At 43.8% G+C, this 144,179-nt stretch overlaps 2 protein-coding genes across 5 annotated transcripts; both read left to right on the forward strand.

Moving 5' to 3' along the window:
- Nucleotides 1–616: 616 nt before the first annotated feature.
- LOC137520895 (serine-rich adhesin for platelets-like) lies at nt 617–116,951 on the forward strand. 4 transcript variants are annotated; one of them, XM_068239433.1, is made up of 18 exons: nt 617–785; nt 1,620–1,675; nt 38,191–38,278; nt 39,436–39,498; nt 64,660–67,647; nt 76,724–77,286; nt 77,382–77,443; nt 79,477–79,622; nt 82,626–83,746; nt 83,842–83,903; nt 85,920–86,065; nt 91,314–92,554; nt 92,643–92,704; nt 96,156–96,307; nt 99,315–103,757; nt 110,262–110,386; nt 112,452–112,616; nt 116,122–116,951. In XM_068239433.1, the coding sequence occupies exons 3-18, from the start codon at nt 38,236–38,238 to the stop codon at nt 116,170–116,172; spliced, it is 11,433 nt and encodes a 3,810-aa protein (XP_068095534.1). In that variant the 5' UTR covers nt 617–785; nt 1,620–1,675; nt 38,191–38,235; the 3' UTR covers nt 116,173–116,951. The 4 variants fall into 4 exon arrangements, with proteins under 4 accessions (XP_068095534.1, XP_068095535.1, XP_068095533.1 ...); XM_068239432.1 differs by lacking the exons at nt 617–785; nt 1,620–1,675 and adding an exon at nt 30,269–30,426; XM_068239435.1 differs by lacking the exons at nt 617–785; nt 1,620–1,675; nt 64,660–67,647 and adding an exon at nt 30,282–30,426.
- Nucleotides 39,827–60,363, forward strand: LOC137521257 (serine-rich adhesin for platelets-like). Its single transcript, XM_068240248.1, has 3 exons — nt 39,827–39,953; nt 48,350–60,207; nt 60,298–60,363. The coding sequence occupies exons 1-3, from the start codon at nt 39,827–39,829 to the stop codon at nt 60,361–60,363; spliced, it is 12,051 nt and encodes a 4,016-aa protein (XP_068096349.1).
- Nucleotides 116,952–144,179: the final 27,228 nt, after the last annotated feature.

The following is a 144,179-nucleotide window of genomic DNA, read 5'->3' on the forward strand; positions in this document are numbered from 1 at the left end:
ACCAGGATTAACTATCTACAGAGTGAACCAGAGTGCCCAAACCCTCTCCGAATCTTTATTCTTTTTTTATTCTTTACTTAGGCTACCTCTAAAAGAAAAACTGCACTCTTATAGATGAATGTCAGTGGAAAATTAAAGGTCAACTGTAATGAGAGGGATATGGAGGCTGCCATATTAATTTCCTATTAAACAATACCAGTTGCCTGGCTGTCCTGCTGATCCTCTGTCTCTAATACGTTTATCCATAGATCCTAAACAAAAATGCAGCAGATCAGCCGTTTCTGACATTATTCTCAGATCTGACAAGATTAGCTGCATGCTAGTTTCTGATGTGATTCAGACACTACTGCAGCTAAATAGATCACCAGGGCTGCCAGGCAACTGGTACTGTTTTAAAGGAAATTAATATGGCAGCCTCCATATTCTTCTCACTTCAGCTGTCCTTTAATAAAGTATAAAGGAGAAGAGGATCTAAAAACAAAGTAAATAATTATAAAAAGGAGAGTGTAGTTTAACTCGCGCCGATAGAAAGGGAATTAGTCTTGTATGACTCCTCCTACTGGTCTGCTAAACGTATTCATCACCATAATCCACTTCTATATAACATGTAAGATTATATTCAATATCTCACTACATCTTGTACATCTCACTATATCTTGCCTGCAGGAGCTCCTCCCCTCCCTATCTATTGCACGTGAAGATAACTACAGGTGATAACTTATGGACTGGAGTGATAAGACAGACAACACTCTCACTGTCAAAGCTTATCACTACATGTTGATAAGGTAAGCTTCTTTAGTAAATTAACACTTAAAATACTGATTTATGTGTGGTGGTGATAGATTTTCACCTGCCTTATTATCAATTTATCACTAGTATGATTTTAGAGAATTGTGGCCATTATTTATAAATTACATTATTGCTGCATCACGGGAAATCTAGTTTTTTTTAACTCAATGATTAGAAATTAGAAAAAGTATATGAATTTTATATGTGCATGTGGGTATGTTTTTAGTGTTAATTGTTCAATCCTGTCTACAAATTTAATGTTCAAATCATTTTTTTCCTATAATGCAGATCAGCATAATATTTACTCTTTAAAGTGTACCAGAGACGGGGGAAATAGAAGAAATGTATACATACCTGGGGCTTCCTCCAGCACCCCTCTAGCCTGATCGCTCCCACGCCACCATCCTCCGCCTTCTGGATCCTCAGTAACGGGTCCCATAAGTTCGACCAGTCACGGCCAATCGGCACATGCGCTGTTCGGCTGTGCGCATTCCCCTCTCACTCCCGTAGCTGGGAGCATTCTGCGCCTGAGCAGTAGTACCGCGCAGATGCAGAATGCTCCCAGGCACGGGCGCGCAGCCAGGCCATGAATACGCAGTAAGCCCTGACTGGTAAAACTTACAGGATCCGTTACCAAGGATCCAGAAGGCGGAGGAGAGCAGCGTAGGAGTGACCAGGCCAGAGGGGGCTGGATGAAGCCCCAGGTAAGTATACATTTCTTCTATCCCCCCGTCTCAAGTTCCCTTTAATTATGTTAAATGTTAAGATTCAGTTATTCTGTCAAAAAAATTTAATAAAAAACACAGCCAAAAAACACTGTATGTCCCTAGGTGGAGCCACGCGGGAGAGGAGAAGTCTGCTAATCGCTTCTGGAACTGTGGATTAGGTGAGCCATGATGCCGCTAATTGATTTTACCCACAGGGAGCGAAAGAAACGTGGGGGGGGGGGGGGGGCGGAGGACAACACGGGGACAGAAGGGGACAAAGGAGGACACACAGGGAGGCTGAGAAAGACAGGAGGGGACACAGGGAGACACAGAAGGACAGAAGGGGACAAAGGAGGATATTGGAGACACAGGGGGACGAGGAGGACAGGAAGGGACACAGGGAGACACAGGTGGACAGGAGGGGACAAAGGAGGATATGGGAGACACAGGGGGGCCGAGGAGGACAGGAGGGGACACAGGGAGACACAGGAGGACGGAAGGGGACAAAGGAGGATATGGGAGACACAGGGGGGCCGAGGAGGACAGGAGGGGACACAGGGAGACACAGGAGGATGGAAGGGGACAAAGGAGGATATGGGAGACACAGGGGGGCCGAGGAGGACAGGAGGGGACACAGGGAGACACAGGAGGACACAACGGGACAAAGGAGGATATGGAAGACACAGGGGGGCCGAGTAGGACAGAAGGTGACACAGGGAGAGATATAGGGGGAAAATGGAGGACACAGGGGGACACACAGGGAAGCAGAGGAGGACAGAAGGGGACATGGGGAGACACAGGAGGATAGAAAGGGACAAAGGAGGTCACGAGGACAGAAGGGGACACAAAGAGACACAGGGTAACAGAAAGGGACAAAGAAGCACAGAAGTGGACACATGGGGGAGCAAAGCAGGCAACAGGGGGACAGAACACAATAATGTTATTCCATTTTTATTAATCATCCAATTTACGTATACAAAGATACAAGATACAAACCTTAGTGGTGTACCCTGCACCTCCCCATTAGAGATGTAGAGAGCAGTTCGCAGAACTGCTCGCCATAAAGGTATGGACAGCCTTACCCCTGTACTTCTTCCGGTTCTCAATGACCCGCACTAGTACGCAGCAATTCTTAATATTTTCCCTCTCTATTTTTTTTCTCCTGGTCAATTCACAAATGCAAACACACCTGATGGCTCACGGTAAAATTGCGGTAGTGAAAAATACAAAGAAACTTGGCCCTGAGGGTGACTCAAACAGCACTAAAAACCTGGCAGGCATTCTAGCCATCCCCATCTCTATTCTATAAATAGAGATGGCACGAAAAGTTCACCGCGAACTGTTCCTGGTGGACTTGGGCTGTTTTACCATTCATATTTAACGCAAATTTTTTTCTAAAACATTTACATTAGCGTATTTTACATTAAATTCGGTGGCTGCCAACTTTAGCGGTTAATACCAAAACCCTTTTACATGCTAGAAACACCAAATGTACAGAGTATGTTAAGAGGGACAGTGCAAGAGGAACATTTTTCAAAACGACCTTATAGTTTTGGAGAAAATGTATTTTAAAGTTCTTGTTCTGAGTGTGGGAAATGTTTTACTAGCTGCCGACTTTAGCAGTTAATAGCAAAGTCCTATTTAAACCGCTGTAGCTACTATGTACCTCCCCCGCCATGCACTCCCACTCACCCCCCCACACCACGCGCCCCCATGCTCATTACTGCTGCTGATCGTTAGCCGGGAGATCAATGAATGGGAACTCAGTTGCCATTCATTAATTTCTATCCTCGTATGAATGACCATGGCCGTCTATGAGGTGGTACCATCATTCACAAACCCTGATACTTACACGTCCACACATTGCTTCCTGTTTGCATAGTAATACTATGCATAAGGAAGTTATGAGTGAGGACATCTTGTGGCCAAATAGTAAAATGACATCGACAAACTTTTCTTTAAACTAACAGACTTTTTTTTTCATTTAAAATTAACCCCTTACCTCCCACACTCCCCAATAATTACCCCCAACATTTTTTGTAAAAATATATATATATATATATATATATATATATATATATATATATATATATATACAATTAAAAAATACATAAATAGTTACCTTAGGGATTTAACTTTTTATTTGTATGTCAAGAGGGTATATTACTGTTACTTTTTAAATTATGGGCTTGTAATAAGTGATGGACACAATGAACTGAACTGAAAAATGCACCTGTATTTCCAAATAAAATATCTTGGTGCCATACATATGTTATATGGTAGGAAATTAGACTATGACTATGGCCAGGTTAGATTGTGTGCTCCTCTGAGGACATTGACATGAATATGTACTCTGTAATGTGCTGTATGAATGCATAATATGGTAGGACAATAGACTATGACTATGGCAGGGGATGAGACTGTGAGTTTCTCTGACGGTCATTGGCATGACTGTGTACTCTGTAAAGTACTGCATAAGATATTCAGTGCTATATAAATACATATTAATAATATGGTAGGACATTAGATCATGACTATGGTCGACTCGAGATTAGACTGTGAGTTTCTCTGACAGTTTGCGGCATGACTATATACTGTGTAATGTGCTGCAGAAGATGTCAGTGTTATAGAAATTCATAATATTATGGAGATAGTTGCAGAAAAGGCTGGCACCACACGAAAGTAGAAAAGTAAAAAGAGTAGCTCTTTATTAGGTTGTCATTAAAATGACAGCATTGTCAAAAAATAAAGAGGCTATAGCGGCGACAGCCCGCTGTTTCAAGCTGTTATAGCTCTTTTTCAAGCCACAGCTGAGTGGCTTGAAAAAGAGCTATAACAGCTTGTTGCCACCATAGTCTTTTTATTTTTTGACAATGCTGTCATTTTAATGACAACCTAATAAAGAGCTAATCTTTTTACTTTTCTACTTTCGTGTGGTGTCAGCCTTTTCTGCAACTACTTTTATGGATGATCCCGTGGATGCTGGGATCTGAGACTTGGGAACACAATAGTTCCTCTCTTTAGAAGAGTGCTCCTTCATTCTTCAAGTTGAACTAATATTATGGAGATGTTTGGAGAACCTACAGGTAACCCCCCCCCCCCCCCCCTTCGCCTATATATCTTCAGTATTATAAGATTAAGTCAAGTGACAGGGAAATATCAGAAATGAACTCACATGGAGTATATACAACAATGAATTAAAAGCAGATAAAAGAATGCCCTACTACCTAATGCAATCTGTACAGCCCACATTACTGTGTCAATTATGCATAGGTCATATGACACTAGACACACTTGTAAGAAGTATTCAGTAAATCCGAAAAAACATTCTAACAAAAATAATGTAAGCCTTGCAAAAATGCTTATTAGTGTTCAAGGAAAGGTCGTGAAAGTGCTTACAAAAGACTGGAGTGCTAATGTTAGGACACACCATACAATTTTCTGGCAGATTTACCTGCCAGATCGATTATTTCCAACATGTCCAATCTGAATTTCAATCTATTTTTGATTTTCCGTTCTTTTTTTAATAGTCTTTCCGATCAATTTTCCGATCAATTTTTGTTCATGTAGGTAAAAATGTTTCTATGTTTTTTCTACCTACATAATTTGTTTGGCTAACACGGTACAGAAACATTTTTACTACTATGTTCAGTTCTATGAAAATCGATCGAAAAAAACAATAAAAAAAAACGTTTAAAAAATTATCGGAAAATCTAAAAATTGACATGTTGGAAATACGGTAATTGATCTGGCAAGTAAATCTGCCAGAAAATTGTATGGTGTGTACCTAGCATAAGAGATTCGAAGCATATAAAGTAAAAAACAATGTGTAGGCTCTGTAAATAGCAGGTCTAAAGTGAATAATTAGTGTGTAAACTATATGTGCACTTACCAAGATTTGGTACTTGCAGCAGCGTATGCAGAGAGACCAGATTTTTATTTTATTTATAACTTCTTATATGGCTCTTTGCTCTGAGTGCACTACTGCTGTCCCCTCAGGACTAAATACAGGTACTTTGGGTGTGGGTACTGGTTAAGTGGGTGCTTGGTGCAGATAGTGGGTGCCATGTGGAGGCCGTATGCAGGTGTGAGTGCTGAATGCAATGTTAGGCCTGAGTGCCGGTACTTGGTGTCATGTGAGTACTAGGTGCCAGCTATTGGGGAAAGTGATGTGGGTAGAAGTTGGAATAAGTAGAGATCAGAAGACGTTAGTGTGGGTGCTGCAGGGAGTGGAAGTAATTGGGGGTGCTGGGGGAGGGAGAGGTCACTGGGGGTGCTGGGGAGGGAGAGGTCAGTTTAGGTGCTGAGGGAGGTCACTATGGGTGCTGCTGGGGACAAGAAGGGTGCCATGCTTTCTAAGCATTAGTAGGTGTAAAACTACAGTAAGTGCCAAGGTGCAGTGGGTGCCCAGTTGCAGTGGGTGGTAAGATGCAAAGGTCCAGTTTGTGCTAAGTTTCAGTGGGTGTTGAGGTGCCAAAGTACAGTCTGTGTCAAGCTGCAGTAGGTACCAAGGTCCAGTTTGCATTGGGTGTTTATTTGCAGTGGGTGCTAAGCAGTATTGGGTGCTGAATGAGAAGCAGATGGTGATAAACAATAGTGGGTGCCATGCGACTGCTAATTGGTACAGGGAGCCATGTGAATACTGGATACAGGCCAAGAGTGGGTACTGGGTGCATATAGGTGCAGTGAGTAGGGCATGAGTTGTGAGTGTCATGTGTGGTCTCGATGTGTGCCATGGGAGAATACTGAGTATCATATGGGTTCAGATCAAGGGTGGGTACTTGGTGCTATTTGGGTGCTGGCCATGGATGGGTACTATGCATACCCATATCATGTAGTGGCTTTGGAACTTGGTGCCATGTGAGTACTGTGCCATGTGGGTGCTGATTATGGGGGGTATAGGGTGTCATATGGGTCCTAGGTGCAAATACTGAGTGCTAAGCGGGTACTGGGAGTGAGTACATGGTGCCATATGGATGATGGGTGCTGGCTAGTGGGCTATTTGTTGTCATGTGGGTGCTAAATGCAGATGCTGGGTGCCATGTGGGTTCTGGGTGCTGGCACAGGGTGTCATGTGGGTTCTGGCTGTATGGGTGGGTATCAAGCATAATGTGGGTGTTGATTGCAGGTACTCAGCCCCTTGTGAGTTCTGGGTGCATGTATTGGATGTCATGTGAGTGTTTGGTGTGGGTGCTGGACACCAAGTGGAGGCTTGATGCAGCTGGAACTACTGCAGATGAAACATGTGGGTGCTGGGTGCAAGTACTGGGTATCATATAGGTGCAAATACTTTCTGCCATGCCTGTACTGGGTGTTAGCTATGGGTGGGCATTGTGTGTCATGTGGGTTCTGAGTGCAGGTACTTCAGGTGCTAGTACTGGTTATGTGGGTGAAAGATAGTAGGTGCCATGTGGCGGTTGTGTGCAGCCGGGACAAGGTCCTCCAGCACCCAAGGCTGAAACACCAAAGTGCGCCCCTCCATCCCTGCCACCCCAGCCGTCACACACTGATTGCTTTTATACTAAGAGGCACCACAGGGCCCACAACTAGAGTTGAGCTAAAATTTTCGTAATTTCGCATTACTATAATTACGCATGCGAAATTTGCGATTACGATGCAAAATTACGGTAGCGTAATTGCCATTAAAATAGTAATTGAAAATACCGTAAGCGTAATTTTCAACGCGTAATTTCGCGTTTCGTTCATATCGAAATTTCGCATTAAACCGTAACGCTCCCGTATAAAAAAGCCGCCGACTTTAAGGGTTAATAGCAAAGCCCCCTTAAATGCTAAGAGCCTCAAATTTGGAGAATATATTAAGGAGATCAAAAGGAATAAGAGGAAACATTTTTTTTTTCAAAAAGACCTTATAGTTTTTCAGAAAATCGATGTTAAAGTTTCAAAGGAAAAATGTATACATTTAAAAACCCGCCGACTTTAACGGTTAATAGCAAAGCCTGCTTACGGCTCGCTACATGATTTAAAAAAATAACAATTTTTAAAACATAGTGCTGCGCCACCTCCTGGGTGATATAATTGTATCCCCCAGGAGGTTAAAGAGGTCTGGGAGGGGGGACCCCACGTGGTTTTTTTTTTTATATTTCCCACACTCAGAACGAAGTAAGTAAAACTCTTCCCACTTGGGGGAATCTATGAAAATAATACACTATTGTTACCTGTGCAAAAAAACTGACATTTTCCGCATTTAAAAGACATTTTCCCCCTTGAAACTTAAAAATCGATTTTCTCAAAAACTATAAGGTCTTTTTGAAAAAAAAAAATTTCCTCTTATTCCCACTGATCCCCTTAATATACCCTGGGAATTTGGTGTTCCTAAACTTTAAGCAGGCTTTGCTATTAACCGTTAAAGTCGGCGGGTTTTTAAATGTATACATTTTTCCTTTGAAACTTTAACATCGATTTTCTGAAAAACTATAAGGTCTTTTTGAAAAAAAATGTTTTTCTCTTATTCCTTCTGATCTCCTTAATATATTATCCAAAGTTGAGGCTCTTAGCATTTAAGGGGGCTTTGCTATTAACCCTTAAAGTCGGCGGCTACCTAACATTAATCGATGCGTCAACTTTTCCGCTTGGGAGCATGACCATACGCATTAATTTCGTAATACCCACTGTAATGCGAAAATTACACGAAAATTACGCTTACGCGAAATTTCGCGAAATCCTTCTTCATTACGATTATGTACTTACGGCCATAATCGTAATTACACTAATTACGCGAAATTTCGCGAAATCGTAATTACGTCATTACGCTCATCTCTACCCACAACCTCCCCAACACCTTAATATCTAGTTATCTGGCTTGCAGTCACTGCCATGTATCCCCTTTTCTTATTTCTTTCTGCTTCAAACACAATTAGGAATGACAGCTGAATGAATTCTGCGCCCACTCCTACACTGCGCCCTGAGGCTGGAGCCTCTCCAGCCTATGCCTCGGCCCGGCCCTGTGTCGGGGCTGGGTGCAAGTACTGTGCCATGTGGGTGCGAGTACTGGGTGCCAGCTGTAGGATAAAGGGGTGCAGGTACAGGGTGTTATGTGGCTGTTTGATGCAAGTGCTAAGTTCCATATGGAGGGCAGATGTGGGTATTGGGTGCAGTGTGTGTGTGTGTGTGTGTGTGTGTGTGTGTGTGTGTGTGTGTGTGTGTGTGTGTAGCTAGACTGAATATCATGTGGGTGCTTGGTGCAAGTACTGGGTGTTTGCTATAGTGGCTGAGTGTAATGTGGGTGCTGGATATTGTTGGGATTGCTGTGGGTGCGAGGTCACTGTGGGTGCTGCTATGGATGGCATAGTTGCTGCTGGAGGAGGTAGAGGTCAGTGTGAGTGCTGGGGAAGGGTAGGTCACTGTGGGTGCTGGGTAGGGACAAGTAACTGTGGGTGCTGTGGAAGGTAGAGGTCAGTATAGGTGCTGGAGGAAAGGGTGGTCACTGTGGGTGCTTGGGGGGAGGTCACTGTGGGTCTTGGGGGAGGCAGAGGTCATTGTCGGTGTTGGACGAAGGGGAGGTCGCTGAGGGTGCTGGGAGAGGTCAGTGTGGTTACTGGAGGAGGGAGAAGTCATTGTGGATGCTGGGTGTTGGGAGAGGGCATTGTGGGTGCTAGGGGTTGTAAAAGTCACTGTAGGTGCTGCTTTTGGGGATGGGAGGTCCCCGTGAGTGCTGCAGGGGAGAGGAGGGCAGCCGCTGGGTGAGGGAAAGATCACAGTGGGTGCTAGGGAAGGAGGGAAAGATCAGTGTGGGTACTGTAAGAAATGGCTGTGGCTGCTGGGGGAGTAAGAGGTTAGTGTGGATGCTGGGGTAGGCAGGACCACTGCAAGAGCTGGGGAGGGAGAGGTCACTGTGGGTGCTAGGTGGAGGGAGAGGTCACTGTGGGTGCAGGGGGAGGGTCACAGTGTTTTAGCTGTTAGGGAGACACCATCGTACTTGCTCCCACACAGCTGATAGAATAGCCACACTAGGATTCTGGTCTGGGCGGGGCAGAGCTTCCCACGGGTGGGCGGGGCATAACACGGTCAGGTGGGGCTTATTTTACGCAGCTAGAGGGGCCTTTTTTTTGAAGATTTTCAAAAGGGAGGTGCCTGAGCACCCACCTCTGCACGTGCCTGGTCGGTAGGTTTACTAATCGAATGCTGGATGCCCCCCTTCTTCTGTTCCCAGCAACAGGACACAGTGGGGAACTCAGCTAAATTCAGCAGGTTAACTGCCCGTGCTGCATCACTACCTGCAGCTCGCCCCTTGCTCTTTGGCGCCCTAGGCCATGGACTATGTGACCTAGGCTGAAATCCAGCTATGCTCCCAGTGGAGTATAGGGCATTTGTGCAGACTCTCTATTCAGACCTATGTGTTGCTATTCTCTTGATCTCATTTCAGGTTTTTCTTCTTCCATTAATCTTCTCTATGTTTTTTGAGGCCATCCTCTTCATAATCCCTGTGGCGTCCATTCTAGAGTTTTTGCTCTTTTTCTATAAATGTTTCTCTCTTCTTGAGTGTGTAGCCTATCCAACCCAACTTCCTTTTCCTTAATTTAGGCTAGTGACAGCTCTGTAATTATAGAGGGGGAGGAGAGTAGTGATGATCGTAATTAACAAATTATGATTTCGCTAAATTTTGCTTACATTTTTGCAATTACGCTTATACGTAATTACGATTTGCAAATTCAATTGATTTTGTGCTGTCATTTGTAATTTCGCATAAAATTTCGTGTAGTTTCTTGCCGAATTTAGCAGTGAATAGCAAAGCCCCCATACTTGCTATTGACACCAAAATTGCTACATATGTTAAACAGAATAGTGGGTATAAGTCAAAAAAAGAATTTTGCAAAAAGACCTTACAGTTTTTGAGAAACTCGATTTTACATATGCAAGTAAAAAATGGTTTTTAAACTTAGAAAAATTACAGTTTACAAAACATTTTTCTTTGCAATTTTAAAATCGAGTTTCTCAAAAACTACAAAATCTTTATTGTAGTTGACAAACAGATAAAGACATGAACAGTATATCAAATAAGAGTTTTTACATCCAATCGTATATATATGCATACAGTATAACGTGTTCTTGTCTCAAACATCATAAAAACAAAATAGGGGAATCCTTTAACCACTTCTGTGCCAGGGGGGTATTTTTCTGATCGGTGCTGCGTGGGCTCTCCAGCCCGCAGCACCGATCAGATAGCAGCCAGGGCGATCAGACTTCCCCCCCTTTTTTCCCCACTAGGGGGATGTCCTGCTGGGGGGGTCTGATCGCCGCCGGCTGCTTGCGCTTGCGGGGGGGGGGGCTCTTCAAAGCCCCCCTCCGCAGCGCTTCCTGGCCTCCTTCCCCTTCCCTCCCTCTCCCTCCCCCTGTGAGCGGCGCAGGACGGATTTCCGTCCTGCGCCTGATGGGATAGGCTTTAGCCTATCAGATGCCGGCGATCCCCGGCCAATCAGAGGCCGGGGATCACCGATCTCCTCTAAGGCGCTGCTGCGCAGCAGCGCCGTATACATGTAAACACCGGGGAAGATCTTCCCTGTGTGTTTACATTTACCCTGCGAGCCGCGATCGGCGGCTCGCAGGGTGTTCACGGAGACACCCTCCGTGAACTGACATGGAACGGCCCCATGGAATCCACTTCAGGATTCAGGGGCGTACTTAAGCGTACGCAGAATCCTGAAGTGGTTAATCTATTTGAAGAATCCGCAATGAGGCACTCCAGTAACCAAGAGTAGCCTTAGTATAAGTTAGAAAGTGACCATATCTTCTTTTGATTAAATGGTTTCCTTTGACAGATCATCTAGGTATCTAGAACTACCTAAAGTAGTTAACATGAAGATATTTCTTCTTTCTGTAGATTAACATGAAGATATTTATTCCCAATATCAAGGAAGTCAACAAATTTTTAAAGAAAGAATGAAAAGTAACATTATACAACTTCAAACTATGGGTCTCAGAGTTTGCAAGAGATTATAATACCAATATTAGTATGATGGCGTGTTTGTTGGCCGACTCATGACCAATTGGGTTCAACGGTAGCTTATTCACTTCCGAGTATTTGTTTGAACTCATCTGAATATCTATAGACTGACCACAACCTCCACATGTCAGAGAATTTCTCAGATCTACTTTGTATAGCAAATACTGTGCTCTCCAGGTCGTAGGTTAGATCTAATTCTTGTACTACCTCTGTCAGTGTAGGTATTTTCCTGGTTCCCCAGGCAGGGACGGATCTAGGGGGGGGGCAAGCGGGTCTCTTGCCCCAGGCGCAATTTGTTGAATTCTTAAAAAGGCGGAAAAATGTGGATGGGGAATAGCAGTTTAGGCGCCAAAACCTGACCTTGCCCCAGGCGCAACTTGGGGCAACTTGGTCTAGATCCGTCCCTGTCCCCAGGCCCTGACAAGCAGCACCTTTGCAGTGTTTAAGATATGTCTGACCACCGAATCCTTGAAAGACTTCATGCTCCAATCATTGCAGTACAGTAGATAGAATTGGGGGGAGAAAGGAGTTTCTCTGTTCGTCATTTCTTTAAGAAGTGATTCAATTTTGTGCCAGAAAGGTGTTATTAGTGGGCAGGTCCAGAATATGTGTGTCATGGAGCCTTGATCTTGCCCACATCTCCAACAAGAAGGGTTTTTATCTGGGTACATTTTTGCTAGCGTAAGTGGCGTATAGTACCATCTCGTTAATACTTTGTAATTGATCTCTTGAATACGGTAAGCTATAGAGGTTTTGTGTGCATAGATACACATAGATGTTTTCTGCTTCCTGATAAAGGAAACACCCAATTCGGTTTCCCAGTCTGCAATAAATGAGAATGCATCCATGTCATGATCTATTAATAAAGCATAGATTATTGAAAGAGTCTTACGCATAGGTTCGGCAGGCTGACATAGCCTTTCAAATTCTGTGCTTTCTCTGATTAGGGAAGGCTGTATGCCCATAGATTGTATGAAGTGTCTAATCTGGGTTAGGCCCCACCAGTCTAGATTGCTATTATTATAAATGCGTTTTAACTCCTCCAGGGACAACGACATATGTAGCCATTTTGGTAGCAATAGCATTTATATAGGCTTTGCTATTAACCTCGGCATGAACTATGCGAAAATTATGCGAAAAACTACATGAAATTTTGAAATACTACTTTTACATACAAAATTAATTACGATTTTCTCTGAAATTTCGCATTACGATTATGCGTAATTGCGAGCGAAATTTCGATGCGAAATTTCAGCCCACCACTGGAGGAGAGCTGACATGTGGCACAAAACTGCCAGCATACGTGGGAGATCAACGTGCTCAGGGTCACTCAAACATCCGGCATGCTCGCAGGGCCGGCCTTAGTTTTCACAGCGCCCTGAGCGAAACCTGATTTTTGTGCCCCCCCTTTCATCCCCCCACCCCACCCTCATTTAGAATGATAGCACAGCACTGACAATTTGCACCACGCGTTATAGCCGCAGTGCGCCCTCCCCAAAAAAACGCCCACAGACTCAGTATAGGTAGGTAGTAGTGTTGGGCGAACATCTAGATGTTCGGGTTCGGGCCGAACAGGCCGAACATGGCCGCGATGTTCGGGTGTTCGACCCGAACTCCGAACATAATGGAAGTCAATGGGGACCCGAACTTTTGTGCTTTGTAAAGCCTCCTTACATGCTACATACCCCAAATTTACAGGGTATGTGCACCTTGGGAGTGGGTACAAGAGGAAAAAAAAATTAGCAAAAAGAGCTTATAGTTTTTGAGAAAATCGATTTTAAAGTTTCAAAGGGAAAACTGTCTTTTAAATGCGGGAAATGTCTGTTTTCTTTGCACAGGTAACATGCTTTTTGTCGGCATGCAGTCATAAATGTAATACATATAAGAGGTTCCAGGAAAAGGGACCGGTAACGCTAACCCAGCAGCAGCACACGTGATGGAACAAGAGGAGGGTGGCGCAGGAGGAGAAGGCCACGCTTTGAGACACAACAACCCAGGCCTTGCATGAGGACAAGAAGCGTGCGGATAGCAATTTGCATTTTGTCGCCATGCAGTCATAAATGTAATACAGATGAGAGGTTCAATAAACAGGGACCGGAAACGCTAACCCATCACAGATGTTCATTGTTCATGTTACTTGGTTGGGGTCCGGGAGTGTTGCGTAGTCGTTTCCAATCCAGGATTGATTCATTTTAATTTGAGTCAGACGGTCTGCATTTTCTGTGGAGAGGCGGATACGCCGCCGATCTGTGACGATGCCTCCGGCAGCACTGAAACATAACGCTGGCTGCCGGGCAAGCCAGCACCTCTATTGCGTACATTGCCAGTTTGTGCCAGGTGTCTAGCTTCGATACCCAATAGTTGAAGGGTGCAGATGGATTGTTCAACACAGCTACGCCATCTGACATGTAGTCCTTGACCATCTTCTCCAGGCGATCGGTGTTGGAGGTGGATCTGCACGCTTGCTGTTCTGTGTGCTGCTGCATGGGTGTCAGAAAATTTTCCCACTCCAAGGACACTGCCGATACCATTCCCTTTTGGGCACTAGCTGCGGCTTGTGTTGTTTGCTGCCCTCCTGGTCGTCCTGGGTTTGCGGAAGTCAGTCTGTCGGCGTACAACTGGCTAGAGGAGGGGGAGGATGTCAATCTCCTCTCTAAAGTCTCCACAAGGGCCTGCTGGTATTCTTCCATTTTGACCTGTCTGGCTCTTTCTTCAAGCAGTTTTGGAACATTGTGTTTGTACCGTGGATCCAGAAGGGTATAAACCCAGTAATTGGTGTTGTCCAGAATGCGCACAATGCGTGGGTCGCGTTCAATGCAGTCCTAGGCCGAAGAGGTCATAGCCTAGGGTCACAAAACCTGTTTATTGGGCAATTTCAATGGTGGCGAGTCTGACGTACATAAATCGCAGCAATGGCCGTTAGCAAAGTCTGAATCTCACGAAATGTCTCATGCAGGTAGAAGACATATTGTTAGACTTGGATTCCAAAGATGGGGTCCCTACATCTCTGCAAACCAGAGTTACTGGGGTCCAAAATTGGTAAAATCCCCCATAGGATTTCATTGGCTCCCTATTTCACTTTCCAAAATCTCACATCTTTTCAAAGGGCAATGGCTCAGCAGTACCAAATTTTCTAGCATTGTAGGGACCCTTAGGGGGAACATGACTGGTGAGTTTCGGGCCCCTAGGCCGAAGAGGTCATAGCCTAGGGTCACAAAAACCTGTTTATTGGGGCTATTTCAATGGTAGTGATGGTGACGTACATAAATCGCAGCAATGGCCGTTAGCAAAGTCTGAATCTCACGAAATGTCTCATGCAGGTAGAAGACATATTGTTAGACTTGGATTCCAAAGATGGGGTCCCTACATCTCTGCAAACCAGAGTTACAGGGGTCCAAAATTGGTAAAATCCCCCATAGGATTTCATTGGCTCCCTATTTCACTTTCCAAAATCTCACATCTTTTCAAAGGGCAATGGCTCAGCAGGACCAAATTTTCTAGCATTGTAGGGACCCTTAGGGGGATCATCACTGGTGAGTTTTGCCACTGCTGAGCCATTGCCCTTTGAAAAGATGTGAGATTTTGGAACTGTAAATAGGAGGCCCAATGAAAGCCTATGGGGGATTTTACCAAATTTGGAGCCCTGTAACTCTGGTTTGCAGAGATGTAGGGAACCCATCTTTGGAGCCCAAGTCTAACAATATGTCTTCTACCTGCATGAAACATTTCGTGAGATTCAGACGTTGCTAACGGCCATTGCTGCGATTTATGTACGTCACCATCACTACCATTGAAATAGCCCCAATAAACAGGTTGTTGTGACCCTAGGCTATGACCTCTTCGGCCTAGGGGCCCGAAACTCACCAGTCATGTTCCCCCTAAGGGTCCCTACAATGCTAGAAAATTTGGTACTGCTGAGCCATTGCCCTTTGAAAAGATGTGAGATTTTGGAAAGTGAAATAGGGAGCCAATGAAATCCTATGGGGGATTTTACCAATTTTGGACCCCTGTAACTCTGGTTTGCAGAGATGTAGGGACCCCATCTTTGGAATCCAAGTCTAACAATATGTCTTCTACCTGCATGAGACATTTCGTGAGATTCAGACTTTGCTAACGGCCATTGCTGCGATTTATGTACGTCACCATCACTACCATTGAAATAGCCCCAATAAACAGGTTTTTGTGACCCTAGGCTATGACCTCTTCGGCCTAGGGGCCCGAAACTCACCAGTCATGTTCCCCCTAAGGGTCCCTACAATGCTAGAAAATTTGGTACTGCTGAGCCATTGCCCTTTGAAAAGATGTGAGATTTTGGAAAGTGAAATAGGGAGCCAATGAAATCCTATGGGGGATTTTACCAATTTTGGACCCCTGTAACTCTGGTTTGCAGAGATGTAGGGACCCCATCTTTGGAATCCAAGTCTAACAATATGTCTTCTACCTGCATGAGACATTTCGTGAGATTCAGACTTTGCTAACGGCCATTGCTGCGATTTATGTACGTCACCATCACTACCATTGAAATAGCCCCAATAAACAGGTTTTTGTGACCCTAGGCTATGACCTCTTCGGCCTAGGGGCCCGAAACTCACCAGTCATGTTCCCCCTAAGGGTCCCTACAATGCTAGAAAATTTGCCACTGCTGAGTAATTGCCCTTTGAAAAGATGTGAGATTTTGGAACTGTAAATAGGAGGCCCAATGAAAGCCTATGGGGGATTTTACCAAATTTGGAGCCCTGTAACTCTGGTTTGCAGAGATGTAGGGAACCCATATTTGGAGCCCAAGTCTAACAATATGTCTTCTACCTGCATGAGACATTTCGTGAGATTCAGACTTTGCTAACGGCCATTGCTGCGATTTATGTACGTCAGACTCGCCACCATTGAAATTGCCCAATAAACAGGTTTTGTGACCCTAGGCTATGACCTCTTCGGCCTAGGACTGCATTGAACACGACCCACGCATTGTGCGCATTCTGGACAACACCAATTACTGGGTTTATACCCTTCTGGATCCACGGTACAAACACAATGTTCCAAAACTGCTTGAAGAAAGAGCCAGACAGGTCAAAATGGAAGAATACCAGCAGGCCCTTGTGGAGACTTTAGAGAGGAGATTGACATCCTCCCCCTCCTCTAGCCAGTTGTACGCCGACAGACTGACTTCCGCAAACCCAGGACGACCAGGAGGGCAGCAAACAACACAAGCCGCAGCTAGTGCCCAAAAGGGAATGGTATCGGCAGTGTCCTTGGAGTGGGAACATTTTCTGACACCCATGCAGCAGCACACAGAACAGCAAGCGTGCAGATCCACCTCCAACACCGATCGCCTGGAGAAGATGGTCAAGGACTACATGTCAGATGGCGTAGCTGTGTTGAACAATCCATCTGCACCCTTCAACTATTGGGTATCGAAGCTAGACACCTGGCACAAACTGGCAATGTACGCAATAGAGGTGCTGGCTTGCCCGGCAGCCAGCGTTATGTCGGAACGCTGTTTCAGTGCTGCCGGAGGCATCGTCACAGATCGGCGGCGTATCCGCCTCTCCACAGAAAATGCAGACCGTCTGACTCAAATTAAAATGAATCAATCCTGGATTGGAAACGACTACGCAACACTCCCGGACCCCAACCAAGTAACATGAACAATGATCATCTGTGATGGGTTAGCGTTTCCGGTCCCTGTTTATTGAACCTCTCATCTGTATTACATTTATGACTGCATGGCGACAAAATGCAAATTGCTATCCGCACGCTTCTTGTCCTCATGCAAGGCCTGGGTTGTTGTGTCTCAAAGCGTGGCCTTCTTCTCCTGCGCCACCCTCCTCTTGTTCCATCACGTGTGCTGCTGCTGGGTTAGCGTTACCGGTCCCTTTTCCTGGAACCTCTTATATGTATTACATTTATGACTGCATGCCGACAAAAAGCATGTTACCTGTGCAAAGAAAACAGACATTTCCCGCATTTAAAAGACAGTTTTCCCTTTGAAACTTTAAAATCGATTTTCCCAAAAACTATAAGCTCTTTTTGCTAAATTTTTTTTTCCTCTTGTACCCACTCCCAAGGTGCACATACCCTGTAAATTTGGGGTATGTAGCATGTAAGGAGGCTTTACAAAGCACGAAAGTTCGGGTCCCCATTGACTTCCATTATGTTCGGAGTTCGGCCATGTTCGGCCCGAACCCGAACATCTAGATGTTCGCCCAACACTACACGTGACCCGTTCGGCCAATCACAGCGCTAGCCGAACGTTCGGGTAACGTTCGGCCATGCGCTCTTAGTTCGGCCATATGGCCGAACAGTTTGGCCGAACACCATCAGGTGTTCGGCCGAACCCGAACATCACCCGAATAGGGTGATGTTCTGCAGAACCCGAACAGTGGCGAACACTGTTCGCCCAACACTAGTAGGTAGCCAGGTATAGGTGCCCCCAATATAGGATCTCATGTGTAGGTGCCCTCAATATAGGTTGCCAAGCATAGGTGCCCCCAGTATAGGAAGTCAGTTTGAAGGCCTCCATCCCCCCCCCATAGGTAGCCAGGCATAGGTGCCTCCAGTATTGGTAGCCAGGTGTTGGTGCCCTCAATAAAGGTAGCCAGCCATAAGTGCCCCCAGTATAGGAAATGAGGTGTAGATGCCCTCAGTATAGGCAACCAGCTATAGGCGCCCCCTTGGAAGCCGGCGCCCTGAGCGACCGCTCCGGTCGCTCAGGTCAAAGGCCGGCTATGCATGCTCGTACTCTAGATTTTCACCCGAAGCGGTCTTTATTGGCTGCCCCAGCCACGTTTAATCCAGAGTGTATGTGTAGCTTCAAGGTGGCCACACATGTCACAATTTTATTTTCATTATTTTTTTTTTTCAATTTAACAAAGCTCCAATTTTTCAGTTGATTCTAGCGCTGGGGAAGTTGTTTGAGGTACCACACGAGATTGCCGCGATTTTGGAAAAAATATCATATATGTCAAAAAAGTTTGGTTGGATTACAAAACATTTGTAACTTTTGTAAACATTGTTTATTACCTAACTCAATTGGGTATTTTCCTTCTATCGTTAGATATGCCACGTTAACCTATAGATGCCCTTATCTATTGTGTTCCAATGTAAAATTGTGCAAAATGCTGTTGTAGAATTGAGGACATGAGGTGTGTTGTTGATAGGAAAAGTGGGATACCAACAGTGTTGGGCGAACAGTGTTCGCCACTGTTCCGGTTCTGCAGAACATTACCCTGTTCGGGTGATGTTCGAGTTCGACCGAACACCTGATGGTGTTCGGCCAAACCGTTCGGCCATATGGCCGAACTAAGAGCGCATGGCCGAACGTTCCCCGAACGTTCGGCTAGCGCTGTGATTGGCCGAACGGGTCACGTGGTTTGGACCCGAACGCGCTCTGATTGGCCGAACGGGTCACGTGGTTCGGGTAAATAAATACCCGATCCATGTCATTTCTCCGCCATTTGTCTGTGGGTTTAGCTTTGGCAAGGCAGGCAGGGTAGTTCTCTCTCCAGCCAGGCTAGCCAGGGTCCCCCCAGTCATTGTGTTGCTGCTGGGAACAGTAGTACACCGCTCACCCACACTATATAGCATTGTGTTTACTGCGACTCTGTGTACACCGCTCACCCACCACTGTATAGCATTGTGTTTACTGCCACTCTGTGTCTCTGCTGGGAACAGTAGTACACCGCTCACCCGCCACTGTATAGCATTGTGCTCTGTGTCGCTGCTGGGAAAAGTAGTACACCGCTCACCCACCACTGTATAGCATTGTGCTCTGTGTCGCTGCTGGGAATAGTAGTACACCGCTCACCCACCACTGTATAGCATTGTGCTCTGTGTCGCTGCTGGGAACAGTAGTACACCGCTCACCCACCACTGTATAGCATTGTGCTCTGTGTCGCTGCTGGGAACAGTAGTTCACCGCTCACCCACCACTGTATAGCATTGTGCTCTGTGTCGCTGCTGGGAACAGTAGTACACCGCTCACCCACCACTGTATAGCATTGTGCTCTGTGTCGCTGCTGGGAACAGTAGTACACCGCTCACCCACCACTGTATAGCATTGTGCTCTGTGTCGCTGCTGGGAATAGTAGTACACCGCTCACCCACCACTGTATAGCATTGTGCTCTGTGTCGCTGCTGGGAATAGTAGTACACCGCTCACCCACCACTATATAGCATTTCTGTACTGCCACTGTACTGCTGCCAGTCAGCGTGTACTTTAAGGATAAATGAAATGAAGAAGAAATCCTGTGAAAGAGGGAGGGGCAAGGGAAGAGGTGTTTCCCCTGACGGTTCACGTACAGGCCATAGTGGAGCACCGAAGAAAACTCACTCAATACCGCCCATGTTGTCCAGGAAATCAACCCTCACAAATCCAAAAGAACAGGACCATATAATTAATTGGATGACCTCTCAAGCGTCCAGCAGTGGGTTAAGCAGCATCAGCACATCACGCACGAGGTCCGAGTCCTCAGCCAGTTACAAGGAGCCAGTGGGCACAAAGCTGACACAACCGGCAGCGACACCACGCACACAACTGCCAAATAACCAGTCCGAAGAATGTCCTCAGGACACAATGGGGTATTCGCAGGAGCTATTCCCAGCCCAACAAACTTCCACCTTTCAAAGGTCAATGGAACAGCCAGAAATGTTGTGCCCGGATTCACAACCATTTACTGTGGGAAATGCACCGCGCACTGAAATGCAAGGCGAGTCCGAGGACTTTGAAACCCAAATCCCAGAGCAAGTTGGGCAGGAGGGGTTTCAATTGCAGGAGGTCGGCCGAGAAGATCTGGAAGACGACGTTGGAGTGAGCTGCGCAGAGGTTCTTCTGGGGAGCTCTACTCCACGGCGGCGGCCCACAATCACATATGACGAGTTTGAGGAGATGGAAGAGGAGGGTTTGGACAATGTGGACACAGACCCAGATTTTGTATGTGAAGGAGAACATCACCGTCGTAGCAGCACAGATGAGTCTGTTGAAGAACCCACTGCTGCACGAGTTCGCCTTGTGCCACAAGGTAGGCGGCGCGAAATTTCAGGCACCACAAGCGTGGAAGTTCAAGTGAGACGCAAAAGAGGCGCAAACAGAAATCGCCAGCAAGGCAGGTGCTCCAAAGTCTGGCCTTTCTTTGAAGACTGCAGTGAGGATGGTACCATGGTGATTTGCAAGGTGTGCAAGACCAGCCTGAGAAGGGGAAAAAATATTAACAACCTCTGCACCACCAGCATGACCCGCCACATGGTATCCAAACATCCCACTCTGTGGGCAAACGCGGCAGGACAGGGTACCAGCAACACTGCCTCCCTTGGGGTCACCAGACTCACCACCAGACCCTCCTCAGCAGCAGCAGTAGCCCAGCCATTGCGTGGTTCACAACAACATTCACAAACATCAGACGACGCTGACACTGTCACTTTCCGGAATAGTGCTCTTGAGGTCTCCCAGTCTTCATCAAACACAACAACCAACAGCCCTTCAGTGTGCAGCCCTACGGTTCAGTTGTCTGTCTCGGAGATGTTTGAGCGCAAGAGGAAATTGCCAGCAAATGACCCCCGGGCCGTGGCACTAACAGCCAGCATAGCCAAGCTTCTGGCCTGCGAAATGCTGCCATATCGAGTGGTGGAGACAAACAGCTTCAAGGGCATGATGTCAGTGACCATCCCACGTTACGTGGTTCCCAGCCGCTACCACTTTGCACGCTCTGCAGTGCCTGAGTTGCATGAGCACGTGGTCAGCAAAATAACCCGAAGCTTGAAGAATGCCGTTGCCTGCAAGGTTCACCTCACCACTGACACCTGGACGAGTGCGTTCGGCCAGGGTCGCTACATCTCCCTTACCGCGCACTGGGTGAACCTTGTGGAGCCTGGCAGCGATTCCTCACCTGCTACGGCGCGGGTGTTGCCCACGCCGCAAACAGCTGCACCGCCGTCCCTCCCACTGGATAACAACAGCAGCACCTACCTCTCTGACTCCTTCTCCTCTCAAAGCTGTACCTCATCCGGAAACGCTAACCCAGCAGCAGGAGGATCGTGGAAGCAGTGCAGCACAGCTGTTGGCATGCGTCAGCAAGCGTTGCTGAAGCTGATCTGCCTTGGGGATAAGCAGCACACAGGGGAGGAATTTTGGAGGGGAATAAAGGAACAGACGGATTTGTGGCTGGCACCGCTGGACCTGAAACCGGGCATGGTTGTGTGTGATAATGGGAGTAATCTCATTCGCGCTTTAAGGTTGGCTAAGCTGACACACATCCCTTGCCTGGCGCACGTGATGAACCTAGTAGTTCAGCGGTTCCTGAGGACATACCCAGGCGTGGCCGATCTTCTGTTGAAGGTGCGACGAGTGGCCAAACATTGTAGAAATTCCAGTACTGCTTCGGGGGCACTCGCCAAGATGCAGGAGCGCTTCAATCTCCCCCACCATCGCTTGCTGTGTGATGTCCCTACGCGCTGGAATTCTACGCTGCACATGCTAGCCCGCTTTTGCGAGCAGAAGAGTGCAGTGGTCCAGTACATGACGGTGCAGTACCGAGGCGCATCCGGACAGCTGCCAAGCTTCTGTGGATCTGATTGGGCCAACATGTTGGACCTCTGCCAAGTCCTCCAAAATTATGAGCAATCCACGTTGCTTGTGAGCAGTGACAACTCTTCAGTCAGCATTACCATACCACTGCTGTGTTTACTGAAGAAGTCAATGTTGAAAATCAAGGAAACAGCTGTCATGATGCAACTGGGGGAATCTGAAGGAGAAAACGATCAGCGTGATGATACCAACATCAGGCCATCTGCTTTAGGAAACGCTGGCCCCAGCAGCTATGACGAAGAAGAGGAGGAGGAACAGCTGGAGTTGGAGCAGGAATTTCATGCCACCACTGACGAGGGCCAGAGCAGTGCACGTTGGACTTCCACAATTCAGCGCGAATGGTCAGCAGAAGCAGACCAGGAAGAAGGTGACGACTATGATGCATCACAACAACTATCACAATGCTCACAAGAGGATGATGAGGATTCTGGCAGGACTCTGGCACACATGGCTCAATTCATGCTAGACTGCATTGAACGCGACCCACGCATTGTGCGCATTCTGGACAACACCAATTACTGGGTTTATACCCTTCTGGATCCACGGTACAAACACAATGTTCCAAAACTGCTTGAAGAAAGAGTCAGACAGGTCAAAATGGAAGAATACCAGCAGGCCCTTGTGGAGACTTTAGAGAGGAGATTGACATCCTCCCCCTCCTCTAGCCAGTTGTACGCCGACAGACTGACTTCCGCAAACCCAGGATGACCAGGAGGGCAGCAAACAACACAAGCCGCAGCTAGTGCCCAAAAGGGAATGGTATCGGCAGTATCCTTGGAGTGGGAAAATTTTCTGACACCCATGCAGCAGCCCACAGAACAGCAAGCGTGCAGATCCACCTCCAACACCGATCGCCTGGAGAAGATGGTCAAGGACTACATGTCAGATGGCGTAGCTGTGTTGAACAATCCATCTGCACCCTTCAACTATTGGGTATCGAAGCTAGACACCTGGCACGAACTGGCAATGTACGCAATAGAGGTGCTGGCTTGCCCGGCAGCCAGCGTTATGTCGGAACGCTGTTTCAGTGCTGCCGGAGGCATCGTCACAGATCGGCGTATCCACCTCTCCACAGAAAATGCAGACCGTCTGACTCAAATTAAAATGAATCAATCCTGGATTGGAAACGACTACGCAACACTCCCGGACCCCAACCAAGTAACATGAACAATGAACATCTGTGATGGGTTAGCGTTGCCGGTCCCTTTCTACGGAACCTCTTATCTGTATTACATTTATGACTGCATGGCGACAAAATGCATTGCTATCCGCACGCTTCTTGTCCTCATGCAAGGCCTGGGTTGTTGTGTCTCAAAGCGTGGCCTTCTCCTCCTGCGCCGCCCTCCTCCTGTTCCATCACGTGTGCTGCTGCTGGGTTAGCGTTACCGGTCCCTTTTCCTGGAACCTCTTATCTGTATTACATTTATGACTGCATGGCGACACAAAGCATGTTACCTGTGCAAAGAAAAATGACATTTTCCGCATTTAAAAGACATTTTTTCCTTTGAAACTTAACAAAACAATTTTCTCAAAAACTATAAGCTCTTTTTCAAATATTTTTTTTCCTCTTGTACCCACTCCCAAGGTGCACATACCCTGCAAATCTGGGGTATGTAGCATGTAAGGAAGCTTTACAAAGCACGAAAGTTCAGGTCCCCATTGACTTCCATTATGTTCGGAGTTCGGCGCGAACACCCGAACATCGCGGCCATGTTCGGCGAACGTTCGCGAACCCGAACATCCAGGTGTTCGCCCAACACTAGATACCAATACATATCTGGTATTGTTGGATTCAGCAGAATCGGGGCTTTTACAAACAGTAACATTTTTGTCAGTAAATGTCATTCTTTTTTTGAAAAAAAAAACACAACAGAAAAAAAAATTCACCTTTTTTAACATATTTCACTTAAAAAGTTTGCGAAATAAGGAAGGATGCAGCCGGCACCATCATATGCTCTTTCAAAGATTTATTGACAGACTGTCATATAGTACAGAAGTACATCATGCGACGTTTCGGAACGATAACCTGTTCCTTTATCAAGCCAATGTCAGTCACTGATACATACATACAAATCGCCATTTTATAATACATCATACAGTTCAAAGTATCCAATCACGGCCCTCAATATACCAGAGGCCAATCATTGTCCGCTATATCATGAGCGGACCTAATGGGGAACAGTTTCATAGAGACTTGAACCAATGGAAGTGACTCACTCACCTTCACACTCCCTCCCATGTCCGCACGTCTGTTGTGTCAGCCCTCAGCCCATTAGGTCCCCCCAAAAGCCCCCAAAAGCACTGTCCCTGTTACGCCCTTCAGGCATGCTGGATAAATGAGTCTTCCGGTTGCCAGAGTTGAATAGTGGGAATCAGTCCTGGATTTACATCACTGCAGCTTATAGGCACAGATGTCCTGGCAAATCTTGATTTTAATAAAAAAATTATTAAACAGTTCACCACCATGAACCCCACAAGGGATCAGAATCACAGAGCCTGTTTGACCACTGCTAGATTGGTCAAAGATCAATCTATGGATATCCCACAGTAGGCTCCCCAGGCTGCCTCCTTCACTTTCCCTTGGCTTGCAGGTGTTAAATGGAGTCTTCAGTCATTTTAACCTCATAGGAGATATATACTTGCATAGCATAATTCCATTTAAATAAAACCTTGTTTATTATAAAAGTACACTGATGTAACGATTGTGGTATTATTTTCGTTGTCAGCGCACAGGATGCGCTCTGACACTGCGGAAATCCTCCACAAGCATATAATCTGAGAGAACCCAGCTGCGGTGCAATGCCCCTGTAGAGGGGAATTCCTGCTGGAAGATGGAGCTGTGGAGAACAGAGGAACAACCCCTCTGTACTGCCACAGATGCCAGATAGGAATTGTACGAGGGGAAGCAATGCAGCGGAATATAACCCTGCATTTCAACTTTGCTCTAAAACATTATTTACAGTATATTATATGCAACCAGCATTTTTTTTTTACTAGACCAGCATTGGAAGGGTTACACAGAGTTTTAAAGTTCCTGGAGATTTCTGCAGACGCATCCGAAGCTGCAATAGATACATTTTGTTTACATAAATGTAACTAAGTGTTGAATGTGACTCACTCTCTCTGACTGAGCTGGAGGACAGCCAAAGTGTGTAACATTCAACACTTTGATACATTTATGTAAACAAAATGTATCTATTTCAGCTTCAGATGCGTCTGCAGAAATCTCCAGGAACTTTAAAACTCTGTGTAACCCTTCCAATGCTGGTCTAGTTAAAAAAAAATGCTGGTTGCATATAATATACTGTAAATAATGTTTTAGAGCAAAGTTGAAATGCAGGGTTATATTCCGCTTTAAAGAGAGAGAGCACAGAGACAGAATGTATGTGTGTCCACCAATCTAGTTGCCACCTAGCGACGATAAACACACTACCACGGAAACGAAGTGGGAGCGCAATTGCAAGAGTGGCGATTGCCAATAGGGACACAAGACCGAATTAAGACAGAGCAGAAGTGTAGCAAGAAAGACACAGCAATAAACAATGATCAAAACATCAAGGAAAATAACAAACGCTAGCTAAACGCGAACACCGCACTCATTCGCAACAGCGAACGCGTTATCGACACGATCACCGCGCATTAGGCGCCCAGTGATAAGCGTGCCACCCTAACTAACCAACACAATCACGAAATAAGGAACACGAGCGCTTGCTAAACGGTTACCTCACCGAGCCTACAGCAAGCGTTCATACAGACAAGACAGAGAGAAGGAGCAGCCAGCAGCAACCGCAGCTCTGGCCTACACTCCCAGACAGAGCACAGAAGGAACCACCGCTGCTACCGCTAGAATGGATGTGATCCAGAAAGACAAACAGATGGGGCTACCCGTAGCAACCGCTGCTCTGGTTAGCACCCCTAAGGCAGAATACAGAAGGAACCACCGCCACTACCTTTAGGGCGAGTGCGATCCAAACAGACAGAACGATTTCCTGTCGACTGCCGCTGGCAACAAGACAATCGCACGACAGAACGATTCACAATCGCCGACCGTGCAATCACACAGATAAAACAGATAATACAACCTGACTGCACTAGCAGGGATGCCTTGTGCAGTCCCAAGGAATTACTCTAAGATAATCTTAGCAAACAATAGTAAAGGCTGACACTCCAGGTGTTAGCAGGAACAAACCATCATGACCAGCAAAGGACTCTGGGAGAACATAGTATTTATACTGCAAGCCTTCAAGGAGGCAACTAGGCAATTTTCTTGACAAGTATATGCAAATTTCTCAGCTGCAGAGCAGGTCTGAAACTTGCAAAGTGAAGACAGGTCTCTTTTCCAGAGACCTGCAGCCCTCAGACTTAAGGAATGGTCAAACAGCTGTCTGCCTGTGCAGACAGCTGAGCGGATCATTACAACTGACATATGGCTGGTAGGTACATAGGCATAGAGTATTATGGGCTCTCCCCCGCTGCCTCCCGGGCAGGCTCGTTGGTTCGCCTCTTTCTCGCCGACTCATTCCTACACCCCGCCAGACACTTCTTGAATGTCTGTTAGGCTCCACCCTATGTGTTTCGTCACTCTGCGACTCCTCAGGGGAGCCTGCTGTGGGATATCCATAGAGCGATCTTTGACCAGTGCAGCAGTGGTCAAGTAGGCTGGGTGAGTCTGATCCCTTGTGGGGTGCATGGTGGTGAACTGTTTAATAATGCTGAGCACTGTCTATTAAAATAAAACATTTTTTAAAGGGCTCTGCTGAAGCCATCATAGAGCGCACACACGCACAGAGACTGCTGTGACAACATTGGACTTGTTTTTTTATTTAGTTATACACAATTTTAGAATTGTGTTTAATGATTGGAAGTAACATGTAGTGATGGCCCGTACCTCCGCAAACGTTCACGAACTTGCGAACTTTCGCGAACCGCAATAGACTTTAATGGGGAGGCGAACATTGAAAACTAGAAACATTTATGCTGGCCACAAAAGTGTTGGAAAAGATGTTTCAAGGGGTCTAACATCTGAGTTTTTGCATGGATGAGTGGGATAGACGCCAAAAGTCCCGGGGAAAAATCTGGATTTGACGCAAAGCAGCGTTTAAGGGCAGAAATAACAATGCATGCTAAATTGGAGGTCTAAAGTGCTTTAAAACATCTTGCATGTGTATACATCAATTAGGGAGTGTAATTAGAGTACTGCTTCACACTGACAGACCAAACCCACTGTGTAACGCACTGCCAACAGCTGTTTGTGTTGTGACAGCTGTGCAGGACTGGTGCGCACCATGGCCAGAGTGCAGGCCATGACGGTTTTCAAGCCCATATGGTAGCTGGGCTGAGGTAGCTCAATGATAGAACAGTGGCTGTCCAGCTGATCGAATTTGGTCTGTCCACAATGAAGCAACAACCTTATTATCTTGGGTGTGCATCCCCCCCTCCCCCCCGGGACACTCATATAGCCAGAGGTCATTGCTTCATTGTGATACGCAGGCCCCTTCCCCGCGGCAAGGTAATGATCACGAAGGGGAATTGACACATGTACATGCCTTTTGTTTTGTTGTTGCAGGTGCAGTGCAGCCAGAAAAATTAGGCAGGCATGAAGACGCACCAGAAAAATTATTATAGCGGCCGATGCTAGCAGCGGCCTTAAAAATTCAGGAATCCGCCTGGAGTCCTGGTGGACCCTGTTGGTGGTGGCGGAGAAGGCAGTCAAGCGGCCTGCAGGCAGAGATGCTGTGTGGGGACCGACTTAGTCTTGGGGCAGGCAGTCACACGGCGTGCAGGCAGAGGGGACTGACTTAGTCTTTGGGCAGGCCTGAGCGTGCTGTGCAGACCAGGCATCCATGGTCATATGGACCCTTGACCCAACGCTGTGTTCCAGAGATGTCACCACTTGCCTTTCAACATCATGGTACAGTTTAGGTATCGCCTTTTTTGAAAAAAAAAATTGCGGCCTGTTATCTTCCACTGCATTGTGTGGCTTTGCTGTTGTGTGCTGCTTTTCCTCAGGTGGTCATCCCATTGCAGTTTGAGCTTTGTAATCATGTGCCTTCGTAAGTTAGTTGTCCCTACGCGGATCTTGGTCTTTCCACGGCTCAATTTTCGGTGGCAGAGAGTACAGATGGCATTGCTCTCATCTGAGGCAGACACACACAAAAATTTTCACACAGCTGAGCCCTGGGGTGATGGCACTTTGGTGGTGGTGGCCGACTGAGTGTTAAGTGGGGTGCCAGAATCAGAGCAGGAGGAGGAAGATATGTCACGTGAGAAAGATGAGGTGTTCTGTGTTAAATAGTCAACTACATCCTGACAATATTGGGGGTTGATGGCACGTGCCTTCTTCTGAACACTGTACTTGGGTCGAGGGTCGCACGAAATCACGACAGCGCAACCTCGAACAGACCTGCCAGGTGGCCTGCCTCTGGCTCTTCCTTTTGTTTTGTCCATATTGGGGGGGGGATGAAGTGAAAGTTATGCACTGACTTGACTAATATAGCATTAGGTGGCCAGAGGTACCCTCAGTATTAAGTAGCTGGTGTTGCCCCCGACTGAAGGGAGATCTCATCAGTGGAATGCCAAGAGCTGGGTAAGTAGCCTCTCGTTTACACTCTGCTCAAAACTCTGCATGGCTGGAGGGAGGGAGGCACTAGGGGAGGGGAGTGAGCCGCCTTTCCATCATCAGGCACATGTAGGCAGTGGCACGTGCCTACAGTGCCTTATGGTGAATCCAGCCCTGACGGGGACTATGCTGTACACTCAATCTTTCATAATTCCATCCTTTTTGTTGCTTATACGTATAAACAATAAATACATTTTGCTATGCACTGAAAAGTTACGTACAATTTATTCAGGTAGAAAACAATTTAACAATCTATCACACACCATACAATTCTTTGTAAAGTTGGTGTGAATTTACCCAAATTTTTAATCTAAAAAAATCAAGAAAAACAGGAATATTTCGATGACTCTGTACAACCAATCTTTTTTATCGAAATGCAGTAAAGTCAAAAAGAAAAATTGTAACATGTGCTGCCACCTTTAAGGTGACCCTTGAAGGGGTTCTCTGAGATTAAAAAAGCTAAAACTGACACTTACCTGGGGCGTCTAGCAGCCCCCTGCAGCTGTAATGTCCCACGCAATCCTCCTCCGAAGCTCTGTTCCCCGCCGCCGGTAACCTGCTAATTATTCATCTAACTAGACAAACAGAACTTCGGCTGCGCGCGTGCTCGCTCCCGCACGTCATCGTGAGCTTACTGCGCAGGCGAAGTATGAAGTTTTCTTGTACTGCGTCTGCGCAGTAAGCTTCCCATGATGCATGCGGGAGCGAGCATGTGCGTAGCCACGGCCGCGCAGCCACAGTTCTATTCGTCTAGTTAGACGAATAATTATCAGGTTACCGGTGGCGGGGAACGGAGCATCAGAGGAGGATGGCGCGGGACATTACAGCTGCAGGGGGCTGATAGAAGCCCCAGGTAAGTGTCAGTTTTAGCTTTTGTAATGATACCAGATAACCCCTTTAACTGTACAATTTTTACACTAAATGCCATCTTTCAATGCAATTTTAATTATCTAATTGTACAGAAAATCCGCCGTTTTTGAAGACAATTGATAAGGTACAATTCTTTGGTCGATTGCTAAATAGGATAAAATCGATCCAAAAGTTGGATTTTATGATTGAATTTGGAGAAAGAATCGTTCACTAAATGCGAACAATTGATAATTACCTTTCGATTATTTCCGATCGTAAAAATCGTATCGAACGATCACATTTAGTGAAAAATGTTACCGTTAATGGGCACCTGTAGGGAGATGTTCTTTCAGAACATGAACTGAGAAAAAAATCTTCCAGATAGGGACAAAAACATTAAAAATGCCAAAGAGGTTATAAACCTTTTTTATACTATTCAGATTTTTTTTTTGCTTGGAACTGGGATTTATCCAGTGCCTGCTCTAGCCTCAAATTTTATTTGTCTCAGGTGACTTTCTGTAAACTGTGTTAGGGAGCTTCCAGTCCTGTGCACTGTGTCACCTCGGTTACTTGACTGCACCTTACTCTCGCTGTATGATGACACAGTGCAGAGCAATGTCACGCTGTCATTCCACACTGTCCTATAGCTATTGCTGCTACTTCTATCCTGGGACATGAACAGGGCTCCACCTGGAATTGTCACATCCTCTGTATAATTCTTCTTCACATACCTGAATTGCATTTTACACAGTCAATTGGTGATATAACAAACACATTTTGCTATCCATGTGTAAAGAGTGAATGGAGAAAGGGAATCCTGGAGGTGGCCCAACCTCCTTTATTTAAGCCTCTGTCACCTGCAGGTATCACTGCAGTCACTGTCACCAGGAGGACATACAGACCAGGCACACAACTGACACAGGTGAGGACCTGGCTATGCTGTATTCATTGTTTTTTTTTTCGTTTGTTTTGTATTTTTTTACGTTATTGCTACATCTAGGATTAAAATTGTAACTTATGATTTAGGAAGACCACTTGAGGCCTAAACTCCCCTGATGCATTGGATTGCGAACCACCTAAAAAAATGGAACTTTAGATATATCTGCAGCCTTTAGCTGTCACTTGCCTGGCACCTGTGTCTGTGATCAGCTGTAATAACTGCACATATTAATATTTTTTTAGGTATCACCAGCATACTCTGAAGTGTTTTTCACTTTTCTCAAAGGAGCTAATATAGATGATTCCCGTCACGTTTGTTGCTTAGAGGCTAGCTCTCTCGCCTTGCAGTACTGGAGTCCCGTATTCATTGCCTGGACACTATCTGCATGGAGGTTGTATGTTCTTCCTGTGTTTGTGTGGATTTCCTCCTGCATCCCCAAAACTGACTGGGAGATGAACTAGCTTACCGCTAAGGAGACAACCATAGACTATAGCAAAAGTAGCAGACTATGGCTGGGGAACACACACACGGCCACAAGCATTCCACTTGGCTGCAGCTCTCTTTACTCCCCCATGTGCTTTTAGTTCTACAGCAGAAAGGTTTACACAAGTGTTAGCTTATTTCATATTATTATGATACATTAACAGTGTAGGGTGACTGGTGCCAATAATAGAGAATGTAAATTCCTTTAGGCATATTGCTCCAGTATTCCCATCAGTAATGCTGTACAGAGAATACTATATTATTACTTTTATTATGCATTTACATGGCAGTGGCCTTTTCTGCAGCACTTTATAGGGTATATTGAACTATTCAAGTCATTAGCTGTCCAAGTCTAAGACCAGTACTGGAGGGAACCAAAGGGCTTATCGAAACCCCCTCATACATACTGGCGGTGCCAGGCAATCCCTCCGGGCAGCAACACTGGAACTTCTTCTGGTGCATTTCAGACACACAGGTCCTTAGTCAATAATTAGCTATGACCTGTGTGTCTGAAACATGTCAGCTGCCAGCTTGTTTTTTGGATGTACCAATAAAGATATCTGGATTTAATTGACATATGTAGTGTTGTGGGCATTTGTAAATGTTCAAATGACGTATCAGTTTGTTTTTGGGAGGAAACTAGACGGCATGGAGGAAACCGAGACAAACAAAGGGAAAACACAGGCACTAGTCTAGTTTAGGGGACCCAGCAGGAAACCTCATAGAGAACAGTTCTCCCATCACAGCAGCCTCTACAGCATAAAGCGTTTTGATTGGCTGAATAGTGTGGGCATAGTTTACACATTTGTAGAATTATTCTATGAGGTTTCCTGCTGGGTTCCCTAAACTAGACTAGCATCAACATGTCAACTCCCAAAAATTGGGGCAGGATACACACTTTTTCCTTTTTCCTTTCTAATTGTTTTTCTTGGCTTTTTATTCAACACCCCTTAATTTGTGCACACCTTTGCATGTTATGTTTACGCTTTATAAATTAAGGCTGAGAATAATGATTTTTAGGGAAGAGGTGATGCTAAATGGGACAATAGTTATGAATGTTGACTGTATTAAGCCAGATATATGAGGTGCCATCTTGCATGCTTTGTTGCTTTGGAGGAGTTGGAAGCTATATTGTGGTTGTTCTGCTACATGCTTTTTGTACGCAAAAGAAAAGCTTACCCTTTGGACAATTAATTCTACTTAAATCATTTATCACTATAATAAGAATAGTAATAATTCGATTGCTGTAAATTTATGAAGGCGATGACCAATGTAATTTTGGGAGTAATGCAGCTGGAATGTATCTGTAGAATACCTATTGAAGGTCCTTTCAAATACGAAGGGGAGGATGCCATGTTACAAATATAGAGCACTAACCCAGATTAAAATCATATTGAATGGGAGTGTTCCACTAAGTTATTTGGCAATAGGTCATGGAATTTATGTAAAAGAAATATTAGGGTTTGAACACTCTCTGGATTTTATACTGTGTATCGTTCATAGTTAAAATACCCAGATTACCTGAATGCTCTGCCTAGATTGAATATTTAACATGTGTGACTGGCACATTCAATAAAATCGTGTGTCTGTATGTGTGTGTGTGATGTACATTTGTCCCAAAGTAAAATGCACTATAGATTACTTATTTCCCAGTGTTGCTTACGGTAAGCCGTTCAAATCTGACATATCTGAAGGGTTTTGAACTAGTCCATCTCCTGGGGATTCTCAGTATCTCCTTCAATCTTTACAAAAACACCCCCCTGTAATGGATCTATACAAATATGTCAACCAGCCTGCCTACTCATTTGTATGCTATTTTGGCATTTGGACAACTGCAATTCAGTAAGTTCTTTTGAAAATGAAGAAAACCCAGAGAACCACCCATGAGGAGATACACTAGTCCAAAACCTGTCAGATGTTTACTGCTTTATGTAAGCGAAAGGAACACAGGAGTAAAATAATTTATAGTGCATCTTACTCTGGAGGAAATCTACAATTGATATGTATTTTAAATTCTACAATATGGAGAGATACAAAAAGAACAGTGATATCCAACAAGACCTCAGCACTGCAGCAATAATCTCCGTCTGAGTTCCCACACTCAGAACATAGTTTCCTGCAGCCACCCAGAGCACAACAAGACTTACAGGTGGCTGCCGCCACAGAGAGAAAAGGTACCATCAGATAATATATTCCACGTTTCAAGCTTTAGACTGAGATTATTGCTACAACACTGAGGTCTTGTTGGATCTCTGTATGCATCTTTGTGGATTAGGAGCCTCTGGCATTTAGCTATTCTGATGAATCCATTTAAAGGGAATCTGAAGTGAAAATAATCTTATGATATAATGAATTGTATGTGTAGTACTGCTAAGAAATAAAACATTAGTAGCACAGATAGGAGTCTCATATCGTTTCCAGTACAGGAAGAGATAAGAAACGTTATCAATGCAAAATAAATTCTATAAGCACTGCTATTTTCTGAAGCACTTATACACTGAAGAAACAGTGAAAGACAACTTCAGATAAGATTTTACTGCAGGGAAGTAAACATTAGCTCTGCTCTGTCTCATAGTTTTAAATGCAGAATGGAGTTTGAAAACTGCAAATATTCGAGAATTATGTAATGTTATAAAAAATAAGGCTATATAACTGAAAATAAAAAAATGATACTCTTTTCTTTACTACTAATGTTCTATTCATTATCCACACTACACATACAATTCATTATATGATTTATTTTTGCTTTAGTGTCACATGAAAGTAACACTAACTTTTCCCTAGTACATGTAACTGATTTCATGTAGGAGTTTTCCAGTTCAACTCAGTTTGAAACATATTAATGCTGTTATCAGCAGCCTGATCTCTGACAGATACAACCTTTATCTGTCTGGCTGAGATCAGCCTGGTATCTGCTGAAGGACAAGTATCTCGAGATCTGATAGAATTAGATAAATACCAGCTGTGCTCTCATTGCATATCTTAGCTAAACATATCTACCGTATATCTATGTTAATCTAAACAGATGAAGTTCCTCCCTGAGTAAGATAAAGATCTTAAAGACTTCATGAGTAAATAATTAGTGAATATATTATCCCAGAAACAATAGCATAATACTACACTCTATTGCAAGGCATTTTTAATACAGTTCTGAGCACCGCATTACAGGAAGGACATTAGAGTTTTGGAACAAGTGCAGAGGTGGGCCTCAAAACTGGTCAAAGGGATAAAGGTGTTTTTTTTGTACAAATAACAAGAGGACGTGGCCTATATAGAGAGTAAAAGGTCTTTGACATCTATTTAAAAAAGGGGTCCTGTAAAAGTAGTTACAAGAGAAATCTACCGGTATACTACAGAAAGTAATTTTGGCAAGTTATATAACTGCTAGTGATGGCCATGTCTAGGAGAACTCATGGAGAAGCATGTGATTTTGTTGATCAGCTGATCGATTTGCAAAGCTCTGATTTTCTATGATCCTATCCTACTTTAGCACATAATTATGACTAGCAAATCAGAGACATACATATCTATCACCTGACCAAACTGATCACAAGCTCCTCCATGAGCTCTTCTAGACATAACTATCACTAATAACAGCGTCTAAAGGGGGCTTGAATGCTTTCCTTGCATTCAAGGACATCCATGGCTGTAATTGCTAGAAAATTCCCAGTGGTGTTGATCCAGGGATTTAATTGGACTGCCATCTGGAATCAGGAAGGATTTGTAGGCCTTGTTTTAATTGTGGTGAGAATAATGGATGCACCCTCAATCGCCGGTACACTGATCCTATATATTGCATTGCAAAGAGTTTCAGAGAGGTCACTATATCTGCTGCTACATCCAAGGACGCATCAGTTCTGCAGCCCTTTATCCACCTCTGGACATAGGTCAACTAAGTAGTCTAGGGCAGCAAGACAGCATGTCCCAAGGTGCCATAGCAAGCCAAAACCTCTCTGGTGAAGCCTTTAACCACTTAACCACTAAAGGTGGTATTCCTCGTATGGACCAAATCAATTTTCCCTCCTACCATTAATTTGCCAATAACTTTATGACTATTTATCACACTGAAATTATCTATAGCATATTTGTTTCATCACCAATTAGGCTTACTTTGGGTGGTGCTTTTTGCTAAGAATTATTTTATGCTATATGCATATTAACAGGAATAATAAGAAAAAATTGAAAAATGTATCATTTCTGTTTTCACCCATTATAGTAATAAAATAAAACAGGATTCTCTGAATTAAACCCACACATTTAATTTGCCCATTTTTCCCGACTATTACAATGTTTAAATTATGTCCCTAGTACAATATATGGTGACAATATTTTATTTGGATATAAAGGGGTATTTTTTCAGTTTTGTTGTTAATTTACACTATATCACTAATGACAAGAATTTATTTGCAAAAATAACAGTAATATATCCTCATGACATACATGATTAAACATTGAGTCCCTAAGGAAACTATTCATGTATTTTTTTAAAATGTCATTTTTTACAATTGTCTTATTATCACAACTATGGGAATGGGGCAGGTAAGGGGTTAATTAATGGGGCATTTATTTATTTTTATTTATTTAAATGTATGCAGGTTGTCTTTTTACTTTTTGGCCACTAGATGCCCCCCCCCCCCCACACACACACACACACACACACACACTTTATTCCTGAACAATACACAGGAAGTGCTGTGTGTGTGGTTTTAACACACACACACCACGAACCCGTGCGTTTGGCGTTCGCAGCAAGGTACTTATGTCTATACCCCTGGAGCTAAGATGAAGTCTCAAGGGTCATATATATAGTGTAGCTGGCGCAAGAATTACTTTCTGAGAAAGGATATGTATGCTGAAAATCAGGTCCTCACACTCCACTTGCCACTGATAACCAGGCAATGAACATTTATAGAAATGAATAATTAATGGTAGCCCCTTTATTTCAGGCTTTTCTATAAGCACTTTTCTGATGGTCATAGATGATGTGATGCTTTAAAGCAGAATTAAGGAGCACATTTACTTTGGGAATTCATTGTGGTGTTGATGGACAATTGGACATTGTTCTTGTGATTTTTCACAAAAACATTATTAGCTATATTACCATTGCAAGTCAGTATGGTACCCGTGCATGTTTATTGCTTATGAATTTGTGGAATAAGTCAGCATCACTTGGTATCCTGATATCTCTGGCACTAGTGCCTATGCAGTAACGATGGGATGTTTATATATGTTTACGTGGATGCACAGTGGAAAATACTAATCAATATTTTGGAAATTGAACGGTGTAGGATAGAATGTAAATTTCTCGATTTATACATCCAACCATTTTTTTCCTGAGTTTTTGTTATTTTTATTTTTTTTATCAATTGGGGGAAAATCTAACACATGTGGGATACATTGTACAGATTTTAGTTACTGTCAGTCACAAAAACTGATTGTAACTCTCGAACTGAAGAAGAAAAAATATTTTAAAAAAACAGCAATAACGCAGACAGCAATACAATTCTAATAGAGGTCCAAATCCATTTCACAGCATCCAAAACTGAAAAACCTATATAAGCAAAAACAGGATAATAAACATGGCTCTGATGTTACATCATTATTTCTAATGAAAAGAATGGAATGGTACATTAATTTGGGCAAAGCTTAAAAAGGTCCTGATGATGCAGGTTTTGCATTTTCTGCATGACCTTTACTGAGTGCTGTACCTCAACTCCAACAGGTAAAGAAATGATAAATAACAGAAAGCTGATCTCATGGTAATAATCTGTGAAAGGCGATCTAATGGGGATAACCAGCAGTTTATCTTCCTCATCGAGAGGAAAATATATATAGAAATAGGTGCAGCAGGATCGAGCAACGCCTTACTTAATCGCTACCGATCTGTTAGATACATGTTGCAATAGTTATGCGATCAGATACTGTTATTAATGATGCCAGTACTAGCACTTGGCAGCTGTCCTCTTAACCATGGCACTGAACTTACTGCTTTGAGGAAGGACAGCAGCTTCCTAGAATTTTGTATACAGGCAGTGTGATATGATACACATGCAAATATGTTTTTTACATTTAAAATGAGGTTGATATTTGCAATAAACAAAATAATGGTTCTTAGACATTTGCAATGCAATTCCTTTTGCCCTCAATGTTTGTTAATCAATCATTAGGGTGACAGTGCTGGAAATGGGCACTGAAACCTGCCTCCCTATTTGCAGCAGACCTCCTCTTCCACGTATAGCAGGGCCTAATCCATGTGCATTTGTGCTGAGTAATTTTGTGCAAGGGCACTATTATCCTCCTTACCCTGCGCGCCAGAAGCATGTCTACTGTGCTCTGCTCCATCACCTTTCTTCCACTCCCATAGGGATGCCTAGAGCAAAGTGTCTTTACAGCAATCTGGTCAGTTGCTCACAAAACTCTCCTCCTGCCTTACATCCAGGGCCGTTTTTAGGCATAGGCGTGCCAAACAGATATTTGGGGTGACATCTGCAGCAGGAGGCACCACAGAGCTATTCTTTATGGAATTCTTATACAAAACTGAAAGTGTTATTAAGAAATATATGGATGGTAATTTTATAATCTAGATGGGCATTATAAAAGTGATCTGATAGACTTGTTCTATGATTCTTCTGATAGACTTGTATATAATCTATCAATTTGTTATTGGTACCCACAAAATGAATTAAAGTACACTTCCCACTCACAAGATTTGGGGAGGGGCACAAAAGGTGGAGCACCAAAATGGCCAGAAATGGCTGAGCTTAAAGAGAACCCGAGGCGGGTTATTAAATCTAAAAAAGGGACACAGAAGCATGTTCCCATCTGCAGGACATACCTCTGTGTGCCCTGATTGCCATGCCCGCTGCACCCCACTAGCCCCCTGGAATCTGCCGACATTCTTAATGTAGACAAAGTACTGCTGCAGATAGGAGCAGCGGGGAGAGGAGGTAATGAGCGCTGCCTAGTCCAGCAACCCACACGGACCAGGCAGCATGTGTTTTTTTTTTTTTACTTGTAGACTCGGCTCAGGAAGTTGGGAAGTTTTTTTTAATAGCAAGCAGAGTCATATTTCATCAGTTGACTTGGACCTCTGAAGTATAGAGGTGTTGCACTGTCATCAAAGAAAAAAAATATTGTTAGTATTCTACTATACTGTGCATGTGTCGAGTGTTCTTATAGTTGTTACTATTATATAATGTATAGTTTTCCCAACTGGTTGTACAAAGTACTAATACAACCATTGCTACTCTCTTTGTTTGACAGGTACTGACGGGAGAAAAAGACATAATCTGAGACTTTGATCTCAGAATGACGTGGAAGACATGCACTGCACTATGGCTTCTCCTGACAGGTAAATAATGGGATCAACACGAATAACATATGGTTTGTTACATATTCTTAGGACTGTTTTAAGGATTAGGGGTGAGAGTTCCAATCTGCCCACTTGACAAGGGAAATCATGAAGACTATTGGTGTGTATTTACTAAATGTTAAATCCCTGCACAGCAATATCACTCGTACTTCCAACAGTTCCGTAGTGTGTGTTGTGCAGTTAGCGCAATCTGCGCTACTTGGCATAAGACAAACACTGCTTTTCAGCATCAGAAGAACCTTATCACAACCATGAAACAGGTTGCTGGTCGTATATATGGTCTGGGCATGTTTTACTGCCTCTTGACTAGGGTGACTTACCATCATTAATGGAGCAAAATATTCTGAATCACACAAGTAAATTATTTGGGAAACTGTAGGGTATATGCCAATAAAATGACTGAAAAAAATGGGTCATACAGCAAGGCCAGCAAAATAATACTGAGCTAAGGGGAAAGGAGTGATTTTGCCATCTTTTTGGTTCTATATGAGATCTCTGGCTAAAGAAACAGTAGAGGTTGAAAAGAGTGCCAGAGCAGAAACAACATCACAACTACAGACTTAATGCATAGCCAAGGCAAACAAAACAAATACAAATACAAAGACTTACAAATAGTTAGGAAGAGGGAAGCCTCTGTATCCTATAGAGGCTTCTAACACTGTCCTCTGGTCCCCGTTGTCAAGTGCGGCCATCCTGAAGAATTCAAAAAAGTGCTTGTCGGACTGAACATCAAGGTCAAACTTCTCTTTAGATGTGAGTGTGGCCATTCTGCTGCGCCAGAGCAGGAGCATCTCTGTGTTACTGCAGCGGCATGGCCGTGCTAACGCGTGTGGTCTCAATGTTCCGGAAGGGTCCTGCGCAGCATTGTTGGTCTGGAGGACAACGAGGGAAGCTTCTGGATTCCCTCTTCTTAGGTAAGTATTTGATTTTTTTACCTGGGGATCTCCTCTGCTTTGCTTTAAACTGAATCTGAACCTGGATACATTTTTAAAATAACAGTTGTTTGTATAGAACAGAAGATCCTAATACTCAATAGCCCCTATGTCAGAATATGTTGAAATATAGCCTCCATAAATATACAGCATGTCTCGTAGATTCTATCTATTGTGTTCTTATTTTATTTTTGTACCATACAGTACTGTGTGCACTGGCAGAAGCTCAGAGTTCAACCACAGAGTCTTCAAATGTTACAACAAACAGTAAGTGCAAAACTTTAACTTTGTACAAGAGATATAAATATAAGTATTTCATTGCTGTACATTGATTCGTGGAAAGCTATATCTGGATCATAATAAATCAGCAAACAAAATTCTGCTCAGTGCTCACATGTTCATAAAACATTTATGGAGTTTTTAAAGTGAATCTAAAGCATAAAAAAAACATATACCTAAGTAGAGGGAAGGCTCAGGGACCTATAGAGCCTTCCCAATCCTCTCCTCATCTCCTCGTTCCCCTGCAGGCTCCTCTGTTTAAATCTCCCACTGCGGGAGGCTTCGGATGTCTTCGAGAACCCGAGTACTCCCGAAGATGGCCGGCTCTGTAGAGAGCGTGCTTGTGTGTGCAGTATGGAGCAGCCTGTCTTTAGGAGCCCGAGTGATCCCAAAGTCCACCCACAGCGGAAGAAAGCAGTCTCCGACCCATCGGTCAGAGACTGGTAATGGGGGAGCCAGCGCAGGAACAACGGGATGAGGAGAGGAACCGGAAGACTCTACAGGACCCAGAGCCTTCCCCCTCCTTCAGTAAATATCTGTTTTTTGTTTTTCACAATTATGCTTTATACTCCCCTTTAAGGATGGATTCACAGTGGTCAGGTACATAAAACATATGCATTAAAATGGGTGTGAACTGCAGTGGAGATTTCAGCCATCGATCGATGGATCGATCGATCAAAAATCGATTCTATCAAATTCCCCATTTGATCGATTTGCGGCCGATTTCAAATGATTTCGATTGGTTTGATCTATCTGACAGAATGGAAAATCTAGGTCGATCTGCTGCCAGCAGAGTTGCATTGAATCTAATGGTCCAATAATGCATTTATATCGATTTCCAATAGATTTCATTCTGAAATCTATTGGAAATCTGCTCCTAGTGTGTGGCACACATCAGATAGATTCCTGTCAGATTGGACTTGATAGGCATCTGCCAGAAATCTATCGGATGGTCGAATCTGCTGCAAATCTAAAAGTGTATGACCACCTTAGACTTGTATGCAAAGCCTGCATGCAGCGTAACGTGATCCCTTACAACGCAGTACTGCAGGCCCATAGAATTGTATGGGCAGTGAGTTGACATGCAGAATTATTCTGACACACAACTGAGCACTGTAAACTGGCCCTAAACCATTTGTATGTCTTTTCACAACCAGCACTTATTATTTGCAAAATGTGCTGCAGTTTGTGGTCATTCAAGACACTGACCACAAAGGAATACATGTAGTTGTGTTCTAGGAAATATGTCAGGAGTAGCAGGCATAGCTCCCCTCTCCCATTGACTTCTTGTACTCCAAACAGGTGTTGTTGTCTTACAAAGTTCCTCATTTATACCTGTGATGAGCTGCCTTCCAAAGACAGCAAACAAGAGAGGAAGACCAATTTTATCCTCCATTATCATAGTACAAAAGAAATACTTGCACTTCAAATCAAATAAAAGTGTTAGCCTGCTGACAAACTGAAGGTGGCCACACACCATACAATGTTTTAAATTTCTTGTCAATTCAAAAATTCCAATCAATTTTTTTCTGGTTGAGTGTAACATTTAAAAAATCTGATCAATGTGTCACACACCTGTGTTCATTTTTTCTACAATTATAAAAATAAATAATTAAAAACTCTGAAAAATTGCTCAGGTCTATAAATCAAGACCATACACCATTCAATATTCATAAAAATTGATCAGAAAAATCTACTACTCCTAATCTTCTTTTAAAAATAAATAAATAAATTCAGATTTCTTGATCTTAAAAAAAAGCTTTCTATTTTTCTATACAACTGCCATATTAAATTGCTGTAAAATGTGATCGTTTTATCGTATCTTGTGTGGCCAACTTTAGTTTCCTGTTCAGAAAAGCCAAAATGTGAAGATTCTTCAGGCCTATAAGGCATCTTACAAAAGTTAAAAAACAACTGAAGTGAGACAAATATGGAGGCTGCCATATTTATTTCTTTTTAAACAATACCAGTTGCCTGGCAGCCCTGCTGCGCTATTTGGCTGCAGTAGTGTCTGAATCACACCAGAAACAAGCATGCAGCTAATCTTGTCAGATCTGTCTATAATGTCAGAAACACCTCATTTGCATATACTTTTTCAGAGTCTATGGCTAAAAGTATTAGAGGCAGAGGATCAGCAGGGCTGCCAAGTAAATAGTATTGCTTTAAAAGGAAATAACTATGGCAGCCTCCATATCTCCATTACCCTCTCGCTTCAGTTGTTCTTTAAAGGTAGCGTTGAAATGCTTCTGTTGTATAAACAAATGCTGGTCATCAATCCACATATGTATGTTTGTTTTTATATATATACGCAAAGTGGGTTTCCAAGATTTTTTACATTTGCAGTTGCCAGCCTGTGTGCATCTAAAATGTACATAAACAAAATTCCATAAATGAAGGCACCCCTTTAAATACATTATTTTTCGGACTTAATCTGGTAGTCAACTGACAATACAGTAGTGCTGCTGTTCCTGCTCTGTTCCTCCTCTTACTTCCAGGACAGTAGGACAGATTTACAAAATCTAGTGCGGAGCAAATCTAGTGCCAAACAACTGCAGGAGTGGAGCAGTTACATTGAGCAGTCAGAATCCTTGATATAAACACCTGCTCTGTTTCAGCACCAATTCTGCTTCAGTTTAGCTTGAACTGGTTTTGATAACCCCTCCCCTGTGAGAAGAACATCACATCCTTGGTTAGGGATAGTATTTCTGCTGCACCTAATGGAGGCGTGTCCTAGACCACCATGGTGCCAGACATTTCCTGGAAGTCAGAGAGCAGGTGTACTGTTGTTACATGACTGTGGTCACAACAGAATTTTCTAATTATGGAACTTCTGATACATGCATTTACATAGGATGCGGAGTGCTGACTGCTGCAAAACTTGAAACTCTTGAAATCCTGACGTGTTTATGTTTTTTGACATTTATATATCGTATTGCTGGTGTAATTTGCAGAAATATTTATTGTCTTTCATCAAGTCATTTCTGATTAAAACTCAGTGCAGCACAAAAACTGTGCTAAAGGTACAAATGAGACCCAAATCATTCCTATTCTACGATTTAAAAAAAAAAAAAAAAAAGCTGTTTATGAGGCCCAGCATATAATGTTGGTCCACTACCACAAAGACAACCTACAAGCAGGCTAGAAATCTTCAGTGAAAAATCTGTATTTTTAAAGTGGAGGGTGTTGCAAGTTCCTTTTGAGATTTCTGCTCTTCATGTAGCCATCATGCTCACGGAGTATGGCTGGTGGAAAAATAAACTTTTGGTGTCTTGGTTGTTGATAAACATAGGACTGTACAAACTGGAATACTTCTATACCTTCCCTTACAGAGGCGTAACTATAAGAATAGTAGCTCCTACAACTGCAGTGGGGCCCACGGGGGAGGAGGAGAGAGAAGACGGTCCAACTTCTTTCTCTCCTACCTTCCACTACAGGGGCTCACTCTTTTGAGCAGTTGTTGTCCTGGCAGAAAGGTCTCTTGGTTGTGGGGGGCAGTGGGGGAAGAGGGTGGTGTGGGCATAGGGGAGGACCCATCAGTGTTTTGCAGGAGGTCCTGATAATTTGTAGTTACGCCACTGTTCACTTTCATACATATATGGTTTTAGGTTTCAATGGCCTCAATTCACTAAGATCATGCTGGAGATAATAAGGCAAGAGAAAACTTACCTCCACACAGTAAGAGAGTTATCTTATCTCTTCATTCCTTAAGTTACCTCCTCTGTAGTTAATTTACCTCCTCTCTAGTTATTTTCACACGCAGTTAATAAACAGCCTGTCTTTAACTGTTGAGTTATTTTAAGGTTTGAAGAGTTAACTTAAAGACAGAAGAGTTAACTTTAGGTTTGCCTGAGGTAAAATGTTTCCTGAATACGACATGCCTCATCACCATGGTACCACTCTAGAAACGTTATTAAAGACAGGAGATAAGCTTAGTGAATTGAGGCCATTGTCTTATTCTTCCTTCTATTCATGAATACTCATAAAATGGTGGCTTTTTTACTTTTCTATTGTATCTCTACTTCTTGTGGCGTGGAGTTATTTGTTCAGGTGACAATCAGTTTATGCATGGGGTATAACTAATCATTTTTACACACTTCTGTGTACTTGTCCTAAAAATCTTGTTTCTCGGGTCTTCAGATTTATGTTTTATCCGCCCAACGGGTATCTAAAGTGAACTTAACCACATAAACTAACCCTACACTAAACAGCCAGCTCCATAAGGTGTCTACTGAAATAGAAATATTTGCTTTCTGCCACTATCACCTGCATAAAGTTCCGCCAATGTCCCGTATACCGAAACTTCTGCAATTTAATATTTGCAAAAGGATCCTTCCCTCAAGTGGAGTAAAAGTAAACTTAGGAGCCTAGTGATTGGTCATTCAGCTATCAAAAGCCATTCTGGGGAAAGAGACCTGCTCTAAGTTATAAGCCATCTGGAGCAGAAAGCAATTAAATATCATAACAAGCACCTTATGGTACTGTGGTGGGTAGTTGTTTTGGTTTTATTTTCTGTCCAGGTTGAATGGACCCTGAATTGATATGTAACATGATGAGATAAATGTGTATATACAATACCAATTCTAGATAGAAATGACCTTTGTTCCTTTTTTCACACTGTAAGGGTTAAATTCTAGGGCCTTGATTCACAAAGCCGTGCTAATGCATAGTATGGTCCTGCTATGCGTGTAACACGCAATGTTACTCGCAGAAAGTTTTACACACTTTGCGCGAGTAACATTGCGTGTTACACGCATAGCACTTCTGTGCTATGCATTAGCACAGCTTTGTGAAACAAGGCCTAGGGGTTTTATTGTTATAAAACACTGGTGTAGCTGAGAAAAAGACTTTAGAGTACGAAGAACGGATGTAAAGTTCAAATGTATCTGTAGGAGAGCTGAATAAACATTCAATTGAGGCAGTCAAAACTTTAATTGTAGGTGTTTAACTTTTAACATCAAAACAAGACTATGGTATTCCAGGGAAGTCTTATTTAGGATGAGAAAAAAGATTCAATTATTTTTACTTCAAGTTTTCTTTTTAAAGGAAGACATACAATAGGCATAAAATCTGTTTCTGCAAGCCATGTACAAACATTAAGAATTACAAAATCAAATTTTGAATAGATGGACTATGCCTCCGTATCCAGTCCCATGTATATCTGATCACACATGCATCATTTTAGCATGTTTTTTAGGTCAGATAAGTAACTGTCTGTTGCTAGGGGCTGTTATGGAGTGCTTTCTGTTTTGGGGGCTATCATGGGTTGATTTCTTATACTGGGGTCTGTCATGGGGTGCTGTACAACACTGGAGGGTTTGTCATGGGTTACTGTGACTGGGAGTCTGTGATATAGCATTGGTAATGGGGGCTTATCTTGGGGTACTGTCCGTTACTGGGGAAATATTATGTGAGGCTTTCTTATACTGTGATCTGTTATGGGGCAATGTCTGTTACTGTGGGGGGCTGTCATGGGGTACTTTCTGTTACTGGTGGTCTGTCGTGGAGTGATAAGCCCCATACACAAGCTCAATCAATGTTGCTCAACAAGGATTGCGACATTGCAGGGCCGAGGCTGTGCAGAAGCATTGCTCACCTGCAAATGAGCAATGTGTTCTGCCTTATGCAGGGGGGAGGGGAGACATGTGAGAGTGACATCACATGACATGACGGTAGCTATGCTACTCTGATAAGGCGTGTTAACCTTGATAAGGCATGTTATCTCTGATAAGACGTGTTAACTCACATAAGGTGTGTTATCTCTGATAAGGCGTGTTAACTCAGATAAGGCATGCTATTTGTCTTAGTGAATCAAGCCCTTGATGCTTGCTTGTTCATGGTCTATAGCTAAAAGCATTAGAGGCAGAGGATCAGCAGGACAGCCAGGTAACTGGTATTGTTTAAAAGGAAATAAATATAGCAGCCTACATATCCCCCTTGCTTCAGTTTTCTTTGAAATTGTGATATGCACACTTCAAACTTTGGCCTTGACACTGTTCACATCACACTAATACTCAGGAAAAGCCTTAATTTTCAAGGGAAAATGGTTTATCTGTTTAAAGTTGAGCCCAATTATTCTTCAAGTTATTTCTTTTTTCTATGACTGTCAGTTCAAAGTTGTGTCCTTTCATTAATCACTTGAAGACCGCACTGTTGAACCCCCCTAAAGACCAGGCCATTTTTCTGTTAGTAGACCACTGCAGCTTTGAGGCTTCGCTGCAGGGCCGCTCAACTTAACACGCAAGTGATTCCCCTCCTTTTCTCCCCACCAACAGAGCCCCCTGTTGGTGGGGTCTGATCGCTCCCTCAGTGTTTATTTTTTTTTTATAAATATTTATATGTTTATTTTTATAATAAAATAAATTGTACTATTTCTTTATTTAAAAAAAAAAAAAAACTCCCTCCCCACAGCCAGCCAATCACGGCGATCGGCTGTCATAGGCTTCAGCCTATGAGAGCCGATCGCTCTCATGTGTCCCAGGGGAACAGCTGTGTCACACAGCTGTCCCCAGTACAGCGCTGCTGTAGATTGCAGCGCTGTATAATGTTTATAGAGCATCGGCGCACGCAATCTCCTGCTAGCCCCATAGAAGGCCATTCACGCCAATCGGCGTGGAGCAGTCCTGGGGCTGCCGCTGCGTTCACGCCAATTGGCGTGGAGCAGACGGCTAGAAGTTAAACTAAAGTAGTGACCATGTAAAAGTCTTTACTGATAACAATTGCCTTTCTTCACAAATGGTTTGGGTTTGTTACTCTTTCTGGTACTGGGGGACCTATCCTGATCTCTGATATTTATTTAGAAATATTTTTTTTAGATTTTGATGCTTCCATAATTTTGTATCACGTATCAATAAAGAGTCTGGGTTTTGGTGGGGAAAATGGTGTTTTGATCATTTTTATTCATAAGAGGAATACTGATGCTGGGATTTGGTGGCGAGATGGTGTTTGGTACTTGGTGGTGCTCTGGTAAATGTATCTCTATCTCTTATATTGTGCACTCCATACTCCGTAAGTCCATATCCTGCCTCTCAAACCGCTATCTGGCAACACGTGGCAGTCATGCTGCCCGTATGTTGATGCCATTGCTTTGAAAAGGACTCACTTGCCAAAATATGACAGTGGAAGTTAACAAAACTGTGGTGATTTTAGAGAGACATACTTATTGCCTTGAAAACATCCTGATATGCTGAAAAAATATATATTTGCGGTACTTACATATTTTACTATCTATGGAACGTGACTGTCCCGTTTTTAAAAGATATTTACTCCCCTTTGGAAATCTATTTACAACATATTGGAAATTTAAGAGTCTTGACTTTCATTTGCACTATGCCCCGTGTCATTGTCCCCTTGTCCACTCGCTGGGCTGCCGGCTTGGTCCCCGCTACACTCATACATATTTTTATTCCAACTCTATATCCACTTAGATAGTGGACATTGACCAGGAGCCTCGCCCACTCAGTTGGCTTCAGGCTGGAAACTCGGGTTGCCTGCTTAGTGCTGCTGAGATCCAGGCACAGTCGACACCCCTTGTATTAATAATATTTTGCCTGACTCAACCATCACCTTAATATTCCAACCCTCACCTCAATACTGAGGGAGTAACCACAAGAAAATTACTACTTCAATCCCAAATCATAAATAATTGCGGTCACTCTTGGGTATGGAAATACAAAAATTCGGGTTTTATTGAAGGAATCGTATGAAAACACACAGACCAACCAATTAAAATCACTTAAAAATGGCCAGATGTTAGCGCTCACTCACATATGCCATGCACTCCTCTGCACTCATACACCCCTTCTGGTACCGGTACCTCAACTGTCCTAATCTTCAGAGAGGGGGAGAGAACTGGGCGCAGATATATGGGAGAATTGGAGGGTCTCCGGCTTGTAAACACACGACAGGAGTGTACAACGGCAATCAATGGTCTCACCAGACTTGCTTTTCCCACGGGTAAGGTCCGGTGAATCCGGTTTCCATTCGTGGCAGGCCTGCAGTGGTCTTTAGTTTTCTTCGCCGGCTAGTATCAGCGGCTGGCCGAACGCTCTACCCAATCCGCACTGCCTTAACGGGGAGCAGACGCCAAACCGCCTCACACGCTGTCAGATCTGCCGCTACTCAGGAGCGATCATAGGCCACGGGATTCGCACCCGCCCATCGACGCGTTGCGCCCGCCCACTTGCGAGCTTCATCAGGATGTGCGCCTTGCTCAACACCTTCTAACTCAGGAGCAGTGCATCACACCGACGTGGGGCTTAGTGCAAATTCCACCACTCTTAGATTTCCAAAAGGTAGTAAATATCTTTTAAAAAGAGGGCAGTCAAAATCAGTAAACAGTATAATACGTCAGTACCATAGTAACTTAAAGGAAACACAACTATGCATTTCTTTCACAACACTCATGCCAGGTACATTTATTCAGCACCTGTGATGTCGTGAGAACAGTAGGTATAAAGCATTTTGGCATGTATTCATGACAAAACAAAAGACTCTTGCCCATACCTGCCAATCAGATCCTAGACCTCTGACAATTTTTACAATGATTTTTATTGTAACCATCACAGGTTTAGAATTCAAAAACAAGGGACCCAACTCTCATAATGACCAAACAGCATCTAAATGAAAAACATCCAGAAGGTCACTTAAAGCCAAAAACAGGTGTGAATTTTTCATTCCACATACAAAAGCCAAATGTAGATTTTGTACAAAAAATAATGAAACAGAGAAATTGATGACTCTGAAAGGCACAAGAAAGGTGACATATTTTAAACAGAAAATACAAACTCTATGAATAACCTAGAGCTCAGTATATTTGTTTAAATATTTTATGACACTATAGGTGACAAAACCACTACAGCAATGACTCAATCAACACGGAACATATCTACCAGCGCTAAACACAGCAGTCCTCAAGCTACCAGTTCAGAACCCACAACTGCTCCAAAAAGAACAGCCACATCAAGTGCTATGACATCTCGCACCATGTCACCCAGTTCTGCTACATCTACCATTTCTATATCCAATCCTGCTCCATCTGGAACCACTATATCAAGCAAAGTTACATCTACAATATCGAAAACCAGCGTAGTGTCTGCTAGTTCAGCATCTGGAACATCACAACCTACATCATCTCTACCCACCACTACTCCACCATCCACTCCAACAACTAGCACTTCCCCACCTACATCCTCTTTAAACACCACCACTGCACGATCCACTTCAACGCCAAGCACTTCACCACCTATATCCTCTATAACCAGTAATAACAAACCTGCTTCGAAGCCCAGCTCTAGTTCATTTTCTACAACTACATCCAGTAGAGCTCTAACAGCCACCTCTGCATCTACATCCGGAAATGTACAATCTCAATCATCTCTGCCCAGCACTATTGTGTCTGTCACTTCAACACTTAGCACCTCCCCAACCACATCCTCTATACCCACTACTATTAACCCTATCACTCTATTCCTCACTTCTACATCCAGTATAGCTCCTTCCACCACCTCTGTATCTATTAATTCTAAAACCAGCAGTGCCATAACAAAAACAGAACAGACCAGAAGCACTGCATCAAGGAGTACTGTAACACCAATCTCTACATCCAACAATGTGCAATCTCAGGCATTTCTACTTAGCACTACTGTGTTTGCCACTTCAGCACCTAGCAGCTCCCCAGCAACATCCTCTATACCCCCTACTTTAGATTCCACCACTCCTAAACCTAGCACAATTCTATCTCTTGCCTCTTTATCAAGTCTAGCTCCATCTACTACCTCTGCATCTACCAATTTTGAAACCAGCAGTGCCAAACCAAGAGCAGAACACACCAGCAGCACTGGGCATCCAACTATGCCCAGTACTACAGAATCCATCACGTCTAAACCCAAAACCACTCAATCTATCACCTCTGTATCTAGTGTAGCTCCATTCACCAGCAACAATGCATCCAGCACTCCATTAACATCACCCTCTACCTCCACAAATGACCAATCTCAAACATCTCTGACCAGAACTATTGTGTCTGCTGCTTCAACACCTAGTAGCTCCCCAGTCACATACTCTATACCCAATACTACCGAACCCAGCAGCACTGCATCTAGTACTACTGCTACACAAACTGCTACATCCAAAAATGACCAATCTCATACCTCTCTGCCCAGCACTATTGTGTCTGCCAGTTCAACACCTAGCAGCTTTCCACCCACATCCTCTATGCCCAGTACTACAGAATCCATCACGTCTAAACCCAGCGCTACTGTATCTTTTACTTCTATATCAAGTGTAGTTCCATCCACCACCTCTGAATCTATAAATTCTAAAACCAGCAGTTCCACACCAGGAACACAACAGTTCAGCAGCAATGCATCTAGCACTACTGTATCACCAACCAATACATCCAAAAAAGACCAATCTGAAACATCAGTGCCTAGCACTTTTGTATCTTCCGCTACATCCATAAATGACTTATCCCAAGCATCTCTGCCACCCAGCACTAATGTGTTTGTCGCTCCAACGTCAAGCAGCTCTAAAGCCACATCCTCCATAACCAGTAATATGGAATCCACCTCTTCAAAATCCAGAACTACTCAATCTATCACCTCTACATTGAGTGTAGCTCCATCTACCACCTCTGAATCTACCGATTCTAAAACCAGTAGTTCCTCACCAAGAACAGATCAGACCAGCAACAATGTATCTAGCACTACTTTAACATTAACTTCTAAATCCCTGAATAACCAATCTCAAATGCCTTTGCCCAGCACTATTATGTCTGCTGCTTCAAAGCCTACCAGATCCCCAGTCACATCCTCTATACCCAGTACTACAGAACCCAGCACTTCTGAGTCCAGCGCTACCCTATCTCTCACTTCTACATCCAGTGTAGCCCCATCCACCACCTCTGAGACTATTAATTCTAAAACCAGCAGTTCCTCGCCAGGAACACAACAGTTCAGCAGCAATACATCTAGCACTACTGTATCATCAACCGATACAACCAAAAAAGACCAATCTGAAACACCGGTGCCCAGCACTTTTGTGTCTGCCGCTACATCCAGAAATGACCAATCCCAAACCTCTCTGCCCAGCACCATTGTGTCTTCCGCTTCAACACCAAGCAGCTCCCAAGCCACATCCTCTATAACCAGTACTATAGAATCCACCGCTTCAAAGTCCAGATCTACTCAATCTATCACCTCTATATCCAGTGTATCTCAATCCACCCCCTCTGAATCCATCAATTCTAAAACCACCAGTTCCACACCAATTACAGAACAGACCAGCAACAATACATCTAGCACTACTGTAACACCAACCGCTACATCTAAAAATGTCCAATCCCAAACATCTCTGCCCAGCACTATTGTGTCTGCCGCTTTAACACCAAGCAGCTCCCAAGCCATATCCTCTATACCCAGTACTATAGAATCCACAGCTTTAAAATCCATAATTACTGAATCTATCACCCCTATGTCCAGTGTAGCTCTATCCACCACCTCTGAATCTACCATTTCTAAAGCCAGCAGTTCCACACCAAGAACAGAACAGACCAGCAATAATGCAACTAGGACTACATTAACATCAACCTCTATATCCACAAATGACCAATCTCAAACATCTCTGACCAGAACTATTGTGTCTGCTGCTTCAACGCCTCCCAACTCCCCAGTCACATCCTCTATACCGAGTACTACAGAATCCAGCACTTCTAAACCCAGCGCTAGTCTATCTCTAACTTCTACAACCAGAGTAGCTCCATCCACCACATCTGAATCTATCAATTCTAAAACCAGCAGTTCCACACCAGGAATACAACAGTTCAGCATCAATGCATCTGTCACTACTGTATCACCAACTGATACATCCAAAAAAGACCAATTTGAAACATCGGTGCCCAGCACTTTTGTGTCTGCCACTAGATCCAGAAATGACCAGTCCCAAACATCTCTGCCCAGCACTACTGTGTCTGCCACTTCAACACCAAGCAGCTCCCAATCCAGATTCTCTAAAACCAGTACTATAGAATCCACCTCTTCAAAATCCAGAACTACCCAATCTATCTCCTCTAATGTAGCTCAATCCACCGCCTCTGAATCTACCAATACTAAAACCAGCAGTTCTACACCAAGTACAGAACAGACCAGTAACAATGCATCTAGCACTACATTAACATCAACCTCTACATCCACAAATGACCAATCTCAAACATCTCTGCTCAGCACTATTGTGTCTGACACTTCAACACCTATCAGCTCCCCAGCCACATCGTCTATACCGAATGCTACAGAACCCAGCACTTCTAAACCCAGCACTACTCTATCTTTCACTTCTATATCCAGTGTAGCCCCATCCACCACCTCTGAATCTATCAATTTTAAAACCAGCAGTTCTGCTCAAGGAACACAACAGTTCAGCAGCAATACATCTAGCACTACTGTATCACCAACCTATATATCCAAAAAAGACCAATCTGAAACATTGGTGCCCATCACTTTTGTGTCTGCCGTTCCACTCAGAAATGACCAATCCAAAACATCTCTGCCCAGCACTATTGTGTCTGCCGCTTCAACACCAAGCAGCTCCCAAGCCATATCCTCTATAACCAGTACTATAGAGTCCACCGCTTTAAAATCCAGAAGTACCCAATCTATCACCTCTATATCAAATGTTGCTCAATCGGCCACTTCTGAATCTACCAATTCTAAAACCAGCAGTTCCACACCAAGCACCGAACAGACCAGCAGCACTGCATCTAGCACTACATTAACATTGACCTCTACATCCACAAAAGACCAATCTCAAACATCTCTGCCCAGCACTTATGTGTCTGCCACTTCAACACCTAGCAGTTCCCCAGCAACATCCTCTATACCGAATACTACAGAACCCAGCACTTCTAAACCCAGCACTACTCTATCTTTCACTTCTACATCCAGTGTAGCCCCATCCACCACCTCTGAATCTATCAATTCTAAAACCAGCAGTTCCACGCCAAGAACACAACCGTTCAGCAGCAATGCATCTGGCACTGCTGTATCACTAACCAATACATCCAAAACAGACCAATATGAAACATCAATGCCCATCACTTTTGTGTCTGCCGCTACACTCAGGAATGACCAATCCCAAACATCTCTGCCCAGCAATACTGTGTCTGCTGCTTCAGCACCAAGCAGCTCCCCAGCCACATCCTCTATAACCAGTACTATAGAATCCACCACTTCAAAATCCAGAACTACTCTATCTATCAGCTCTACATCCAGTATAGCTCTATCCACCACCTCTGAATCTACCAATTCTAAAACCACCAGTTCCACACCAAGTACAGAACAGACCAGCAACAATACATCTAGCACTACAGTAACACCAACCGCTACATCTAAAAATGTCCAATACCAAACATCTCTGCCCAGCACTAATGTGTCTGCTGCTTCAACACCAAGCAGCTCCCAAGCCATATCCTCTATACCCAGTACTATAGAATCCACTGCTTTAAAATCCATAATTACTCAATCTATCATCACCCCTATGTCCAATGTAGCTCTATCCACCACCTCTGAATCTACCATTTCTAAAACCAGCAGTTCCACACCAAGAACAGAACAGACCAGCAATAATGCATCTAGGACTACATTAACATCAACCTCTACATCCACAAATGACCAATCTCAAACATCTCTGACCAGAACTGTTGTGTCTGCTGCTTCAACACCTCCCAACTCCCCAGTCACATCCTCTATACTGAGTACTACAGAATCCAGCACTTCTAAACCCAGCGCTAGTCTATCTCTCACTTCTACATCCAGAGTAGCTCCATCCACCACTTCTGAATCTATCAATTCTAAAACCAGCAGTTCCACACCAGGAACACACCAGTTGAGCAGCAATGCATCTGTCACTACTGTATCACCAACTGATACATCCAAAAAAGACCAATTTGAAACATCGGTGCCCAGCACTTTTGTGTCTGCCACTAGATCCAGAAATGACCAGTCCCAAACATCTCTGCCCAGCACTACTGTGTCTGCCACTTCAACACCAAGCAGCTCCCAATCCAGATTCTCTAAAACCAGTACTATAGAATCCATCTCTTCAAAATCCAGAACTTCCCAATCTATCTCCTCTAATGAAGCTCAATCCACCACCTCTGAATCTACCAATTCTAAAACCAGCAGTTCTACACCAAGTACAGAACAGACCAGTAACAATGCATCTAGCACTACATTAACATCAACCTCTACATCCACAAATGACCAACCTCAAACATCTCTGCCCAGCACTATTGTGTCTGCCACTTCAACACCTATCAGCTCCCCAGCCACATCGTCTATACCGAATGCTACAGAACCCAGCACTTCTAAACCCAGCACTACTCTATCTTTCACTTCTATATCCAGTGTAGCCCCATCCACCACCTCTGAATCTATAAATTTTAAAACCAGCAGTTCCACTCAAGGAACACAACAGTTCAGCAGCAACACATCTAGCACTACTGTATCACCAACCGATACATCCAAAAAAGACCAATCTGAAACATCGGGGCCCATCACTTTTGTGTCTGCCGCTCCACTCAGAAATTACCAATCCAAAACATCTCTGCCCAGCACTATTGTGTCTGCCGCTTCAACACCAAGCAGCTTCCAAGCCATATCTTCTATAACCAGTACTATAGAGTCCACCACTTTAAAATCCAGAAGTACCCAATCTATCACCTCTATATCAAATGTTGCTCAATTGATCACTTCTGAATCTACCAATTCTAAAACCAGCAGTTCCACACCAAGCACAGAACAGACCAGCAGCACTGCATCTAGCACTACATTAAGATTGTCCTCTACATCCACAAAAGACCAATCTCAAACATCTCTGCCCAGCACTAATGTGTCTGCCACTTCAACACCTAGCAGTTCCCCAGCAACCTCCTCTATACCCAATACTACAGAACCTAGCACTTCTAAACCCAGCACTACTCTATCTTTCACTTCTACATCCAGTGTAGCCCCATCCACCACCTCTGAATCTATAAATTCTAAAACCAGTAGTTCCACGCCAGGAACACAACCGTTCAGCAGCAATGCATCTGGCACTGCTGTATCACTAACCAATACATCCAAAAAAGACCAATCTGAAACACCGGTGCCCAGTACTTTTGAGTCTGCCGCTACATCCAGAAATTACCAATCCCAAACCTCCCTACCCAGCACTATTGTGTCTCCCGCTTCAACACCAAGCAGCTCCCAAGCCACAACCTCTATAACCATTACTATAGACTCCACCGCTTCAAAGTCCAGATCTACTCAATCTATCACCTCTATATCCAGTGTTGCTCAATCCACCCCCTCTGAATCTATCAATTCTAAAACCAGTAGTTCCACACCAAGTACAGAACAGACCAGCAACAATACATCTAGCACTACTGTAACACCAACCGCTACATCTAAAAATGTCCAAACCCAAACATCTCTGCCCAGCACTATTGTGTCTGCCGCTTTAACACCAAGCAGCTCCCAAGCCATACCCTCTATACCCAGTACTATAGAATCCACCGCTTTAAAATCCATAATTACTCAATCTATCACCCCTATGTCCAGTGTAGCTCTATCCCCCACCTCTGAATCTACCATTTCTAAAACCAGCAGTTCCACACCAAGAACAGAACAGACAAGCAATAATGCATCTAGGACTACATTAACATCAACCTCTACATCCACAAATGACCAATCTCAAACATCTCTGACCAGAACTGTTGTGTCTGCTGCTTCAACACCTCCCAGCTCCCCAGTCACATCCTCTATACTGAGTACTACAGAATCCAGCACTTCTAAACCCAGCGCTAGTCTATCTCTCACTTCTACATCCAGAGTAGCTCCATCCACCACATCTGAATCTATCAATTCTAAAACCAGCAGTTCCACACCAGGAATACAACAGTTCAGCAGCAATGCATCTGTCACTACTGTATCACCAACCGATACATCCAAAAAAGACCAATTTGAAACATCGGTGCCCAGCACTTTTGTGTCTGCCACTAGATCCAGAAATGACCAGACCCAAACATCTCTGCCCAGCACTACTGTGTCTGCCACTTCAACACCAAGCAGCTCCCAATCAAGATTCTCTAAAACCAGTACTATAGAATCCACCTCTTCAAAATCCAGAACTACCCAATCTATCTCCTCTAATGTAGCTCAATCCACCACCTCTGAATCTACCAATTCTAAAACCAGCCGTTCTACACCAAGTACAGAACAGACCAGTAACAATGCATCTAGCACTACATTAACATCAACCTCTACATTCACAAATACCCAATCTCAAACATCTCTTCCCAGCACTATTGTGTCTGCCACTTCAACACCTATCAGCTTCTCAGCCACATCGTCTATACCGAATGCTACAGAACCCAGCACTTCTAAACCCAGCACTACTCTATCTTTCACTTCTATATCCAGTGTAGCCCCATCCACCACCTCTGAATCTATCAATTTTAAAACCAGCAGTTCCACTCAAGGAACCCAACAGTTCAGCAGCAACACATCTAGCACTACTGTATCACCAACTGATACATCCAAAAAAGACCAATCTGAAACATCGGGGCCCATCACTTTTGTGTCCGCCGCTCCACTCAGAAATGACCAATCCAAAACATCTCTGCCCAGCACTACTGTGTCTGCCGCTTCAACACCAAGCAGCTCCCAAGCCATATCTTCTATAACCAGTACTATAGAGTCCACCACTTTAAAATCCAGAAGTACCCAATCTATCACCTCTATATCAAATGTTGCTCAATCGACCACTTCTAAATCTACCAATTCTAAAACCAGCAGTTCCACACCGAGCACAGAACAGACCAGCAGCACTGCATCTAGCACTACATTAAGATTGTCCTCTACATCCACAAAAGACCAATCTCAAACATCTCTGCCCAGCACTAATGTGTCTGCCACTTCAACACCTAGTAGTTCCCCAGCAACCTCCTCTATACCCAATACTACAGAACCTAGCACTTCTAAACCCAGCACTACTCTATCTTTCACTTCTACATCCAGTGTAGCCCCATCCACCACCTCTGAATCTATAAATTCTAAAACCAGCAGTTCCACGCCAGGAACACAACCGTTCAGCAGCAATGCATCTGGCACTGCTGTATCACCAACCGATACATCCAAAACAGACCAATATGAAACATCGGTGCCCATCACTTTTGTGTCTGCCGCTACACTCAGGAATGACCAATCCCAAACATCTCTGCCCAGCACTATTGTGTCTGCTGCTTCAGCACCAAGCAGCTCCCAAGCCATATCCTCTATAACCAGTACTATAGAATCTACCACTTTAAAATCCAGAACTACTCTATCTATCACCTCTACATCCAGTGCAGCTCTATCCACCACCTCTGAATCTACCAATTCCAAAACCAGCAGTTCCACACCAAGTACAGAACAGACCAGCAACAATGCATCTAGCACTATTGTAACACCAACCGCTACATCTAAAAATTTCCAATCCCAAACATCTCTGCCCAGCACTATTGTGTCTGCTGCTTCAACACCAAGCAGCTCCCAAGCCATATCCTCTATACCCAGTACTATAGAATCCACCGCTTTAAAATCCAGAACTATTCTATCTATCACCTCTACACCCAGTAAAGCTCTATACACCACCTCTGAATCTACAAATTCTAAAACCAGCAGTGCCACGCCAAGAACAGATCAGTTCAGTAGCACTGCATCCAGCACTACAGCAACACCAACCTCTACATCCAAAAATGTCCAATATCAAACATCTCTGCCCAGCACTATTGTGTCTGCCAATTCAACACCTGGCAGCTACCCAGCCACACCCTCTATACCCAGTACTACACAATCCACCACTTCTCCACCCAGTGCTACTTTATCTCTCACCTCTACTTCCAGTGTAGCTCCATCTACTATTTCTAAAACTAGCAGTGACACACAAAAAACAGAACAAACCACCAGCAATGCATCTAGCACTACAGCAACACCAGCAGCTAGATCTAAAAATGTTCAATCTGAAACATTTCTGCCCAGCAGTACTTCTGTGTCTGCGAGTTCGACACCTAGCAGCTCCCAAACCACATCCTCTACACCCAGTGCTACAAATTCCAGCACTTTTAAACCTAGTACTGCTCTCACTTCTACATCCAGTTTAGCTCCATCCACCACTTCTGCATCTGCCAGTTCTAAAACTAGCAATGCCACACCAAGAACAGAACAGTCCAGCAGCACTGCATCTAACACTACAGTAACACCAACCGCTAAATCCAAAAATAACCAATCTCATACAACTGTGCCCAGCAGTACTGTGTCTGCCACTTCAAAACCTAGCACATCCCTAGCCACATCTATACCCAGCACTTCAGAATCCAGCACTTCTAAACGCAGTATGACTCTATCTCTCATCTCTACATCCAATGTAGCTCCATCCACCATCTCTGAATCTACCAATTCTAAAACCACCAGTGCCAAACCAAGAACAGAACAGAGCAGCAGCATGTCATCTAGCACTACTTTAACACCAACCACTACATACAAAAATGACCAATCTCAAACATCTCTGCCTAGCACTATTGTGTCTGATACTTTAACACTTGGCAGCTCTCAAGCCACATCCTCTATACCAAGTACTACAAAATCCAACAATTTTAATACCACTATTGCTCTCACTACAACATCCAGTGTAGCTCCATCCACCTCCTCTGCATCTACTAGTTCTAAATCTAGCAGTGCCACACCAAGAACAGAACAGTCCAGTAGCACCGCATCTGGCACTACGTTAACACCAACTGCTACATCCCAAAATAACCTCTCTCAAACATATCTGCCCAGCAGTTCTATTCCTGCCACATCAACACCTAGCAGCTACCAAGCCACATCCTCTATACCCACCACTTCTAAATTCAGAACTACTCTATCTCTCGACTCTACATCCAGTGTAGCTCCATCCACCACCCCTGAATCCACAAATTCTAAAACCAGCAGTGCGTCTGCTGCGTCAACATCTAGCAGCTACCTAGCCACATCCTCTATACCCAGTACTACACAATCCACCACTTCACAACCCAGTGCTACTTTATCTCTCACCCCTACTACCAGTGTATCTCCATCCATACCCTCTGCATCTACCAATTCTAAAATTAGCAGTGCCACACAAGAACCAGAACATACCAGCAGCACTGCACTCAGCACTACTGCAACACCAGCAGCTATATCTAAAATGATCCAATCAGAAACATTTCTGCCCACCAGTACTTTTGTGTCTGCCACTTCAACACCTAGCAGCTCCCAAGTCACATCCTTTATACCCAGTACTTCAAAATCCAGCACTTTTAAACCCAGTACTGCTCTCACTTCTGCATCCAGCGTAGCTCCATCCACCACTTCGACATCTACCAATTCTAAAACCCGAAATGCCACACCAAGAACAGAACAGACCAGCAGAACTGTATCAAGCACAACAGTAACACAAACTCCTGCATCCAAAAATTCCCAATCGCAATCATCCATGCCCAGCACTATTGTATCATCTAGTATCTCCCAAGTCACATCCTCTATACCTAGTACTACAGAATCCAGCATCTCTACATCCAGTACTTCATCTCTTATTTTTACTTCTGGTAAAGCTCCATCTACCAATCCTAAAATTAGCAATGCCACACCAAGAACAGAACAGACCAGCAGCAATGCATCTAGCACTACTGTAACACCAACCACTACTTCCAAAAATGACCAAACTCAAACATCTCTGCCCCGCAGTACGGTGCCTGTCACTTCAACACCTAAAACCACCCTAGCCAAATCCTCTTTACCCAGTAATACAGAATCCAGCACTTCTAAACCCAGTCCTACTCCATCTGTTACAAAAACATCCGGTGTGACTCCACCAACCACCTCTACGTCTGGCATTTCTAAATCTACCAGTCCAATACCAAGTACTCCACACTCTAGCAGCACTGCATCTACAACTGCTTTTACACAAACACCTGTATTCCAATCTAAAACAACTCTAAAGAGCACTTCTGTGATTGACTTTTCAACACCTAGCACTTCCCAACAAACATCCTCTATGTTCAACACTGCTCAATCCACTGCTTCTAAACCTATTATTTCTGCATCTTTTACCTCTATATCCAATGTAGGTCGATCCACCAGCACTGCATCTACCAATTCTAAAACCAGCAGTAGTACAGCTAGTACAGAACAGATTAGTAGCACTGCATTTAGCACTACTTTAACACCAACATCTACATCCAAAAATGTCCAATCTCTAACATCTTTCCCAAGCACAACTGTCGCTGTTAATTTAACAGCTAGCATTTCCCCACAAACATCCCCTATACCAACAACTATTCAATCTACCACTTCTCAACACAGCACTACCCCATCTCTCACCTCTACATTCAGTGTAGCTCTTTCCTCCACCTTGACATCTACATCTAAAAATGTCCAATCTCAAACCTCTCAACTTAGCTCTACTGTGTCTGTTACTTCAACACCTAGCAGCTTCCTACCCACATCCTCGATAACCACACGTACTGAATCCACCATTTCTTTTCACCCATCTTCTCGAAATATTGTTCCTCTTCAAATTAAATGTACAAACAAAGCATACCAGGAGAATCTTGGAAACAAGTCTTCTGAAGATTACAGCAAGCTAACATCTGAAATTCGGTCAGAGGTGAGTACTTCTGTGTGCTCAACCACTTACTTTTGGCACACCTTGTACCACTCACCTGACAAACACTGTTTTTTGTATTTGCTTTAACAGTTTACTTCATTCGTAAAGCGAGTGTTCCCTGGCCTTGTGGAAATAAGAAATGTTACATTTTTGTAAGTGTGTTATTAGTTGCTTGGAATGTATAGTCTTGCCAGATGAAGTGTTCTCATTCTCATAGCAGGCTAGGTGCAGCAACTTTTTAAAATAATTCAACATTAGCCACATTCCATTTGAATGCATGGTTAACAATAAAGGTAGCATTAATTTGAATATAATGGCGATCTTACCATTATCTGTTCAGACTTTACTTCTTGACACGTACAGTGTCCCACTGCTCCCTCAACTTGAAGGACCGCAGGCTTACACCCCCCAGGTGATTTTTTACAATACAGTGCTCTGCCGTTTTAAAAGCTTGCTGCAGAGCCATAACACTGAGTACACAAACGATTCTCCTTCCCCCTTTTCTGCCCACCAACAGAGCTTTCTGTTGGTGGGCTCTGATTGCTGTTATTATATAAAAAGAACCTATAAAAAAAATACTAATTAACCCTCCCCGCCTGCCCCCATAATTTGTCCCCAAGCGGCTGTTTTCTCCTCCTCGGATGTTTTCTCCTCCTCTCATAGGCTTCAGCCTATGAGAAGGACAGCTCGGAGGGACACTCGGAGGGGCAGCTAATTGTCCCCTGTACAGCGCTGCACTGTTCAAATGCAAGCAAAAAGTTTTTTTCTCTTTTTTTTACATTTAACAGCCTGCAAGCCGCTCTGTCACTCAGCGGGGATGCGCGCGCATTGGCGTGCACGATCCCCTGTAGAACCCCGCCCCAGAACTTGACGCCTTTTAGCATTAGGCAGTCCTGGGGCTGACACCTTCCCAACGCCTATCAGCGTCACAAGGCTGATTCCCAAGAGATTGCGTGCTGAAATTGATCAGGAATTGGCCTCCGGTGTATGGGCAGCCAACAGATCTGTTTCTGATCAGTCTGTCTCTTGGTCAATCTGCCCTTGTTTCGGCACCTTTATTCTTGCAATTCTGTCTGCTGGCACCACTTCAGATACATATAGAGAGGAGTAATCCTGACAAAGGTTAAAACCTTTCCCCATCCTGTATACAACAAAAATTAGTTTTTGCTTGGGTTTCACTTTAACATTTCCAAATATATGTAATAAAAGTCCCCTTATCATGTAATATCTAGTAGAGGGAGAGCATCTAATTTCTGCAGGGTTTCTGCACTTACTGCTGGCCTTGCCCTATCACAATCATTTGGGCAGATTGGAAAGCCATGCCCAATTGTTGCCTTTTCCCCTTGGATAAGTTGCAGCTAGCTGTGACTGTTATTTTAGGTGGTGGATAGGACTCTCAGAGAGCAGTTAAGATGCCTTGACCTGTGCCCTCCCACTGATACCTATATCTAGCTTGAAGAGACTCTGAAGTCTCATAAAAATCATGTTTTTATTTTAAAAATCTCTTTAACATGATAGCCCTAATTAAAATGCTGCATCCCTGCGGCAGAAGCCGCAGAACTCTAACTAAAATCCCTCCAAACTCCCCAGGGCACATTGCCGGGAGCGCTTCCATGAGAGGCAGAGCGTTCGGCTGCAGCTCTGCCTCTACATGCGTCTATCAGCACGGATCGCTGCCTCTCCTCGCCCCTCCCAGTCTTCTTTTACTGAGAGGGGCAGGGGAGAGGCGGAGATACCCGAAGATTGCCGCACATGGAGGCAGAGCTGCAGCTGAAAGCTCTGCCTCCCAAAGCAGCAGAATCCACGACCAAGAAAGTCATGGATTTTTTTTGGGGGGGGGGGGGGGTTGGGGGGGGGAGTTAGGTCAGATTTAGTTAGAGTTCAGCCGCGGAGATGCAGAGTTTTAGTTAGGGCAATCATGTTTAAGAGATTTTTAATTTAAAAACATGATTTTTATGAGACTTCAGATTCTCTTTAAGAGTACTAGAAGAACAATTGTACAAAGTTGGCTTTTTACTAGGATACATAGGGCTGTTCTCACTAAATGTTGGTAAAAGTGTGATCACAGTTAGGTAGAGCACAGTTAGGTAGAGCACGTTGCGCTTATCTCGTGACTTGCATTCCCTAAGTAATGTACACATTTCCAGGGTACTGCTACTTGCTAATAGCGCTATGCTAATAGCACAACGCATGCTACCTTGCAATCTGATCTCCCTGTGCATGGCAATATTACTGACATTTAGTGAGTGCACCCCATAGTGCAGTATTGCTATGTTTGTTATTCTGAAGACTACCTCTGTGATTTCTGTAACATGGACTGTTTCTTTTAGCAATCAATCTAGATTATTGCTCTGCATCGTGAATCTAGTATTTATTAATGATTCAGAAACCCCTGGGTCTAAAGATCTGGTTACCAAACTTTCTCAAGCTTTAAGAACCTCTAATAACAAGACTGGCGATCTTGAATTCGACCCTGACAGTATCGAATCAAGAGGTAAATAACTACATTTCTACTATGAATGTTAAAGGGAAGTTGGTGGAAAGGACTCTTCTTTTACTTCGGTTCTATAAAGTGTATTGAAAGAATTCATGGACTATGAGATTTCAGCTTAATAACTTTGCACATAAAGAAAAAATACTTGAAAGGGGGTTGCTGTATTTTTTTTTTTTCATTAATATTTACAATATATATATATATATATATATATATATATATATATATATATATATATATATATATATATATATATATATATATATATATATATATATATATATATATATATATATTCGTTTTCAGTTTTTTTAACTTTTTGTGAAAATGGGGAAGGGGTACTAATATACCTCTGTACTGACTCCACCTGAAGTGGGAAATATCTGAGGGCCCTGTTTTTAAAGGGAGCATCCAAGTCTGCAGAGGTTGTGGCTACGTAATTCTTGAATTCTTGTATCTGGGGTCATATGGATAACTAATTCTTTTAGCTGGGTGGCACGTGGCTTTTTAATTCTGGGATCTGGGGGGCACGTGGCTTTTTAATTTTGGTACCTGGGAGGCATGTGGCTACTTAATTCTGGTTTCTAACGGCACATGGCTATTTAATTCTGGTATCTGAGGGCACATAGTTATCCACTTTCTCTATCTGGGTGTACATGACATACTGGTATCTGGGGATTGCATGGCTGCTTAAAGCAAACCTGAAGTGAAAATAAACTTAAACCTAACTAGAAAAATAGTGGTACCTGTAAGACTTAAATTGAATTTTTCCAGAGTCTCATATTCTTGTTTCGTGTTTTACGCAAAACACATTCTGACTGTTGATTCAGCTACCACATACATAAGTGATGACTTATTTATAAGACTACTGTGGGGGGTAGGGGGAAAAAGAGTTGAACTTACCCAGGGCTTCTAACGGTCCCCTGCAGACGTCCTGTGCCCTCGCAGCCACTCATCAATGCTCTGGTCCCCGCCTCCGGTTTAATTTGGGAATTTCCGACTTTGAAGTCGGAAAACCACTGCGCCACCGCGGCCTCATCCTCGATCCCGCTGACGTCCCTGGGAGCATACTGCCCAGAAGCAGACCGTACTGGGTCTGCGACGTACACTCCCGTGGGAGCAAGGACACGGCTGCGCAGGTGCAGTGGTTTTTCGACTTTAAAGTCAGAAATCCCAAAAGTGAACCAGAGGTGGGGACCGGAGCATCGGTAAATGGCTGCGTGGGCACAGGACGTCTGCAGGGGACCATTAGAAGCCCCAGGTAAGTTCAACTCTTTTTCTTCCAACCCCCCTACAGTACTCCTTTAAGTTTTTGCCACTACTCTGCTATTAAAATTGTATGACAGATAAGGCAATGGTTTGTTAACCCAGGAATACAAAAAAATAAAAAGAAATAAAATAGAACACAGGCAAGTTCTAAGGAGGATTGGTACTATATGTTCACATTTTTATATCATCATGTTACATGTTCTTTCTGGAATCCTTAAGTCACTTCTGGTACCTTTAATTCTTGTCCTTGGGGCCACATGGCTGGTTAATGCTTGTATCTGTGATTGTTCACCCATCATCCACTTGACTGAGACTTTTTAGCATGCCTGATCACCCCTTCAATTGATAAACTAGAATTGAAGAAGGGGGAGCTGAACTATCCCATGCAATACCAGTTTGGGATTGTAAAGCATGCTATTTTTAAAACATTTTTGAAACTGTAAAAGAAAAAAAAAAAAAACAAACAGGAAAATAGACCAATAATACAGTACATAACAAGCTTTCCCTGGGTGTTTATAAACTTTTTTTTAAATTCCTCACATAGTACGTAGTTTCACCTAAGTACCTAAGTCTGGACAGGGCTGCTTTGACAATTCTAGTCAACAATTTAATGGCATTTTAGTTACAGTAATGATAAAGCATTTAACTGGAAAATACCGGCTCAGTACCATTTTTTGAAAATGCCATAGGTACCACAGGAAACAATACATCAACAACAAGTGCTTCACCATCATCAACCAGTATGAAGGCTGACGAAAGCTCTGCTTCTAGCACTGCTCCATCTACAAGCTCTACAACCAACATTGCTCCCACTACCATCTCTACATCTACCACTTCTAAAGCTACCAGTGGTCCAATGGCTTCAATCACCAGCTCTACAACTACTGCTGTTCCCACTTCTACCTCTACATCGACCACTTTTCCCTCTACCAGCCCTGCACCCATAACTTCTACATCCAACACTGGTTCCAGTACCACTGCTCCAACCACCAGCTCTACAACCACCACTGCTCCCACTTACAGCTCTACTTCTAGTTCTACTACATCTACCAGCCCTATAATCACCACTATTCCAACCACCAGCTCCACAACCACCACTGCACCTACCACAAGCTCTACATCGACCACTGCTTCCTCTACCAGCCCTGCTTCAACCACCTCTACATCCAACACTGCTTCCACTACCACGCCTCCAACCAGCAGCATTGCATCCTCCACTCCTTCTACTACCAGCCCTACATTTACCACCTCTCTATCTACCACCCCTATAACCACAACCTCTTCAACCACCAGCTTTGTAAACACCACTGCTCCCACCACCAGCTCTACATCTACCATTTCCCACTCTACCAGCCCTGCATCCACCACCTCTGCATCCAACACTGCTTTCACAACCGCTGTTTCAAACACCAGCTCGACATCCACTAATGCTCCCACTACCAGCTCTATATCGACCACTTCTCTATCTACCACCCTTATAAGCCCCACTGCGTCAACTACAGACTCTACAACCGCCACTGCTCCTACTTCCATCTCTATATCTACCACTTCTCCCTCTACCAGCACTGCAATCACCACCTTTGCATCCACAACTGCTGCTACTACTACCACTGCTCCAACCACCAGCTCTATAACTACCAGTGCTCCCACTTTCAGCTCTACAACTACCTTGTCTCTATCTTCCTCTATAACCACCACTATTCCAACCACCAGCTCTATAACCACCTCTGCTCCCACCACCAGCTTTACATCTACCCCTTCTCCATCTACCAGTGCTACAGCCACAGTGGCTTCAATCACCAGTTCTACAACCACCACTGCTCCCACTACCAGGTCTACATTTACCTCTTCTCTATCTACCATGCCCATAACCACCACTGTTCCAACCATCAGCTCTACAATCACCACTGCTCCCACTACCATCTCTACATCTACTACTTCTCTATCTAGCACAACTGCTTTTACTCCAAGCTCCACAAACACCACTGCTCCCACTGCCATCTCTATATCTTCTATAAGCACCACTGCTTTTACTACAAGCTCCACGAACACCACTGCTCCCACTACCATCTCTATAGCTTCCACTTCTCCCTCTACCAGCCCTGAAACGAACACCTCTATATCCAACACTGCTTCCACTACCACTGTTACAACCACCAGCTCTAATACCACCACTACGCCTACTACCAGCTCTACATCTACTGCTTCTCTATCTACCACCCCTATAACCAACACTACTCCAAACACCAGCTCTACAAACACCACTGCTCCTACCACCAGCTCTACATCTACCAATTCTCCCTCTACCAGCCCTGTATCGACCACCTCTGCATCCAACACTGCTTCCACTACCACTGCTCCAACTATCAGCTCAACAACTACCACTGCCCTCACTACCAGCTCTACATCTACCGCTGCTCTAGCTGCCATTCCTATAACCATCATTACGCCACCCACCAGCTCTACAACCACCACTGCTCCCACCACCAGCTCTACATCTACCCCTTCTCCCTCTACCAGCCCTGCATCCACCACCTTTGTATCCAACGCCAATTCCACTACCACCATTACAACTAATAGCTCTAATACCACCACTGCTCCCACTACCAGCTCTACATCTCCTGCTTCTCAATCTACCACCCCTATAACCTCCACTACTCCACCCACCAGCTCTAAAACCACCACTGCTCCTACCACCAGCTCTACATCTACAACTTCTCCCTCTGCCAGCCTTGCAACCACCCCCTCTGCATCTAACACTGCTTCCACTACCACTGTTCCAACCACCAGCTCTACAACCACCAGTGCTCCTTCTGCCAGCTCTACATTTAGCACTTCTCTATCTACCACCCCTATGACCTCCACTACTCCAGCCACCACTGTTTCAAGATCCAGTTCTACCAGCCCTGAAACCAACACCTCTATATCCAACACTGCTTTCACTATCACTGTTACAACCACCAGCTCTAATACCACCACTACGCCTACTACCAGCTCTACATCTAATGCATCTCAATCTCCCACCCCTATAACCTCCACTACTCCACCCACCAGCTCTAAAACCACCACTGCTCCTACCACCAGCTCTACATCTACAACTTCTCCCTCTGCCAGCCCTGCAACCACCCCCTCTGCATCTAACACTGCTTCCACTACCACTGTTCCAACCACCAGCTCTACAACCACCAGTGCTCCTTCTGCCAGCTCTACATTTACCACTTCTCTATCTACCACCCCTATGACCTCCACTACTCCAGCCACCACTGTTGCAAGATCCAGTTCTAAATCTACCATTCCACCATTAACCAGCTTTACAGCGATGACTGCTCCAACCCCCACCAACCCTATATCCACTACTGTTCCCACCATGAGCTCAATATCTATAACTTCTCTATCTAAAAGTCCTGCATCCACCAGTGCTCCACAAACCAACTCTGCAACCACCACTCCTCCAACCACTAGCTCAACATCTACTATTGCTCCCAGTATTAGTTCGACATCTACCATTTCTCCATCTAACAGTCCTATAACCACAACTGCTCAAAACTCCAGCTCTGCAAGCACTTCTGCCTACATTGCCAGCTCCACATCTACCATTTCTCCATCTACCAGTCCTACAACCACCAGCTCTACGATCACAACTGCTCCATCCACCAGCTTTACAACTACCACTGCAGGCAAGTTCTAAGTAGCATTCATGCTATATGTTCACGTGCTATTCTCGCCATGCCATATTTCACTCAGGTACCTGTTAGTTGTTGTTTATGGGGACACAGTGCTACCTGTATTTTGTATCTAGGGAAATCATGGCTATTTAAATCTGGCATTTGAAGGCCACATGGCTACTTAATTATTGTGTATTGAGGCATATGGCTACCCAATTCTTTTATCCAGCTGAAACATGGGTGCATAATTCTGCTGTCCTGGGGGCACATGGCTACTCAATTCTGGATTCAGGGTGGGCACACTGCATATTATTTCTTGTATCTGGAGGCAAATAACTGCGTTATCCTTCTATCTGGAGATGGCACGTACGTACTTAATTCTGGTATCTGGGGAACCAAACTGCTTATAATAAAGGGAAAGACGTTTTTGATCCCCTGCTGATTTTGTTTGCTATCTGACCAAGAAATTATCAGTCTATGATTGTAATGGTAGGTTTATTGTAACTGTGAGAGACAGAATAACAACAAAAGAACCCTCGAAAACCCAGTGCCCCCAAAGGCAGAGCTTGATGTGCATTGTAATGAGTGAAATACATATTTGATCCCCAATCAAAGTATAGTACTTGGTAGCAAAACTTTTGTTGGCAGTCACAGGTGTCCAACTTTTTTTGTAGTTAGCCACCAGGTTTGCACACATCTCAGGTTTTTTTGCCCACTTCTCTTTGCGGATCCTCACCAAGTTAGTAAGGTTTCAATGCTAATATTTGGCAACTCAAGCTCCCTCCTCTGATTTTACATTGGATTGAGGTCTGAAGACAGGCAAGGCCACAGGACCTTCATGTGCTTCTTTTTAAGACACTCCTTTGGTGCCAAGTGTTTTGGGTCATAGTCATACTGGAATACCCATCCAACCCATTTTCAATGCACTGGCTGAGGAAAGGAGGTGGTGACCCAAGATTTGAGGGTAAATGGCCAACTCCATTGTCTCTTCAATACTGTGAATGCTCTGTCCCGTTAGCGGAAGAAAAACACCAAAGCAAAATGTGTATACCGTCATGTTTGATAGTGGGGATGGTGTTCTTGGGGTCATAGGTAGTATTCCACCTTCAAACATGGTGAGTTGACTTGATGCAGAAGAGCTCAAATTTGGTCTCATCTGGACTCAGCACTTTCACACAGTTCTCCTCTGGATCAATCAGATGTGCATTGGCAAACTGCAGACAGGCCTGTATTTGTGCTGTCTTGGAGGGACCTTACAGGCTTTGCAAAATCTGAGTCCTTTGCGGTGTAGTGTGTTACCAGTTGTTTTCTTGGTGACTATAGTCCCAGCTGCCCTGAGATCATTGACCAGTTCCCCCAGTTTTGGGCTGCTTTGTCACCATTCTTATGATCATTTCAACTCCACGAGATGAGATCTCAGATCTTGCAAAGAGCCCCAGGCTCAGACCAAGGGACACTGACAGTCATTTTGTGTTAATTACATTTGCGAATTATAACACCAGCTGTTTTTGCATTCTCACCAAGCTTCCTTGCGATAGTCTTGTAGCCCAGTTCAGCCTTCCGCAGGTCTACAATCTTGTACCTGACATCCTTGGACATCTCTATGGTCTTGGCCATGGTGGCTAGTTTGGAATCTGATTTATTGCTTTATTGTCCCAGTGGACAGGTGTCTTTTATACAGGTTATGTAATGCTGGGAATACACGATGAGTTTTTTTCAGCAGATTTACTGGCCAATCGATTTTCTGATAGTTTTTTCAATGTATTTCCATTTACTTCTATGAGAAAATTGACCATAAAAACAATCAAAATCACATCAGAAAGGAAAATTATCTATCAAGCCCTCTATCAGCCAAAGAAAAACTCATTGTGTACACCCAGCATAACAAGCTGGGATTAGGGTGTAAGGGACCTAGAAAAGTTCTCCTTGGATCCTTGTGACATAAGAAAGTAATTAAACTGAAGGAGGCTCCAAGCATCAGTATTAGGGATATTAAAAGAGGTTTGGAGATCTCTGAAAGGCACCCAGCGTCCCCAGAGCCGGATTAAGGCTACATGGGGCCCCAAGCAAAGTAACTGATTTGGGCCCCCCATCATGTCGTAATAGAATCAGAAGATGCAGCTGCACAGCAACATGCCACACACACCGGGGAAGCCGAGCTACTGGTTGCTATGGGCAACAGCCCGCTTTCCTCTGTGGGTGCACAATGCAGGAAATAGCAGCGGCAAAATGCAGAGTGAGAGATTAATGGCTGGGACATTTGCACTCAGGGGCTGGGGCACCCCTGTGAAGAGGGCGCCAGATATTACAGCAGCAGCACTTTCCCCCTGCATCTCCAGCCTGGCAATAGCAGAAAGCTCTGGACACCGCCAAACCGGAAGCCGTTCCCCAGACATTCACCTATTGCGATCCAAGCAATAGAGGTCCCGTCATCCGGAGCCCATCTGTATCCTCTAGAGTGCTGTCGCTTTGTTACCACTACCATTACTACTTCCTACTTCCTGTCTGATCTGAGAATCAGGAAGTTCAGAGCGAGCGGCTGCGCTGTAGAAGAGACAGATGGGTTTCAGATGACGGGATCTCTATCGCTTGGATCATGGATAGGTGAGTGAGCGTTTGCCATCTGCTGCTATCAATCTTGCTGCAGCTGTGGTTCTCTGTGGGAAGGGAGGGCGGAGTGGGCAGCGGCAGAGCGCACAGTAGCAGGAGGGGGACCTAGGAGGAGAGCCTGGCTCTGAAGACAATCAGCAGCGCACGGCATCATTTGACAAGACAAATAACATTTATATTGCGCTTTTCTCCTGGCGGACTTAAAGCGCCAGAGCTGCAGCCACTAGGACGTGCCCTATAGGCAGTAGCAGTGTTAGGGAGACTTGCCTAAGGTCTCCTACTGAATAGGTGCTGGCTTACTGAACAGGCAGAGCTGAGATTCGAACCCTGGTCTCCTGTGTCAGACGCAGAGCCCTTAAAGGGACTCCGAGCAGTGCCTGTGGGTATGCCTTTAAGCATACCCACAACTAATTAATTACATCCTCACACCTACCAGCATGATGTTTGTAATTATATCCCCCTGGGTTCCTTATATTTCATTGCATTGTGCTGAATCAAGCTGCCGACTTTGGAGAAAAGTCGTCCTGTGGTCGCGATTTCAATCACGAATATAGCGAAAACTAAAAGGCATAGGGCGGCCATTTATATATCGTTGGAAAGAGGAGAAAGAGAGCTTTAAAATGATATGCAACTTTCCATAGTTACTGCACAGCTCAGAGTCCCTTTTTAACCATTATACCATTCAGCCACCGCTGACAGGATGGCGAGGGCTGGTTTATGTGCTGATGGGGCCTCTTTGACTCTGAATGGGGCCCCAAGTGACTGCTTTTGTTGCCTGGTTGGTAATCCGGCCCTGAGCGTCCCCCTGAGACTAGGTGCAAGGCCCGGAGAGGACTGTCCGTTCGCCAACTCTGGTAACTATTGCTACTCGAGCCCAATGGAAAGTTGGGATTGTCTAAAATAGGCAATAAAGGGGACGGACCAGGTGATATAGAAAGTTTCTCCCTAACTCTTAGAAAAATTTTTAGTGTTTGAGTGATCATGGTCGTAGCCCTTGTGGGTGCAATAGGAGAGCGTATTGACCAGGTCAATAGATCCAGTTTACTTCCCATTATTTCTTCTTCTATGCCCACCCAGCGTTTAAGAGCCGCATGTCTATGCCAATCAATAATCCTAATGAGGACCGCTGCCATATGGTATAGTCGGGGGTTTGGAATTGCCATGCCACCTAATTCCTTGGGGGCCGTCTGAATGGTGTATTTCAGCCTAGGCTTCCGACCTCTCCAAATGAAGCGAGAGAAAGCCTGGGAGATCTGTTTAAAATAAGAGGAAGGAATAAATATTGGCATTGTTTGGAAGAGGTATAGGAGTGGTGGCATGATTGTCATTTTAATAATGCAGCTTCTTCCAAACCAAGAAAACTGGGGTTTATCCCAATTTTGTAAGTCTTGTTTAATACGTGCCAGAGCTTGGGGAAAATTATGGGAGAACATATCGCGGGGGTTCTGGGTTATGTGTATGCCAAGGTACTTCAGGGATCCACCAGGCCATTTAAAAGGGAAGTTGCCCTGCAGGGAGGATTTAAGAACAAGCTGGGATTAGGAGCACTCTTTTAGAGCTTGTTCACACTATGAGCATTTGCCTATTTTTTTAAACGCTGGCGATTTTCGAAATCGCCCTAAAAGCGCTTGTACATTGATTCCCTTTGAGAGTGTTCACATATGAGCCAATCGATTCCGATCTACTTTGATAAGCGCTACCTGTACCATTTTTTGAGCGCTTTGACTCAATGGAAGGTATAGGGAAATTGCATAGCGCTTGAAAAATCGCTTTGTATAGCAATTTCCAGATTGCTTCTATGAATAAATACATTGTATCTATTCATTTCCGGGTGAAAGAGTTCACTTCCTGACTGATGTCAGCCTCAGGAAGTGAAAAACAAATTCTCTGAAAAAGCGCTTAGAAAGTGTAGGGTACGGCGATTTAAATAATCATAATAAATTGCTCAGCTCTTGAAATAGTGCTGGTGATTTATAATGTGGAACATAGCCTCACAGAGGGTGCTTCTAATCTTAGCTTGTTACCTGCATACAGTTAAAGGGATACTGTAGGGGGGTCGGGGGGAAATGAGCTGAACTTACCCAGGGCTTCTAATGGTCCCCCGCAGACATCCTGTGCCCACGCAGTCACTCCCCAATGCTCCGGCCCCGCCTCCGGTTCACTTCTGGAATTTCTGACTATAAATTCAGAAAACCACTGCGCCTGCATTGCCGTGTCCTCGATCCCGCTGATGTCATCAAGAGCGCACAGCGCAGGCCCAGTATGGTCTGTGTCTGCGCAATACACTCCTGGTGACATCAGCGGGAGCGAGGACACGGCAACGCAGGCGCAGTGGTTTTCTGACTTTAAAGTCAGAAATTCCAGAAGTGAACCGGAGGCGGGGCCGGATCATTGGGGAGTGGCTGCGCCAACACAGGATGTCTGCGGGGGACCATTAGAAGTAAGTTCAGCTCATTTTCCCCCGACCCCCCTACAGTATCCCGTTAAGACACCAGGGAGACTGAAATCTTGCTGGCTGATGTGGGGATAAAATACTCATTTCCCTCATTAAAATGCACATCAAGCTCTGACTTTAAAAGAATACTGTAAGGGGGGTCGGGGGAAAAGGAGTTGAACTTACCCGGGGCTTCTAATGGTCCACCGCAGACATCCTGTGCCCACACAGCCACTCACCGATGCTCCGGCCCCGCCTCCGGCTCACTTCTGGAGTTTCAGACTTTAAAGTCAGAAAACCACTGCGCCTGCGTTGCCATGTGCTCGCTGCTGCTGATGTCACTAGGAGTGTACTGCACAGGTGCAGACCATACTGGGCCTGCGCAGTACACTCCTGTTGACATCAGCGGGATTGAGGACACGGCAACGCAGGCACAGTGGTTTTCCGACTTTAAAGTCGGAAGTTCCAGAAGTGAACCGGAGGCGGGGCCGGAGCATTGGGGAGTGGCTGCGGGGGCACAGGATGTCTACGAGGGACCATTAGAAGCCCCAGGTAACTTCAACTCATTTTACCCCGACCCCCCTACAGTATTCCTTTAAAGTCTGAAATTCCAGAAGTGAACTGGAGACGGGGCCGGAGCATCGGTGAGTCGCTGCGCGGGCACAGAATGTCTGCGGGGGACCATTAGAAGCCCCGGGTAAGTTCAACTCATTTTCCCCCGGCCCCCCTGCAGTAGTCCTTTAAGGAACTTTAAGGAACTGGGTTTTTGAGGCTTTCATTGTTGTTATTCTGTCTCACACAGCTACAATACACCTTCCATTACAATTTTAGACGGATCATTTATTGATCAGAAAGCAAACAAGCAAAGTCATCAGGAAATCAAACACTCCTCCCTCACTGTAATTCTAGTATTTTGGGGCCATACTGCTGTTTAATCACTAAAGTGAGGGCAGTGGATGAAAGTCAGATTGCCTCTGCAGCAATGAAAAGAATTAAAGTCTCTCATCACCCACTTGACTGAGAGTTTCCCACATGCCTGATCGCCCTTACAAGTTATAAACTGGAAGGTGTGGGGGTGGGGTGGTGGGAGCAGGATAAAAGGGGGTAAAGTCCTTGCTCTTCCAAGGGCCCTAATTGGTCTCAAGTTGGTTGGTTTAATTCAGGCAGCGGAACCCCGCATTTGTGGGCTACACTATCCTGAGCAGTGCCAGTCTGCATAAGAAGCTAAAAAAGGCCTGTAGTGCATGCCCTCTCAAAATCAACAGAATACCCAGACTGTTTGTGGTGACCCAGAATCACTAGACAAATATAAAGGGCTAAAAGAGACCAAAAAGCCCTCTTACTAAAAGGCAAAACTGGGTATTTTATTGCTTTCTTAACAGTGATGCTCAAATCCGGTCCGGGAGACATCCAGATAGTCCGGATATCTCCTAGTACAGCCGTGCGGGGGGGGGGGGGGGGTCAATCTTACCCATATGACGTCTTCTTCTCTTCGTTCTTGGCGCCTCCCACGATGCGCTCCAACCGCCGCATGCACCGGCCACGTAACTACAAACACTTCCTCCTTCCGGGATGAAGGAGGACGTGTTTGTAGTCACATGACCGGCGCATGCAGCGCTTGGAGCACATCGTGGGAGGCGCCAAGAACGGAGAGAAGAAGACGTCATACGGGTAAGATTGACCCCCTCCCCCGCTCTTCCTGCACAGCTGTACTGGGAGATATCCGGATAGCAACTATCCGAATATCTCCCGGACCGGATTTGGACATCCCTGTTTCTTAAAACAAAAGGTATTTGCAATAATTTAGCTTTAAGTGAGCAATTGTGGTTTCGCATGATGCAGATTATGCAAATCATCTCTTTATGCCGCTGAATCCAGGCTCACATCCAGAACCACTGCCAGCAAGCCTTTAGCTTCTCTATTTTTAACCCAACATGCACACAGCTTTTTTTTGGACTTTCTGGCCCTCATCATTGCATGGCATGGGGTTCTATGGGATAGGGCTTGAACCAGTACAACAGAATACCCAGATAGCTCATGATGACCCAGAACCACTAGGAAAATATAAGGGACTGTAGGCTTGTTATACACCAGCGGTTCTGGATGTGACCCTGGCTTCAGGGGACAATGATTTGCATATTAAAGAGTGATGCATTATGGGAAACCACAGTTACTTAAAGATGAATTATTGCAAATACCTTTTGTTTTATAAAGACAAATAATTCTCAAAATAAAAAAAACAGTAAGGAAAATGGACCTAAATATGCATACCAATCTTTGTCTGTGTTTGTTTGCTCTTTTTGGTTTCTGTCCAAAAAGCCGCCCAGACAGCATTTGAAAACAGTATAAAATGGAATAGCAAGTTGGGACTTACCTCTAAATAAAAGGCCACACACCATTAAAGGGAACCTTAACTGAGGGGGTAAAAAAGAGTTACACTTACCTGGGGCTTCTACAGGCCCCCTGCAGACGTCCTATGGCCACGTCGGGACAAACAGATCCTCTGGTCCCCCGCAGTGGCTAGACACTGGCAAGTGTGCTTGCGCGGCCCTGGACACTCATGTCTCCTCGTTCATGCTCCCGACCCCGTCCTGCACATACATCAAGAAATCTAGTCCTGAGCAAGCACAGGACGGCGACGTGAATGAGGACACGTGGGCACACTGGCCTGTCGACTGCCCAGTGACCTAAAACAAAACTGTCTCACTGCAGGGGACTTGAGGATTGGTTTGTCCAGTCGTGGTCACATGACATCTGCAGGGGGCCAGTAGAAGCCTCAGACTTTTTTTTATTCTTTTTTTTTTTAATGGGATCACCGCTGTTTTAAAACCACACAGGCATTAGCTAAGGCTACATATTTGGGATTCTATGCCACTTCTACAATAATCAGTTTCTCTACCTCTTGCACTCCTCTAAAATTAACTACTAGCGTGTCAGTTGGCTAAAGTAGTCTTGGTGCTCGAATTCATATTATTGAAACTCAGAAGCCTGTATTCGCCCATAACCACAGTTCAGCACTCAGAAATGTGGACAGTGTCAGGGAGAGTTCACTTATCTGTGCTTCACAAACAAATGAATTCCCCCGACACTGTCCACATCTTCAGGTGCTGAAATGTGGTGACGAGTAAATTTAGGTTTCTTAACTATTCCAATAACCTGGATTCAAATACCAACACTAGTCTAAAGCCTCCCATCCATGTTATGCTTTCAAAATGATCTGCTTGATTGATTTTAGATTATCGCTAAAAAGAAATGGAATATAAACGTTTAACCTCCCTGGTGGTATGAACATTCCAGACCCTACATTCAGGAAACAATCATGTTGCCAGGAAGCCAGCAGCAGCCCCTGCTCTCACTCACCTTCCTGGGCTCCAGCGCTGCAATTTTACCTCCATCCACCGGGTGGCGCTGTAACACTTTGTTGAGATCAAAGACGGTGATCTCACCAGAGTGACTCGGAGCCTCCGAGGACAGGAAATAGAATGGCTACAGACAGCTGGTTCGCCCAGGTGGTATGTAAAAGCTCCCTGCTGCCTCCGGGGCTAGCCCGAGCTCAGCTTGGGATTACCGCGAGGGAGGTTAATGTGTCATTTATTTGATATCAGCCTGCAGCCTGCTGTGCTGAATATTTTTACTACTACAATTTTACTACCATATTATTATGGACTGTGAAAGAGCAGTGTTTTCACTTTCTAAAAAGCTATAGCATTGATAAAAAAAAAAATAATTGTCTCTACCCATTAAATTCCAGTTAATAATTTAGCATATTATAGATCATAACACATTCACTGAGGTTGATAAATGAGAAAATCCCACCTTCCTCATAGTATTCACAAGGTTTAACAGACAGCCAAGTGTTGACAATGGTCACCCTCCACTAATGTCTTTGAAGGCCCAGTTAAAATAAACTGGGTAGGTCCCAGGAACAATAGGGTAGCAATATAGGAGGCAGAAATTGCAACCGTAAGAGGGAACCTAGATCAGAGGGTGCCACCCAGGGCTTCCTAGTGTTAACCATTCATATAATGTTTTCTTCTGCTTCAGGAACTAGTTCAGCTGCAGGAGTCAGTACCACAACTGGAGCCAGTAACCTTTCTGTGACCACTACAGCACCTGTACCCAGTACAACCCCTGGAACCAGTTCCACTCTGGGAACTAGTACACCTGCAGGAGACAGAACCTCTACTCTAATCACTACACCAACTGCAGGAAATTCAACTCTAATGGCCGGAGCAACACCTGGAACCAGTACAAGTCTTGAGACCAGTACAATGCCTGGGGAAAGCACAACACCTGGAGCCAGTACAATTTCTGGTACCAGCACTCCTCTGACCAGTACAGTTCCTGAGACCACTGTAACCACATTGCTAACCATAAGTGCTGAAACTCTAACAAGCAGCATGATAACAACAAGCAGTGTAAAGCTTCCAACCAGTATAACTGCACTCTCCAGCACTAATCTCTCAACCACTAAAACTCCTACCACAGTCACAAAACCTCACATAATGCGCCTCCGTTTTATAATAACAAACATGGAATTCAAGGAGGCCCTTAGAAACAAAAACACAGAAGAATATAGAACTCTATCCTCAACAATGAAAACTGACGTGAGTAACTGTAAACTGTAAACTGCATACAAGGTAATTTATGCTTATCCTGCACAGCTTTACACCTCATTCCTGTCTCTTGTTTTTCTCAACAGATCAGGAATGCCCTACTGCCCACATATCCTACCTTTAGGGATGTACAAAATATAACATTTAGGTAAGTGTCCTGTCCATAGAGTGCACGCAAACAAATCATGTATACATCCTCCTATCAGGAGTTTGCAGAGGGTTAATAATTATCTCAATAATCTATTTGTCAATATCTGAATACTGTTTCCACTGGTGCTAGTAACTGTCAGTAAATGTTGTTATGCTTTTTGTACACTACTTGCATTTTTTTTTCACCGAATAAAAACACATTAGATCTGACATTCCATATTAATGAATGAACTGGTTCAATCAGAATATATCAATATATTTTCTGCATACGGTATTAAAAAAATTAAAAAATTGATAATAGATGGGGCTTTTTTTGCAGACTATATGTATTTTTCTGTTATTTACACTGTGTTTTTGCAGAAAACACAGCTGTATTTCTGCGTGGAAACATGTACACTGAGCAGAAAAGTGCAAGCAGAAAAGAAGTGTCCATGCAAACGCACTGCTGCAGGTGGAAAAAGAGAGTGTCTGCTGGAATAGCTTGAGCCAGTATAGCGTGTACAAAGTGGCACATAACTCCTTTTTATTTCATTTTTAATGATTTTTCTAGTTTCACTCTACCTCAACATTGCCTAATAAAAAAAAAGGCATGTGCAAAGATTTGTGTTTAAAACAGCCTAAACAGCAGACATCCAGTGAAAAAACTAAGCAGAGCTGTACCTTTCTAATGCAAGCTGGACGTCATCGCAGCTCAGAAGTACTAAAATACATTTGAAAAAGCATAGCCTCCCACCTTAAAGCATCCACCCCTGCCAGCAGAGAGGGTGGGACTCTGAAATGGAGGGCCAATCACGGGTGGGTAAAGGGGAAGAAAGGGAAGAATGAGTAAGATGAAGGGGGGGGGGGGGGCTATGTAGGTAGAATAATTAAGGAAGGTGCAATTAATAGGAAACAGGTTAATGATTTCTGCTACGCCCATTTAGCACTTCTCCACATCTTTATAGATTTATATACCTTGCTATGTTTTATACATATTGTAGTTAGTTTTTGTTTGGATATGATTATTATTTTTTTATTAATACACAATTTCTACAGCATTTCACAGAAAACATTGAACAATTCACATTGAGGCATATTCAATAATTGCTGATAAAATTGGCATGCGCAGCTAGCGCACATCAATTGTACTTACACCAGTTGTGTAGCACAGATTGCACTGCGCACACAGCCTAAGGCTCCCTGCACACTGCAAATCTGATTTTCTATTCTGATTCCGCTTTTCAAAGCCCGATTCCGATTTTCCCTAAATGCTATCAACAGAAAAATGCAGGCAAAACACAGCATGCAGTAACGAATAAAAATCGGAATCGGATGTAAAAAAAACAATTAAAAATCGGAATCGCATGGAGTGTGCAAGGAGCCTAATGGTGGCCACTAATGATCCAATCTTTTTCATCCAATCTTACCAAATATATGTAGTATAAGGGTAAATTGAGTAAATACATTGTATGGATAATTTAGGCAGTTCCATTATATTACATAGAAATGGTAAGATTGGATGAAAAAGGTTGGATCATTAGTGGCCAGCTTACGGCACATTAATGTTGCAAGATATGCAATACCCAGGCAACACAGGCCGCCCGTGCTTATTGCGCAATGTGTGCTACCTTCATACAGACACTGTCCTGCCTGACATTTGGACCCGGGACTCTAAAATGCTGCTACACAACACAACCAACCACTTAGCTGCCATACTGTACTTGTGTTATGAGCAGCAGTGCTCTATGTTGTGGTACCTCCACGGACTGTAATGTCAAATGCCTTCAGGTGATGCTGTGAGTCACTCACTGGCAAGGGAGTGATCCTTGTCCCATGTCCATTATTGATACATTCTCTTTTATGTAAAAGAATGAGGAATTCAAAAGCAAGAGAAAACCTCAATAGGAAATGTTACCTGGAAATGTAATCTTAACTAAGACATACCTAGCACCAGATATAAAGAGTGAGGGGATTGCTTAATTTACTGTTTCTACAAAAGTACATTTATCAGTTATGGATGACTCTATCACTAAACTTCCTCTCTTCTTTCAGCAAAGGATCAGTTGCTGTGCAATCAGCGTTAGTATTTGTACAGAATGAGACAGCCCCGAACTCTACAAATGTGCTACAAACCATTTATGAGAATAGGGATCAGTTTGGCAACTTAACGTTGGATCCTCAGAGCATAAACGTTGAAGGTAATGAAATGTATTACAGTGAATTTATTTATTTAGTTCTGTATTGTGGGGAGATGTGCTGAATAAAGGGAGGGGCTGCTAATTATGTAATATAACTTTATCCAAATTCCATCACTTGATTATTGGGATCACTGCTGGATAAAGACCACACAGGCATTAGGCAAGGCTTTATCTTTTGTCTCCTTTTTCACTTCTACGTTAATCTTCCTGGCGGTAAGCCCGAGCTGAGCTCGGGCTATGCCGCGCAGGAGGATTTCTCTGGACCTGCTGGGCCGATTTGCATACTTTTTTGAAACACGCAGCTAGCACTTTGCTAGCTACGTGTGCATTCCGATCGCCGCCGCTCCGCGCTGATTCGCCACCGATCGCAGTGCCGCCCCCCCAGACCTCGTGCACTGCCTGGCCAATCAGTGCCAGGCAGCACTGAGGGGTGGATCGGGACTCCCTTAGACGTCACGACGTCACGACGTCCATGACGTCGGTGACATCATCCCGCTCCGTCGCCATGGCCCTTCAGGAAATCCCGTTGTTTGAACGGGATTTCCTGATCAAAGATCGCCGGAGGCGATCGAAGCGGGCGGGGGGATGTACAGCGGCTATCATGTAGCGAGCCCTAGGCTCGCTACATGATTTAAAAAAAAAAAAATTAAAAATAGTGCTGCGCTGCCCCCTGGCGGTTTCTAATAGACCGCCAGGAGGGTTAAGCTTGGGGTAACCCCAAACCACCAGGAAAGTAAAGAGGACCATAAAAGACTGAAAAGCCCTCCTACTTAAAAAAAACAATGCTTAGTGTAGTTTGCCTTCTTAAAACAGAAGGTATTTGCAATAATTCAGATTAAAGAGGAACCCAAACCAAGGATTGAACTTCATTCCAATCAGTAGCTGATACCCCCTTTCCCATGAGAAATCTTTTCCTTTTCTCAAACTGATCAACAGGGGGCTCTGTATGGCTGATACTGTGGTGAAACAACCCCCCCCCCCCACACACACACACACACACACACACATTGTGGAAACCGTGTTGCATTGTGGGAAATAACAGCTGTTTCCAACTGCCAAAATGTATTATCATCTCTTTCCACAGACAAAACTTGCCAGCAGTAAAGATGTCACCATGTGATCAATTTCATAATGTAAATCAGGGAGAGAAAAGATTTTACAATGGGCAAACACCAACTAAATCATTTATAAATAACTAGTTGACCTAAGTCCGTTTAAAAACGGGCTCTAAGTCTTTTCATGCCACCGCCAGTTAGTGCACATGCGCGCACCCATTCGCACCCATCCGCCGCGCGCACCCGTCCACGCTGCGTGTGCGTACCCATTCGCCATGCGCACCCATCTGCCCGTCTCCCTGGCCCCGTCCTCTTGTCCTGCACATGCGCATTAACGCAACAAACGGACACAGAGACAGGATAATGCAGGGACACAGGGACATTATTAGATAGGATTATTGTACAAATTACGCACAGTTCCTCTTAAGTGTGTAACTGTGGTTACCCACAATGCACCACTGCTGGATATGCAAATTATCTCTTTATGCCCCTGAAGACAGGCTTACATCCACAACCACTGGTGTAAAGTAAGCCTATAGTATTGAATTTTACAGAGTCCTATCAACCCAACATGCAGACAGCCTGTTTCAGACTGTAGGTCCTCAGTCCATGGCAGGGATTGATATGACTCTATGGGATGGGGGCTTCAACCCAAAACACAGAATACCCAAGTAGCTCGGGGTTGACCCAAAACCACTAGGGAAGTTTAGGGGGCCAAAAAGATCAAAAATCCCTCCTACTCAAAAAGCAATTCTTAGTACACTTTGCCTTCTTAAAACAGAAGGCATTTGCGATCATTCAGATTTCTAAGCGGACGTGATCTCAGAACTTCCTCTCTGCTCTAAAAGATACAAAATAGCATAATAACCTCTAAACCAAAAACATTTCTTTGTTGCAGCTGATACAATTCCTACAATAAATCTGTACTGTTTCTACTTCCTGCTTTAATGGACATACTGTTAACTCCCTGTGCTTTCAAATGAGCTTATCTGCTTATTTGCCGCGGCATTCAAGGTGACACAGGGTGACATCAAATTACAACTTGTGATTAGACTCAGATGAGGAGGAATTAGACAGGCTAAACTCTCTAAATACTGTAGATACAGGGTGCATTTTTCTGTTTCCCTTCTGTTCTGTGCAAGAGTCCGAGCCCACTTTAACTGTGGTTACCCACAATGCACCACTGCTGAATATGCAGATAAGAAATACAAGCGGAAGGTAAGATAATTGCCTGCAGAATCGAGTGGGAACTCGATCGAGCGGGAAAATCAAGCTGTGTATGCCCAGCATAAGAGAAAAAGTTAGGATTTCTCACGGAAAAGGGCATATTGGCTACTGATTGGGATACAGATTAATCCTTGATTAAAGTTCCTCTTTATAATCCTATATTCAAAACAGATCAAATATTAAGAATACTTCTAGGTGTGAGTTCTATTCCAGCTGCCAATACATGGTCCAGATTTCCTTTTTTTCAGTTCAACTAAAAGCAAAAACATCACTGCAAAATAAATTAACTAAATACTAAAAACTGATGTATCTATTACAATTTAAATGCAATTTTACCCATATACATAGGTAAGACAAATCATCAGTTAAAAAGAGTACATACATTAGGTGTAACATGCAGTGTGTCGCAGTATGTACCCCCATGGCTTTGTGGGGGCAACATACCAAGAGATTTTCTCCAGACAGAAAGCAGATGGATATGTACACTAAAGGCCAATGACATTTCCATCTGCTTTCCATTTATGTATGCTACACTTTCATTTATTTATTTATCTGCACCAAGAATTTGTTTACAGTGATATATGTGGAGTGAAAGTCAAACAACATATTTTGCTACATTATATTTTTTTCATAATTTTTATTAAATGTTAATGAAAATAAAGTTATACTATAACATTTACAAAAATTAAAACTATACTAACACAATGTTTTAAAACTTTAGGGGATACGCTGCAATTCAGTACTACAAGTACAGCATCACCAACCTCGACAGGAACTAGTACACCTGAAGCACTCAGTATCACAACTGGAGCCAGTACCCCTTCTGTGACCACTACAACACCTGTACCCAGTACAATACTTGAAACCACTTCCACTCCTGCAGAAACCGGTGCCTCAACTGTAATCAGTACATCGCCAGGAGCCAGTACGCTACTTGGGACCACTACTACAACACCTGTACCCAATGCAACACTTGAAACCAGTTCCACCCCATTAACTAGTACACCTGAAGGAGTCAGTACTACAACTGGAGCCACTACCCCTTCTGAGACCACTGCAACACCTGTTCCTATTACATTTGAAACCACTCCAGGAACTAGTACAACACCAGAAACTGGTACCACATCTGGGGTGACTACAACAGCTGTACTCAGTACAACACTTGAAACCAGTTCCATTTCTGGAACTAATACAACACCAGAAGGCAGTACCACACGAGGAGCCAGTACCCCTTCTGTGACTACAGCAACATCTGTACCCAGTTCAACACTTGAAACTAGTTTCACTCCTGGAACTGGAACTAGTTCAGCATCAGAAGTCAGCAGCACACCTGGAGATAGTACTCCATCTGAGACCACTACAGCACCTGTACCCAGCATATCACTTGAAACCAGTTCCATTCCGTTAACTAGTACACCTGCAGCAGTCAGTACATCACCTGCAGCCAGTACAACTTTGGGGGCCAATACAACACCTGGAATCAGTACAGGTTTTGAGACCAGTATGATGCCTGGGGAAAGCACAACACCTGGAGCCAGTACAATTTCTGGTACCAGCACTCCTCTGACCAGTACAGTTCCTGAGACCACTGTAACCACATTGCTAACCATAAGTGCTGAAACTCTAACAAGCAGCATGATAACAACAAGCAGTGTAAAGCTTCCAACCAGTATAACTGCACTCTCCAGCACTAATCTCCCAACCACTAAAACTCCTGCCACAGTCACAAAACCTCACATAATGCGCCTCCGTTTTATAATAACAAACATGGAATTCAAGGAGGCCTTAAGAAACAAAATCACAGCTGAATATAGAACTCTATCCTCAACAATGAAAACTGACGTGAGTAACTGTAAACTGTAAACTGCATACAAGGTAATTTCTGCTTATCCTGCACAGCTTTACACCTCATTCCTGTCTCTTGTTTTTCTCAACAGATCAGGAATGCCCTACTGCCCACATATCCTACCTTTAGGGATGTACAAAATATAACATTTAGGTAAGTGTCCTGTCCATAGAGTGCACACAAATAAATCATGTATATATCCTCCTATCAGGAGTTTGCAGAGGGTTAATAATTATCTCAATAATCTATTTGTCAATATCTGAATACTGTTCCCACTGGTGATAGTAACTGTCAGTAAATGTTGTTATGCTTTTTGTTCACTACTTGCATTTTTTTTACCAAATAAAAACACATTAGATCTGACATTCCATATTAATGAATGAACTGGTTCAATCGGAATATATCAATATATTTTCTGCATAAAAATAAAAAAAAATTGATAATAGATGGGGCTTTTTTTTTTGCAGACTATATGTATTTTTCTGTTATTTACACTGTGTTTTTGCAGAAAACACAGCTGTATTTCTGCGTGGAAACATGTACACTGAGCAGAAAAGTGCAAGCAGAAAAGAAGTGTCCATGCAAACGCACTGCTGCAGGTGGAAAAAGAGAGTGTCTGCTGGACTAGCTTGAGCCAGTATAGCGTGTACAAAGTGGCGCATAACACCTTTTTATTTCATCTTTAATGATTTTTCTAGTTTCACTCTACCTCAACATTGCCTAATAAAAAAAGGCATGTGCAAAGATTTGTGTTCATAACAGCCTAAACAGCAGACATCCAGTGAAAAGACTAAGCAGAGCTGTACCTCTCTAATGCAAGCTGGACGTCATCGCAGCTCAGAAGTACTAAAATACATTTGAAAAAGCATAGCCTCCCACCTTAAAGCATCCACCCCTGCCAGCAGAGAGGGTGGGACTCTGAAATGGAGAGCCAATCACGGGTGGGTAAAGGGGAAGAAAGGGAAGAATGAGTAAGATGAAGGGGGGGGGGGAGGCTAGGTAGGTAGAATAATTAAGGAAGATGCAATTAATAGGAAACAGGTTAATGATTTCTGCTACGCCCATTTAGCACTTCTCCACATCTTTATAGATTTGAATTCCTTGCTATGTTTTATAAACAGTTAGTTTTTGTTTGGATATGATTATTATTTTTTTATTAATACACAATTTCTACAGCATTTCACAGAAAACATTGAACAATTCACATTGAGGAATATTCAATAATTGCTGATAAAATTGGCATGCGCAGCTAGCGCACATCAATTGTACTTACACCAGTTGTGTAGCACAGATTGCACTGCGCACACAGCCTAAGGCTCCCTGCACACTGCAAATCTGATTTGCTATTCTGATTCCGCTTTTCAAAGCCCGATTCCGATTTTCCCTAAATGCTATCAACTGAAAAATGCAGGAAAAACGCAGCATGCAGTAACGAATAAAAATCAGAATCGGATGTAAAAAAACAATTAAAAATCGGAATCGCATGGAGTGTGCAAGGAGCCTAATGGTGGCCACTAATGATCCAATCTTTTTCATCCAATCTTACCAAATATATGTAGTATAAAGGTAAATTGAGTAAATACATTGTATGGATAATTTAGGCAGTTCCATTATATTACATAGAAATGGTAAGATTGGATGAAAAAGGTTGGATCATTAGTGGCCAGCTTACGGCACATTAATGTTGCAAGCTATGCAATACCTAGGCAACACAGGCCGCCCGTGCTAATTGCGCAATGTGTGCTACCTTCATACAGACACTGTCCTGCCTGACATTTGGACCCGGGACTCTAATGCTGCTACACAACACAACCAACCACTTAGCTGCCATACTGTACTTGTGTTATGAGCAGCAGTGCTCTATGTTGTGGTACCTCCACGGACTGTAATGTCAAATGCCTTCAGGTGATGCTGTGAGTCACTCACTGGCAAGGGAGTGATCCTTGTCCCATGTCCATTATTGATACATTCTCTTTTATGTAAAAGAATGAGGAATTCAAAAGCAAGAGAAAACCTCAATAGGAAATGTTACCTGGAAATGTAATCTTAACTAAGACATACCTAGCACCAGATATAAAGAGTGAGGGGATTGCTTAATTTACTGTTTCTACAAAAGTACATTTATCAGTTATGGATGACTCTATCACTAAACTTCCTCTCTTCTTTCAGCAAAGGATCAGTTGCTGTGCAATCAGCGTTAGTATTTGTACAGAATGAGACAGCCCCGAACTCTACAAATGTGCTACAAACCATTTATGAGAATAGGGATCAGTTTGGCAACTTAACGGTGGATCCTCGGAGCATAAACGTTGAAGGTAATGAAATGTATTACAATGTATTTATTTATTTAGTTCTGTATTGTGGGGAGATGTGCTGAATAAAGGGAGGGGCTGCTAATTATGTAATATAACTTTATCCAAATTCCATCACTTGATTATTGGGATCACTGCTGGATAAAGACCACACAGGCATTAGGCAAGGCTTCATCTTTTGTCTCCTTTTTCACTTCTTCATTAAGCTTGGGGTAACCCAAAACCATCAGGAAAGTAAAGAGGACCATAAAAGACTGAAAAGCCCTCCTACTAAAAAAAACCAATGCTTAGTGTAGTTTGCCTTCTTAAAACAAAGAATTTCCAATACTTCAGATTAAAGAGGAACCCAAACCAAGGATTGAACTTCATTCCAATCAGTAGCTGATACCCCCTTTCCCATGAGAAATCTTTTCCTTTTCTCAAACGGATCAACAGGGGGCGCTGTATGGCTGATACTGTGGTGAAACAACTACCCCCCACACACACTCACACACGCACGCACACACGCACACACACACACACACACACTGTGGGAGCCGTGTTGCATTGTGGGAAATAACAGCTGTTTCCAACTGCCAAAATGTATTATCATCTCTTTCCACAGACATCACTTGCCAGCAGTAAAGATGTCACCATGTGATCAATTTCAGAATGTAAATCAGGGAGAGGAAATATTTTACAACGGGCAAACACCAACTAAATCATTTATAAATAACTAGTTGACCTAAGCCCGTTTAAAAATGGGCTCTAAGTCTTTTCATGCCGCCACCAGTTAGTGCACATGCGCGCACCCATCCGCCGCGTGCACCCGTCCACCCTACGTGTGCGTACCCATCTGCCCGTCTCCCTGGCCCCGTCCTCTTGTCCTGCACATGCGCATTAGCGCAACAAACGGACAAAGAGACCGGATGATGCAGGGACACAGGGACATTATTAAATAGGATTATTGTACAAATTACGCACAGTTCCTCTTAAGTGTGTAACTGTGGTTACCCACAATGCACCACTGCTGGATATGTAAATTATCTCTTTATGCCCCTGAAGACAGGCTTACATCCACAACCACTGGTGTATAGCAAGCCTATAGCATTCAATTTTACAGAGTCACATCAACCCAACATGCAGACACCCTGTTTCGGACTGTAGGTCCTCAGTCCATGGCAGGGATTGATATGACTCTATGGGATGGGGGCTTCAACCCAAAATGCAGAATACCCAAGTAGCTTGGGGTTGACCCAAAACCACTAGGGAAGTTTAGGCGGCCAAAAAGACCAAAAATCCCTCCTACTCAAAAAGCAATTCTTAGTACACTTTGCCTTCTTAAAACAGAAGGCATTTGCGATCATTCAGATTTCTAAGCGGACGTGATCTCAGAACTTCCTCTCTGCTCTAAAAGATACAAAATATCATAATAACCTCTAAACCAAAAACATTTCTTTTTTGGTGCTCAAGAAGAAAGCAGGTCCAATGCTTCAAAAAGTAATTTAATCCAACAGGTACAGTAAGGTCATTAGGGGTACAGAAAATATTGGCCTCTGACGAAGCAGGGAGACCTGCGAAACGGCTGTCAGGCCGCTTTTTCTGTACCCCTAATGACCTTACTGTACCTGTTGGATTAAATTACTTTTTGAAGCATTGAGACTGGTGCCGGACCTGCTTTCTTCTTGAGCATCAAAAACGTGAGTTTCTAATAGGTGGAGAGCACAGTCTGCTCAAATTCCAACTGCCGAGCCAGTGTGCAACGAGTGCTAGTCATTTCTGTTCTCCCTTATCTTTTTGATAAAAACATTTCTTTGTTGCAGCTGATACAATTCCTACAATAAATCTGCACTGTTTCTACTTCCTGCTTTCATGGACATACTGTCAACTTCCTGTGCTTTCAAATGAGCTTATCTGCTTATTTGCCGTGGCAGTCAAGGTGACACAGGGTGACATCAAATTACAACTTGTGATTAGACTCAGATGAGGGGGAATTAGACAGGCTAAACTCTCTAAATACTGTAGATACAGGGTGCATTTCTCTGTTTCCCTTCTGTTCTGTGCAAGAGTTCGAGCCTACTTTAAATGTTTAACTGTGGTTACCCACAATGCACCACTGCTGAATATGCAAATTATCTATACATCACAACCATTTCATGTTGCCCATAGATGATCCAAATTCATAAAAGATATATCGTTGAGTAGTGAAAAGTGGGCAGCATGGTGGCGTAGTGGTTAGTTCTCTTGCCTTGCATCCCTGGGTCCCTGGTTCGTATTCCAGCCAGGTCAACATCTGCAAGGAGTTTGTATGCTCTCCCCGTGTCTGCGTGGGTTTCCTCCGGGTACTCCGGTTTCCTCCCACATCCCAAAAAACATACAGATAAGTTAATTGGCTTCCCCCTAATTTGTCCCTAGACTAAAATATGCATGCAATACACAATACATACATAGACATATGACTATGGTAGGGAATAGATTGTGAGCTCCTTTGAGGGACAGTTAGTGACAAGACTATATATAAATATACTCTGTACAGCGCCGTGGAAGATGTCGGTGCTATATAAATACTAAAATAATAATAATCCATATTCTCAAGTTGTCTAAAACAGATCCAATATTAAGTATAATTCTAGAAGTGAGCACTGTGCTTGCTGCCAAATCAAGGCACAGAGATTTTTATTAGTTTAACTAAATGGGGAAACTTCACCGCAAATGAAATACTCTGTAACCCCCAATTCTAAGAAAGTGATAGATCTAATAAGGTGTAATTCCTATTGTCCCCATTGATAAGACAAAGAGGGCCATATGCAATTCACTTTTTCACCTGAGTTTTCTCCTAGGAGAAAATTTTTCATCTGCAATTTTAATTAACTTTGCAGCACTTTTCGACTACAAAAGTACCAAAAAGTAGGTGAAAAAGTACCATCAAAATTATTTTCTTGCTTGCTGGTGGTTTAAAAGGCATTTTATTGATAAGTTTAAAAATATTACCTAGGAAAAAACTCAGGAGAAAAAGTGAATTGCATATGGGCCAGAGACCCTTATTCAATTCACTATTTCTCCTAAGTTTTCTCCTAGGTGATATTTCACATCTTATCAATAAAATGCCCTTTAACCTCCTTGGCGGTAACCCCGAACATAGTTTGGGGTAAGCCGCGCAGGAGGTTTTCTCCGGCCCTGCTGGGCCGATTTGTTTAATTTTTTTTTTGCTGAACGCAGCTAGCACATTGCTAGCTGCGTCAGCACACCGATCACCGCCGCCCCGCGCTCGATCGCCGCTATCCGTTGCCCCGTGCGCCCCCCCCAGACCCCGTGCGCTGCCTGGCCAATCAGTGCCAGGCAGCGCTGAGGGGTGGTTCGGGACTCCCAATGACGTCCCGACGTCGGTGACGTCATCCCGCCCCGTCGCCATGGTGACGGGGGAAGCCCTCCAGGAAATACCGTTCTTTGAACGGAATTTCCTGATCGGAGATCGCCGAAGGCGATCGAAGCGGGCGGGGGGATGCCGCTGAGCAGCGGCTATCATGTAGCAAGCCTGGGGCTCGCTACATGATATATATAAAAAAAAAACTGCTGCGCTGCCTCCTGGCGGATTTTTTCATACCGCCAGGAGGGTTAAGCCACCAGCAAGCAAGAAAATACTCAGAATAAAATTAACAGGAAGTTTTCACCCACTTTTTGGTACTTTTTCAATTGCAAAATGCTGAAAAGTTATTTTAACCACTTCACATCCAGACCTTGTTTTCCCCTTATTGACCAGAGCAGTTCTTATGCTTTAGCGGTGTCCCTGTTTAATCACCAATAACTTCACCTGTACTCGTGCCACTTAAATTATCTATATATCGTTTTTTTCAAGACAAACTAAGCTTTCATTGGGGGGTATTTGGTCCCAAATAAAATGTTCCTCTCTATGCATTTTAATGGGAAAAAGGAGGGGGAAATAAAAAAAAATTCATTATTTCTCAATTTTGACCAAATTCTGTTTAAAAATAAAAAGTGCAATTGACATAAAAACTGTGCCACCAGTTTAAGTCGCCCCAGTATAGATATGCAGATGTGTCCCCAGTATCACTCCCCAGTATAGCCAGATGTGTCCCCAATATCAGCCCCCCCAGCATAGCCAGATGTGTCCCCTGTGTTTGCCACCCCCCCAGAATAGATTGACAGATGCACCCCCAGGAATAGTGCCCCTCTTTATAGCCAGATGTGTCCCCGGGATCAGGATTACCCCATTATAGCCAGATGTACCCCCACGATTAGTGCTGCCCCCCATTATAGCCAAATGTGCACCAGTATTAAGTTATGGGCCCCCCAGGTGCCCAGATGTGCAAAATTTGTAAACACCCCTCCCCTTTGTTACTAAGATGTCCCCCAGTAACTCTGTATACCCCCTTTGCATATCCCCCCCCCCCCCCCAACCAGGCAGCCCCCTCCGTGCAGAAATAGTTTAAAAAATGCACAAGCAAGCAGCCACACTCACCTACCTCGGTCCTGCGACGATCCTGAAGCCCGATCCTCCGATCACCGCTCTGCAGTCAGCCGCATATTGCCGGTAACCCGGGTCCCGGCTTGATGACGTCATCAAGCCGGGACCCGGATTTCCGGCAATATGCGGCTGACTGAAGAGCGGTGATCGAGGATCAGGCTTCAGGATAGTCGCAGGACCGAGGTAAGGTGAGTGAGGCTGCTTGCTTGTGCAATTTTTTAACTATTTGTGCGCCGAGGGGGACAGATGAAGGATCGCTGCAGTTCACTACTGCAGCGATCGTTCATGGGAGGGGGGTGGACTAATTGGCCAAAAGGGAACATGTTCCACCAATTAGTAATGCAGCTGACAGTGCCGGAGGGTGCGCTCTGAAGCGCACCCGACCGTGCACAGCAGGGCTGCAACCAGGTCAGTATATCTACGTGGCTGTGGCTTGGAGGGTGCCACGGCCGATGTACATATACTGTAGCAGTGGGGAAAGTGGTTAAAAAGAAGATAAAAAATTACCTCCTTGGAGAAAACTTTGGAGATAAAGTGAATTGGATAAGGGCCAGTGGCTATATGGCAATATGCCTGTGGCATGCTGTTTTTAATTATCTGCACCAATAATTTGTTGATATTGATAGACTAATACACAATGGAAAGAAATCCATTCAGAGTATGTTTTTCTATATCCTACATGCTTCGAAGAATTGTATAAAGTTTAAATAAAATGTATACTATTTAATTTAGTATTTTATTTATTGAAATTAAAAGCAATACTAATATAGTTTTCTAATACTTTAGGGGAAATGCTGAAATTCAATACAACTACTGAATCACCGACCTCGACCTCTACCAGTACAACTCTCACAGCTACTTTAACACCATCACTCAGCACATCAGCAGAATTCAGTACTACCTCTAGTGGCAGTACAACTCTTGAGGCCACTACATCATCTGAATCTGGAACCACACCAGAGACCAGCTCAGCAACAGAAGTCAGTACAGCACCTGGATCTAATACAACACCTGAGTCAAGTACATCAATAACAGCTCCCCTTATAACAACAATATCAAGTACAACTCTTGAAGCCAGTACCTCACCCATAGTCAGTACAACACCAGAAACCAGCACTACATTAGGAGCCAGTACAGCAGTTGGAACCAGTATGTCAGCAGCATCCAGCACATTGTCAGAAGCCAGTACATTACCAAGAACCATGACATCATCTGCATCAGTTTCCAGTACTACTATAGGAGCTGAAACATCATTAACATCCAGTATTACAATCAGTATAGCACCAGTAGCCAGTACAGTGTTTGGATCCAATTTAACTCCTGAAGCCAATACCTTACCAGAAGCTAGTACATCTCCTGGAGTCAGTTCATCACCTGTTGCCAGTGCAGAGACAGCAGACAGAACAACACTACAGTCTATTACACAACCAGAAGCCACTGCAATAGGAGTCGGTACAACAACTAGAACATCTTCTGTATCCAGTACAACTTCAAGGCCCAATTCATCACCTAATGCCAGTACAAAAACAATCAGAACAACAGCGAGAACCACACTACAGCCTATTACAAAGCCAGGATCCACTTCAATAGGAGTTGGTACAACAACTAGAATCAAAACATCATCTGTAGCCAGTACAACTTTAAAGACCAATACAATTTCTACAGCCAGCACTGCCCCAAGAACTAGTACATTACTTGGCAGCAGTACATCTCCAGTAGCCAATACAACACCTGGACTTGGCACAACACCAGCCTTCTCAATGAGCAGTGAAGCTCCACTAACTGTACTGCCGGCTACAAGTACTGAGCCTCTAGCAAGCAACATAACAACAAGCAATGTGCAGCGCTCAACCAGCATGACTGCACTGTCCAGCACTCGGCTCTCCACCACCACCAATCCTTCCACCAACACAGAGCCTCCCATAATGCATATGTTTTTTAAAATAGTAAACTTGGACTACAGGAAAACCTATGAAATCCGAACATCCAGTGATTATTTAAACCTGTCCTCAACAGTTATAAATAATGTGAGTAACTCTGAATTGCATTAAAGATAACATTTTTACTTGCATTTGTACATTTTTACAAATGTCTTTCTCATGTTTTTCCCCACAGACCATGAGGATCTTGAAAACTGAATATTCTAACCTCGAGAATGTAATTAATATAACGTTTAGGTAAGTGATTTATTGCTGTTCATAGAACATACACATTAAGGCATCTACACATCCACCTCTTTCAAAGTGTGCAGTGCATGGGCAAAAAAAAAAAGTCTGCAGTGCATGGGCAAAATCGGCAGCCGCAGAGTGGCTCACCCAGGACCACTTAACGCCACGTCCTGGGGGCGGAGATTAGCAGGGAATGCACAAACGCTTGCGCAATCGTTCCCTGCCGAGTGATGCGGCAGAGCTCAATGATCAGATTGCTACCCGGCTTTAGAGGGAAAAAAAGCAGTTTATTTACATGTACAGTGATGCGATCTACTGCAGCGCTGTACGGGAGACAGCTCTGTCACTGAGCTGTCCCCTCGAGTGGCAGGGAAAATGATCCATCTCATAAGCTGATGCCTATGAGAGGCGATCTGCCTGATTGGTTGTCGGGGGGGGGGGGGGAGGATGGTGGGAGGGAAAATTGTATGTAAAATAAACAATTTAATAAAATAAATTAACAATAATATTAATTTAAAAAAAGAAAGAAAGGTTGCAGCAGCAAGCAGATGCCACCAACAGAAAGCTCTGTTGGTGGCAACAAAAGGAGGGCAGATTCATTTGTGTGCTACGTCGAATGGCCCTGCAGCAAACTGTTCAAGCTGCAGAGGGCTGAATTGTAACAAAAATCGTCTGGTCAGTGGGGGGGGGGGGGGTGTAAGCTTGTGGTCCTCAACTGGTTAAATAGTATCCCAATCTCAACCCCAGTACTCTTCATACTGGTGATAATAATAATTCTGGTAATTGTTAGGTAATTTATATAAGCCAGTGTTTCTCTGCATTATTAGTGATACAGCTTTTTATGTAATTCATTGTTAAACAAGTACACTATGATTAGAGTTAAAAGCTGTTCACACTAAAAGAAAAGCAGTGCACAATACTCTGGGCCACGCCTTCCCTTCCACAGCCCAGGCTTCTTTTTAGTTTAGTAATACCACGTGTGCTGCGGCAACTCCAGGCAGATTTGAGGCAATGAAGATGGAGGGGTCCATTCAATTGTATTGAACTTGCCTGCACTGTTTTGTGCTCCACCAATGAAATTAGCAGTGTGCAAACTCAGCACCATGATGTATCTGAAATGGCCCAAGCTTTTCTTGCAACATATACTGTACACTTGTTGCATGCACAGGTACTCCATGAACCATCAGAAATACCTCATAAGGCAAAAGTACCTCAGGAGGATAACGCATGGTCTATGGTTTGCAACTTCAGTGCACCCTGTAATGACTGGTGGGTGAGAGGGGGAAGATATTTTCCTCAGATGTCAGAGTGGGATATTGAAGCTACTCATTTTGGTAAAAGGGGCAAATTTCTGGCAAGACTACAATACAGTTATTTGACTCAAATGGTAACTGAACTAACTAGGGGGAATGCGCTACTGGATTTGTTCATTTAAAACAGACCAGATAATGTATCAAATGTGCAGGTTCAAGAACATTTGGGTAATAGCGATCACAACAATAACATTTGATCTGGTGATTGAGAGGTCGCAGAGCAGCGGAACAACTAAAACTATGAATTTTAGAAAAGCAAAGTTCAATCAACTCAGGCAGGCACTACGTTCAGTGGACCGGGATAATATACTATTAATGGAATGTATTGTTACAGGTAGTTATGGCAAATTCTATATCTGCGTTTAAGGGGGCTTGGATGCTTTCCTTGCATTGAAAGGCATCCATAGCTATAATTACTAGGCCATTCCCGGTGGTGTTGATCCAGGGATCTTATCTGATTGCCATCTGGAGTCAGGAAGGTTTTCTTTTTCCTTTTTGGGCTAATTGGACCTTGCCTTGTAAGTTTTTTTTTTTTTGCCTTCCTCTGGATCAACAGGGATATGTGACGGTGAAGGCTAGTGCTGTACTTTATTCTCTGGTTCAACTCGATGGACGTATGTCTTTTTTCAACCCAAATAACTATGTAACTATGTAACTATGTACTAGTGACTGAGAAGATTAAAATGTCTTTGAGGATGAATAGCTGTCTTACTGGCCAGGTGAATATAATTCTTGCCTTCTCCCCTATTTAAAGCGAACCCAAACTAAAAATGATCATGCCTTGCACAATAATTAACATTACATTTTAATATGAAATCCTGAAATGTATAAACATTTATTTAGGTACTTGCAAGCTGAAGCCTCTCCCCTCTCCATACCATTCTGCCAAGGCAAAGGATATGGCAGGGTCGTGTTGCTTGCTGGGACAACTACCAGACAGGCTCTCAGAATCGCAAACAAAATAGCATTTTGCTGAATTTGATGCAATCCACTTTTCAAAAATGTTTAAAGAGAGTCTGAAGCGAGAATAAATCTCGCTTCAGACCTCATAGATAGCAGGGGCATGTGTGCCCCTGCTAAACCGCCGCTATCCCGCGGCTTAACGGGGGTCCCTTCACCCCCAAATCCCCTCCGTAAAGCGGGGGAGCGCTTCTGCATTGGGGCAGGGCTAACCGCCTCAGCCCTGCCCCACGCGCGTCTGTCAGACGCGTATCTCCGCCTCTCCCCCGCCCCTCTCAGTCTTTCTTCACTGAGAGGGGCGGGGGAGAGGCGGCGATGCGCGTCTGATAGACGCTACTGGAGGCAGGGCTGCAGCCGTTAGCCCTGCCTCCAGGAAGGGATGATTTACGACCAAGACTACGACCAAGTCTTGGAGGGGTGGGTTTGGGGGTGAAGGGACCCCCGTTTAGCGGCGCGATAGCGGCGGTTTAGCAGGGGCACACATGCCCCTGCTAAGTATGAGCTCTGAAGCAAGATTTATTCTCGCTTCAGAGTCTCTTTAACAGCGATTGAGGTTTAGCTAGGTAATAATGTTGCATTTTATATTTATACTGCTCTGGGTGCAATAAGTTCAAAGCTCTTTTTTCCTTCAATTCCTCTTTAACGCATCTGTAAAATATTTATCTGTACAGCTCCAAAGACCATGTTGGTGCTATATAAATCTACAACAGTAATAATTATAATAGAAAGATCTAGTGGGTTATTCATAGCTCCCAACTGTCCCTCTTTTGGAGGGACAGTCTCTCTTTGGGAGCCCTGTCCCTCTTTCAGGACTTTGTCCCTCTTTCTATTTAAATCTATGTATTTCTCTACTAAAACATGTGTTTGATTGACTCTAAACTTTATTCCCATCCTTTAAATTGATATATTACTAATTTTAAAATGTTACTATGAAGGAAAATGAATCAGGATAGAAAGGACCAGTGTGGTTTGAATTATAAAACAACTTATTTTTCTTATGGAATCTTTATGGTATGTGTGACTAGCGGTGTGACGGGCGCGTGATCAGGGGTGTGGCAGGGGCATGACCTAAGTGTCCCTCTTTCTCATCTCAGAAAGTTGGGAGGTATGGGTTATTTAGCCTGCTGTTGTCACCCAAAAGTAAATAATTGCAGCTGAGCTGACCTCACTCTCTCTTGTCTTTTTAGCAATGGATCAGTTAATGTGGCTTCACTGCTACAATATAAAGGAAATACAACACTCCCTGACCCCAAGAGAGTGCTTCTAACCTTTTATAATGGAAGTACCAGTAACTCATATGCAGGCTTAATTTTGGATCCTCGGAGTCTGAATGTTGAAGGTAAAGAAATGGTATTACAATGTTTTCATTTAGTACTGTGTTGAGGAAAAGATTTTCAGATTAAAAGAGGAAGTGTCTGCTAAGTGCATAATATAACTCAGTACAAATTCTATCATTTGATTACCAAGATGGCAGCTAGATTAGGGCGAAGGATGAGCTCAGTTTTTTTGCCAATGTCATTTTTGCATCCAATTTTTTTTTAGCTTGACATGAAATATGTGTGGAAATATAATGGGATTTTTACAATATACATGATTTCTTAAAATGTACACAGGAGAGAGGCAGCCTGGAGCATCACATCAGTAATACAAATCTTTATTTAATAACAGATACCAAACACTTTTAAGCATCAGCGAACTTACAGACAGGCATGTGGTCTTGAGAAAGAGTTTTGGGCTGGAAGCCGAATTACAGTATTTTAAATGTAACTTCAGCGCCGTCATCTGACGGCGCTGAAGTTACATTCTGTGAGCTGCTATAGCCGTAATTCCTATTACGGCCTATGGTGGCGCCGTCTGTGCCCAAATCTCCTGCGCTGGATGCTTAGTGTTCGGTTTCTGACATTATTGTCACATCTGACAAGATTAAGCTGCATGCTTGTTTCTGGTGTTTTTTAGACATGACTGCAGCCAAATAGATCAGAAGGGCTGCCAGACAACTGGTATTGTTTAAAAGAAAATAAATATGGCAGCCTCCATATTCTTCTCATTTCAGGTTTCCTTTAAAAGATAGGTACACATACAATACAGTAATCATTTGCACCTGAATACAGGCCGTTATTTTAAAACTATTTTTGAAATAGTGGTCCTTTAAGAAGCTAGATTTAAGGGTAGCCTATGGTTATTCAGATATGAAAATAAAAGTGGTATGAAACCTAAATTTCATCTCTGATCTAAAAGATTAAACACAGCATACAAGTATTAGGAAAAAGGTTATGACTGGTTTCCAAGTTACTGTAAATGATAATAATTCAATCTGCCATTTCACTTTGAAGCTAATTGATAACATTGACTTTCCTATTTTATCAGATTTTGTTGATCTGTACCGAGCTGAGTAAACAATGCAGACAAGAGTCTGCTGTAACCAGGGGGATGCAGGGAACTTTCTCTGATTTATTTGCTCAGCAATACTTAATTACAAGACAATTTAATAATTTGTCTCACAACCAGTAATGTTTTCAGTTAGCTTCAGTGTACCTAAGGTCCTGTTTCCACTACACGCAGATTGGATGCAGAATGGATGCAGAAAAACTGACTCCAATGAAGGCCTATGAGAAAATCTGCATCAGGAAATTCGCGAAAGGGCCCGTTTCCACTAGGAGCGGTGCGATGCGATCGCACCGCAGGTGTCCTGAAACACATGCACGCCAGTGGAACAGTTTCCACTGCGTGCATGTTGTGCGGAGCGGTGCGATCCGTGAATCTGCAGCACGCCCGCAGTCGCGTCCCATCTCCTCCATGGACTTCCGCATCGGGAGATGCGGAAGTGATGCGGCCGGCGGCGAAAGTGATGCTAGCTAGCCGCATTTGCATCATTTAGCAGTGGAAATGTGCCCTTAAAGAGACATTGAAGCGGAAAAAAATTATGATATTATTTGTATGTGTAGTACAGCTAAGAAATAAAACATTAAGATCAGATACATCAGTCTAATTGTTTCCAGTACAGGAAGAGTTGAGAAACTCCAGTTGTTATCTCTATGCAAACAAGCCATTAAGCTCTCCGACTAAGTCTTAGTCGTGGAGAGGGCTGTTATCTGACTTTTATTATCTCAACTGTAAGTGAACTGTTTACTTTTTCTCTGCTAGAGGAGAGGTCATTACTTCACAGACTGCTCTGAAAGACTCATTTTGAATGCTGAGTGTTGTGTAATCTGCACATATTATAGAATGATGCAATGTTAGAAAAAACACTATATACCTGAAAATAAAAATATGAGAATATTTTCTTTGCTGTTAAACTTCTAGTAATTATTCATAGTACACAAACAATTCATTATATCATATTTTTTTTTTCGCTTCAGTGTCTCTTTAAGGGCCTGTTTCCACTACACGTAGATTGGATGCAGAATGGGCGCAGAAAAACTGACACCAATGAATGCCTATGGGAAAATCTGTATCAGAAAAATCGCACTTAGTGGAAACACGCCCATAGGCATTCATTGAAGTCAGTTTTTCTGCATCCGTTATGCATCCAATCTGCGTGTAGTGGAAACAGGCCCTTAGTGGAAACAGGCCCATAGACATTTAGTTGCACCACTCTGACACATACAAATATAAATAAACACTCCTTCTAGACTATGAGCATTTCAGTGCATGCTTTTCACCCTTCTCTTTTCATAACTAGTGTTATACAGGTGGCAGCCATTACTTCTGAGCTTAGTAGGAGGTTTTAGATCATGGGTGTGTTTAGCATCAGCTACCCTCCCTCACAGGGGCATCGTCTATGTGAAATCTCACACAAGCTGAGATCACCTCCCCTGTGACATCATCAGTAGCAGCCTGTGTTTTGTTTTTGTTTTTGATCTCCTCCACCAGTCTGACGGATTCTGTCCCGGCAATATGAAAAGAAGGGAGGGGTTCCTTCAATAAATGTAAAATATTTTATATTTGTCATCATGCAGCTGAAAAAAGGTTGCTATTTATTATTATAATTTAGAAAATAGATTTTATTTCTGAAATCTTGTATTTTTAATTTGGGTCCACTTTAAGATTTTAGGGCAACAATGCAGTTTTGAGTTTCCTTCCACTTTAAGTGATTCATTATTCTATTGCTATCCACAAAAACAAATCTATAAAATAAAAGAAAAAACGTCAAAAAGCCTAATAAAGTCACAATTGGCTTTGATGTTTGACAATACACTTAAATGTGTTAAAAGTATGTTCTCACTTAAATTGTATGTTCTCCCTTAAATTGTATGTTCTCACTGCTATTTTGCAATTCAATAAAAATTTTTTGGAAAAGAAAAGAAAAGTAAATGTACACTAATGCAATGTTTTTAAAATTCCAGGTCAGGTACTGAATTTTACCAGCAGCACTGCATCACCGACCCAGACGTTTACCAGTACATCTCCCACAGCTACTTCAACAACATCACTCAGCACATCAGCTGAATCCAGTACTACCGCTAGTGGCAGCACAACACCTGAGGCCTCTACATCATCTGAATCCGTAACCACACCAGAGACCAGCTCAGCAACAGAAGTCAGTACAATACCTGTATCTAATACAACACCTGGATCAAGCACATCAATAACAGCCTCGCTTACAACGCCAACATTAAGTACAACTCTTGAGGCCAGTACCTCACCCCTAGTCAGTACATCACCTGAATCCAGTACAACAACTAAATCCAGTTCAAATCCTGGATCCAGTTCAACCCCAGAAGCCAGTACAACACCTGTAGCCAGTTCATCATCAGAAGCCAGTACAACACCTGCAGCCAGTTCATCATCTGAAGCCAGTACAACACCTGCAGCCAGTTCATCATCTAAAGTCAGTACAACACCTGCAGCCAGTTCATCATCTGAAGCCAGTACAACATCTGCAGCCAGTTCCTCATCTGAAGCCAGTACAACACGTACAGCCAGTTCATCCTCTGAAGCCAGTACAATACCTGCAGCCAGTTCATCATCTGAAGCCAGTACAACACCGGCAGCCAGTTCATCATCTGAAGCCAGTACAACACCTGCAGCCGGTTCATCATCTGAAGCCAGTACAACACTTGGGTCCAGTTCAACTCCTGGATCCAGTACAACCCCAGAAGCTAGTACAGCACCTGCAGCAAGTACATCATCTGAAGCCAGTACAACACCTGCAGCCAGTTCATCATCTGAAGCCAGTACAACACCTGCAGCCAGTACATCATCTGAAGCCAGTACAACACCTGCAGCCAGTTCATTATCTGAAGCCAGTACAACACCTGCAGCCAGTTCATCATCTGAAGCCAGTACAACATCTGCAGCCAGTTCATCATCTGAAGCCAGTACAACACGTACAGCCAGTTTATCCTCTGAAGCCAGTACAACACCTGCAGCCAGTTCATCATCTGAATCCAGTACAACACCGGCAGCCAGTTCATCATCTGAAGCCAGTACAACACTTGCAGCTGGTTCATCATCTGAAGCCAGTACAACACCTGTAGCCAGTTCATCATCTGAAGCCAGTACAACAACTGCAGCCAGTTCATCATCTGAAGCCAGTACAACACCTGCAGCCAGTACATCATCTGAAGCCAGTACAACACCTGCAGCCAGTTCATCATCTGAAGCCAGTACAACACCTGTAGCCAGTTCATCATCTGAAGCCAATACAACACCTGCAGCCAGTTCATCGTCTGAAGCCAGTACAACACCTGCAGCCAGTTCATTATCAGAAGCCAGTACAACACCTGCAGCCACTTCATCATCTGAAGCCAGCACAACACTTGAGTCCAGTTCAACCGCTGGAGCCATCACAACCTCAGAAGCTAGTACATCCCCAGAAGCTAGCATATCACCTGGATCCAGTACAACAATTGGATTAAGTTCAACTTCTGGAGCCAGTACAACCCCAGAAGCTAATTCAACCCCAGAAGCTAGTACATCAACTGGAGCCAGTTTGTCATCTGAAGCCAGTACAACACTTGGGTCCAGTTCAACTCCTGGATCCAGTACAACCCCAGAAGCTAGTACATTGCCTGGAGCCGGTTCATCATCTGAAGCCAGTACAACACTTGGGTCCAGTTCAACTCCTGGATCCAGTTCAACCCCAGAAGCTAGTACATTGCCTGGAGTCAGTTTGTCATCTGCAGCCAGTACAACACTAGGGTCCAGTTCAACTCCTGGATCCAGTACAACTCCAAAAGCTAGTACATCACCTGGAGCCAGTTCTTCGTCTGAAGCTAGTACACCACCTGGAGCCAGTTCTTCACCTAAAGCCAGTACAATGCTTGAGTCCAGTTCAACTTCTGGAGCCAGTGCATCACCAGAAGCTAGTACATCACCTGGAGCCAGTTCCTCCCCTGGAGTCAGAATAACATCAGAAGCCAGTACAGTTTTGGGGCCCAGTTCAACACCTGCAGCTAGTGCAACACTTAGATCCAGTTCAACTTCTGGAGCCAGTACAACCCCTAAAGCTAGCACATCACCTGAAGTCAGTATAATACCTGCAGTTAGTACAACAATTGAATCCAGTTCATCTCCTGGAGCCATAACTCTTCCTCTGGTCAGTCCAATAGCTGGAGCCAGTTCAACTTCTACAGCCAATACAATTCCAGCAGTCACAGGAATAGGAGCCAATACAGATCCAGCAGTCACTGGAATAGGAGCCAATACAAATCCAGCAGTCACAGGAATAGGAGCCAATACAAATCCAGCCGTCACTGGAATAGGAGCCAATACAAATCCAGCGGTCACTGGAATAGGAGCCAATACAAATCCAGCAGTCACAGGAATAGGAGCCAATACAAATCCAGCGGTCACTGGAATAGGAGCAAATACAAATCCAGCGGTCACTGGAATAGGAGCCAATACAAATCCAGTGGTCACTGGAATAGGAGCCAATACAAATCCAGCAGTCACTGGAATAGGAGCCAATACAAATCCAGCAGTCACAGGAATAGGAGCCAATACAAATCCTGCAGTCACAGGAATAGGAGCCAATACAAATCCAGCGGTCACAGGAATAGGAGCAAATACAAATCCAGCGGTCACTGGAATAGGAGCCAATACAAATCCAGCGGTCACTGGAATAGGAGCCAATACAAATCCAGCAGTCACAGGAATAGGAGCCAATACAAATCCAGCAGTCACAGGAATAGGAGCCAATACTAATCCAGCGATCACTGGAATAGGAGCCAATACAAATCCAGCGGTCACTGGAATAGGAGCCAATACAAATCCAGCAGTCACTGGAATAGGAGCCAATACAAATCCAGCAGTCACAGGAATAGGAGCCAATACAAATCCAGCGGTCACTGGAATAGGAGCCAATACAAATCCAGCGGTCACAGGAATAGGAGCCAATACAAATCCAGCAGTCACAGGAATAGGAGCCAACACAAATCCAGCAGTCACAGGAATAGGAGCCAATACAAATCCTGCAGTCACAGGAATAGGAGCCAATACAAATCCAGCGATCACTGGAATAGGAGCCAATACAAATCCAGCGTTCACAGGAATAGGAGCCAATACAAATCCAGCAGTTACTGGAATAGGGGCCAATACAAATCCAGCGGTCACTGGAATAGGAGCCAATACAAATCCAGCAGTCACAGGAATAGGAGCCAATACAAATCCAGCGGTCACTGGAATAGGAGCCAATACAAATCCAGCGGTCACTGGAATAGGAGCCAATACAAATCCAGCGGTCACTGGAATAGGAGCCAATACAAATCCAGCAGTCACTGGAATAGGAGCCAATACAAATCCAGCAGTCACAGGAATAGGAGCCAATACAAATCCAGCGGTCACTGGAATAGGAGCCAATACAAATCCAGCAGTCACAGGAATAGGAGCCAATACAAATCCAGCAGTCACAGGAATAGGAGCCAATACAAATCCAGCGATCACTGGAATAGGAGCCAATACAAATCCAGCGGTCACAGGAATAGGAGCCAATACAAATCCAGCAGTTACTGGAATAGGAGCCAATACAAATCCAGCGGTCACTGGAATAGGAGCCAATACAAATCCAGCAGTCACAGGAATAGGAGCCAATACAAATCCAGCGGTCACTGGAATAGGAGCCAATACAAATCCAGCGGTCACTGGAATAGGAGCCAATACAAATCCAGCGGTCACAGGAATAGGAGCCAATACAAATCCAGCGGTCACTGAAATAGGAGCAAATACAAATCCAGCAGTCACAGGAATAGGAGCCAATACAAATCCAGCGGTCACTGGAATAGGAGCCAATACAAATCCAGCGGTCACTGGAATAGGAGCCAATACAAATCCAGCGGTCACAGGAATAGGAGCCAATACAAATCCAGCGGTCACTGGAATAGGAGCCAATACAAATCCAGCAGTCACTGGAATAGGAGCCAATACAAATCCAGCAGTCACAGGAATAGGAGCCAATACAAATCCAGCAGTCACAGGAATAGGAGCCAATACAAATCCAGCAGTCACTGGAATAGGAGCCAATACAAATCCAGCGGTCACTGGAATAGGAGCCAATACAAATCCAGCGGTCACAGGAATAGGAGCCAATACAAATCCAGCAGTCACAGGAATAGGAGCCAATACAAATCCAGCGGTCACTGGAATAGGAGCCAATACAAATCCTGCAGTCACTGGAATAGGAGCCAATACAAATCCAGCGGTCACTGGAATAGGAGCCAATACAAATCCAGCAGTTACTGGAGTAGGAGTTGGTACAACAACTAGAATCAACACATCATCTGTATCCAGTACAAAGTCTACCGCCAGTGCAACTACTGAAGCCAATGTATGGGCTGTCGCAGATCCAGGTTTGTAAACATTGGTGTTGATTAAAAAAAAATGTATATCTCTTATTTATTTTTTATCTGTAGCTATACATAATTAATGAGAAACTAATAACTTATCCCTCTGCCTCTTTCTTCACTCACAATATATCTCCCCTTATCTGCTTATCTCATGAATTATCTCTCCTGGGCCCCAATGTTCACTAAACTTCAGTAGGGTCCCATTTCTACTCTCTCACATGTGATTTTAGTATATTTGCAGACATGCAATACAGACATAATACGAAATTGCGAAAACGCTTTCATTAAGATGTGTGTGTTTTGACTGTGAAATTAGCTCATCGCTGTGACAGCACAGGGAACAGGAAGAAGTATGTAAGATGGGAAAATGGATGTGAACATTTGCATCAAAAACATGAAAATATACATGCAAGACCATTGACTTTCATTAACTGCTTGCCGCCAACGCCACGCCGGAACCGCCTAATGCTGATCGGTGTAAAGTCCTTGCGGCTCGTTTTGCAGAGGATCGCACACGCATCTCTGCTTGGTACTTGAGCCTCCCAGCGGCGATCGCCATTTAATTAACTTGTACAGCACTGCGATCCACGGCAGTGCTGTACTGGGGACAGCCGTGTGACACGGCTGTCCCCTGTGTGGGCTCGGAGGTGGTCCACTGTCATAGGCTAAAGCCTATGACAGCCGATCACAGTGATTGGCTAGCAGGAGGAGGGAGGGCAGGAATAAAATAAAAATTAATTAAAAAAATAGCAAAATGTATTTCAAAATAAATCAAATAAATATTTATATAAATATAAACAAACATCCCAGCAGGGATGAGACCCCACCAACAGAGAGTTCTGTTGGTGGGGAGAAAAGGGGGGGATCACTTGTGTGCTGACATGTGCGAGAAAGGTAATGTATAGCTTGCACTGGGCACCGGGGGGAACATTACACATTAGGGGTATAGTGGCGGGGGGGTTGTCGCGTTGGTCTCTGGTCCCAATATCACTCGCGTTTACCGCAGAGACCCGATTGAGAAAGTCGGCCCTACATCTTGCAGCATGTGCAATCAACTAATGTGAGCAATTTCGGCCCTGAAAATGGTTGCATTGTTGGTGGGACACGCATTTGGTGGCACCGGTTTTCATCCGATTTGATTATTATAATGGAATCGGATGGTCGATCGCCTGATTTATGGCCACCTTTAGGAATGCTAATTAGGCAAACATGCCACGCTGTCAGCTGTAGCAAGGTAAAATACTGTTAATGCATACCGCAGTTTATGGCATCAGACCCTTTATCTATTTCATGAATTACCTCTCCTTACCTGTCTTATTTAATGTTTTATGTCCCTGTTTTAAAAAGAACCTGAACTAAAAATTAAAAGTCAAAATAAACATAAACACTCCTCCTCAATCACATTCTCCTCTCCTGCGTCCCATTTGTCCGCTGTGATCAATGGAATTCTCCGTCCTCCATTTTGAAAATGGCCATTACCCCATAACGGCTTCCTGGTCAGCACACTGTTAACTGTAATATCGCCCACTTGAGCCATAGGGAAACATGGACATTACCTTGCACATTCAGTTGTAACTGACAGCAGCTAATAAATAATTGACAGCAACTGGTATATTTCAGTTCTGACAAAATATTGTCAGAACTGGAAGGGATCACTGTAAGAAGAAAATGGTGAGCTTCTGAGAGGAACTGACGGCGAGGTAAGTATGTAATATTCATTTGCAGCTACGTCATGTGTTTATTTTAAATACTTTTACTCAGTTCAGGTTCACTTTAAATCATTATCTCTCCTTGTGAATATTCATATTCATAATGTATGTGTGCAAACTACATAGTATACATAACACACTTTGCATTATTGTATTATACTCACAATGCGTTTGTTGCTTGTACAATCCACGTAACACTGAGTAATGCGTGTCACACAAGCAACCTACATGTTGTGCGTATAATGTGGGGTAGGCAGACTAGGGGCCTGATTCACAAAGCGGTGCTAACAGTTAGCACCCTGGTGAAAAGCCCTTTATCACGCCTAAACTCAGTTTAGGCATGATAAGTTTAGGTGTGATAAGTTTAGGTGTGATAAGTTTAGGCATGATAAGTTTAGGTGTGATAAGTTTAGGTGTGATAAGTTTAGGCATGATAAGTTTAGGTGTGATAAGTTTAGGTGTGATAAGTTTAGGCATGATAAGTTTAGGTGTGATAAGTTTAGGCATGATAAGTTTAAGCACCAACTGCGTTAGCACCGCAGTGCACAGCTGATCAAAAGTTTTGCGCTAGCAAAGTCTGGTGCACTTCGCATAGAGTTTAATGGCGTTGCTTTTCGTGCGGGACTTTGCACGCTATCTACACTTATCTAAACTTAGCATGCCTAAACTTATCACGCCTAAACTTATCACACCTAAACTTATCACGCCTAAACTGGCTTTTCACCAGCGTGGTGCAAAGGTTATCATGCCTAAAGTCTCTAACTGGGTTAGCACCGCTTTGTGAATCGAGCCCCAGGTAATGAACGTTACATTGTTTGTGCAACACCTGTTAACCTTCTCCCGACCGCCTACCACTGATCGGCGTCGGGAGGGTGGCAGCCCCAGGATCTCTTAACGTCAATTGGTCTCAAGTCCTGGGTTTTGCAGGAGATTGCGCGCACCAATGTGCATGCATCTCCCCTTTAATGACGGAGCTTCACTTCGTCATCAGTCTCCCAGAGGCGATCGCCGCTAGGAGACTGTTAGACGGCGAAAGCGCCATCTATTTACATTGTACAGCACTACGATCTATGGCAGCGCTGTACTTTGGACAGCCGTATCACTCGGCTGTCCCCTGGGCAGGCTCAAGAGCGATCGGCTCTCATAGGCTAATGCCTATGACAGCTGATTGCGGCGATTGGCTGTCCCCCCGCCAGCCAATTGGGGCGCCAGCAAGGGAGGAGGGGAAAAAAATAGTAACATTTATTTAAAAAAAAAAACAAGCAGCCTACCAGAAAGTTCTGTTGGTGGGAAGAAAAGGGGGGGGGGGGCATTCATTGGTGTGCTCAATTGTATGGCTCTGCAGTGAGCCATTAAAGCTATAGAGCACTAAATTGTAAAAAAAAAATAGCCTGGTCACTAGGGGGGTGTAAGCCTGCGGTCCTTAAGTGGTTAAAGTGTCCTTGTCCTGTCTACGCACATACATTTCATATTTAATAAATACACCCCCTTATATGTTTTTTTTTTTATTATCAATCCTTAAAGTGGATCCGAGATGAACTTTTACTCATTGCATAATTGTGTTTCTTTCCTATTGTTTATAGGACATTACTCAAGCCAAATCCTTTTTTGTTTCTGTCTTAATACTCTAATTCCCTATAAACTAAAGAAGCCACGCCCACAGGTTTTCAGAGAGCCAAGGCACTTTCAGACAGTAGCAAGGGCTCATGGGAGCTCAGTCTGGGCAGGAGGAGGGGGAGGTATTACTAGCCAGAGATTTCAGAGGCAGAGGGGAGGAGGGAGGAGGGGGGATTAGGTTTTTTTGCTTAAGATACAGATAAGCCTGCCTCTGTGTAATGTTTACAAACAACATGGCTGCTGTCATTGTACCACAGGAATAATCAATCATATTCTATTAAAGCTGCATGCAGCTAGATTTGCTGTGTAAACTATCTAAACTTTAGATAAGATATATAGACAAGTTACTTGTTATAGTTAGTTTTTCATCTCGGATCCGCTTTAAGCTCCATACACACACTTAAGGCTCTCACAACTTTTCTTGTGAAACACCTAAAAAAAATCTCTTGCTATTTTTCAAGCAGCTGATAAGACTGATAAGAAGTCAATTCAACATTTGGATTGACTTCTTATCAGTCTTATCAGCTGCTTGAACAATAGCAAGAGATTTTTTTTAGGTGTTTCACAAGAAAAGTTGTGAGAGCCTAATGCTGAATACACACGGTGTGTTCGCGCACTCGATTTCCTGCTCGATTCCCGTCGATTCGTTTATTTCCAACATGTCCGATTTGGATTTCGATGGATCATCAGGTCGATTCGCATGCAAAGTATGCCAAATCGACCTAACGATCCATCGAAATTCAAATTGGACATGTTGAAAATAAACGAATCAACGGGAATCGAGCGGGAAATCGAGTGCGTGGACACACCGTGTGTATCCAGCATAAAACACCGCTGTTGAGTGTGTGTATGGGGCTTTATAGTAGAGATGAAAAATAATGCCGATGCCCATGTAATGTGTATCCACATCCTCTGTTTTAAGAAGACAAACCACACTAAGCATCTTTACTTGGGAGCCCCAATATTTTTATAACATAGTGACTGATATTCAGAGGCTCCTGAAGCACTGTCACAGAAAACAGAATAATAACCCGAGCATTTGTATAGCACTTTCTCCTGTTGAACTCAAAGCCCTCAAGAGCTGCAGCCACTGGGGCGCGCTCAAGAGGACACCCTGCAGTGTTAGAGAGTCTATCCTTGAACTACTTACTGAATAGGTACTGACCCTAGCCAGGATTTGAACCCTGGTCTCCCATGTCAAGGGCGGTGCCCTTAATCCAGCCACAACAGAAAATGCCCCTGTGCTTCATATGAAAAATGTACTGAGATGATCTAGCCAGAAATAGATGATCTAGATATAAATTACTTAGGGATTCATACACTAAGCTTCTTTAGTGCATTGAATGTCTAATTTTTATTTGCTAAAGCTTTTTGACGTGTGGTAACTGAGCCCAAAGGCTGGTTCATCCAGAGCACATATTGAGCAATGCTGACCCCTACCCTACTGGCTAACCTATTTTCTTGTGTTGTTAATGAATCAGGATTGCAGTAAGCTGTGCTAATAAATGCTCCAATTACTGCAACTAAGCTTATCAACTCAACTCCAGTTTGAGGTCATCCATAAACATGTAAAAAATGCATGTATGCGACTGCATGTATGCAAATGAAGAAGTGGGAATGGAACTGTGTTTGGAATTGTGGTCCTAGCGTAATACATGTCACTGCTAGCATGGAACTATAAGGGCCATCAGCAAAGTGAAGGCCATTTTCAATGAGTCGCTTAAGGAGACATTTTATTTATTATATTTTAGACACACTGGGCCCATACAATTCAGTTTTTCTTCTGAGTTTTTTCCTAGGAGATAATTTTCATCTTAATCTTTAAAATAACGTTTGCACTCTGCAAAGTACCAAAAAAGGAGGTAGAAAGTCCTGTCAAAAGTATTTTCTTGCTTGCTGGTGGCTTAAAAGTCATTTTATTCATAATGTGAAAATATCACCTAGGAGAAAACTTAGAGAAAAATTGAATTGAAAAGGAAATCTGTAATTAAAAAAAGAAAACCCCACCTGGGGCATACTTGCCCCTAGATCCTAATGAGGCTTCCCCTATCCTCCTCCATCCCTGCTTGCAGCGCTTGAAGCCCCAGAACACCGAGGAGGTAAATATTTACTTACCGTGATCCAGCGCAGGCACAGTATCAGCTTTCCATTCAGGCTCTGGCGGAAATAGCCGAGCCCGATCGGGCCCGCTCTACTGGGCAGGCGACTTTTGCCTGTGCAGTAGAGCAGACCCGGGCCAGGCTCTGTTATTTCCGCCTGAACACAAACAGAAAGCCGCTAATGAGCCTGGGCTGGAGTCATGGTAGGTAAGAGGAGCCAGTGCTGTAATGGAGGGAGAGAGAAAGACGGGGGAAGCCTCAGGCTTCCAGAGGCTTCACCCTCCCAAGGTCAGTATCCTCCAGGTGGGATTTTCTTTTTATTACAGTGTCTCTTTAATCTTTTAACAAATCATTTTACTAGTCTTTTTTCTTCCCTATGGGTTGGAGGAATTAAGAGGGGGGGGCGCCTTCAAGTTAATGCTGCTGAACAAACAGTTACTGGCAATGTAGTGTGACATGCTGTGCTGGAAGAGAAGAGATTAACCTGACAAATGCAAATTAAATTACACAGAGAAAATACCCTGGGTAGCAATAAAAGCAAACGGCTGGCACTTTCTGGAGGACCCTCATATGTAACACACCCCCTGTAACACACTATTCTAGCCATATTTTACATTTTTATTACTGGTGTGTTAAAAGTGATTGCGCCATTGTCTTGATTCCTAACCATAAATTACAACAGAAGTTAAAAAAAAACAAAAAAACAAAAATAAGATACCCATAACTTATAAACAAATAAATTACTGACTGTGCTTGTCACAATCTGCCAGCCAGTCTTGTGTATGACAAATTTGCTGCACAACCAGCAGGTGGCCCCAACATCTTCCTTTACAGGTGAATCACCATCATTACAATGTTCATTCATGTTCAGTAAGAAAATATTTGAAGGCGCAACACTGAAATAGGGAATAGTGGCTTCACCTGAACAGGAGTGACCAAACATGATCACAACTCCATTGTTTTGTAAAACACTTCAGATATGTATTTAACTAGGTAATTAGTTATTTGTCTGGAATTTCCTCTTATATACAAAATATATTTATTGTTGTTACACATCTTTTATTTCTATCTTTTCTGTACAGGGGTGATTGCTGAGGAGGATGATCACAACGGTGGGGTCATTGGAGGAGTTGTCGGTGGGGTTGTTGGAGGGGTTGTCGGAGGAGTTGTCGGGGGACTTGCTCTTCTAGCTCTATTAGTGTACCTGGTAAGTACAAACAGAGAACTACACTAGAAAATGGCAATGGATTAGCTGGAGAAGGGGCTGGGCTTAGCGCAAAAAGGGAGGGCTTAGCTGAAAGTCAAGATTATTTTCTGCAATCACTAGGTACTTCTCAGGTGCACAGAAATAGATCTGGGGTCTGTAATGGGCCCTGCATGTTGGCCATATTGAAACGTGTCCTCTCTATTCTATATAACACGATTTTTTTCCCCCAATTTGAACTATTCCAATAACTATGATCTGAGGGGACCAAAAGAAATACCGTAAGTGGTGAAGATTTAGGTAAAACGGGGGAAAAAGTTATGCCGTTCAAGCGATTGGCGCTTCTGATTATTTATTATGGGTGATGAGGCACAGAGATGAAAGCACTAATTGGCACCGTCATTAACCAGAATGCAACTGCCTAAAGCAGATTGGCAGCCACAGAGTGGCTCTCTTGTTCCTCGGTTACACTATATGGCGTCATTTTCCGAGAAGCAAGATTTGTCGGGAGCTCGCATGAGCGCGAGCTCCCATCAGTAAACAAAGCCGGACACAGTAATAAGCCTACCAGCCTGTGATCGGGGCTGGCAGGCTGATCTTTTTAATTACAGGTGAAAATACATTTATATAGCGCTGTGATCTCCTGCAGCGCTGTACAGAGGACAGCCTTGTCACTTAATTGTCCCATGGAAGGGCTCACAATCTAATTCCTGCCATAGACATATGTCTATGTATGTATCATGTTCTGCATGTAATGCAGTCTAGGGCCAATTTAAGGGGGAGGGAGGGAAATTAAAAAAATGTTTTTTTTTCAATAAGGTCTTTATTAATAATAATAAAAATAGCAGCAGCAATCAAATATCACCAAAAGAAAGCCCCATTTGTGTGAAGAAAAGGGGGTAAAATTAATTTGGGTTATAAAGTTGGCATTATAATAGTATTAAAATCAATTTTTTTTAATAAATAGGGTGCTTAAAGTGATTAACACAGATCTATTAGCATGAGTGCAGCTATCCATAACCTATTAAGAGACAGTCTAATTATTACCGTATATTTTTCCTTCTCATTTTATTATCATTTAAGTCACAAAAAAATAACAGCGCTCTTACTGTGGTCACAGTGTGTCACTGCTTCCAAGAGGTACACTGGGAAGGACGTCTCTAGAGGCTGCTGGGAGATACAGCAAGTGTCCTTTTTGTTTGTTTGAATAAAACAAGACACTTCAGGCAAACAAAAAACTACACTGTATACTTATTATTAAGTTTTCCCATTGGCTAGATAGAGGGATGTGCTGGGACAAAGGTGGGCAGTGTTGAGCTAAGCTCTTCACAGACATTGGATGTAAAGCTTAACAAAATATCTTGTTTGTCAAATTTGATTTAGCTTCAGTTTATGTGAAAAAACTGCAAAATGCACTGGAGCTTAAATAAGCACTAAGCCAGCATTGGGCAAATTACGGCCCACGGAACGTATCCAGCCCATATGCGCTGTTACACCGGCCCGCTGACAGGTGGCCGGATTCCCCTCTTTCCCCCCTCCCTCCCTGCAAAATAGCGAGCGGGCACTGGGGGATTTGGAATCTCCCCTCTGCTCATGGAAGTTATGCGTCATCTCCATGGCAACAGGACGTCACCTGACGTGACGTCAGGAAGCACCAGCATATTACACACTGGCAGCCAGCGTGTAATACACTGGCACGTCCTGACGTCACGTCATGTAACGTCCTATTGCCACAGAGATGACGCGGGACTTCCATGAGCGGAGGTGAGTTTCAAAATCCCCTGGTGCCCGCTCGCTATTTTACAGGGAGTGGGGGTGGAATTTAAAGAATACAGCCCATGGTCTGCACAATGCGGCCCGGGCCACGTAAAGTTTGCCCAAGCCATGCATGCCCTGCTATGCAGTCAACAAAGATGGCTGCTTCTATCCTGATTGTGACCAAATTATGTAGTGGGACTTTGGTGACCTACATTGCATACTTATCACGACAGTTATAGCTGGTAGCCAAGGTAAGGTTCACTAAGAAATGCAAGCTGATTATTTATCTTTATTTTATTTATCTCAACAGGGTGCCACTTTATTAATACCATTTATGGGTTGGGATACTAACTTTACTGGACTCCCTACATGTGCACCAGCAACTGGAATCCCCGTACAGACTGTACAGAATGTACAGAATGTGCAGAATGTGCAGAATTTACAGAGCGTGGAAGTATTGATTCCAAGACCTACGGTAAGAGTGCTCCTTCTTTTCTTTGTTTGGGGAGGTAGGTGATAAAGTGGTAACAGACTAGGCTTGCATTTAGCTCCACCCAATGTGACAGGGCTGCCTGAAAGAGAAAATACTATCCAATATGAATCATTTTGCTTTTGCTGTTATGCTTTCCACAGACAGGTAGATTGATATAAATGATTAAATTAAATCAACTGAATGTACCAACAGTGAGAGTGTTTTACTGATGGCAGAAAGTCATTTTCCCCGCAGGCCCCTCCCTCCCCTTACAATTTTGTCTGCCTGTGCTGTCGCAATGGCAACGCCACTTGTCATTTTTGAGTGATTGGGCAGGGTGGCTGTCAGTGTCACTATAGGCTGGGGAGGCCTCGGTGTGTTCTGGGCTGGCAGGCTGGATTGCATGGCAGCAAAGACATCCACAAAACATCCACAAAATCAGAGTTCCATCACTGATCTCTCAGCTGACTCGTGCAGCATCAATCTCTCTCATTCAGCCTATTCTAGTCACTGTGTACTCACTAGTACACAGTTGCAGTACAGCACGCTACTACATGGCGGGAAGCTTGGACACAAGAACATATTTGCCAAGCTCTTGTTGGATGTTCAGAGTGTCCATGTGCGGCAAAGGTGGGGTTGAGAAGGAGATGGGAAACCCCTTGCCTATGCCTTGTCATCCCTCTACCTGGGTAAGTATCTAACGGTAAAAGAAGTGGTGGTCATGCCTAGGAAAGCTCCTGGAGAAGCAGGCGATTGATCAGCTGATAGATTTGCAAAGTTCTGATTTGCTGTGATCACATCCTGCTTTAGCACATGATCATGACTAGCAAATGAGAGACTTAAGATATGGTCAGTGGGAGTATAACGGTAAGCATTGTATATCATGGAAAGAATAGTCACATGCCACTGTACACCTAAAACTTCCATATTTCATTCAAGTTTTAAAAAAATTCCATAATACAGGTACATTCACAAAATGAACCCGAAACTAGGTCCACTATTCAACATCAATTATGACAGTTAATTATATATATATATATATATATATATATATATATATATATATATATATATATATATATATATATATACAGTGGGATGCAAAAGTTTGGGCAACCTTGCTAATTGTCATCATTTTCCTGTATAAATCATTGGTTGTTACAATAAAAAATGTCAGTTAAATATATTATATAAGAGACACACACAGTGATACTTGAGAAGTGAAATTACGTTTTTTGGATTTACAGAATAGTGTGCAATAATTGCTTAAACAAAATTAGGCAGGTGCATACATTTGGGCACCACAAAAACAAAATGAAATCAATATTTAGTAGATCCCCTTTTGCAGAAATTACAGCCTTTAAACGCTTCCTGTAGGTTCCAATGAGAGTCTGGATTCTGCCTGAAGGTATTTTGGACCATTCCTCTTTACAAAACATCTCTAGTTCATTCAGGTTTGAGAATGGACAGCTCTCTTTAACTCACACCACAGATTTTAAATTATATTCAGGTCTGGGGACTGAGATGGCCATTCCAGAACATTGTACTTGTTCCTCTGCATTAATGCCTTAATGAATTTTGAGCAGCGTTTAGGGTTGTTGTCTTGTTGAAAGAACCAGCCCCTGTGCAGCTTCAGCTTTGTCACTGATTCCTGGACATTGGTCTCAAGAATTTGCTGATACTGAGTGGAATCCATGCGTCCCTCAACTTTGACAAAATTCCCAGTTCCTGCACTGGCCAAACACACCTCCAGAACCGCTGGAATGCAATGATGTGTCAGCTTGTTAATATGTACAGAGCCATAATAATCCAACATGCATACCAGGGCCGGGCCGAGGCATAGGCTGAAGAGGCTCCAGCCTCAGGGCGCAGTGTAGGAGGGGGCGCACAATTCATTCAGCTGTCATTCCTAATTGTGTTTGAAGTAGAAAGAAATAAGAAAAGGGGATACATGGCGGTGACTGCAAGCCAGATAACTAGATATGAAGGTGTTTGGGAGGTTGTGGGCCCTGTGGCACCTCTTAGTCTAATAGCAATCCGTGTGTGACAGCAGTGGTGGGAGGGATGGAGGGGCGCAATTTGGTGTCTCAGCCTTGGGTGCTGGAGGACCTTGTCCCTGCTCTGATGCATACAGACTGTTTCGGATTGTTTGATCCTCATCAGTGCATGGCATGGATTAATTTGGCTCTATGGAGTAGGGCTTGTAAATCCGAGAGGCACAGACTAACCAGCAAGCTCATGGTGACCCAGAACTCATTGGAGTGTGTAAGGGACTACAATGGTCCTAAAAGCCCCCTTACTAAGATGTTAAGAAAAACAAAAGTTTGCTTTCCTAAAACAGAAAGAATTTGCAATAATTCAGGTTGGAGTGAGCTCGAGATGTCTCCCAGCAAGATGATGTTGTAGGTCTTTGGTGCTGGTCTGTGGGTTGACTCTGACTGTTTTCACCATTTGTCGCTTCTGTTTATCCGAGATTTTTCATAGTCTGCCACTTTGAGCCTTAACTTGAACTGAGCCTGTGGTCTTCCATTTCCTCAATATGTTCCTAATTGTGGAAACAGACAGCTGAAATCTCTGAGACAGCTTTCTGTGTCCTTCCCCTAAACTATGTATGTAGGTCAGGGGTCACTGAGCTTACCAAGCCAACTTGAGTTCCAATAATTCGTTCTAAAGGTTTTGGAATCAATAAAGTGACAAACAGTGCCCAAATGTATGCATCTGCCTAATTTTATTTAAACAATTATTGCGCGCTTTCTAAAAATACAATAAACTTCATTTCACTTCTCAAATATCACTGTGTGTGTCTCCTATGTGATATATTTAACTTGACATTTTTTATTATAACAACCAATGATTTATACAGGAAAATCATGACGATTAACAAGGTTGCCCAAACTTTTGCATCCCACTGTATATATATATTTAGTCTAAATGATTAAGAGCAAACCATCTATAATATCTCATTAGGCTATGTAGAATTAGATCATTAATGTATTCTCAAGGTCGGGCACAAGCTTGAGGGGTTTCGTGAAAGAGGGTTCACCTCTTCAGGAATTAATTGGCTCTTCACTAAGAAGCTTAAATGGTAACCTACAAGGTGTAGGGAAACACATGCATTACATGATCAATAATATTCTCCAGAGACTGGTAGACAGATGGGTGAAAAGGGGGAGGGGGGAGGGAAAGGGAGAGGAGGGGGAAGAGGTGAGGGAGTAGGATGTGGGAGTTGAAAATGGCAGTCCTCTATAAGCATTATGGCAGTCCCTTATAACCACCACCATATGACACTATCCCTCACTAGCTCAAAGTGTGATGGTGGAAGCCCTATATTTTCAGGCTTGGGGCAAATTCTATTTACATATATGGCACGTGGTTCTACTGCTTTACTGAAGAATCCTACATACAGCAAACTCCACATATTTTCTGCATGTCTTCAAATATGGGCTGAGCATAACAAGACAGTTCCAAGTTTACTTTTTATTAACATTATTTTTTTCTTTTTTCTCAGCCTATTCCCTATTACCGGCCTCACCCATACGTAACCCAAACTTTGAGATGAACACCTGAGGATTCTGCAGAAATATGAGTGCTTAAACCCCAATCAGGGTCAGACGCAACAGCAAATTGTTATATTGTCATGAAATATTCCTGGAAGATAATGGATAATGATGACTCAGCGGTGTATCACATACATGACTGCTTATATCATTATGATTGCAGGTATATCAGGGTTGAAGCACTTGGTGTAGAAACATCAAAACCAGTGCATTGAAAATTGGCAAAAATCTGATACCAAACTGGAGCAGTTGCTAAGAGCAACCAATCACAATCTTTGATCGCCTTGCCTGCTCCACTTTCTGCATCAGTTTTGTTCCAGTTTTTCTTTCACAAGTTTCAATAAATTTACCCTGTCACTGACTAATCAGTGTAAAACGAGGAAATATTTTCTTTTCCGATGCAGGAAAAGATGGCTTTACTAGTGAGCTTGCCACACACCATACAATGTTGATTGTACAATCTTACTACTTCCATGTGTTTTGAGAGTTTACCAACACAATTTGTTCAATGTATTCTCAGTGTGTTGGGCCCTAATAAATAAGATAAGATTGTTCAATCAAGATTGTCTGGAGTGTGACCTAAATGCAATATTTTGCAATATGTTAATAGGTATTATCAAACCTTTTCAGCACAAAACTCCAAAAAAGAGCTTGATAATTAGTACATATTCTAATTTATTTTTATTATGTGATTTTATAAAGTATGATTTGTATTATACATTTGAGAAAAAAATGTAGGCTTTGCACAAAATGATCTTATTTATTGTAATATTAATAAACAATTGACATAACAATAAAGGTCGATGGCTGTTATTCCAGAATCCTCGCACAAATATTACTTTTTACAAACTCAGTAAAACACTTCTCCCATTAACTAAACACTTTGAAGACTAAATTAAAAAAAAAGATAATCTCCATAAGTTTCTTAAAGGGGCACTACAGTGAAAAACTGTAAAATTTTAAATATGTGCAAACATATACAAATAAGAAGTACATTTTTTCCACAGTAAAATGAGCCATAAATTACTTTTCTCCTATGTTGCTGTCTCTTACAGTAGGTAGTAGAAATCTGAGAGAAGTGACAGGTTTTGGAGTAGTCCATCTCTTTATAGGCGGTTCTCAGGGATATATTTTTTTTTCAAAAGCACTTAGTGACTGGCAGTTGTTCTGTCCAACTGCCAAATAACTGTGTAGGGAGCAGGGAAGCTGGCAGGCATCATTGTTTAAATCCTTTTTCGGGAATATCTTTATAAAGAATAAAAGCCTTGCTGAGAATCCCCTATGAAGAGATGGACTAGTCCAAAACCTGTCACTTCTGTCAGATTTCTACTGCCTACTGTAAGTGACAGCCTTATAGGAGAAGAGTAATTTATGGCTCATTTTACTCTGGAAAAAATGTACTTCTTGTTTGTATATGTTTGCACATATTTTAAATTTTACAGTTTTTCGCTGTAGTGCCCATTTAAGTAAATGACTCCTCCCCCCCTCCCTTTTAGGTTGTAGGGTATATAATATGAAACCTACATTTCCATTAAAGATTAAGTAAAATGATACAGTACAGAAACAGACAACTGGAGCCACGGTCTTTATACGGTCTTTACTGGGTAAACAACTAGGAACATTGCATAATGCATCTGATTTCCAAGGACAAGCAATCAAGCTAGTTAGTAAATTAATTTATTAATTTGGTTAAAGCAAAGTTGAACTGAAAATAAGCTTATGAGATAATTCATTGCATGTGTAGTATTAATGGTAAGTAGAACATTCCTGGAGTCTCACATTCTTATTTTCAATTTAATGGGTAAAAATTCTGACTGGAAATGTAAACAACAGCTATGTCCATGTGATTGAAATCTAGTTCAATCAACTCAAACACAGAGAAATAATGGCCTGTTTGAACTTTGCGGTACTGTGTTATCAGGAGTGTTCGTTCAGCCAGATATAAGTGTTTCCATCTAATTAAAGGACAGCTGCCACTGATATTTGAGTGCAGTTTCACTTCTCTGACTGTACAGAGAAAACACTTGTTTACCAACACTTGCAATGGGAAAATAATAAAAAGGTAGGTATTATATGTACCCACGTTTATCTCGCGTCACGTCACCTCAGGTATGCTTTAACAATCAAAATGGCTTCTTGTGATGGTTTGCGGCCTGCTGTGTATGTCTTAAAGAGAATCTGTACTATAAAATTCTTACAATAAAAAGCATACCATTCTATTCATTATGTTCTCCTGGGCCCCTCTGTGCTGTTTCTGCCACTCCTTGCTGCAATCCTGGCTTGTAATTGCCAGTTTTAGGCAGTGTTTACAATCAAAAGACATGGCATGTGATAGGCTGAGAGGAGCTCAGTCTGTGACTCATACAGAGCCTGCAGGGGGCCTGGAGAGGGTGTATATAGCTTCTATCCTATCACAAGCAGAGCAGCACATTCCAGCCTGAGTGCCTGAGCCCGACAAAGCCGTCAGAGGAAAGAAGATTAGATTATATAACAGAGATAATACAGCCACTGTGCAACTAGGAAAGGCAGTAAGCCAGACCACATTAGAGCAGGTATAGGAACGTATGGGATAGAAGAAATAAGGCTGAACATTTTGTTAAAGAGTCTCTTTAAAAGGTCTTAAATTTCAAATACCATTTTTTCCACAAAAAATATAAGTGCATGTTAGAGCTCTTTCAAAAGTACTAGTGCTCCAGTACCTCTAAGGCTCCTGATGCATAATAAACTGCACAAAACAGGAACAATTTAATATCCAGGGGAGTATCAGCTCCACTTTTTCAATTCGGCTATTTGTTGTACTGGCAGGAAGACTGAGCTATGCATGTGACTGTCTCTGCAGATAAAAGTAAGGTAACATATGTGAAATATTTACTAAATCTTTTGTGGTGCCTGGCTCTGTACTGGGGGACTTCATTTTTATCAACAAAAGTGGAATATCACTTTTCAACACATCAAACTGACATTTCACAAATGATTTCTGTACTCTTCTGCTGTTTCAGAAGTATGTAGCTTTGCTTTAACCTCCCTGCCGTTCTATTAAAACCGCCAGGGGGTGGCGGCGCAGCACTTAAAAAAAAAAACAATTTAAATCATGTAGCTAGCCTAGCGCTAGCTACATGATAACCGCTGTGCAGCAGCATCCACCAACTACTTCCTGTTCAGAACGGGATTTCCTCTTTGGCTTCCCCCGTTGCCATGGCGATGATCGGGATGACGTCATCGATGTCATCCACGTCATGGCGTCTGGGGGAGTCCCGATCCACCCCTTAGCGCAGCCTGGCGGTGATTGGCGAGGCTGCGCAAGGGCTCTCGGGGGGGGGGGGGCCCTCTAACGCGGCAGGTAGCTGCGAATCGGCGTGGAGCGGCGGCGATCGGCTTGTACACACAGCTAGCAAAGTGCTAGCTGCGTGTAACAAAGCAAAAAGTGTGCAAATCGGCCCACCAGGGGCTGAGAAATGCTCCGCGGCGGCTTACCCCAAGCTCAGCTCGGGATTACCGCTAAGGAGGTTAAGGAGAGCCTATCAGAGTTTGTGTAAAGTGGTGAAGCAGATTATAATCTGATATCTCAAAAAAAAAGTGTAAGTACCTTTAATATGCTTCAATTCAGGGATTGCTAAGGTCCCAGAAGATCTGGACCACAACTAGGCAGCATTGAAAGGGTAATTATGTGGTGCACAAAGCAGTGGCATGACACGGCTTTCAGTCGATAGTGATGGTCATGTCTAGGAGAAATTGTGGAGAAGCATGTGATCAGTTTGGTCAGGTGATAGATATGAAAGTCTCTAATTTGCTAGACATGATCAAAGCAGGATGCAATTACAGCAAATCAGTGCTTTGCAAATCTATTAGCTGATCAAACAAATCACGTTTCTCTATTAGTTCCCCTAGACTTGACCATCACTATCAGTGAACATGGTCATGACAAATTGTGGGCAAAGCCAAATGATGTACAGAAACCTAGTGAGAGTGTAACTAGTACTTAGTGAGTCCCTCGAAGTAAAATTTTGGATGAAGCCCCCTTTTCTGTATCAGACGATAATTCCATAATCCCTAGCTATTTTACAGGCAGCCATATGAGATGAAATGAACATTGTATACTGTTTTCCAAAACCATCACTGCTACAATCTTAGATCATAATTAAGTAGACATATTCGTCAAACAACAGTTAAGGTGGCCATACACTGGTCGATTTGCCATCAGATTCGACCAACAGATAGATCCCTCTCTGATCGAATCTGATCAGAGAGGGATCGTATGGCTGTCTTTACAGCAAACAGATTGTGAACCGATTTCAGCCTGAAACCGTTCACAATCTGTTGTGGTGCTGCTTCTGCTGCTGCCCCCGCCCGCATACATTACCTGCTCCGCCGGCGCGACTCCAGTCCCCCGGTCACCGCTGCTCTGTCTGCGCTCTGGTCTCCAGGTCCGGAAGCCTCACTTCTTCTAGCCCGGCAGGAAGTTTAAACAGTAGAGGGCGCTCTACTGTTTAAACTTCCTGCCGGGCTAGAAGAAGTGAGGCATGCCGGACCTGGAGACCAGAGCGCAGACAGAGCAGCGGTGACCGGGAGACTGGAGTTGCGCCTCCGGAGCAGGTAATGTATTGCGGCTCTATTGCGTCGGTCGTCGGGCACTCGAACGCCGCTAGCGATGCGCTCTTTACCCGCGGGCTATCGACGGTTATTTTCCGCACGGCGCGATCGACGGGATCGGACGAAATAGATCGAAATTCGCCGTGTAGCGTGACCGATTGGCAGCAGATTCGATCCCAGTGATCGAATCTGCTGTCGAAACGGGCGCAAATCGGGCCAGTGTATGGCCAGCTTTAGGTTCTCCCCCTTAAAATATAATTAGGAACTGCCCATCCCTTAACAACATAAATAATCAGTGTTTTTCCAAACAGCATAATAAGGCAGCATGATACTACAAATCACATAATTATGCAGAGTGTGCCCTCAAACAACAGAATTAGGCATTATGTGCCCCCAAAATATAGCAGAGTGTTCCCAAACAACATAAGTGTCATATAATGTAAATACTTAGGCAGAACATTTAACCAAAGACCATAATTATAAAGTATGTTCCCCCAAACAATCTAATTATGCAGAGTAACCCCCAAACAACATAAATTCAGAGGCATATCTAGAGGGGTGCAGGCATGGCTCGTGCCATGGGTGCCACAGCATCATGGGTGCCATGGCTGCTCCTTCCTCCTTCGTGCTCCACAATCAGACTGAGGAATGCTGCTCGTTACTTATACTTGGGGATGCTAACTCTATCAACCTATACTACTGGGGGGCGGGGCTACTAATATGGGGGGAGGGGACTCATCTAATTACCTATGCTGAGTAGAGTTGGGCCGAACGGTTCGCCTGCAAACGGTTCCATGTGAACTTCAGTGGTTCGCGTTCGCGTCCCGCAGGCGAACTTTTGCGGAAGTTCGGTTCGCCCCATAATGCACCATGAGGGTCAACTTTGACCCTCTACATCACAGTCAGCAGGCCCAGTGTAGCCAATTAGGCTACACTAGCCCCTGGAGCCGCTCCCCCCCTAATAAAAGGCAGGCAGCGGCGGCCATTAGGCTCACTCGTGTGCCTGCGTTAGTGAGAGTAAGGCGAGCTGCTGCAGACTGTCTCTCATAGGGAAAGATTAGTTAGGCTTAGCTTGTTCCTGGCTGCATACCTGTTCTGTTGCATACCTGTACTGTGAACCCACCACTGCATACCTGTACTGTGAACCCACCACTGCATACCTGTTCAGTGAACCCACCACTGCATACCTGTTCAGTGAACCCACCACTGCATACCTGTTCAGTGAACCTGCCACTGTATACCTCTTCTGTGAACCCACCACTGCATACCTGTACTGTGAACCCACCACTGCATACCTGTTCAGTGAACCCACCACTGCATACCTGTTCAGTGAACCTGCCACTGCATACCTGTTCAGTGAACCCACCACTGCATACCTGTTCAGTGAACCTGCCTCTGCATACCTGTTCTGTGAACCCACCACTGCATACCTGTACTGTGAACCCACCACTGCATACCTGTTCTGTAAACCCACCACTGCATACCTGTACTGTGAACCCACCACTGCATACCTGTTCAGTGAACCCACCACTGCATACCTGTTCAGTGAACCCACCACTGCATACCTGTTCAGTGAACCTGCCACTGCATACCTATTCTGTTCAGTGAACCCGCCACTGTATTCCTGTTCAGTGAACCCGCCACTGCATACCTGTTCTGTTTAGTGAACCCGCCACTGTATTCCTGTTCAGTGAACCCGCCACTGCATACCTGTTGTGTTCAGTGAACCCGCCACTGTATACCTGTTCAGTGAACCTGCCACTGCATACCTGTTCTGTGAACCCGCCACTGTATACCTGTTCTGTTCAGTGAACCCGCCACTGCATACCTGTTCTGTTCAGTGAACCCGCCACTGCATACCTGTTCTGTTCAGTGAACCCACCACTGCATACCTGTTCTGTTCAGTGAACCCGCCACTGCATACCTGTTCTCGCCATGGTGCGCACCAGTCCAGCACGGCCGTCACTACACAAACAGCTGTTTGCGGTGCGTTACACGGTGAGTTTGGTGTGTCAGTGTGAAGCAGTACCTTAATTACACTACCTGATTGATGTATACACATGCAAGATGTTTTAAAGCACTTTAGGCCTGTCATTTAGCATTCAATGTGATTTCTGCCCTTAAAACGCTGCTTTGCGTCAAATCCAGATTTTTCCCGGGGATTTTTGGCATGTATCCCACTCCTCCACCTGGGGGTCCAGGTGTTAGACCCCTTGAAACATCTTTTCCATCACTTTTGTGGCCAGCATATTTTTTTTTTTCAAAGTTCGCATCCCCATTGAAGTCTATTGCGGTTCGCGAACTTTTACGCGAACCGAACCTTACGCGGAAGTTCGCGAACCCGGTTCGCGAACCTAAAATCGGACGTTCGGCCCCACTCTAATGCTGAGTGGGCAACCTAAACTTGTTGACTACCAACACTAGGAGGGCCACTTCTGGCTACTTATACAATGGCGTGACCTCTGGCTATCTGGCTACTTATACTGGGTGGCTAACTCTGGTGACCTATACTGGGGGCTACCTCTGATTAACAATGCTGGGGGCTAATTTTCACTACGTATACTGGAGGACACCTCTGGCTACCTATACTGGGGTGGACACCTCTGAATATCAATACTGGAGGGACACCTTTAGTATGGCTATGGGGCACAAATGAATATGGGGCGCAATTTCAGTGTTTGCCATAGGCGATATATTACCCAGATACGCCCCTGCATAAATCATCACAACTAGGCCACTATTGATTGGCATCTGAAGGAGGCCCCAGCAGGGACTTCTGGAACAGAGGCTCAGTTGACCTTGTGACCTCAGTGACCCCAGTTCATATGCCATTGCTTATGCAAGAGTATTAGCTGATAAACAAGTTTACTTTAGGCCCCCTTTACATTTTCAGGTTACACCTGCATTGCGTTACCCTATTTTACCACAAGAGGCCACAAAAGCAATAAAAAATATGGAGACTTTTATACTTAATGCAGTCGGTAGTGATGCACCGGAAGTATCGGATCCAACGCAAAGGCTGTAGCGCGTTAATGCAAGCACCTTAATGCACAGAGCTTGGGTTAATGCAAGTCAATGGGTGATGCAGTAAGTTTTACCGACGGAGTGTAGTGCGAATTGATGGGAAGTACGCTGCTAAATGGGGGGCGGTGCTATGCATATGTCACTATTGGCGTACTCTGCCGCAGGGTCATATAATTAATTTTTTTTGCGATTCGGCAGGAGCATCACACCACATCGCAATACAAAAAATAGGTGTAAAACTGACCTAAATGGCATTGTGGTTTTTTTTTATTTGACCTGACCCAAAATCCAGTAATGTAGTACAATAATCCAAAATGATTGAGGACAGGTAGGGATGGGACAATATTCTTTCTCAGCACACCTCCATTTCAATACTAAAAGAATTAATTTGCTTCTTTCACAATCTGAATCGTGATTTACAGCCTGTTAATGTGAAATCAGGTTGGACTGAGTCACACATATCAGAATGGACAGATCCTTCCTTCTATCTGGCCGAATAAACCAGGTAGAACTGTATTTTATTTCATCACTTATACTGAGGATGTCTCCAGTCACGCAGGCAGTGATAGGTGTCCTGTCTTATTAAAACCCTCAGCGTGCTTTGTAAACTGCGTGCCACTGTTGCCTTCTGAGTTAAATGCTTATTAACTAGATATAATTGATAGGAGTTAAGCAACAGTTAAATCTAAAGAGCAGAGATGACGCAGCAATATTCATAAGGGAGTGTTTATATGGCATTCTGCTGATGTTATCTGGTTCCCATATGATGCACACGGCAGGAATCCCAGACAGGATTAACAGATTATATTTCTGCCAATATGTTTTCAGCCACTAGAGGGAAGAAACACACCAACAATTAATGAGAACCTGCAATTAGGATTTACAGTAACATAGCTAAACTATATTTAACTAGTGACCTTAGCCCGTTTAAAAACGGGCTAGATCTGTCATTGTACATCCGCCACGCACGCATGCGCGCCACGCTCTCACGTGCATGCGCCCTCTCGATGCACGCCCGCCCCTCCTGGCCCCCTGCCGCGTCATTCCCGCAGCTATCCTGTGTCTCTGCGCCCCTCACTGTACATGCGCACAACAAAACACACAGACACAGGGACATGGGATGCAGAGACAAAGGGGTTTTACTATAGAGGAGAAGGCGTCTGGATTAAAAGTAAAGATGCCTTAAAATCGAGGATTAACTCTACCTATATCTGGTTGTCCCAAGACAAGACCTGTTAAAGGAGAACTGTTACAAAACAAATGTAAAATTTAAAACACAAAGATATAAAATGTAGATTTCTCTATTGCTGAAATGCTCTACAAATTACTTTTTTCCTGTGTCACATTCACTTACAGTAGGTACTGAAAATCTGACAGAGCTGGCAGGTGTTGGACTAGTCTATCTCCTCATGGGGCATTCTCAGTATTTCTTTATTTACAAAAGCTCTTACTGAACAGCAGTTGCTTAGTACAACTGTGAAAAAAGTATTCAAAGGGCTAGGGAGGCCGGGTGTGCATCTTTATAAAGATGCTTTACAAGGCATGAAGAATTAGGCTTAAAGTGGACCTGAACTCTTGCACATGACAGAAGGAAACATAGAGAAATGCACCCTGTATGTATTTAGAGAGTTTAGCCTGTCTAATTCCCCCTCATCTGTGTCTAATCACATCTGTAATTTGATCTTTCCCCTGTGTCAGCTGACTGCCAAGGCAGATAAGTAGGTTGTTAACAATATGTCTGCTGCCATGAAAGCAGGAATTAGACAAAATGCAGATTTATTGCAGGATTTGTATCAGCTGTAACAAAGAAATGGTTTTCTTTAATGGTTATTATGCTGTTGCGTATCTTTTAGAGCAGAGAGGAAGTTCTGAGTTCAGGTCCACTTTAATTGACAGTGCTCACCTGCATTGCAGAATTATTCTGCATGTCAACTAAATGCCCATGTAGTTCTATGGTCCTGTTCACACAACTGCATTGCAACTGATCGCGTTATTCCAACTTGCTAGATGCACAGGAAAAAAATAATTTATAGTGCATTCTTATTCTGGGAAAAATGTACATTTTATAAGTATATATTTTATGCTTTACATCTTTTTTTTTTTATAGTGGTCCTTAACCACTTGCCGACCACACGCTTATACCGTGCGTCGGCAAAGTGGCAGCTGCAGGACCAGCGGCGCAGTATTGCGTCGCCAGCTGCAGGCTGATTAATCAGGAAGCAGCCGCTCGTGCGAGCGGCTGCTTCCTGTCAATTCACGGCGGGGGGCTCCGTGAATAGCCTGCGGGCCGCTGATGGCGGCTCGCAGGCTAAATGTAAACACAAGCGGAAATAATCTGCTTTGTTTACATTGTACGGCGCTGCTGCGCAGCAGCGCCGTAAGGCAGATCGGCGATCCCCGGCCAATCAGCGGCCGGGGATCGCCGCCATGTGACAGAAGACAGCCTGTCACTGGCTGCACAGGGCGGATAGCGTCCTGTGCAGCCCGGATCTCAAGGGGGGGGGGCAGGTAGGAGAGGGAGGGGGAGGATTTCGCCGCGGAGGGGGGCTTTGAGGTGCCCCCCCCGCAACACCCGGCAGGCAGGAGCGATCAGACCCCCCCAGCACATCATCCCCCTAGTGGGGAAAAAAGGGGGGCGATCTGGTCGCTCTGCCTGCACGCTGATCTGTGCTGGGGGCTGCAGAGCCCACCCAGCACAGATCAGCTGAAACAGCGCTGGTCCTTAAGGGGGGGTAAAGGGTGGGTCCTCAAGTGGTTAAAGAGGAGGTGTCACAAAAATCTTAAAATTTAAAACACATACAAATAAGAAGTACATTTCTCCCAGTGTAAAATGAGCCATACATTACTTTTCTCCTATGTTGCAGTCACTTACAGTAAGTGGTAGAAATCTGACATTACCGACAGATATTGGACCAGCCCATCTTCTCATAGGGGGGGTTCTCAGGGTTTTCTTTATTTTTAAAAGCACTTAGTGAATGGCAGTTGCCCCGTCCAACTGCCAAAATAGTGTGCAGCGAGCAGGGAGGCTGGCCAGCATATTTATGTAATTCTTTTTCAGGGAATGTCTTTATAAAGAATGAAGGCCATGCAGAGAATTCCCTATGGAGAGATGGACTAACCCAAAACCTGTCAGTAATGTCAGATTTCTACTACCTACTGTAAGTGACAGCAACATAGGAGAAAAGTAATTTATGGCTCATTTACTCTGGGAGAAATCTACTTCTTATTTGTATGTGTTTTAAATGTTAAGATTTTTGCGACAGTTCCTCTTTAAGGCCAGTTTCAGACTTTAAACCGGCGTTAGCGGTGCGGTGCATTGTGCCCAGCGCACCACACTGCACCATCAAAGACAGGTCTTCAGGGAACAGAACACCGTGCTATTGCGTGGTGTTCCCTGTCTGGCCACTGGCAAAGCAGGAAATGACGTGTGCATGACATGCACTTGCCGTCACTTCCTGCTTTGGGTATTTGGAAGTGCACAGAAGCATATTGCTAAAATACACTTCTGCACATGCGCGTCGCAATGGTGATTTTTTTTTAATCCACGCGTCGCCATAGACTGTAAAAATACCGCGCTGCCTCGATGTAAAAGGCCCTCAGGCATAAAGAATGTTGCAAGTTTCCCAAACTGTGAAATGGTTACTTGTCACTACCTCATCATTCCATGTGCCATCCTCATTGAGTCCCATTACAGTGTCTCAATCCCATTTACACCACTTTCCGTGTTGATTTCTGCAGGGAGGAAAAATGACAGATCTTTTCTTTTTTGTTGTTCCAAGGCCAGGGAACAACAGGAGTGATTCTTCCAGACTGATTTGTATATTTAGAGGTGGTTGGCAACTTTGTGGTGACAATGGCACAATGGCGGAAAGGATACCAGTCGCACCTTGCAAGGTGTGAGTCCCCCAATTCAAATCTGGGCCAGGCATGGAGTTTGTATGTAAAGTTTGTATGTATTCCCATATTTGCATGGGTTTCTTCTACGCACTATAGCTTTGTACTATAGCCCAAAACGTACTAATAAGTGAATTGGTTCTACTCCCCCCCCTCCCCCCCCTAAAAAAAAGGACCTTAGACTATGTTAGTGATATTAGACTGACCATAATAATGATAAGACTGTGAGTACCCTCAGGGATAGTTAGTGACATGAGTATGTACTCAGTAAAGCGCACTATAGACAATATTAACCCTTGCGTACCAGAAGTCTCTTGGCCCTTAACCTATTTTAGTTCCTGGACGTAGAAACTACGTCCAGGAACCATGCGTGCTCCCGCGGCCGATCGCGCGCATGCATGCGCGCTCCCGGCCCGCGGTTCATTAGCCGGGTAATCAGTGAATCGGGCTATGGTGCCCGATCACTGATTCCTCTCCCCCGCTGAAAAAGCGACAGCTTCTCTCGGAAGCTTCACTTTTTCTGGCTGTAGCGTCCCCCATGCGTCTCTCTAAGCGTATGTTACGCTTAGAGTGATGTCATGTAAACAAACTCATGGCCAAAAAGTAATACTACAACTAAAAGTAAAAAAAATAAAAATCAACACACATTTACATTATAAACCTATTGTTTACATCCCACCCTCCCAAAACTACCCAAATAAAATGTTTAATATAAAAAAAAACAAAAAAACATTACAATAAAAAAAAACATGTAAATATTTACCTAAGGGTCTAAACTTTTTAAATATCAATGTAAAGATGAAATATTTCTATATTTTTTTTTCTTTTAAACTTGTAAATAGTGATAGATGCAAAACAGAAAAAACGCACCTTTATTTCCAAATAAAATATTGTCGCCATACATTGTGATAGGGACATCATTTTAACGGTGTAATAACCGGGACATATGGGCATATACAATACGTGAGTTTTAATTATGGAGGCATGTATTATTTTAAAACTATAATGGCTGAAAACTGAGAAATGATGAATTTTTTCAGTTTTTTTCTTATTCTTCCTGTTAAAATGCATTTACAGTAAAGTGGCTCTTAGCAAAATGTACCCCCCAAAGAAAGCCTAATTGGTGGTGGAAAAAACAAGATATAGATCCGTTCATTTTGATAAGTAGTGATAAAGGTATAGGCTAACAAATGGGAGGTGAACATTGCTCAAGTAAAAACGACGGAACGAGAATGGGTTAAAGAGAACCTGAACTGAAAATTAAAAGTCAAAATAAACATAAACACATCATACTTACCTCCTGTGTAGTCTACTCACCAATCTATTTTTCCTCTTCTGCGTTCCATTTGTCCACTGTGATCAATGGAATTCTCCGTCCTCCATTTTGAAAATGGCCATTACCCCATAACAGCTTCCTGGTCAGCACACTGTTAAACGGTAACATCGCCCACTTGAGCCATTGGGAAACATGGACATTACCTTGCACATTCAGTTGTAACTGACAGCAGCTAATATATAACTGACAGCAACTGGCATATTTCAGTTTTGACAAAATCTTGTCAGAATTGGAAGGGATCACTGTAAAGCTGGCCACTAACGGTCCAATTTCTAGTGAAAAATCGTTCCAGCGATCAGAAATTCTGATCAGACGAAAAATCGTTCACTACACCATCAACTAACCAATCATTGCTTCCTATCTATCACGACCAACAAGAAAATCCAAATTTTGGTTCGACGAAAATTTTTCCCTCGTTCATAATCGATTGTGTCCACCAATAGAGATTATTTACAACCAATCCGATCAGAATTTCTGATCGCTCAAACGATTTTTCGCTAAAAATTGTACCGTTAGTGGCCACCTTAAGAAGCAAATGGTGAGCTTCTGAGAGGAACTGATGGCAAGGTAAATATGTAATATATTTATTTGCAGCTACATCATGTGTTTATTTTAAATAATTGTACTCAGTTCAGGTTCCCTTTGAGGACTAGAGACTGCTGGTAACACGCTGGACACGCCATTCTCCCATCGCTGAAGGCCTCTCTCTTTGCAGTCTCTAGGACGGCAGAGCTATATGAGTCGGTCAGAAGCCGCTTTTAATGGCTCCTGACCCTGTTCATCAATGTAAGACAATGGGATTGGCTCACAGTGATCACGAAGTTAGGAGCCAATGAAATCGGCTTCTAACCGGCTTACAGAACTGTGCTGTCATAGAGACAGCAGAGAAAAGGGCCTGCGGCAGGTGCAGAGCGGAGCGATCGGCGGTAGTGGCAGGAGTGTGCGGTGAAGCAGTTGAAATATATGTCCTGTCAGAGCCCACCAGCCACCTGCAGGACGTAGAGTTCAACCAACGCGAAGTAGTTAATACTGTTGTAGCAAGCATTTTATTTATATGAAAGCCCATTTATCTCTGCCAGGGCCATCTTTCTTCAGAGATGCTCTTATGCCATGCTAACAATGCCATTGCCAAGGCCACATACATTAGTTATGTTTGTTTCCAAATTCTCCTAAATAAGTCATAATATAGTATATTGCACAGTTAAAAAGGAAAAAAAAAAACATTCAATGGTGGCTTTCAAGCAAGTGCTATCGCCTTGCAGCACTGCATCCCCAGTACGAATCTTAACCAAGGCACCATCTTCATACAACAGTTTGCATGTTCTCCCAGTGTCTAAGTGGGTTTCCCCTGAGCACTTCAGTTTCCTCACACATTCCAAAATCATCAAGATAAGTTAATTGGCTTCTCCCTAATGCTAGGTACACACTATGAGATTTTCTGGCAGATTCACTGTCAGATCGATTATTTCCAACATGTCCGATCTGATTTCCGATCGATTTCCAACAGTTTTCCGTTCACTTTAATAGGAAATCGATTGGAAAATGCTCGTAAGTCGGTCAGCAATCAGATCGAACATGTTGGAAATAATTGATCTGACAGTAAATCTGCCAGAAAATCTCATAGTGTGTACCTAGCATAAATTGGCCTACGATATATATATTACACTATACATATGATTGTGAACCCTTCTGAGGGACAGTTAGTGACAAGATCATATACGATGAACAGCATTGCAGAAGATGTTGGTACTATATCAATACTAAAAAAAATAATAATAGTAACCCCTGTACACCTTAAACTGTTTGGCCCATGTTGCCTTTCCACAAATGTTGATGTGACCTGAGCTAAGGGTACATAGCACTCCTATATACATTCTGCCTGACCTTAAAGGGAACCTGAGAGGGGCAGTGTGGGTGTATTTATACTTACAGTACCTGAGGCTTCCTACAGCCCCATGAGGTGTGTGGGGTCCCTTGCCGTCGTCTCCAGCTGCTCTGTTCTCTTGTAAATCCTCTTTTCTTCATCGTTTGTAACCCCCCCCCCCCATCGCTCTCTCGCGGCTGGGAGCGTACAGGCACGGGAGCACGGTAGCACGGCAGGAGTGCGCATGCGGCCCGGACGTGCATGCACACAAGTGTACAACTGGCCCGATTACCGGGGAGATTAACAAGAGAGTTTAGTGGCCAGAGAGGACGGCAAGGGACTCCACGCACCCCATGGGGCTAGAAAAAGCCCGCAGGTAAGTATAAATACACCGACACTGTTCATCTTAGGTTCCCTTTAATAAGTATTAGTTATATTCTATTAAAATACAACATCAGTTTCATGGTGGAAATGGACCGCAGAACTCTAGCTGTTAAATAGTTAACGCATGGTCATCGAGAGTCTTAATTTGCCAACCAACCACTATAAATGGAAAGCCACGTACACACATCCAATAATAGTCAGCTATCAGAAGACATCACACCTCACTCAAGTCTAACAAACAAAAGGGTGTCGGTGAAATGGAAGGCGCTTTGTGATGGATCTCAGGTATGTCATACATTCTCTGCTCTGTGATTCTGCACCTCCCTGCTTGTGTAAAGCATGTTCGGAATGTGCAAAGGAAACCTGAATAATAAAAGTTAATTACTATTAAACACTTAATGATATGATTTATCTCTCCATGTTTCTTTTCTCTTCTTTCTCTTCCTCTGGGTACTGTGTGGAGTGTAAAATTACTGTGACTTTCACTCCATTGTAAATGTTATTGCTTATATGACATAGATCTGTACTATGTGCTTTTTCAATAGAGGAGAAGAGTGAAATTATTCCTAGGTGGACGTTTTGCATCAGCTGTGCATGTCTGTGTATGAGCTAAAAAAAACAACAATCACTTTTCGTTGAGGTGCCCATTCAGTTGTATATTGTATATGATCTCCTATCAGCTTTGCAATGTTGGTTTCTTCTGGGATTTTGGTGGTCCTCCTACAATGTTTAGCTGTCTCTATCCAATATTCCTCACCCCCCCCCCACCCCCCTTTGTGATGCCTAACCCTAACCTCGACCCACAGCTGCATGTAAATTCCTTTTTGATGCTTAGTTCTACCTTACCCTCCGTATAAATATTAGGTCTTTCCAAGTGGCTACGTCAAACTTCCATGCCCAGACATACAATTTTTTTCTGACCAAAAGTATTACATCTAACCTCCTACTTACGCATCCCCTAACACTATCCACCCTAAAATAATACTTAGTCTTAATCTGTAATGTAACTAACTCAACCTCCACCATCCTATTTTCCAGGTATATAATCTGGCTTTTAACAGACTGCTGACACTCAGCTAATGCATAGCTGATCGGCAATGACCTAATGAAATACCTGGCAGCATGGAGCTGCAAAATGGCATAGGGCACGATGGAACCATGAAAATTACAAGTACCCAAATTAACTACTTTCTTGCAGCATTGAAATGCCTGCCCCCCCCCCCCCCCCATGAAACTTTGATGGAGCAATGTTCACCCCCCTCCCTCTCCACCAACACTACCCCCATGTCTACTCTCACTGTCTAGGGTGAATAACCACCATTGTCTATTTAGATAACAGCGAGGCCATCCTCCACTCATAATATGTGTGGCCATAACTCCTGCTATGGAGGAAGGGGATGTATTGGTAGAAGAGTGAATACTTGGAGACCCGGGATAGCCACTGTGTGACTGCATGGGCTGCTCCCTGGTATATAGACCCCTGTACACTGGACATGCAATGTAGGAATATCAAACTCAGAATGAGCAGAGAAAATGCTGCCTGGAAATAATCTATTTTTTAATGTCCAAGGGTATGTATACAAGCACAGTGATCAATGATCCCTTCGGTGATAGTTTGGGATGTGTACTGTATAGACAGTTCGCTAGGCTATAGTCTAGCAATGCGCTTTGTTGTTAAGGAGAGGGGAGGAAGGATCATCTTCCGGTAACCAGGTAAGGAGGGCAACAATGCACTCAGTTGACAGATTTCGGCTCTCTGGATCTTTCAGGAACAGTTTGGGGTGACTGTTGCTAGATTCTCAGCAGAGATGGCTCAGACTGGCCACCTCTGTCGAGTTCAGACTAGTGTGTGAATGAGCCTTTATTCTCTGCTGGCTGCCTTTTGCAGTTACTGTATGGCAATTAAGCTGCAAGGAGATTTGAGCACCGTTAGGCTCCCTGCACACTGCATGCGATTCCGGTTTTTAATTGTTTTTTACATGCGATTACGATTTTTAATCATTACAGCATGCTGCATTTTTCTGTTGATTGCATTCAGGGAAAATCGGAATTGCAAAGCGGAATCAGAATGGGAAATCGGATTTGCAGTGTGCAGGGAGCCTTATGCTGCTAATGTAGTTTCTCCGCTATAAGGAGAATCCTGGCCCATACTGTTAAATTTGGGTGCAGGGTAACGGTTATGGGCGCAAATTTAACAGTTTGCGCCAGGATTTTCCTTATAGCAGAGAAATGACATAGTGGCAATGGGCGTAAGGCTTTATTGGGCACTGCCGGCACCCAAGTTTCCCCTCAATGCCGATATTTTAATGGGTGCAGGGCGCCCATTAAAATATCAGCATTGAGGGGATATTTGGGAGCCCGCAGAGCCTGATAAGCATAAGACTGGGGAGGGGGTTTTAAGGGCTAGATGTGTGAGGTCTTAAGGGTTGGGGGGGATCTTAAGGGTTAGGCATGGGGAGAGGGTGTCTAAAGTTTTAGGCATGGGGGACCTTAAGAGTTAGGTGTGGGGGGAGGGGGTCTTAAGAGTTAGGCGTGGGAGGAGGTTAAAGAGGAACTCCAGTAAAAATAACGTAATAAAAAAAGTGCTTCATTTTTACAATAATTATGTATCAATGATTTGGGAATGAATGAGTGTTTGGCCATTGTAAAATCTTTTCTCTCCCTGATTTACATTCTGACATTTATCATATGGTGCCATTTTTTACTGCTGGCAGGTGATACCAGTGGAAGGAGATGCTGCTTGCTTTTTTGGCAGTTGGAAACAGCTGTAAACAGATAATTCCCACAATGCAATGAGGTTCACAGACAGAAAACTGTGAGAACCATGGTCCTGACAACACACTGTGGGAGGGGTTTCACCAGAATATTAGCCATACAGAATCCCCCTGATGATCCATTTGAGAAAAGGAATAGATTTCTCATGAGAAAGGGGGTATCAGCTCCTGATTGGGATGAAGTTCAATTCTTGGTTATTGATTCTTTAAAATTAGTTTTAGGCATTAAGAGTGAGGGTTCTGTGTGAGAATAGGTCAAGTTAGGACATAGTAAAATATTGGTAAAGTTACCAATATTCTACTATAGTGGATAATAGAATATCAGTGAAATTACCAATATTCTATTGCCGTTATTTTGTGCCCATTTCTACATGCATTTCATAGGTATGCGGCCTATTGCCAAGTATTCACTCTGTGAGCAGCAGAGGAATTACTGTACATCCTCCCCACCTGCTCTTCATCTATTATACCAGGCTGTCTCAACCAGGGATCCCTGAAACACCAGGGTTCCTTGAGGAGGTACTTGCTGGGGTTCCGTGGCATTTTCCCCTCCCGTGACAGTGGGGGCTGAGAAAATTACCTTTTTTGCTTTTCTGATTTTCTCTTCCTTCATTGAATGCTTGGGATATGGTGGGCTTGGGGAGTAGACTATAATAGAGCACACTATAATAGGGGGTACTGTATAAAGAAGTTCTAAATTGGAGATCAGATTAATGAACACATTAGCCACTCTGCAACTGCCTAATGCAGGATAGCGGTCGCAGAGCGGCTCCGTTGTTCCTCCATCGCGCCATATGGCTAGCTTTGGGGGACGCCATGTTCCACACACTCTCCTGATACTCATTCTCCTAAGCTCCAGCCTTCATTTTTCAGTGTGTATCCACTGCCTTTGCACCTTTTTTGCTACAATTGTACTGTGTTCCTATCACTCCTTGCACTTTATTCTCATTCTTGCACAGGGATTTTTGTATGAGATTTTTTCCCTTTATTATTTATTCATGCTGTTTTGCACAATTTATCTCTATATGCACTTTATTTATGCGGGTTGCACACCTTGGGGTTGATTCCATACTCATGTGACTTTGTATACATATAGTTTGTCTAGGGCTATGTTGGATTAGTTCATTGATTCAGGTTTTGTGTGGATTTATAGTACATAATTGCTACATATGATTAGTTGATTTTCTTACACTTGATTGTTCATGTGGCTACCCTCTATGTGTTTTTAAGTGTTTTTAACCATTTTTGAATAAAGATGATTTAGTACACTTTGATTGGTGCGGTTTTTCAGGGAACTTCTTTTGTGTGCTTTGTGATTACTGTGACTTTGCTCCTTTCTGCACACTCCTTGACGTTCCATATCGCATGGTTTGGATGATGGTGCTTGCCCACCCCTATTTGCTTCCATCGTGCCATATGGCGTGATCTCACGAGGAGCGAGATTAGAGGGGTGCTCGCACTCACCCGTCACTATAAACTAATGGCCGCAGCAGTCAGCCTGCCAGTGGCTGATTAGTGCTGGCAGGCTGTGTTTTGCTTTTATTAGTATTATAAACATTTATATAGCGCTGGCATCTTGCGCATCGCTGTACAGAGTATATTGTCTTGTCACTAACTGTCCCTCTGATGGGCTCACAATCTAATCCCTACCATAGCCATTGTATGTATCATAGTGTAGGGCCAATTTAGGGGGGGGGGGAAGGGGGAAGGAAGGGGAAAATAAAAAAATGTAAACATTTTGCTACTTTTTAATTAATTTTAAAAAATCTTCGCAGCAATCAGATACCACTAAAATAAAGCTCTGTTTGAAGAAAAGGAGGTAAAATTGTATGGCCGAGCAATAAACCATTAACCATTTGCCGACCGCACACTCATACCGTGCGGCGGCAAAGTGGTAGCTGGAGGACCAGCGACGCACATCTGCGTCGCCAGGTGCCTCCCTAATTAATCAGGAAAGGCCGCTCGCGCGACTAAATGTAAACGCAGGAGACGTTTGTCTCCTTTGTTTACATTGAACGGCGCTGCTGCGCAGCAGCACCATAAGGCAGATCGGCGATCCCCGGCCAATCAGCGGCCGGGGATCGCCGCCATGTGACAGAGGACATCCTGTCACAGGCTGCACAGGACGGGGCTGCACAGGACGGATAGCGTCCTGTGCAGCCCCGATCACCAGGGGTGAGAGGAAGGAGAGGGAGGGGGGAATTTCGCCGCGGAGGGGGGCTTTGAGGTGCCCCCCTTCCCCCCCCCCCCCCCCCCGCAACATGCCAGCCGGCAGGAGCGATCAGACCCCCTGCACATCATCCCCATAGGGGGGAAAAAAGGGAGGCGATCTGATCGCTCTGCATGCAACCTGATCTGTGCTGGGGGCTGCAGAGCCCACCCAGCACAGATCATAAAAAAACACGCTGGTCCTTAAGGGGGGGGGGTAAAGGCTGAGTCCTCAAGTGGTTAAAGTTGTGAAGTTCTGAATTGTAAAAAAAATAGCCTGGTCACTAGAGGGGTATGGGGAGACCTCTGGTCCTCATACCGTGCGGCGGCAAAGTGGTAGCTGGAGGACCAGCGACGCACATCTGCGTCGCCAGGTGCCTCCCTAATTAATCAGGAAAGGCCGCTCGCGCGAGTGGCTGTTTCCTGTTAGATTACGGAGCAGGTCTCCGTGAATAGCCTGCGAGCCGCTGATCGCGGCTCGCAGACTAAATGTAACGCAGGAGACGTTTGTCTCCTTTGTTTACATTGAACGGCGCTGCTGCGCAGCAGCACCATAAGGCAGATCGGCGATCCCCGGCCAATCAGCGGCCGGGGATCACCGCCATGTGACAGAGGACATCCTGTCACAGGCTGCACAGGACGGGGCTGCACAGGACGGATAGCGTCCTGTGCAGCCCCGATCACCAGGGGTGAGAGGAAGGAGAGGGAGGGGGGGAATTTCGCCGCGGAGGGGGGCTTTGAGGTGCCCCCCTTCCCCCCCCCGCAACATGCCAGCCGGCAGGAGCGATCAGACCCCCTGCACATCATCCCCATAGGGGGGAAAAAAGGGAGGCGATGTGATCGCTCTGCATGCAACCTGATCTGTGCTGGGGGCTGCAGAGCCCACCCAGCACAGATCATAAAAAAAACACGCTGGTCCTTAAGGGGGGGGGGGGGGTAAAGGCTGAGTCCTCAAGTGGTTAAAGTTGTGAAGTTCTGAATTGTAAAAAAAATAGCCTGGTCACTAGAGGGGTATGGGGAGACCTCTGGTCCTCAAGAGATTAATAAAAAAAAACAATACAGTAGAATAGGGAGGGAGGCAGTATAACGAGCGGCACCATAATAAGGGGTATTATACTATATCGCTGCTGTACTGAGAGCACCAGTTTGTGGGTATTTTTTCCCTCTTCCCATGTTTGTTGTGCCCAGGGCAATCTACTTATCTTTATGTATACTTGTAGCTTGTACATTATTTCTAAACAGTTGTCAAGAGGGATAAATCAGTGGAATTAGCCGTTACATGACTTAGTCTAAACAAGAAAAAATGTAGGTTGTGAATATATATCACACACCTACAATTTATGGCAGTGTTGACATTCAGAAACGGTATCCTAAGCCAAAGCATGAAGAAGTATAACCTGTTAAATGGAGCCAAAGGCATGGAAACCCCGGAAAACGAAAACTAGAATGGCATGAGTCATTCTTCACCTTAAAGAGTAACTGTTAGCCCCAAAACTGAAAATTAAATCTCTATTGCAATGTTTTATTTACTATTTAAGTGAGCCAAAAAGGCAATGTAAAAGTTAAAAATCAATCTAATTTTTTTACTATGTAGCCTTTTCCCCAAGCTCCGGACGCAAAGCCGCATATCAGATACTGCTTAGCATGCAGAGCATGCCTATGTCTGCCCGACCCCCCTCTGCCCCCCCAGGACCAGGTGCCGATATATTCTCACCCCAAACAGCTGACCGTTGTGACACGGAGAGAGAGCGGGAGCACTTCCAGCGCCGCCACCGCAGAGCAGCCGCCGCTGTGCATCTCTTACATGTGACTCGGCGGCGGCCGCCGAGCAGTGGCGGCGCTGGAAGTGCTCCCGCTCTCTCTCCGTGTCAGAGCGGTCAGCTGTTTGGGGTGAGAATATATCGGCACCTGGTCCTGGGGGGGAGAGGGGGGTCAGGCAGACATAGGCATGCTATGCATGCTCAGCAGTATCTGATATGCGGCTTTGCGTCCGGAGCTTGGGGAAAAGGCTACATAGTAAAAAAATTAGATTGATTTTTAACTTCTACATTGCCTTTTTGGCTCACTTAAATAGTAAATAAAACATTGCAATAGAGATTTAATTTTCAGTTTTGGGGCTAACAGTTACTCTTTAACGTCTACAGCTACACAGGTTTGCAGTTATTGAATGCAAAAGAACCAGCCACTGCTTTTTATGGTGGGGGATCTATGATGGTGGGGCCTGCCATTTTTCCTAGAGTCATTTGCACTTTGATCTGCATGGCCATGTAACATCTAAGTAGTGGAGTAGGAATGGGAGGTACAGAGGCTTAGGTCACAAATGCACCCCTGTTACAGATGGCCCACCTAGGGTCGTCTTCTTGTTTGTTGTTTATTGTTGTTATAGTGGCAATGATTTGCACAATGTCTGCTGATGTCCTTCGAAAGCAGGTTTTGGGGAGGAAAGGCAGCGTAAAATTTTGCTTGGAGTGGAGGCAAGGGGCCTCATTGCTCGACAACTATGCCACTTCAGTACCTGCTCTCTCTATATTTCTCCTGTTTTGCTGTACCTTTATTTGGTCTCCAATCCCATTTATATGCTGAAGACACCCAGACCTATCTATGTATTCTAGATCAGTCCAGTCCTAACAGTCATTTCTAATTGTCTCTCAGTCACCTCCTTCACTAAAACTAAAACCCAGATTCAATAAAAGTGAGATGTCTTCCCATCTTCATCTTACATTCTACTTTTTTACATCTCCATCAGAAAATGGTAATTTTCAGATGGAGATGTGCACTGAAAGACATTATAATTACTAGGTAATTCAATGCAGTGCTGATCCAGGGATTTTATCTGGAGTCGGGAAGAATTTTTTTTTTAATTTTAGGGCTTATTGGTCCAAACCTTGTAAGGGTTTTTCGCCTTCCTCTGGATCAGCTGAGATATTTGAGAGTGCAGGCTAGTGTTGTACCTTATTTTCTGGTTGAACTCGAAGGACATATGTCTTTTATCACCCCAAAGGAATGTGTAACTATGCAATGTCATTAAGCCTCACAACAGGACCAGTTCTAGACTATTTGCTGCCTGAGGCAAACTTATGAGGATGCCCCCAGTATAGATAGCCAAGTATAGTTACCCCCAGTATTGATAGCCAGGTATAGTTGACCCCAGTATAGGTTAGCCAGATATAGTGCACCCAGTATAGGTAGCCAGCTACAGGTGCCCCAGTATAGATAGCCAGGTATGGTTGCCGGCAGTATAGGTTAGCCAGTTATAGTTGCCCCCAGTATAGATAGCTAGGTATAGTTGCCCCCAGTATAGGTTAGTCAGGTATAATTGCCCCAGTATAGATAGCTAGGTATAATTTCCCTCAGTATAGATAGCCAGGTATAGTTGACCCCAGTATAGGTTAGCCAGGTTGTTCCCCCAGTATAGGTAGCCTGTAGCCCCCTCCCTCCCCAGCCGCCACTCGTTCACTACTTTGAGTCAGCGGCTGCCTGTTCCAGGACTCTCCTTGGATCCCCCTAGCTAGACTCAGATCAGCAGTGACTCGCAGGTCTGCTGTGAAAAGATAAAAGCGGTTTCTCTGGTAACAGCAAAGTAAGTTCTTCTGGTATATACGCCGCTTCAAGAACCGCTCTCGTCTCTTCACTGTCTGTCACCCTGTGGGTCACCGCTGATCTGAGGTCTAGTCTAGCGAGGGGGATCCAGGGACTGTCTTGGAGGAGGCTCCAATTTGAAAAGTTAAAGAAGTGGTTCAGGGGGGGGGGGGCAGTTGTATAGGCGACTACCAAGCAACTTCACTGCCATAGAGTCACACTTGACACTTGCCTCTTCCTCCAGGCACCTCCAAATACACAGCCAATGCTCTGCTTTGATTACTAAAGCACCCTCTTCTCCAGTCTTTCACTAAATATGAACAATAATGGATGCTTGAAGAAAAAGGGATATGAGCGCCAAAAGGAACAAAACAGTCTGCTGCAAGAGGTACTCCAATCCACAGTGGAATAATATAGACAAGTATATGTAATCCTCAGTGCTGTCATTTCCACCCTTTCACTGTTGTAGCCTGCAGTCACCAAGTGCTGAAAACAAATGTGGCCACCGCCAGGGCATAAACCACGACACAGGCTTTAGTTCACTCAGCAGGGGGTTACACTTGATTAAAACTTCTCCAAATACAGATTAAAACATATAACTTACATTGAGGGTCCATGCACACTGGACCCCGTTTGCATCAACTCGCCTCTAATCTAGTCTATGGACTAGATGGTCACATACACCTTATACACATTAAGACCACTTATAGTACTTTGTAGAGAAGCCCAAATGGGGCTACACCGCTGTATCTATAGTCCTAATACTAAATAAGATTTTCTTGTTGTCCCATGGTCTTATTTTGTATCTAAAACTTAAAACATAGGTCTGAAGTTTTTACAGTCTCAGGTCAATGACCACAATTTTTATTGTTTTCCAGCTCCCACTTTTTGGGGTCAATTCATTATTGTTACCGCGCTGTAACAGTGCAAGTTAAATGCTGTTTCGCGTGCTATTGAAGCAGCCGATACTATGTTGATTAATTTATGTAAGGTGGAACTCCGCTCACAGTCTCCGTCCGCCGACAGTGCAGGAAAACGGGCTGCTCAGACCCCAAGTCCAATAGTATAGAGGAAGGTGAAATCCACACAATGTCAGTAGAGTTGAAATAACTTTATTGAATCAAACACATATCAGGCTAAATCCATCACCACGAGCATGTGGTGATGGATTTTAGCCTGATATGTGTTTGATTCAATAAAGTTATTTCCACTCTACCGACATTGTGCGGATTTCACCTTCCTCTATACTATGCTGATTAATGTAGTAGCGGTCACACTAGTGAAGTAGTGATACATCGCTACCGTGCGGGCGCAGCTAGTGAAAGTGTCGGCCGTTGCTTAGGTACGCAAGCTACGCTTTCACTAGCAGACATGGCATGCATAAAGGAAAATTAAGTTGTGCTGCTTCAATAGCGCACATAACAGAATTTAACTTTCGCTGTTACAGCGCGGTAATAATAATGAATTAACCCCTTTGTCTGTTACCTTGTCTGTTTCCTGCAATCAGAAGTGTTTTAAGTTCACACAGTATTTTTTTGACCTCTAATTAGTTTTCAGTGATATTTACGCTACATTCTGACTGCAGGGAAACTGGCATATAAGATAATATCAAAGCGCTATAGCTGCTACGAAATTAAACTGAAAAAATCCCAGCGGAGTGCGCTACCACAAGGTCCAGCAAGACCTAAACATTTATACACAATCGCTTAAGCGCACATCCTAATCCATATAAAAAGTCCACATAGACATCAATCAGGAGTTCTCAAATGCCGTTCTCATATGCCGTTCTCATATGCAATTTCTTGATCTCTTGTGCCACCATCACCATGGACACCCAACAGTATGCAGACTCACCAGATGTATTGGCCACTGCTAGACTGGCCAACCATGCACAAATCCAGGAGCCTCAGTACTTCAGGATCCTGGTACCGCTGTGATGCTGTCCTTTTAGACCACCATCATCCTCCACATTATCCATGCAAAGTACCTCAAAGAAATAGCCTCCATAGCGTAACTCCGTATAAAACGTAAAACTTAAATTATAAAATTTCACTCACATGCTCCAGATTGTATTGCACATATAGAGTTTTGCGGGCTCTCCCCCGTTGCCTGGCAGGGCACAGCTTGTGTTGAGTCCTCCTGCTCCCCCTCCACTCAGCTTGCAGACACCACCGCCTTCACCGGCCGTTCACTTCCTGGTTTGTCCAACCTCCTGCCCGGGAGGTTGGACATACCAGGAAGTGAACGGCTGGTGGAGGAATGCACAAAATACAAATTTCTTTTATCATGTTAACTGTCACTTCAGGTATGCTTTGAAAGTGACACTGAAGCTTAAAAACGTATGATATAATGAATTGTATGTCTAGTACAGATAATTCATAGAACATTAGTAGCAAAGAAAAGACTCTCGTACTTTTATTTTCAGTTATATAGCTGTTTTTCTATAACACTGCATCATTCTCTAATATTTGCAGTTTACAAACTACACTCTGAATTTTAAACTATGAAACAGAGCAGAGCTAATGACCCTTTGAACTTCCTGGCACAAAAACCTTAAATAAACAAGAAACAGTGAAAGACAGATTGAGATGAGTGCTTCAGAAAATAGCATTGCTCTCTGACTAAATTAGTCAGAGAGCTCAGAGAAGCTCTTTTGCATAGATAACATCTGAAGTTTCTTAAAGTGTACCAGAGATCAACTAAACTGAAAAATCGATAATTACCTGGGGCTTCCTCCCGCAGCATAAACACGCGTGAATTCCTCTATGTCCTCCCGTGGTTTGCTTTTCCGCCGCGATCAGCCCGGATAACTTGCTCAGTGACGTCAGTCCGGGTCTACTGCACATGAGCAGTAGATCCGCACATACGCAGAAGACCCAGACTGAACGTGTTTGAGCAAGTTACCGAGGCTGTTTGCGACTGAATGGCAGACAGCGAGGAACTCACACGTGTTTATGGGGTGGGAGGAAGCCCCAGGTAAGTATCGATTCTTTAGTTTAGTTGATCTCTTGTTTTCTCTAACTCTTCCTGTACTGGAAACAATATGAGACTCATATCTGTGCTACTAATGTTCTGTTTCTTAGCCGTACTACACATACAATTCATTATATCATAAGTTTATTTTCACTTCAGATTCCCTTTAAGGGTCACACAGACAATAAGCTCTGAAGTCCACATTCATTTCAACTGACAGTCTGATGTCTACACAGGATAGGACTATTTTAAGCCAATTGCTTGTGTCCCAGTTAACAATGGGAAAATTGCTGCTTTTACTCCACATGCCCTCTCCAGTCGACAGTACGTGCAGCGTGACCAAGCCATGTGTGGCTGCTGTGAGCTATATACAGTGATGGGCCTGACCACGCTGAAGCTGTGACTGAGATTGAACACTTCAATATCTGCACAGGGTTAATTGGACTTAACCTACATATTAATGAAGCCAATACGTTTTAGCAATTTATGCATGTTTCCTTAATCAATGCCGAGAGGAGTCAGCTATGATTGATTATAATGCCCAACCTTTAATTAAAGCTTATGACAGCATCGGCTATCAGACAGGCTCATAGTACACAGGAGATAATGCGGTTAGATGTGTGGTTGAAACGCAGGTACTAGCGTATGTTTCCTTATATAATATATAACCCTGCAGGGATCTGCATGTCAAGACTCAACCTGTAGGAAACCTTTTCAGTCTTTTCTACTACTTAACCTAATTCAGTGTCAGGATTAGAATCACTAACCACCAAATATTTACGAGCTGAACAGACATGTATAGGAACTTATCAATAAACCGCTAATTACAATATAGCTTAAAAAAATCAACAATTAATCAGGAGTGCGATGAGTTATTATGAGTCAATGCCAGCTCCTGTTCATATAGTTTTAAATATCTATATGAAATGTTTTTTTTGTGAATAAAGGCACAAACATAAACATATCAAGCAGGGGCGTAGCAATAGGAGAGGTTGCGACCGCATCGGGGCTCTTGGGCCAAAGGGGCCCTGAGGGGCCCTCCCTCAACCACAGTATTAACTCTCTATTGGTCCTGTGCTGGTAATAATCACTTCTATAGAGGCTTTGAATAGTAGTAATCACTAACACGCTGTTCCCCATCCCCTTCTTGCACCTCTGACACTTTAGTTGCCATTGGCAGGTTTTGGTGCGCCGTATCAATTGTTATGTATAGAGTGCTTGGGGGCCCCAATGTAAAACTTGCATCGGGGCCCACAGCTCTTTAGCTACGCCACTGATATCATGCATGCAGTTAGTGATGAGCCGAAATTTCGCATTTTCAGAGTTACCACACGACATTCGCAATTACAATACAAAATTGTAATTCCCAATCATCGAAAAGAT

The sequence above is a fragment of the Hyperolius riggenbachi genome, chromosome 6, assembly GCF_040937935.1.
Source record: "Hyperolius riggenbachi isolate aHypRig1 chromosome 6, aHypRig1.pri, whole genome shotgun sequence".
Lineage (NCBI taxonomy): Eukaryota > Metazoa > Chordata > Amphibia > Anura > Hyperoliidae > Hyperolius > Hyperolius riggenbachi.

What these genes read in the sequence shown, in the direction of transcription:
- LOC137520895 (XM_068239433.1), top strand. Translation starts at nt 38,236, where the DNA reads ATGACGTGGAAGACATGCACTGCACTATGGCTTCTCCTGACAG. An exon ending in CCTCAACAATGAAAACTGAC is followed by an intron (nt 83,747 to 83,841) that starts GTGAGTAACTGT and finishes TTTTCTCAACAG; the next exon opens with ATCAGGAATGCCCTACTGCC. An exon ending in GTAATTAATATAACGTTTAG is followed by an intron (nt 92,705 to 96,155) that starts GTAAGTGATTTA and finishes TTGTCTTTTTAG; the next exon opens with CAATGGATCAGTTAATGTGG.
- LOC137521257 (XM_068240248.1), top strand. Translation starts at nt 39,827, where the DNA reads ATGGCCGGCTCTGTAGAGAGCGTGCTTGTGTGTGCAGTATGGAGCAGC. An exon ending in GACCCATCGGTCAGAGACTG is followed by an intron (nt 39,954 to 48,349) that starts GTAATGGGGGAG and finishes ATGACACTATAG; the next exon opens with GTGACAAAACCACTACAGCA. An exon ending in CATCTGAAATTCGGTCAGAG is followed by an intron (nt 60,208 to 60,297) that starts GTGAGTACTTCT and finishes TTGCTTTAACAG; the next exon opens with TTTACTTCATTCGTAAAGCG.